At 40.6% G+C, this 140,070-nt stretch overlaps 4 protein-coding genes across 7 annotated transcripts; all 4 read right to left on the bottom strand.

The window, feature by feature from the left end:
• Positions 1–23,633: 23,633 nt before the first annotated feature.
• LOC119897683 (DENN domain-containing protein 3-like) lies at positions 23,634–41,374 on the bottom strand. 3 transcript variants are annotated; one of them, XM_038711569.1, is made up of 28 exons: positions 41,009–41,373; positions 37,515–37,676; positions 36,823–37,015; positions 36,522–36,611; positions 35,933–36,048; positions 35,599–35,696; positions 35,113–35,224; positions 34,695–34,814; positions 34,491–34,589; positions 33,992–34,111; positions 33,550–33,665; positions 33,210–33,365; positions 31,499–31,595; positions 31,273–31,376; positions 30,931–31,118; positions 30,635–30,794; positions 30,222–30,417; positions 29,890–30,058; positions 27,961–28,220; positions 27,685–27,855; positions 27,248–27,377; positions 26,863–26,970; positions 26,441–26,580; positions 25,344–25,504; positions 25,060–25,196; positions 24,761–24,879; positions 24,141–24,278; positions 23,634–24,048 (listed from the first exon to the last, which is right to left on the bottom strand). In XM_038711569.1, exons 2-28 carry the CDS (start codon positions 37,629–37,631, stop codon positions 23,830–23,832), a joined length of 3,834 nt encoding a protein of 1,277 aa, XP_038567497.1. In that variant the 5' UTR covers positions 37,632–37,676; positions 41,009–41,373; the 3' UTR covers positions 23,634–23,829. The 3 variants fall into 3 exon arrangements, with proteins under 3 accessions (XP_038567497.1, XP_038567498.1, XP_038567499.1); XM_038711570.1 differs by lacking the exon at positions 35,113–35,224 and having other exon boundaries at positions 35,599–35,655; positions 41,009–41,374; XM_038711571.1 differs by lacking the exons at positions 36,522–36,611; positions 36,823–37,015; positions 37,515–37,676; positions 41,009–41,373 and having other exon boundaries at positions 35,599–35,655; positions 35,933–36,016.
• A 1,495-nt stretch (positions 41,375–42,869) lies between these two features.
• On the bottom strand, positions 42,870–58,056 carry slc45a4b (solute carrier family 45 member 4b). 2 transcript variants are annotated; one of them, XM_038711566.1, is made up of 13 exons: positions 57,898–58,056; positions 55,742–56,649; positions 49,903–50,091; positions 49,635–49,814; positions 48,728–49,380; positions 48,338–48,487; positions 47,997–48,242; positions 47,702–47,821; positions 47,377–47,476; positions 47,124–47,204; positions 46,611–46,741; positions 45,677–45,745; positions 42,870–45,516 (listed from the first exon to the last, which is right to left on the bottom strand). In XM_038711566.1, exons 2-13 carry the CDS (start codon positions 55,986–55,988, stop codon positions 45,217–45,219), a joined length of 2,466 nt encoding a protein of 821 aa, XP_038567494.1. In that variant the 5' UTR covers positions 55,989–56,649; positions 57,898–58,056; the 3' UTR covers positions 42,870–45,216. The 2 variants fall into 2 exon arrangements, with proteins under 2 accessions (XP_038567494.1, XP_038567495.1); XM_038711567.1 differs by having other exon boundaries at positions 48,338–48,484; positions 57,898–58,048.
• Positions 58,057–58,408: 352 nt separating this feature from the next.
• On the bottom strand, positions 58,409–63,147 carry LOC119897682 (G-protein coupled receptor 20-like). The gene is made up of 6 exons (XM_038711568.1): positions 62,907–63,147; positions 62,512–62,778; positions 62,124–62,368; positions 60,255–60,339; positions 60,004–60,129; positions 58,409–59,817 (listed from the first exon to the last, which is right to left on the bottom strand). The coding sequence occupies exons 1-6, from the start codon at positions 63,099–63,101 to the stop codon at positions 59,599–59,601; spliced, it is 1,137 nt and encodes a 378-aa protein (XP_038567496.1). The 5' UTR covers positions 63,102–63,147; the 3' UTR covers positions 58,409–59,598.
• An 11,697-nt stretch (positions 63,148–74,844) lies between these two features.
• dgat1b (diacylglycerol O-acyltransferase 1b) lies at positions 74,845–94,429 on the bottom strand. Its single transcript, XM_038711565.1, has 17 exons — positions 94,000–94,429; positions 92,839–92,926; positions 91,275–91,315; positions 90,100–90,185; positions 86,674–86,726; positions 86,162–86,267; positions 81,590–81,718; positions 81,067–81,135; positions 80,867–80,970; positions 80,310–80,348; positions 80,059–80,100; positions 79,919–79,963; positions 79,364–79,476; positions 78,926–78,991; positions 78,366–78,453; positions 76,378–76,440; positions 74,845–75,832 (listed from the first exon to the last, which is right to left on the bottom strand). Exons 1-17 carry the CDS (start codon positions 94,221–94,223, stop codon positions 75,683–75,685), a joined length of 1,506 nt encoding a protein of 501 aa, XP_038567493.1. The 5' UTR covers positions 94,224–94,429; the 3' UTR covers positions 74,845–75,682.
• Between the last annotated feature and the right edge of the window lie 45,641 nt (positions 94,430–140,070).

Genomic DNA, 140,070 nt, shown 5'->3' with positions numbered 1-140,070 from the left:
GGTGAGCTGCTTGTGGAGAAGGCCTATAGTACATGTCTCTCTGTTTGTGTCTCTGCAACTGTCAGTTTGTTCTTGGACGGATAGAAAAACTTAAACTCACCTGAAGGTCATAAATCCTGAGGATCAGGGCCTTGGCTGTCTTGGCCTTCTGCCTGTACAGGGCAATCAGTTGTGTGTATCTCTCAAGCTCGCAGTAGAATTGGTTGCATGGGTTCAACATTTGTAAAGCGATGGAACTCAGCAATGTATGCAGATTAATGGTTTCCAATTTGGGCCTTGACATAAACCTCATCATCATAAACATAATGCATCAATTACTTGTTTTAAGCAGGATGGCTGGCTATATGGCAAAAAGAATATTGTTTTTACCTGAGAAATGGACATGGACCACTGCACTGACAAGAAAAGAAAATGAAGGGTCATCCTGCAAATTTCTTTAACCTGACATAGGTTTTGCTGCATCAAAATGAAAGATTATGTGGCTAAGAATTGAGTTAGCCAGAGTATATTTCTAACTAGAATAATTGTATAATATTTCATCATCTAGCTTCTATCTGAAGCAACATTCCCACTCCAACACAGACCCTTGTTTTTTTTCTCAACAGTGCCATTTTTCAACAGGGTTGAGACAGAATTACAGTCAGGTACTAAATAGTTTAAGAACCATAAAGGAGTCATTCATCCATATCATCACAAGTTAATAACAGCCTTTAATAGAGTCTACAGTGAAAAATGTTTGCACTTAATGCTGTAACAGATCTACAGTTTTCTCGGTTTTTGATCACAGCCAATCATTTCTGAAATGTTTAAAAGACATCTATGAGAATTGCTAATTATACATATTCATTATAAAATCTGTCACAGCTGGACTAATGCACTTTTCTAAAACAGTACAATATCCCCCCTACGTCTCTAGTCAAAATCTAGTCTAAAATATCTTTCTTCGTGTTAAAATGTCACCCACTGTGAAATCTTGCTTGCTCCAGTTCTAGCAATGTTGTATTTTTTTATCCTCAGTATGTCTGATTAGCAAGCCAGCAATTGACGCAGAAATATGCAAATTGATAACATACCTTGGACAGCTGTAGTTCCTCTCAATACTCTGTTTGATCCTGTGAGAGCATATATAACAAACAATATAAAGATCTCCCATTCGCCCTGTCAACAAGAACATCATCAAATGTTAAATAAAAACTGCAACATTCTTCACCAACTTTCATTACCATAGTGGAAAAATATTCCTTTACAAATACATATTACAGCCACTTCAGATGAGGCAACTTGTGTCTGCAATTGAAGGGCTGAGGGGTTTATTAGGTTCACCGCTGATAAAATGAAACATTCAGTCATGCATCAACATTATTTCAGGATACATCTTACTGAAATGTCTTTGAAGCTTGAGGAAACGGCTCAGGTACACTTGAGAGGACAGATCTATTAAATATAAACATATTCAATACTTATCATACAAACATAATAAGTACACAGTTACAACTGATCTGACTTGAAAATCTCCCAACTGGAGGGGTTTTCATATCATATTTAACCTATATCAGTGTAACTAGGCTCAATGATTGTTCCACATTATGAATGTTTTTACTTTTTGAGGAACCGTACATCTTACTACAAACACTGCATTCAGGAACTGCTTGTTAACTTACATGAAGGCAGAGCTTGACTGTCTCCACAGTAACGTTATAGGACTAAAGTAAAGTTAATCAGCAGTTCAGTGCAAAATATCACTTGCACAACTGTGTGTTCAAGGCATTACCGTTTCCGTTTAAAAATATATGTTTTGTTACGTTTTGTCCGCCGAATTCAGCCTAGATCCAATGGTGACGTCAAGGACGCCACGCCCCCTTCATATTTCATTAACATTTGGAATAAATATTATACCTGTGGTGAGGAAGACATCCGACGACTTTCAGAGGAACTCAAAGAGAAAGATTCCCTGCTGACTGGCTTTATGGATGTCCCTTCAGTACAAGCCAAACAGATTGTTTCTCTTAGCGCAACCGCTAACATCCAGGACACCTTACTATGGGACCCTTCCAAGGCTTTCCTCTTGCTCGACTCCGAAGCATCAGTCAACCTGGGCTGAAGTGGTGGTCCGTGGCTGCAAGAGAGGCTCGGACGGGGCTACCTCTCCTCCGCACATCGCCCTCTCCAACCGCTATGCAGCCCTGTCTGACGACACTCCGGTCCATCCAGCGGATGCACCTGCGGCTTTGAGTCTCCCAGATACGGATCCTTTTCGGCGGATAGTGCCTGCCAACACTGTTGTTTGTGTGAATAATTACTCGGAGACTCTAATAGGTATATGCACTGTGCATCTGTATTGCTAACTGCTTACAGACATAACATTGCGCTTCCTACTGGAACATACCATTTCTACCCAACCAAGGTGGGGCCAACAGTCCCTTATAACATCTCCCCCTTTATAGTTAAACACATTCAGGCAGATAAAGAAACCATTTGAGTTTCATTAGAGTAGCACTCAACAATCCACATTTCAAATTTAACATATCAGAACTTCATCTTCCCTCCAATTATTCTTAGTTTTCTATTAACACAGAAACACATGGCAGCAACACAACCACACAAAGACTTCATATAACAATGTCTGGCCACTGAAGAGAAAACAGAAACAGGCCCCATGTTTCCAATCAGTCCAGCCTGTCTGGCGCCTTCACCAGCCTGCTACTTGATGGCCTGTAGTGTGATGTGGATGGGGATCCATTCAGCGACTGGGGCAACGCCGTCTGCCTGGCTGGCCCGAGCTCTCGGCCTCCTGTGTCACTGGCCACATCCTCCCCATCTCTGTCCCTGTCAGCTGTGAGTGGAGTGGTACAGCTCTGCCCCTTGCTGTCGCGCTCAGGATGTTGCCTGAGACCCACCCTCTCTGCTGGTCTCAAGTCCACCTGATTACGTCTGAAAAATTTCCCATCTACATCCACCAGATATGATCTAGGGCCCACCTGCTGAAGACATACACCCCTCCTCCACTTCCCAGTTCTGTCTCCAGGTAGAGGCTTCATCCTGATATCCTGATCGACAGACAGTTCCGGCAGGTCTCAAGCGGACCTGTCATACCAGAATTTAGCCGTTTGGTGTTTAGTCCGCAGCTCTTCGGTGACTCCCGTGACGACACTTGGCTCCAAAAGTGTGTCAGAGACTGGAAGAGGAGTCTTCAGTCTCCGAGCCACCAGCCGTTGCGCTGGGCTGCTATGCAGTCCCTCTGTGGGTGTGTTCCTCCATAGCAAAATAGCTATCCATGTGTCAGTACCTGCACTGGCTGCTTTCTTGCACAGATTTTGGACTATTTTCACAGCTTACTCCGACGTGTTCAAAGTCCCACTCTTTTGCAAACTTCCTAAATGTTTCACAGGCTAACTGAGATCCACAGTCTGTGATGGTCAGGCTGTCCATATCGAGCATCTGGGCTTTGCACCGCAGAATTGTAGTTTCCGCTGAGAGATCTGGGAGCAGCTCTATTTCCCAGAAATCTGAGTAATGGTCTACCATAAGTAGAAAGTCTTTGCCTGCTTGTTTGAACAGATCCATGCTAATGATCTGCCATGGCCGTGTGGAAAGTGCATGTGACATCGTTTCGCGTTGTTGTTCATGCGCATATTCGTTGCATGCTGAGCACTGGCTCACATAGTCTTTGATCTCAGCTTGCATGTTTGGCCAGTACACTGTGTCTCTAGCTGCCTGTAGCATGCTTCACCCCCTACATGACTGGCATATTTGGAATTATGACTCGTTGACTCTTGAACAGCACTCCATCTTGTGCGCTAATCTCTTCCCGTATAGACCAGTGTTCTCTGATTGCTAGAGGAACTTCCTCTCTGTGGTCTGGCCACCCCTGCAGCACCACTGCATTCAGTATCTGGAGGCACTCCCTCAGTGCACCTCCGGATCTGTGCCAAGCACTGACTGGTCACGTTCAGGTAATCAGCTTGATTTATTTGTTCAATGACCTCTTGTGCCCTCTGCAGGCTGCAAACTGTGTGACGTGGGCATGTTGCATCTGTTGTCTTTGGAGATGCAGTGGCTCTGCTCAGTGTGTCACTGATGTGCATCTCCGGGCCTGGCTTGTACACTACCTTAAGGTTATAGTTCTGGAGTGTGAGGAGCATGCTCTGGAGCCGTTTGGGTGCGCTGAGAAGGGGCTTGTTGAAGATTGAGATGAGTGGCTTGTGGTCTGTTTCTGCTGTGATCTCGCCTCTCCCATACAGATAGTAGTGAAAGCGCTGGCACGCGAACACTATGCTTAAACAAACTTTTTCAATCTGAGCGTAGTTCTGCTCTGTTTGTGTTAATGCACGGGATGCAAAAACGACTGGTTGTCCTCCCTGCAGCTGACAGCAGCCAAGTCCTTTTAGACTGGCGTCACTCTGAATGGTAACTGGCTTGGTCGAGTCATAGTATCTCAGGATCGGGGCAGTTGTGACCAGCCGCTTGATTTCCTCGATGGCTGCTTCATGCTTAGGCAGCCAGTGCCACTCCACATCCTTATCCAAGAGTCTTCGTAGTGGCTCACACACATCCGAGAGACGCGGCATAAACTTAGCAAGGTAGGTCACAAACCCTATAAACCGCTGCACTGCCTTGGTGTCCGTAGGGTGGGGCATTTCCTGGACCGCCCTGATTTTTTCTGGGTCAGCCCTGAGTCCCTCTGCCGACAGGATGTGCCCATGGAACTTGACCTCCTTGACCTTGAAGTGAAGTTTCTTTAGGCTCAGTCTCAGTTTGACTTCTCTGCATGACACAAACCTGATAGCTCTCATGGAGAGAGCTATCAGGTTTGTGTCATGGTCCTGAGTGGCCTCCTCATCAGTCTCTCAACAGCCAACAATCAGTATGTCATCAGCGATAGGTTCCACACCGCTGAGCCCTGCCAGGAGTTCATGCTGTTTCCGCTGATACACTTCCGGTGCCACTGACACCCCGAAGGGCAGTTTCAACCAGTGCTTCCTGCTCCAGGGTGTCCAGAATGTGGTCATGTAACTGCTGTCGTTGTCCAGTTTACATTGCAGGAAGGCATCTCGTGCGTCAACAAGAGTGAAAATGCGAGCCTTGGGCAGCTTATGCTACATCATCAAGAGTCGGCATTATGTAATGTGACCTCCTCAAAGCTTGATTGAGTGACTTAGGGTCGATACAGATCCTCAGTTTCTCTGGCTGTCTGACTATCACCATGTTACTAATCCACTCTGTGGGCTCTGACACCGGGGCTAAGTGACCATCTTTTTCATGTTTGTCTAGCTGGGCCTTAACTGCATCTCTAAGTGCCACTGGTACATTGCGTGGACAAGCTTGCACTGGGGCTACATTGCCATCTAGCTGAAAATGAACTTCCCCTGGGAGTGAGTCGATGGGTCTATTGAAGACGTCATCGTAGGTGTTGACAAGTTGCTGCTTGGTTAATGGCTTGGTGCTGCTATGCTCTACCTTAAGGAGCTTGTGAGGGATAGTGAAGTGCATCAGACCTAAACGCTCACTGGTTGAGCCTGATAACAGGGGTCTCTGTTTGCTCCTTACTATCTCAAAGTTCAATTCATGAGTTACACCCCTCACGACACACTCTGTTCTGAATATCCCCATAGTTTGCATTGACTGGCCAGAGTACAGTACTAACTTGGTGTTGCTCGGTAAAAGCTTCACTTCAGGTGCTAGTCTTCTCTTGTCTTTTATACTCATCACATCGCAGGTTGCCCCTGAATCTAGCTGACACCTTTGGAACCCACCGTTCATTCTTAAATTGACAAACCATTTCTGCCCCTGTCCTTTAAGTGCTCCTATTCTCTCAACAGAATAGATGTAGGCCTAAGTATTGGTCCTGTCCACATCGTCCTGGGCCACAGCATCTGCTGTATTCAGTTGTCGTGTGTTTTGATTCCTCCTCATGCACACTTTAGCAAAATGATTTACTGTTCCACAGTGGCAGGACTTTTTTCCAAATGCTGGGCACAGTTCACGTCCGCGCCTGTGCATGTTTCCACAGTATTTGCATGTATGAGTGTCACTTGTCTCGTCTGGGTGTAGGCCGCCGCTGACATCTGTCTGTTGCATTCACACTCTCCAGCGACCTGTCCTGTATCATTGTCTTTATCCTTATTTTTGCAGCTCAGCATATTTCTATGGCTGACACCAACGTCAGGTCCTTCTCTCTAAGCAGGCGGCGCCGCACACTCTCGTCGCTAACACCAAGCACCACTCTGTCTCGTATCAGTTCATCTCGTAGTCCTCCATACTCACAGGAAGCAGACTTTTCCCTCAGTCTGGTAACAAAAGCATGAACAGGCTCACCTTCCTCTTGCTTGCAGTTTCCAAAAACGTATCTCTCAAATATGACGTTCCTCGCTGGTTTAAAATATCCCTCCAGCGCGTCGAGAATCGCTTCTGCATCTTTCTCCTGCTCCACTGTGATGTCCAGATTATGTTTGTAGATATGGCGGCATTCGGTGCCCATTAGTCTCCGCAAGGTAGCTGCCTGCACCTCGGCCGCTTTGTCATTCGGTCCTGATGCAAGTGTGTAGTCCTCAAATTCCGCCCTAAAATTGTCCCAATTGCTAGTGAGGTCGCCAGTCATCTTCATTTCGGCGGGTGGCGGAATGTGTGTCGCCATGCTGGTGCTAGCTTCGGTAGCCGACTGCGAACTCTCTCTTCTACCTTATACTTTGTCTTCCTCCTTGCTGGTGGCATCACCGTTGCTGCCGCGGACACTTATGACAGGGTCCAGCTACTTCTGACACCATGTTTGTGTGAATAATCACTCGGAGACTCTAGTAGGTATATGCACTGTTCATTGGTATTGCTAACTGCTTACAGACATAACATTGTCATGCGCTTCCTGCTGGGACATACCATTTCTACCCAACCGAGGGGGGGCCAACAGTCCCTTATAACAACTCTTGCATCTCCTCCACCGGCTACATCTCCCACACTGGCGGCAAACAGTGATCAGCTGGGCCGCCGGTCTGTCGCCGGGCCTGATCGGCGGCCGTCATCCCGGTCAAAAACCTCCGCTTCCCGACATAGGATCCTGAAGGAGGCTGTGCTCAGACACTCCGGAGGCCGTTTCTACCCTGCACCGTTGGGTAGCCCTTCTCTCAGGTCTGTTACTGCTACTCCAACACAACACTCGGCAGCTCACACACTCCATCCTCAGTTCGCACGCAGTGTTGAAGCAGATTCTGCTCCGTCCTGCTCTGGAACCCCACAACCAGCATCTCCTCGTCCCCTTTTCTCCCCAACCACACTAATAATTGGTGACTCCATAACCAGAAACATCTGTTTCTTTAACGCTACCACTCACTGCTTCCCCGGTGCCACCACGGCTGACATTTAAAAAAAAACCCAGGACCTGATGTCATCGCTCCCGTCCTCCATCACAAGAGTGACAGTCCATGTGGGAACAAATGACACAGCTCTTCAGCAGTCTGAGCTGACAAAATCAGATTTAGTTCTTTGTCTTTGTTCCCAGTCCTGTGCCTTGGTTCATGTCTTAGTGTTTTTGGGTTCTGTCCTGTGTCCAGTATCAGTTATATAGTCTGTTATGTGTTCAGTAACCTATCATGTCTGTTCCCTCCAGTATCCCTCTGCCTGACTGTCTCTCTGTTCTCCCCTCTGCTCTCTCTCTGCCTGCCTCGTTAGCCTCATGTGTGTCACCTGTGTTGCTCCCGCCCTGCTCGTTATCCCTGGTATATATGTGTGGTCTTTCTGTTCAGCCCTTGTCCGGTCATTGTTCGTGTTACCCCCTGTCAGTTGTGGCTTCAGTCTCCCAGTCTCGTCCAGTGTTTCGTCTTCCATTTACCCTGCCCTTGGTGTTTTAGATTACCTGTGTTGGATTTCTGTTTGGTTTCTCATTTGGCTTTTTCTGGACTCAGCCACTCGGTATGTAAGTGTGCTCGCTTTTTGTTTGTTAAATAAATCACATTTTGAACCGTACCTCCTCTGCCTTGAGTCCTGCATTTGGGTCCCCCAACCTGCCTCACCACACCACCTGCCATAACACGACTTGTCTGAGCTTTTAAAAACAGTATCACAAATGAGAGTGTCCTCCAGCCAACTTGATGTAATACCTACAAAGTTTTCACTGAAAGTAATGGATTCTGTTGGGACCCATTTGATCTCTGTTTTTAACAGCTCCCTATCTACTGGTTGTGTCCCTGATTATTTTAAAACGGCTTGCGTGAACCCACTTTTAAAGAGTGGAGAACCTGGTTTAGATCCCTCCATCAAAATTTTAGACCAATTTCAAAACTGCCTTTTATTGCAAAGATTCTAGAAAGTGTCCAAACAGCTGCTCATTGTACTGGAAAATAACAGATTATTTTAAAAGTTTCAGGAAGTACCACAGCACTGAGACCGCCCTGCTTAAGTCACCAATGACCTTTTAATGTCTGCTGACGAAGGTATGTGCTCAGTCCTGGTACTCCTGGACCTTAGCGCTGCTTTTGACACCATTGATCACAACCTCATGTTAGACAGACTGAGGCACTGGGTGGGCATCTCTGGTACTGCCCTAGAATGGTTTTCATCCTACCTGTCAAATAGGAAGTTTTGCGTGTCTGTAAACAACTGTCTCTTAAAAAATGGACGTCAAATAATTTCCTCCAACTGAACTCAGACAAAACAGAAATCCTTGTCATCGGGTCCCAGCAAATGGCAAAACAAATACTGCCATCTGCTGGTTCCCTAGTAAATCACATTAAGCCTGTTGCAAAGAACCTTGGTGTCTGGTTTGATAGTAATTTAAATTTCAAGTAGCACACCACAAAGCTTGTTCAATCATGCTTTTATCAACTTAGAAATATAGCAAAAATTCGATCTACGTTAACTTTTAAGGACACCGAGACCATTTTACACACCTTCATCTCATCACGCCTGGATTATTGCAACAGCCTTTTTACTTGTTTATCCCAAAAATCTATTGATCGACTCCAGACTGTCCAGAACTCAGCTGCCAGGCTTTTAACCAGAACAAAGAAATATGCCCACATTACCCGTATTTTAGCTTCACTAGACTGGCTCCCAGTATGTTTTAGAATTGACTTTAAAATTCTATTGATCACTTTTAAAGCTCTTCATGGCCTCTCGCCTTGTTATATTTCTGTCTCTGATTTCTTTACACTTGTTAAAGCACTTTGTAACTTTAAGTGCGATACAAATAAAGATTATTATTATGTTAGTAATAAATAAAGGCCAGCAAATGCGCATAACAGTTGTGCGCGTGAATACCATCCATCGTCAACCGCTTATCCTGCGTACAGGGTCGCTGAGGTGCATGAATACATTTTTGATTAATAAAAAAAAAAATTAATCAAAAATAAACTAATCAAATTAATAAAAAATATATAAAACAATTTTTAAAAAGTAGTAATTTTTTTAATAAAAAAATATATATAATAAAAAAAAAAGATAGATATTGATAGATATAGATCCTCTATTAGCGGCGGTAGGGGTTGATCACCAAAAGGTGAAGACGGGTGTGAAAAGGGGGGTTTGTGTATATGGGATGCCCGGTGTTATTCTCTAAAAGCGGATGTTTGGGAGCGGCTTTAGCAATTGGTTGTGTATATATAGAGGGTTAGTTTTTTGACTTACATCGGACCGAGAGCGTAGAACAGTGTGACTGAACAATTTTTTGGGTGAATCCGTATCAGACAGAGCTATCTTCGTGCAGAATAGTATTTCTCAACGGGGGCGGTACGGGGGCGTTCCGAGCATGATGGGGTGCGCTGGAACCAATATTTTGGAAGGGGGAGCGCTGAGCTGCTTTTGGGGGGCATTTGTTGGTTGGAAATTCTAAGGCGAGTTAAGATTCACAACAATACGAGTTTAAACTACTTGCAAAAAACTGTGGTCTGCAACATTAAAACCTGCCAGTTTAGTCCACTGCGACTGGACGAGACTGTGTATTTCTTTCTCCGTCAGCTACTTGTGGTGCAGCTTCGTGCTGCCTTCACAGGAACGGGAAGTCAGAGTGTTATCTCTAAAATTTTACCCACATGGCGTTTACTATGTAAACTCTGGAAAATTGACGTTCTCTTTCTGGGTGGAAAAGTGTTTATTTCTCTGAGGAATACACCGTGAACGTCTTGTTATCTCAGTGGTTAAACATTTACGAGGGATTTTCTGCTGTCGGACTCACTTTGAAAGCAACTTCGCTGCGACACCAGCGAGTGATGTGGACCCAACTCGCGCTGTGAGTCGCAGACAGTTTGTGCCAAAGCGGACATATACTGTACTTTCGTTTTCCCCCGGCATGAGCACCTCCTCCTCTCATTCAGTTTTGTCTGTTAGACGGCGAGGGGATACTTCCAGTGAATCAGTAACATAATGCAGTACAGGGCATGTAGTAAAATATTATGAATTCTCCTTAAATAGGCTAATGACGTTAGTCTCCCATTACGACACACAGCACTCTCGCTCGTCTCTCTCATCCGTCTCTCGATCTCTCACTCTCTCTCCCTCGTCAACACAGCTGCACAATCTGTCCAGCACAACGCTGTCAATGTCGGAGACCCAGCTATTAAAAGTTATTAGCAAGCATGTAAGGAGCTTAGCTAATAAGGAGAGCTAAGTTAATGTTAGAATACAGCTGGGTTTTCGAGGCTAGCATGCTGTATCTGCGCCATAGTTACACTGTCATTCTGTGGGAAACACTGAAATATGATAAGTTATTAACAGATGAGCTAATAAAGTCCAGTCAATAACAGAATTAAAACGGATTAATTTATTACTGAGATGAAAAGGGGCCACAAGCACATTTAAACTTACCCATAAAAGAGGTGGTAAGACTTAATCATGTGTGTTGACTCAGCAGGGATGATATTAAATAAGTTCATCTACAGGAGAAAAATATTTAAAAACCATAAGAATGCCTGGGAGCCGCACTAGATTATATTCTGTTATATATTTTGCATTGTCACCTGCCACCTGAATTTTTAGACATTTCCACCATAAATTGGTGCAGAAAAGGCAGAAATTGGAGGAGAAAGTTTCACCAGAATGCAGGAAATTAAGTGTTTAATGCTCAAAATCTTCTGAGGAAGGACCCCCATACCCCCGTTTATTAAGTGCCCCATCCAAGAAAACAGGCTAGTTAAATATAATTACTTTTCACATGGCTTTTTTGTTACAATAGAAACAATAAAAAAAAAAACAATATTCAGGGCAATTCTTTTTTGATGGGGGGCGGTAAGGGACCTGGATAATGGATAGGGGGGTGCTGGCCCAAAAAAGGTTGAGAACCACTGGTGCAGAACAACAGCGCCATCTTTGCAGCATCACAATCATGGACATCACAGGTAATCAATTAGGAGTAATGACTCCAAAACTACGTATATTTATAGATCCTGTATGGCTCCTAAGAAGACTCCCCCAACAACATTGGCTGATTTTCTGGATTGAAAGGCTTGGGCGCCTCAGTGAATGGGCGGTGGAAGATTTCAGAATGTCGAGATTCTTGTTTGAGCATGGAACAGTTCATCTTTATATAAGAGAGTGTGAAAGCACACCGCATATTAGTTTTTCAGCCAAAGACTGGAATTACTTCAGAAACAAAGTCTGTAAAGATATGAGTGCTTCAAAAGGAGTCTATACCACACAATGGTGCGGGTCTGTGCCAGGAGAGCTCTATCGTGTAGAGACAGACCTTGAAGTCTACGACCCAGAATCCTACATCTTTTTTTAGATCATGCAAGGATGATTCTATCATTCAAAATGGATGGGAACCCCAGAGCAACAAAAAGGCTACCCCATCATGTCTAAAGAGTGGGAGACGAGGTTCAGCACCGGCTTTGTGGTCCAGTGGGAAGAATGGGATAGAACCCTTGAAGTCTTCTCACACATTGATAAATTATTCAGATGGTATAAACCTTATGTTAGCTATGTAGGGATCAAAAGAAAACTTTTTGGTCCTGAGGACAAGCAAGATGAACAACAAATAATACCGCAGACAACCTCAAAGGCCTCCACAACGGGGCTGACTGTGACTGTTGTAATTACAATGTTTTGTGCAGGTACGAGGACATGTGCAGCGGGTGAGGGTCTATCAAGCAGCCCTAAATATTTTCCATTACTCCTGGATGATGTCGTCGATAACTCATGGGTGGATGACTATGGCAAAGAACTGGGGAAAAGAAATTTAACATTTCTCATACCTGAAGAAAAACCAGAAGAGGACAAGAGCAGGGTCAAGCCGTTTAAGGGTGCCTGTTTGGACACTCTGGACTGTTGCGACAGGGACACATTTCCTAACACTACTTCTAGCAGTATTATACAGGTAACGGTAGCTTATTATTTATACGATTATACTGCAGTAAAAAGCTATGCAAATGTGTGTATTGTGCATATACAGATGAATGGTGCAGAAAACAACCTCACACATGCATTGACACGCTGCCCTTCTTTTATATCAAAGGACGAAAGAGAAATTACGCAGAAGCTTTTTAACAAACATTTCGCCAATGCTCAAAAGTAGGTCCTACGTGGTCTTGGGTTGGTGCCAACGTGTGAATGCAGTATTCGAGACGTTGCAGTAACTGCTCTACAGATTTGGCTGAGGAACCCTTTTCTCATTGCTTTGCTTAAACGAGTAGTTAGAGTGGAGGACAGTGTGAGAACAGTATCTAAGGAATCTCTGGACATCTGGAAGGGGGAACAACACTAAAAAACAATGGGGAATGTGTCTAGTCTACTAAACCTAAACTAAAAATAGATACATCGTGTATAAGATGAGAGCACTGTTATGTGAAGCTGTTAACAATGCAATATGTGACACAGATGGGACACTATGTTGTTCTAGATTTGACAAACAGGCAGAATGTGTTAGACGCGTGACCTTGGGATGGCGTACCATGGTGCAAATGACAGCGGATAAATATGCAGATGTGAAATCTACTCTACTTGATATAGCAAGTGTTTTTCCTCTGAATGATAATGAGTTTCATATGGGTCATATGTTTTGTTTTTGTACTTTTAGCATTGATTTGTGTGTTTTAATGCTAACCAGAAAACAACATGTCGATGTTGCTGATGTAATGTACTGCTTAACTGAATCTTTGGTTTGTAAAAACATAGGTGCTTGTACTTCTGAAAAGTGTATACTTGTAATCATTGCTGACGGATATGTTGCGTATGTCATTGGAAATAAAATACTTGAACACAGACGTTGAAGCGTCAGTCTTTGTAACAAAGATCATGGAGGAGGTGATGAGAAATATATAGATAGAAAATGCAGGGGCTTACGGAGGCAAGCAAAAACTTAAAGGCCATATTTGACACTACTGGAGTTCAATACGCAGATTCAGACGTAGAAAACTGGCTCATGATGCAAGATGCCTATACTCTACACAAGACGGCTCCAGTGCATTTTAAGAGAAACAAGGTTTTAGTGAATTTAATAGATTGGCAATTCCAGCTAGATCTAGTTGACATATCCGCTTATTCTGCTGAAAATGATGGGGTAGGCTATTTATTAACGTGTATAGATTTGTTTTCAAAATACACATGGGTGCGTTGTTTAAAAAATAAGAGTGGTAAATGCGTCACAGCATCCTTTAAAGATATCTTAGCTGAAGGTAGAATACCGCATAAAATTCAAACAGACGAGGCAAAAGAGTTCTTAAACAAAGATTTCGATGCGTTAATGAAAACTAATAGTATCGCACACTTTACCACATCAAATGAGACTAAGGCATCTGTAGTAGAGCGCTTGAAGAGGACTCTGAAATCTAAAATGTGGCGTTATTTAACAGCCAATAATTCTAAACAATATATTGCAGGATTTAGTCACCTCCTACAATCATAGTTATCATCGTAGTATTAAAATGAATTGATGATAAACCAATTGATGTAACAAAAGATAATGAAGATATGGTATTTAACAAGTTGTATAAAACAAAAGCTAAAAGAGTAATTCGTTTTAAATATGAGGTGGGCGATACTGTAAGAATTTCAAAACTACGCGGCCCTTTTAAAAAAGGTTATGAGCAAAATTATACTGATGAATATTTCACTGTAAAGGAATGCGTGTCAAGGGACCCTCCAGTTTACAGGTTAAAAGACTATGACGGCGAAATATTACAGGGGACATTTTATGAGCAAGAGATGCAAAAGATTATTATTGAAAAAACAAAACATTTAAAATAGAAAAGATTTTATCTAGAAAGAAAAGACAAGGCCGGGACATTGTGTTAGTCAAATGGGTCGGATGGCCAGATAAATTTAACTCGTGGATTTTGGAACAGGTCATTCAGCTACCAGATTACAAACACACGTATAAATGGATACAGAGGATTTTTTTGTCACCCTGCCCAGCAACTTGTCTTCATTATTTTACCCAAGCAATACAATAGCAGACTTCAGAAACTATCCAAGCCTTTACACTTTAAATCAGCATACGAGGTGGGTTTGATAGAAATACAATATCCAAAAACATCTTTCTCATCAGAAAACTCAAAATTTGTTGTGTTTGATAAAAAATCCAACAAGAGGGTAGTTCTATCAGCGACACAGGGGTTCTATACAACAGTGTCACAGATAATAGCTGAACTAAACAGTTGTTTATCTGAAAACGACATGGGTCACATTGAGCTTGATTACAACAATATTACCAACAGAGTAAGCATTTTACCAACGAGAGACGTAGAATTAACGTTTCAAGGAAAACTTGCACAAATGTTGGGATTTATCCCCGGAGCGGCTTTTAAAACTCACGAGGGAATTGCAACATTTAGATCTCAGCCACGAACTAACACAGTGTTGACACAGATGCCATATTTGGCGCCACATCCTGCCGATGTTAATGTAGGGATGTATATTATGTACAGTATATGTATATATATTTGTTTATACCGATATTGTTGATCATCAAACAGTAGGGGATAGTTACGTCCCTCTTTTAAGAATAGTACATATATCGGGGCCAAACAACCATATAATCACAAATACTTACGACAGGCCACACTATCTGAGGCTCTGCAAAACACACATTGATAGTATAGATTTCTCTCAAGACAGATCAGAATCAACATATTCCTTTTATGTACGGCAAAGTGATAATAAAGCTACACTTTCGACCCGTAAAATATCAGTATTAGACAAGTATATATATATGGACGACGCAACGGCTGGAGGGCGCAATGAGGGACTAGTTAAAAGAATGGAGTACACACAAGGCGGCCGCGTAGTGGAGCTAATATCCCCTTTACATTCTGACTTGTTTTTTCAAGACAAGTTAATGATACATGGAGTAGACCTCAAGATAAAATTCATAAGAGCTAATAAGAAATTTTGCTTAATGCGTAACACTGTAGACAACTTTCGGGTTAACATTATGTCAGCAAGCCTGTTTGTAAAGAAAGTCACCGTATCTCCGGCTGTTAAGCTAGCGCACGCTAAGGCATTAATGCAGTCTGTCTTAAAAATTTTAGCGTCCCAATGGGCACTTGTGTTTGTAATCAAGAAAATGTATTCTTGGGACAAATACCTTAATTTACTGTAGGATTTGTAGATCATGAGGCATTTACAGGTAGTTATGCGCGTAATCCATTTACATTTAACCATTATGATATAGAGTTTTTATGTTTATAAGTTGACGTCCAGCGATATCCTTCAAAACCTTTTCAACCCAACTTTACCAGAGGGAATGCCATCAGGGAGTATCATCAATTGTACTTGGCAACTGGAAAGTATCTTAAAAACAACGCTATGGCCATAACCAACGAGTTTTGTAATGGATATAGTCTGTTCTGTTTTAACCTGAGCCCTGATGAAGGATGCGGAGACCATATGTCGCTCAATAAAAACGGTACTGTTAGATTAGAGGCTCGTTTTAGAAATCCGCTTCAACGCCCAATAAATGCGGTTATTTACGCCACATATGATTCGACTTTTTCTAACTTTAACAAATGATAGTATGAATACGATAGAACTGTCAAAAGTACTTGATAAGGTAGTAAAGCAAGGCGTCTTTCTTGGAGTATTTGCTAGTGACCAACTTCCTAAATCAAAATAATTATGCAGAATGTAACCAGTGTGTCCAAGTATCAGATTCTTTTAAATGTGTATAATAATATTAGAAGTTGTGTGCCATTCATTATCAAAATGATTTATAGATTGAAACGTGTACTACAATGTTTTAATTATGGTGATATAAATAAAAACACTTAGAAATGATAAAGTTATGTCTCTATGTATTTATTTAAAACCAATAACGATATACTATTGAAAAGTTATCCAATCACTCAATCGCATTTTAGGAGATACAAATGGATTTGTTTCATTGTTTGCTAATCGATACCCTCTGGTAACAAGAGGTGTAGATGCTGGTCCAGTAATAAGAGGAGAAGATTCTCCAGAAGTTTTTTGGCATGTTTTTTTAAAACTTCTTCAAAAACAAAATCTCTTCCTTCTTGATTCTTCTGCTCTGAAGAGTGAAAATCCTCAGTGACCGGCATTGACAAAGTTAGTGTGTTCTGGTCTTTTTCTCCTTTTACCATGGTGAGAAATCTCTGCAATGCGATGGAATATTTTTTGCTTTTTCATGAAGATCTTCAGTCTTTTGATCCAGAATGTCTTTAATAGTACGATCCAGGTCATTTTCAACAGTTTCTCGAATAGACTCCTGTGCCGGAGGTCTTCTTAAAATATCAAGCTGTTGTTTAGATACCAGAAAAAAAATTTGTGCATACTCCATAGTCATCTAAGTTTGTCTTGAAGCAATAAGACTCGATATAAAAGGCACAGCGATACTCAGGAGGGGGAGAAGAAAACTGCCAGACTGTTTAAGCATTGTCTTCTTTTTCTTTGAAGCGCAAACGTTTTTATTGGCGAGCAGTCTAATCCCCGCCTTCTTTAGTTGCCTTTACATCCAAAGGTGTCTTTGAGGATTAACTGATGAATGGCAACCCATCTGTTAATGATCATTGTTCATTCATTGTAGACAATAACAATGAACTCTAGGATGAAGCTGTCCACAAATATATATGTCTTCTTCCTTGCGTCCTCCTGTGAGTGATGACCGCAGCAAGCTGCCTCATCTTCAGTGCTTAAGGCCATAAAAGAAAAAACAACACACATAGTTGTTACTGGTTAACTACAGTAAAGTCAACTTTAAAATGACTCCACTACCACACATAAAACGTGGTTTAATAGAATAATCACATTTATCAAAAGCATACATTTTGGCTTAATAACTGTTTCCATTGACAGTTTACTGTAAATTAAGGCTGCATTTTACACAGCATACTTGCGCCTAGCGGACTTTTCCTCTCCTCATAGCTTAACAAATTACATGTTATTTATACTATTTCTTACTCACCGCTGGTTCAGTTACTGCATCTCCCGACACAACACCACGGGTGATATCGCGCTGATGAACAAACTGCCCTGAGCTACTACCCGTTGCAGATTTCTTTTCCACATCCATGCACCGCTTGGACGGAGACAGCCAGCCCGTCCAGGGAGCCGTGCTTCCTGAACACGTAACCTGTCCGTGTCTGTCACTGGCGGAGCAGTCTGTCAATCCCTCTATCCAGTAAATTTGACTTGTGATTGGGCTGTACTTCAGCAGACAGCCAAGCATTGGCCAAGAGCAGAAGGCTTGCAAGTCTTAGTTTTCGATCTTGCAAAACTTATTTTGTAAGATTTTGAGTTTTCAAACACTTAGCTTCAACCTTTAAGAACTTTATTTTCAGTTTTGAATCAAGGCAGGATATTAATCCCATACAGGTCTACCTCATGCCTGTTGGGTCTGGTCTTCCCCCTGGAGACCATCACCCCCTTCCTGCAGCACCTTAAATATAAAGGTGAGTGGTGTCCAGGAAATGGTCCCTGTCCTCCAGTCTGATCAGTCTGACTCCTTTTGTCTTTTTGTTCCTAGAACACCCGGAGGCCTTGTAATATAAAACTGTGGAGAGCATCAAAACTAACCAAATAAAATTTCCCAGATGTAATAGTTAAAATTCAACCCCGGTAGACTTATTTAGCAAGGTTAGCTTTGGGGTGTAGTTCATTATAGTTTCCCTGTCTGCTCCCCTGAGTTTATCCATCAGCAGTAGGTTACGTCATCGTCCATCCCGGTGTGTCATTGTTGATATTGTCCAATGTAGGGCTTGGCGGTATATCGGAATATGAGGTATACCGATTTAATTTCAAAAGAGATGAAATTAGACAATACCGTTTATACCGATATAGTTTGATGTTGAGTAAAATAATGTTTCGTAAAGTCCTGCGAGTTTTTGCGCCTTTCTCCCTCACCACGCAGCCCCGCCCCTCCCTCTGCGTCTACTCACAAAGTCTCTAACAAGATGGAGGGACACACAATGCCGATCGACACTGAGACCTGGCTTGTAAAAAGAGAAGCAACGGTTCAATCAGTGTTTCCCCACACATACACTTTACTTCGACGGTCCGCCCAGGTTAGCCGACACATTGTAGCATTTATCAGAGAAACGCAGTGATTACGTTACAAGTCGCAACACGGTGGATTATTTTACAAGAGCGGACCGGGTAAAACGACAGTGAATACACCAGTCAGATGTTATTCATTAGCTACCACATTGGTTTTGTTTTGATAGGCTACCTCGTCAACACGCCTCCTCAACATGCAGCTCAGGTGCTGCTGTGAACGGAATCACCAGAGGAAAAGTCTTTTTTCAGTGACCTACTACTGATGGAGAAAGCGAAGCAGACATACAGGGAGAGAGACGGTAAAGCCGCTTTTCCACTGCACAGTACCAGCTCGCCTCGCCTCGCCTCTCCTCTACTCAGCTTTTTTTGGTTTTCCATTGTGTAAAAGTTGTACTTGTATCTGCTACCAGGTACCTTTTTTCGTATCACCTCCGTATTATCTGTCTTTACATTCTGAGTAATGTTGAAACGTTTTAACTTAAATCAAGAGACAGCTGTATGTGGATCGCTGGTGTGTGTCGCATTGAACATTATGTCACGGCAGTTGTGTGTTGCGTCGCTATGACAACCAGCCACATTGAGGGGTGCTATCTACAAAGGAAAATGGAGCATGGCCAAACCGAGTCGAGGCTGCTGTTTGCAGCAGAGGTACGTTAGGTCTGTGAGTGTGAAGAGAACTGAAAGAGGCGAATTCAATAAGTGAGTGATACTTAAGATGGAGAATGAAGTATAATTAAAACGGTGAAATAAGAAACAAGCTAAATTACTAAAAATAGGAAAAACATGCCAGCTAGAACCGTGGGTTCTCTCCAGGTGCTCTGGCTTCTTCCCACCATCCAAAGACATGCGGACTAGGTTAATTTGGTGGCTCTAAATTGTCCTTAGGCATGAATGTTAGTGGTGGTGTGTCTGTGGGTGCTTCTCAAGTCTCTTATTTATCATTTCCTCGATCCTCGCTTGAACCCTAAGTTGTTCCGCTCCGCCATCTTGCAGGCTGTCACAAAGCTCTTATTTGCGCTCCATGGAGTGAGGATCGATCTCTGAGGAGCTATGAGCGAGGATACACCAGTGCGTCCTTTGCGGAAGTCTTTTAATGACCGACACCCCCCTTACTGGGTAGCCGTTATATTGATTGGACGCTGCAGCTGATCGGACTGATCTGATGCATCAGGACAGATTACATTAAACTCAAGTGTATCGCTGCAAAGTCTTACATTTGAGTTATTTTATGATTCACTCTTGTTAAAATCTGTGTTCATTGTATGCTGAACAACAAAAGCCCCACACACAACTTTATTTATTTATTAGAAAGATCTTTCTTTCTTTTATTTCTCCTGTAGCATGGCTAAAACTTAGCTATGAATTTTACGAAATTTATGAGAATTAATACCCAGTTATGAATTTTAATATTCAGAAAATATCAAAAATCCATAAAAGCTCTCGTTACAAAGGGCACCACCGGAGTTGTTATTATCCTAGAGTCTCCGGACCTCTAGGTAGCTTTTAATAATTACACAATTATTACTAGTGATCCGTTAGTTAATAATCGCTAAATTATCTTAAATCAATCAGTCAGTCTCATATCTAAAGGGTCAATTCTCTTGGCAGGGACGTGGAGACACAACACACACAGTTCTTGATTACAGTGAATTTATTAACTAACTAAAGCGATATAAAAGGGTGGTTAAATACAGGGAAAATAAGCAACGGCTGAACAATGAGAAATGGAGATTCGATTGTGGGAAGCATTTGACTCATACGGTAGAGGAGAACTAATGAAAGTAAGCTATGAGTTTAGGAGTTAAAAGGAATATATTAACATTACGGGACATCCCTGACCATAGAATGTTTGTTGGGTCTTACTGCTTGTGTTTCTTCCGCCGGGTTGCCGGGAAACGGCCTCACACTGGCAGAGTCCGTGCGTTCTCGGTTAGGACAACTTAAAGCTGTCGGCCAGTCGCTTTCTCTGCCAGGGAATTTCTCCGGGGTCCGTCTCTGGAAGGCTTATGGAAGAAACTTGCAGTGGGGGCCTTCCCGATCCCGTCTCGGGTCAGGTTTAAGTCGTCCTTGGTGGTTGCTGGCGAGCCACGTGGCCGACCTCCGTGGGCTTAGCTCGACGAAAAAGCTTAAAAGGGGAACTTGGTCGTTCCTGAATTAGACCAGTGTAACTTAATGGACTGATAACTTTAACAAAACAAAAGAGAGAAAGAAAATAAAACAAAATAAAGTCGCTGTTAAACGAGGGACAAATCGATGTCGCGGCACTCCGCGTGTGTAGCTTCAAGGGAACAAAGGCCTGTTGCGCTGGTCGAATTCTTAGGGCGTTGCCTGGAGAGGCACGCTGGACGCGTGCCGAAGCGTCCAGAGAGCAGAGCGGAAGACAAGAGCACGAGGAGAAGAGAAGCCAAGTAGAGAGTTTCAGGTTTCCCGAGGGACTGCCTTTCTAAACTTTAATGTCTAAAAGAAAAGAAATCTATTTGCGGGTATTATAATCAAATATTTTCCACAATCAAACCTCAATGGTAAACAGTTGTACCGTTCTAAGTTAAGCATTTGGTAACAGGAAAACAATTATTGGTCAGGATAAGTGGGTGACATTTATACATTAACGGCATTTCCGACGATGGTGTGTAATACTTATTTCGTCCACTTGGGGGATCTCAGGTTACATGGGAAAAGCTTAGATTAACCCAAAACAATCTTTCCTTAGGAAATGGGGAATTCAGCCTTAAATTCAAGCTGGATAATTAGTATATTAGAGTATAGTATGACATTTATTTATCATCATTTCTAAAGGAATTGTGTGAGAAAGTATTGTGAACAAGCATTGGTTACACATTAAATGAAGGAGTGTCCTTAATCTTGCTGAAAATAACAACACTGCCAAAGTAACTTATTTAGAATCTTTTCAGCACTAATATCAACAACAGATAGCAACAACATGGTAACATAACTACTCAAATAGAGGCAAACGTAATCAAGTAACTAAAAGATTTAAATAGTTAAGGCTTTGGGGTCTTTGGAGACTGCAGTCTTTGTTTATTTAAAGTTTGGCTGTCCTGGATAATGTCACACTTAGGCGTAAAAGGGGGTATCCCTTTGATGGGGTAATGAAACACAGAGCAAGGTCAGTTGCAGTGTGTGTGGGGGGGGGCAGTTTAGCATTTCCTGCCTTTCCGATAGGCTGTTTGTAATCTCTGGTTAATTTCGGTCAGGCTGGTCAGGGATAGCACTTAAGAGAAAGCAACCTTCCGTTGGGGTCTCTTCAGCAGTCTGTTGAAAGTTGATCTTTAACCCCCCTGCTCCTCTCTGGGAGAGGAAAAGAGGAATTTGGAGTAGCTCCAAATTTATTTAATATAAAATGCACAAATCCACACCGTTGTCCCACTACACTCCCATCAACTTTTATTATGGAGACAAAGTCAGAGAGTCTGTCAGCAAGAAACATGTTAATATAATTTATAATTTATCGTCATTCCTATTCAGTCACATGTCAGGCTGGTCATTCCTCTGTTTAGTCCAAACAGAGATAAAACACAGTACACTTAAGGAGTCGGACAAGTCACTAAACTTCACCAAAGCATCTGATGAAAACAGCCGGCAGCTCCGCAAGTAAAATCAGCTGATGAAAGTATGAAAAGCGCTGCTGCTGCGCTAAAAAAAACGTTGGATTGTTATGATGGAACACAGTGATTGATTGGTGACGAGTGATGTGACTTTAAAATATCCATGAAAATATCCTGGGTTATTCAATAACGAATTTACAATCAGAATCAATAAATATAAATGCAGATAATATAAGCATTGTGCCAGTAGAAATTATCCTGTGCCTCTGAGCAAGACATACAGTAACCTATAATTCTTCATGTGCAGGTCTTTGTTAAACAGGTACTTGAGAATCATGCTGCACTGCACTGATAACTGAGACTACCAACAAAGTACACATGTATGTAGACACAAACTCCATCAAAAGTCTCTCCAGCTGTTAGAGCCGACTGACAGCTGATCGATCTATGATCAGCTGCCGCTGTCATCAGAAACGGATGTCTCATGTCTCTAAAAACATATTCTCTTGTTCCTTCTCTCCTGGTTTGATTTCCTAGCATCTCTCCATGCATCCCCTGTGGGCGGGATTAAGACACAAGGAAAAGACGCAAGTGAGGGAAACGTGGATGCAATTAAGAGAAGCACTCTACGTGTGGCCCTGCAATGGACTAGCGACCTGTCAAGTGTGTACCCCGCTTTTCGCCTGATGTCAGCTGGGATTGGCTCCAGCCCCCCGTGACCCTGTTCGCATGACAAGCGGTTGACGATGGATGGATGGACATTGTGTATTGAAGGCTTCGTTTTAGCTAAGGAGTGATAAATCTAGTCTCTAAATGATCTTTGTTGGGAGTTGCACATGCACAGTTCCTAGTTAAGGACTACTAGCCAATCAGAAGCAGAGAAGGGCGGGTCAGCGAGAAGTCGGTCAATGGCTTTGATTCAGCTCTACATGTTGCCGACCAGCTTGGCAACATAGACTGGAGCAAGTTTCAGAATGGTGAGTTATTAATCAGTAACAAAAGTATCTTTAATCCATAAAGTTTTATCTGAGCTCTGTCTCTACATCACAGTAACAACTTTATGTCCATTGACTGCCTGAAGGGTAGCAAGTGTTTGGAAGGGAGAGGAGAGGTGTGTGCTGCAGCTCAGTGTTTTTCCAGTGTTTTTGAGGGCGTGTCGGACTAGCCGCTTGGCGCAAACATGATTTTTACTCAGTAAAGGCTGTGACTGAAAATGTAGCGAAGTAAAATACTTTAAAGAAAACATACTTAACTAAAAGTAAAATTATAGATTCTAAAAATGACTTAAAAAAGTACAATTACACAAAAAACTACTCAATTACAGTAACGTGAGTAAACGTAATTCCTTTCCGTGTGTGTGTGTGTGTGTGTGTGTGTGTATGTGTGTATACATACACTCTGAGTTGTTTGCATTTGGTCTTTGATGTTGCACTTGTGTCATGTGGTTCAATGGTTAAGGTTATAATTCATTGACACCTAGACTAAATCAAGTTTTTAAAACTAAACATGGCAAGGCATAGACTTGACCTTTGTCACATCTTATGTTTGTAGAAGGTTTGTGTCCAAGAAGAAAAAGATTTGCTCTTCTTAGTCCAGGACAAGTGTCCTGCAAACAAATGTTCAAAATGCCACCTTTAAGGACTGCTTTTAAAATTTTGGGATTTAAAGTACCAATAGAAAAACTTAATTGTCATGGAAATATGTTAGGTCAACCAACTGAAAAAATCATCTTGTCATAGTCAAATACCCAAAGGCAAACACTTGTCATGTTCTGTGTATGTCCTCGCAAGTGCCTCTTTTGCTTTACTTGTGCTCTCTCTCTGTTTTCTGTTCCCTACTCGACTTTCCAGATGGCAATCTTGCCATCGCGGCGTGCAGAGCCACTCAGGACGTAGCGATCCTCAGCCGAGCAGAGCGTCTGGATGCTGTCTGAATGAGCCTGCAGCTCCTTTGCCACAGTGTGGCTCTCTGGGTCCATCACCAACAACTGACTTCTGAGCTGAACGTCACACTGGCCTCCAACACAGCTCCGACCAGAACAGCCCACCCAGATCTGAGGGGAAGAGAGGGCATCATGGAAAGGTAGCAGTAGATAAGTGATTATTGAAGTTAACAACAAGTTAGAACTCGTGTGTCATATCTCACCTGGTCCTTGACTTGAATCATACAGGTGACTCCTGAACTGCCTGGCAGGGAGATTCTCTTGAATGGACATCTATGGTTATTAGTGTGCCAGAGATACAGCTCCCCTGAGTCTGCACAGCTCGTCCACAACTGACCTCGCTGGAACAAACACACAACAACTGGTAAGTCACATGTATACTTTTGGCATGGACAAACATTTTGATAACATCAATCACAGACAAAAAGCATTTTCTGTGGCCAGCGAGTTTTTAAGGCATACCAACATCTTTGACAGCCAAAGAAAATATAAAAGTTGTTATAATAGTTGTATTTGCATATGAAGTGTTGATCAAAAGTATCGGTAAATATCTATCTACAAATCTCTTAGTTTCAGTGGTTGCCGCGACTCCTTGTTCCAACTACATTATAATTGTCTAGATGCCAAGCTCATGGGAGTATTTTTTTTTCTATGAAGTGTTTAATGTGTTGCTGCTGGGTGTCTCATTTACTAACTGACTGACAGGCTTGACTTGCTGATGGGACTGAAGACTGGACAGACTGAATAACTGACTTGCTAAACCATTAAATGGCTGCTAATTTGTTTAACTGATAGACCTATTCACTGAGGATCGCAAAGTTACCTCTGGGATGACGACAAAGCTGCTGAAGCTACTGGGCCTACTCCGTAGATCATCAGGAAGCTCCATCCTTCTTTGTGGGGTCCCGTTCTTCTTCAGTTCCACAATGCTGTCACCACAACCTGCACATGCACAGACACTTTTGTTCAACAAAACACTGTCTTCTTTGCTGGTAAGGTGCATTTAGAAGCAATTTGTAGACACTGTTCAGGCATGTTAAGAGAGGGATACTGGAGTTAGTTACGTGAAATTTGCAAAAAACTGTTTAACAGTAGAAAGCGAAGGTACATGTGTGCACTTACAGCACCACAGTGTGCCATCATGGATCTGTATGGAGGACAGACGGTCACAGGTGAGGTGGAACTGTCGCTTCACTTTGAGACCGGCAGAGTCCCACTGCAGAATCATCCCGTCACAGCTGCAGGAGAATGTCTGCTGACTGGGAAAGACAGTTTGAAAAGACAGATTAAACATACGTGTGCTGCAACACGTGCATTTACATATTTAGACTGACCTTTATAAGACTGCTTCAAATTGTTTAATGTGATAAAACTGACAACTGAATGTGAGAAAATCCTGTCTCCACCTGTTGTGCTTATCCCTTGTGTCCACTGTGAGTCCAGTAACTTCATGTCTGTGTTCAGTCAGCTGTTTGTTGCAGGACATGCTTTGAGTGTCAATGATGTAGATTACGGAGTCCTGAGAGCCAATCCACACCTGCTGCTGGACCAATCCCAGCATGCAGTTCTACACAGAAGAACATGTGGCATGGAATGTCAGTTTCACTTCCTTCAGAAAACGGTCAGCTAATAGACTTAAAATTTTATAACTAAGCAAAAAAAGAAAGGTTCTCCCATTTTCAACTTCTTTTATTTTACAGCAGACTCAACATGTGTAAATATTTGTACAAACATAAAAAGATTAAAGATTAAAGATCACAGACATGTGACTAACAGAAATTGAAAAATGGGTCCCTGAACAAGCGAGGTCAAAATCAAAGTAACAGTCAGTATCTGGAGTGGCGAACCGGCTGCATAAAGTACTGCAGTGCATCTATTCCTCAACTGCACCAGATTGTTTCCATTAACTATGGAGGTTACAATAATTTCTTAAGCAAAATTGTAACACACAGCTGCTCAAAAGAGATCTAAATAACTTAACTATGTTAAGTTCAAACATTAAACTTAGTTTCATCAAAACATTGCGTGTAATACAACTGAATTACTGTTGCTGTGTGGAATTTGAAAGTCTTTTACTTTCCAGCCTCCAGTGGTAACACAAATAAAGAGTATGTGGCAGATTTGACCTGAGGATAAGATCTGTCTCTTTTTTTCTACAAACAAAAACTTGTGCTTTCAGAATAACGGTAGTAAGTACCATATATTGACAAACATTCTACACATAGTTGGCTTTACTATATAAAGTTTAAATACACTAAGATTAAATGACCGAATTAGCAAAAAGTTTTCAGATCGATGCAGCAGAACCAGAGATATTGTTATGTTATCCCACACATTCTTCTTACTTCTCTGCTGCCTACATTACCCACAGTACTTTTTTTAATTTTTTTTTTACATATGCAGCAGTACTCCCCAAAGCCCATGAACAGACTTAAGGGGTAAAATGGGTTATTTTTTAAATAAATGTTACTCCAACACTAGAGTACAGCAGGTCTGCTCTCACCAGCTGCGACTGTCCGACCTGGATGCAGTCCTGCAGCATGGACCAGCTAGCTGCATCAAACACAACCACTTTTCCCCCACTGAGAGCCACCCACAGTTTCGGGTTCACCTCACCCTGTAGGTCATTGCAAGTCAATTGACCTGGAGAAATTGAATAAGAGACAAAGGATGAGAGAGGAGTGGACCAGTGAATTGTGAGCTAAAGCTTACAGAAAATGTGCGGCACATGATAACCTCTCTGCTCAGACACACTGACCCCGTCTGACACTACGATTACCATTAAACGCATAAACTGATTATCACTACAGAGAAACTTCTTTGATGCTCTGAACTGTAAAAGGGAGATAGGCCTATACTGTATGAAACTTGGGCAATACAATAATGAACAAATAATTACACACTGTAGTTAGCTCAACATAGTACCTGGTGTGTATAGCAGCACATGTACAGTCTGAGGTTCAGCCAGATCCAGTGATGGGTTGATCTTGTGTTTTAGAGTCTCTGAGGTAGTTTTAGGCATCATCATGGGCACTGGTCAAAGACAATCACAGTGAATGAATGAAGATAAAAGAGAAGGTGAGAGAAGATAAAGAGCGACACAGGAGAGAGTGAGAAAGAAATAAAGAATTCAGAGCTAAAACATTAGGTTGAATAATCAATTAGCTGTACAGCAGAAAATGATCAACTATTTTGATAATCAATCAATTATTTAGCACTATTTTCTGCCATTATATAGACCTAATGATTCATTCAATAAGTAAAATAAAAAAATAAGAAGCAAAAAAGCAGCACAAAGGTGAGTCTAGACCTTCATGTTTGATCTTGTCAAAGTAGGCCAGTTTTGAGGCAGCAGTGATGGACTTCGGGGTCTGCAGGCAGCCCATGACAGTGTCCATCAACAGGACATTAGTCAGAGCCTGAGTCATGTACTGAGGGTCCTAAAGAGACAATCAATATACCGTATGTTAAAAAACTAGAAGAGTAATAGTGAGGTCACACTTACACCAGTCTGCAAATATTCACTCCATCATTCACTGTAACTGAAGCCTATGTAATTAATACATTCTAAATCACATTTCCTGTTGTGGTGTAAGCTCTGATTGGCTCTGGGAAAGTTCACCATTGTTCAAATCTGACCTGTGAATGTCAACAGTGGGCCCATGGAAACACATCCTTTTTGTTGGACTGAATGCAAATGTAGCCAGGCAAGGCCAGCCATATTTTAGGAGTTCTTTGCAGACTTACCTTGTGCTGGTCAGCCATCTTGCGTCCGGCCCACATCTCTTTCACCACAAGGTTCCAGAGTTCAGTCTCTGTCTTCAGGTTGGCCTCAAACACCTCAGGCCTGCTGGAGGTCTGGATACGAAGGGAAGGAATACGAACGAGCAGAAAGGGAGCTGAGGCAATCTTCACCCCCTGCACAGAGATGGCAGGTTTATTTATTGAAATAAGAGTGCATGTTAATGAACTAATATTCCAAAGAAAACATGATTTAGAGAAAAGGGATTAAGAACACTTGACCTGTATGTCTCTGAACTTTGTGATTTCCAGGAAGCCCGGTCGTCCCTCTGTAAGTAAGAACAGACGCTTCTGCGTCATGGCAATTTTACCGACGCCATGGGAGGTCTTGACACACGACGACAACTTGTAGACAAACTCGCTGTTGTCAAGATGGCCTATGACCCCGGAGGGCAAGTTGATGTCTTGTGCCTCGGCCTCTGTGTCCTTCCATAAGGTGTAGAATACTCTGAAGAGTTCAGGGTCCACCTGCTTTAGCTGGCCTGGGAGCAAGAGAGAGAGGTATGCAACCAGGTGCAAGCAAGCACACGGGGGGGACACGACATGTACACTGACTCACTTACACAATAGATCAACTTATCAAGTTCCACATTTAACACCTCATATCTCTGAATAGTGCATATTATACTTCTTATGTTATATGTTACTAAATGACCGTCTGAAATGGCAATTACAAGCCATTCTATTTGTTGTTCAGTCCTGTTACAGTACTGTTCCATCTAGTCATGCATGAATGCCTTTCACATGTGATCAAAATCTAAACAAAGATGAGGAAAACCATGTTGAGAAAAACAACATGGTTTTCCTCTGAAGTCTGAATCCATTTCATGACCCTTGTCACATGAGATTTCCCTTTTTCTTTGTTTCTCTAATGTTTTCAGTTGCTCTACAACGAGACTTCACGAGCTTCCATTTCCTTTGACTTACTTATTAGACTTACTAACTAGAAATCGGTAATGCTTCATTTCTGTCCAAAGAGCAATAAAGCGCCTTGTCTTTTCTTTGTGGCTTATTTACACATTCAACAGATGTGGATTCTCGTAAATGGCATTACAAGCAGCAGGAGGAGCCAGAGGAACTTGACATTTTATTTTTTTATGGATTATCTGACTTATGTATTACTGTCAGGATATAGTGACAGTTTTAGCAAATATGGCAAAAAGTTATTTTAAAAAGAATTCCCTACTGCAGCTTTAAACAGCTGCCTGGTATATTTGACATCAACACTGATGAGAGTGAACCAAAACAGCTATGAATTGTAAAACCAAAACAATGGGCTGAAATAAGTGTCCTTTCCATTACAATTGTGTGCCTTTCCCTCCTCATGGCCTAAGAGCAGTGTCGTGACAGTAAATATATTATGTATCTTCTCTCTTCACTCAGGTTGGACACTTGTTTTGCATTTACTTGAGGCAGGTTTAATTTGACAAATTATGTGGGTGGCTGTGGCTCAGGGGATAGGGCGGTCATCCATCAGAAGATCCCAGTGGTTTGATCTGCGGCTCCCCCAGTCTGCATGTCGAAGTATCCTTGGGCAAGATACTGAACCCTAAATTGCTCCCATTGGCATAGCCATCAGTCTATGAATGTGTGTGAATGGGGTGAATGTGATGTATGTGATGTAGTGTAAAAAGCGTTTTGAGTGGTTGGAAAGACTAGAAGGAATTACAGACCACTTACCATTACTGTGTGTGTGTGAGCAAAAGAGAATGTGCTCTTCAGACTGTACTTTCCACTTACAGAGCATTAAAAGAGCGTAACAGATCATCTGCTGCTTGATTCCATTATGTCAGCAACAAGTGATGAAATTGATTTTAAAATTCTTTCGTGTAATGGTGGAGAAGATAATTACTACTGTTATGTGTGCTCACTGTGATATCTCAGAGCACATCTAATCAAAAGGATTCTGAAAAATGCCTAAGAAACAAAATGCCTTTAACATTTAGCAATCTTTCTTCATCTATTTTATAAGTTATTATGATTTAACACAACTGTTGATTCATTTTTAGCACTCTGTCTTGTCTCAAACTGCTGGTCCCATATTACGGCGTTTGTAAATCTAAGGTTTGGTATTGCATGGTTCTATAAAATTCCTAAAAAATATCAAAAGTGATCTCTAAACAACACACAAGCCTTCCTGTCCTCACTTACTGTCGGTGAGAGCATCAAATAAACGGTGTATGGTTGCTACATCCTTAACAATCCCGCACTCCTGGACGCAACGCACAAACTCGTCCTGAGGCAGTTGCTTTCGGGGAAGCTCAAACTTCTTGACATGGTCATCAGGCTGCACCAGTGGCTTCTCATTATCTGTCCTCACCTAATACATGAAAAAAAAGATAGAAAGACAAGATCACATCCATCCTCACAACTTAATCACCAACAGAGGTTACCACATCACCAAACAGACTACAAAAAATGTAGTCTGTCCTCCAACCATCACTTCTACAAGACGGGAACAATGATTGTGTGAACTCACTGACCTTGAGGATGAGTCTATTGAGCTCAGGTCGTCTGTCAGCTTGCTGCCTCTCATCTCGGTGCAGTGAGTCCATGAGCCATGTGACCAGCTGTGTGGGGAAGATGGCGGTGTCCGTCCTGTAGAGGTTCTGGAAATCACCCAGAGCATCCAGCCGCCGAAAACACAATGTGTTGATGAAACCACGCAAATAGTAGAATCTGCAGAGGAAAAAAATTATTATACTCAAGCCATAAGTCTTTGGAGTCAGCACCAGCAAGTTTCAACAAGAGGGGGGAAACAAGTGAAAGGAATGAACAAACAGAATGGCAACCAGGACAACGGCAAAACATTTGATTGTAAAATGAAGACATGAATGACAGGGTTGTTCCTGAAAGAATAACAAGAGGAGCCTATGGAATAATAAAAGCAGAATACCTGGCCAGCAGAGTAGGGTTCTCATTTTGGACAGAGAAGATGGCCATGCCAAGCTGCTGGATCAGCTCACTGTAATAACTTTGGACAGAGTGTGAGGACAGAGAAGCAGGGAAATCTGGGAGTTTGAACACCTTTACTGGCTTCAGAGGAGCTTTCAGCGCTAGGAGACAAATAGATAGGGAGCACAGGGAGAGAGAAAATACGAGAAACAGAAAAGTTAAATCTTTTCCAGCCACTTTCGCTACATCTCGACAGTTTGTGCCTCTGGTGTACTTAAATTTCCTCTCCAGTCTCACCGGCGTCAGATATCATGATTCTGTTCAGCAGGGTGTTTCTTTGGAAGCTGACAGTTTGGTCATCCCCGAGGTTAGGGAGGCTCATCCCCAGTCTCTTATTCAGCCTGTTCTCTATAACAGAGCTCTTTCTCTGGGATTGAATCTCCTGCATGGTGAGTCTGCGTGGGACTTCAACCATAGCCTTCATCCTAGATGACACGACAGAAAAGCTAAAATGAATGCAGACCTGCAATAAATCCTTAAAATTATACAATATAGTTTTATTTATCTCAGTACACACAGATGATTTGGTGAACTTTATGAATGTTATCAGTTGGTTTTAAGATAGGTTTAATAACTCACTTCTGCATTTCTGAACGAGTGCTGAGTTCCATTCGAGAGAAACTGTCCATTTTCCTGTTGAGACGATCCTTGAGGAAGGAATGGAAGATGTGCGTCTCCAACACCTGAAACACAGCCATGTTCATTTGAAGATAAGCACCTGGCTCAGCATCTCATGTCTGCTGCGAGATCTCAGTAAATATAATTTAATATAATTTGTTTTACCAAATGATTTAAAAGAAGTTACCTTCTTGTAAAAAAGCTGTTCAGCTGGCTCTCTGGTTTTCAGGAACTCTTCACTGTTAAACACCCGATGTTCATAGTTCAGATGACTGCTAACATCCCTGTTACATACAAAATGTATATATTAGGAATAGAAATATATATAAAATCTCACAAAAATGAGCACACACCTCAACATTTTTGTAAATATTTGATTATATCTTTTCATGTGACAACACTGAAGAAATGACTCTTTGCTACAATGTTAAGTAGTGAGTGTACAGCTGGTTAACAGTGTACATTTGCTTTCCCCTCAAAATAACATCACAAAGCCATTAATGTCTAAACTGCTGGTACCAAAAGTGAAAATGTCCAACTTGGGCCCAATTAGCCAGTAATCAAGGAAGTATTGAAGGAATCAAGGAAGGAATGATGGAAGAAAGGAATCAAGGCATCAGGGATGTAATGAAGGAAGGAAATGATCAAGGAAGTAAGGAAGGAAGGAAGGAATCAAGTAAGGAAAGAATAAGGGAATCAAGGAAGGAAGGAATAAAGGAAGGGAAGAATCAAGGAAGGATGTAATAGAGGAACTAAGGAGGGAAAGAATAAAGTAATCAAGGAAGGAAGAATCAAGTAATCAAGGAAGGCGAAAGAGGAACACTTGGTGAAGAGAGTGAGCCCCAGCTCCACTGGTGTTGTGCCGAGTTGTCTGCACCTCGCAGGACTTCCAGCGACGTGCATGTAATTGTCGGCAGCACGGCATGCACGCAAAACTCACACAAGACCAGTGAATGGCAGGCGAGAGAGAGAGAGAGAGAAAAGGGTCTTCAAAAAGACTCAGTTTAGCTGGAAATTTACAATGTCAGTTCAATGAATAGACTGCAGCTCTGCAGCAGCTTCTCAAGATTACAGCGGAGCTACCATGTGTAACCCCCCCCCCGCGCGCAAAAAAACACACATGATGCGACTACAGGCAGGACTTGACGATTGTGATTCGATCGTGATCTAAATCCATAGTCGGGGACAGCCCTAATATCTATACACACACACACACACACACACACACACACACACACACATATTTTTAGAGAGAGAGAGAGAAAAATGCCATAGAAAGCCATAGAAAAGGGTCGCCACAGACAGATTTGGCTACCACAAGAGGAGAGATTCTGCTTCCAGTGTGACAGGGGACAGGTAGAGACAGAACTGCACTTTCTAACCTCATCATCAACTGCCCCATATATAAAATCTTAGTGTTTTATATATGGGGCGGTTGATGATGAGGTTAGAAACACTTTGCAAACATTTCCCAAATATACCCCAAATTCAAGTCACAGAAACTCCCATATTTACTGGGAGAAATGCCCAAATGTGAAATAATTGCTGCAAAATATGTCTCCTCATGCCATGAAGTGAGGACAACCAATGGAACAAATTTGTACATTGTACAAATTTCCAAATTATTATTATTTTGATCGTTTGATATTTTAGTAATTGTTTTGATTTTACATTTGATACTGATTGCATTTTTTTATTTAATTATTATTTTTTAATCAATTAATTTTTCAAGTTTTTTGTCGATTAATATAGACACACGTTACTGTTTAAATTTATTTTAATTTTTAATAATTTTAATAAATCATAATTATAAATTATAAATTATAATTTTAAATTTTTAAAGAGAGAGAGGAGAACCATGCCATTAGATCTCAGCACACAAACAACACACATACAACCTGAATGTGTTGACAATCACTTCCAGTGTGATCCGCTGAATGTCGTGGTTGAGGTTGCGTTGCCACGCTCTTCTCTGTGCCCGCTGCTCACTGATGTCAGTGCAGCTTGCACGGTGACACTGATGCAGGTCAAAATGTATCTGTAGGGACAGACACCTGCAAAACCACACACATACTGTATAAACAAATAGAAACTTAGTTTGAGAAAAGGTTACTGGATCAGTAATGTTGTACATCTACTGTCCAAATACATATACATCTTTTTTGTTTATTTGTTTGTTTGTATCTGTATAGTACTAGTCAAAATTTGTAGTATTATTCTTGGCATTACAGTGAGTACCTTTGTGTGAAGCAGTGTGCAACAGCCGGGGGGATCTCTGGTAGGTCAACAGTCTCAGAACAAGAACTGGAGACACTTCCATTGTCAATGTTGATGAGGATCAGATCATCGGTTTCCTGAATGGAGGAAGATCAAGAATAAAAAAAATCCCTCCTGTTTTTGTTTGTACACTAGCTGATAAGTTTCAAGTGTAGAAAAAATAAATCATTTTTGTGATCTAGGAACATTTTGGCGGTCTCATTCTTCTAATAATCTAACCAAATCTGAAGCAGAAGGCTCACCTCTGTCCTGTCACTTTCATACTTTTCATCATAATGTCTGAATCAGAGATGGATATTTTGGATGAAAAAACTACCAGACACACCACACAGCATTCCAATTATCCCCTTAATATTTCCACTTTCCCTTTCTCTAAAACATGTTCTGTAGATTGTATACTCACAGCAGCAACCTCTTCAAAATGGCTGATATGGCAGCCCATGAGGAAGGCAGTAGGAGCCATGAGAAAGTCCAGCATGCCTCCAGCGAGGACAGGAACATATGGATGTTGCCATTTTAGAGGCTGAAAGAAAGAGGGAGGAATGATTCATCATTAGATCATTATTGTAATATTTACTGTATTGTGCTGAAACATTTTTTCACAATTTGCACAGGGAGTCCCTATTCCAAGGCTTCAAACTGCATCCCTACTCTTCACTTAAACAACGACATGTAGCATTGTGCTTTTAGGAGAAATGAAAGAAAAACCTCCATCCATCCATCATCAACCGCTTATCCTGCGTACAGGGTCGCAGGGGGGCTGAAGCCAATCCCAGCTGACATTGGGCGAAAGGCGGGGTACACCCTGGACAGGTCGCCAGTCCATCGCAGGGCAGAAAGAAAAACCTAATTTGATTTAATAGAAGTTATTATGATTTAACACTACCGTATTTTCAACTGACCTGTAGAAAAAGCAATAAGCTCTCAGCCACCAGTGTGAGTCTGGCCCAATCAGCAGAAAATAACACCACTCGCTGTTCCTGCAGGAGACAAGATAGCACCTACAGAGACGGGGACAGAAAAATGGACAAACAAAGAAAGAGACATGAGAGTTAACATGAGCCTCCTCCTGTTTCACTAACATTAACACACTGGATGTGTAATACCTTCAGGAGTTGCTGTGGCCTGAAGCAGAAGAAAGGCAGGTGGAGGTCTAAATCTATAGCTGGGTGGTCTTTGTCTTCTCTGGACGGTAATACAATGGTCAGAGGATGTAAGGTAAACATCTGTAAAACATACAAAGCGTTATTGTTTGGGTTCTTCTATCTTCGGTCTGGCAGCAGCACAGTCAAAGGATGCAGTATAAACAAATACACAGTATGTACACACATACATAATAGTGGTCTGTTATATCAGCAATATGAACCTGATAGCTCCTGGCTCATGATATTATGAATGAAACCATTTCCAGGACAGGTAACCACAGAGTGAAAGGAGCCTCACACCGTTACATTACAGTGTAATTAAGTCTAAATAACGTGTCAAAGTCTTTACATTACTTTAATACACACTGCACACATATACCAAATGTAGTTGTCCAGGAGGGGGGATAGGCACCAGTGCCAGTCTGGCTGCAAACTCCCTTACTTTCTCCTCCATGTCTGATAAATGACAAGTTCTTAGCTGGATTAACAGACTATCAAAGCAGAAAACAGAAACAGAAAACAGAAAAAGACAGAGGGATGAAGATACACAGGGAGATACAAGAATAATTTTCTTTTTATACATTCACTGGTGAAAACAATTAACGAGTGCAACAATGCCTGCAAAACTCGAGATAACCATTGTTTTGATTAAGTTATCAGACAAATGATTTTATTTACAGCTACTCTTAAAAACGATAAACCAATGTTACAGGTAAAACAGGTAATAAACGTTTGCTGTTATCCTAATGACAAGTACATCTTAGTAGAAGTAGAAGTATCTAAAGTGAACAAACAAAATCATACACTTGTAATATATGGTAAAGCAAAACATCCAGGCGGTTTGGTTTAGTACAATGTTTCTCACCATGACAGGCAGTCTCTGAGTGCAGTGAAGTAAGGATACTTGGATATGACACAAAAACTGTAGGCAGAGAAAAGTTTCGAAAACTTAAAGGACCCTTCCTGTATAAAAACAGGAAAGAAAGTGAACAGTGAATTGCTTTCATATAACTTTTATGTACATTTTCATGTAGGTGTGCTAGCTAACATGCTAATTGGTTAAGTTGGCACAGATTATGGCCACTGTATCTTAAATTGTTTTTTATCTGCATTAGGTTAGAGTTTCTGGTCCTAGCATTAAATAACAGCTGATATTTAGGTTAACTATATGTTAAGAAATTATATGTAGTAGTGTGTACCAGTATCGGTCGGTAACATTGCATCACTACTCCATGGGTCTTGTTGCCAAAGACATCAGTGAAAACCAGGAAGTGGAATTGTTCATCCTCCTGTTTATTGGTTACTTGGAGCCCCCCTGGTAAATAAGAAAAACCTATTAAAACATAAACATGATCTACTACAATTACAAGATATCAATTTTGCACTACTGTACGGCTGAATAACATGCAAGTAAAAAAGCATATATCTCAATTGTTGAACCTCTTTTCTCAATAATGACATTATGAAGCTGATTTTAGGGATGAAAGAAAATATTTACGTGTAGGACATTTTTTAAGGAATAATCTTAATGCAGATGTGACCAGGAAAAGACAACATTTATCACAATAACTAATTTCCATGTCTCAGGTCAAAATATCAATATTATAATCAAATATTGTCCAGCTTCAACTCTACGTATAGTGTATGGATCTGCTGTACATCATAGTGTTTTGTCAAGACTGAATAATCTATATGTTTTATCCTCATAACAGCAGCCATAAACTTGTCTCAATGGAGACGTGTTTCTCTCTGTGTGTGGGTGTGTGGGTGTGCGTGTCTGTGCAATACCCGGGAAGCAAAGCTGAGGTAAAGCCATAAGGTCGATATCTTTAGGAACAGTGACATCTTCACTTCCTCCTCTTCCGTCTGCTCCTCCACCTGAAAAAACACGAATGGCTCAATTAATATTAAACACTATCTCACACATTACTAATGATATAACATGGGTAAAATTAGGCCAGGGACAAATCAGAAACCTTGAGGGAAACAACATGTTTGTGGCTCCACAGATGTTTTTTATTTGAAAACAAAGACCTGTCGTGTGGCATGTGCGGATAGAAGTGCAAGACCGGACAAGCGGGTACCAGACCTTGGCTGGGCGTTGCTTCAGCTGAAGGAGTTAATTGTTCCCTCTTCTTCCTGAGAAAGGAGCACCGCCTCTTTCCTTGTGACCTCACTGCTTCACTCTCAGCTAGCGGTCTACTAACAAAGGGAGGCACCAGGACGTGCAGTACCTCGGGCTCCAACAGGAGGTGCTCTGGAGTTTCAGTATTGTTCATGGCCTGAGTGGGAGAGGATGGGAACTCTGTTACTATAATAGCTTTGATACATGTTACACATCACACATATTCTACATACATTACTGTGGCTCATGTAATGGAAGAAAAAAATTAAAACATTTGATTGTTCGAAAATCTGATCCTGAAACCCAGATGGCATCAACACCTGAAAAGAGTGGCATGGCTTTTACCATCAGAGAATCATAAGTATGTAGGTTTGCCTCTTAACTACTAGGTCACTAGGATGGCCAAATATTTTGCTTTTCTTGATACAAATATTAATTTAGTTTTGGAACTGGTCTGGTTAATAAAAATATAAAGGTAATATACCTGTGGGGGTTTACAGGTATTCACCAGACTCACAAATCATGACAGTAAAAAAATAAAACAAACATTTCCTTCATGGTATAAATATGTCAAAGCGTTTGTTATTAGGTTCTTTAGTGGAGTGGCAGTCCAACAACATAGAAGGGAGTATCAAGGCGCGTTTGGAGGCAAATACCTGGTAGACCTCCCTGAGTTTGTCACTAGATGCTCCTACCACAACACAGGCTTCCAGCAGAACGGGAGGCAGATGGTCCGCCATCATTGACCCCAGCCCAGGACCCAGTTGGACCATTAGAACTGGGCCAAGGGCCAACGCAGACCTGCTGGATCACAACCACTGAAAGTAACAAAGAAAGAAACAGAGACCTCAGCCAGAGAGAGTAGGAAGGGGTGCCAGAGAGTGACAAAGACTTTATATTTGTTTTGGCTGGTGTGTTAAAAAAGCAGACAGTTGTCACCGTTCTCTCATCTTCATTTTTATTTTTTTTGCACAAAAACAACATCTATCAGCTAAATAAAGTCACAACATATGACAGAGTAGTTGTTCCAGCTCATTATCACTGCTGCTGTTCTCATTAACAACAACTTCTAAAGACATTTTTTCCCACAACAGTATTATTCCAAGTTGCCCGGTATAGAAATAGCTTCTCCGTAAATTATTAAGGCTACAAGATTTCCACAGAACCAGAATCTGAGTTTCATTTGATTTTATTACATCAGAGATTACATGGGGCAGTCATTATATTTTCCACATTACTTCGCCCAGGAGTTACAGAGCATAATTCTGCAATGCACTACTTTTTACATGTCTCTCCAGGGCAGAAGTTGTCCAGTCTTCACTTTGTTTAACAAAGTGGGTAAAAAATCTTAAGCACTTAATATGTTTCCAAAGGGACATAAATGAAAGAAAATTAACTGGAAAACTCAACAGCAAAGTGCTTTTATGGGGCAAAGATATCCTAGGTACTCCATGGCTCAATCCACAATCCACAGATATACTGTATCTGCAACTGAATCATAAGTTTAACATCTCAAAACCCAAACAAATAAAATCAAAACTGCATGGCAAGATAACACTAGGAAAGGCATTATTTTCCTTTGTTATTACGTGTTTAATTTTTAATCCTCTTGCACAGATGTTTGGTCACGAAGTGACACTATTGAAAACCTAGCACTTTGCTATTCTGAAAAATGCTCCCTAAAATAACATTACCTGGGCAAGTCTGGTGTAGTTCTCAAATGTGACCAAAGGCAGACACTTTTAGTTAAAGCCCCTTGCAGTATCTGGTGTACACCCATTTTTGCCATGGCCCTAATGAGAAATGGACTCCCTCACACTGGCCCTAGTCCTGTGCTCTGAATCAAGTGTCTAATCAGGCTACAAGAAGTGAATGTAGCATTGTGACATTACAGCTAATTACTGAGACAGATAAAGCTGCTGGCTGGCTGCTCAGAAAGTCCTGTGAGGATATAAACACAAGCAGCTTGTATAACACACAGCCTCTATTTCACCAAGGTCTCTGCTGTGACTGTAGCCCCAGTTCAATACACATCGTCTGAACAGTGCAGAGGTCTCACGACAATTCTCGGATTAAAATTAATTAAATCAACAGAAACACTGAAGATATGCTATTTCCAGTCATGAAATGAGAAGATAATGGCAACATCCTGTGAGTAGAGAACTGTCCCTTTATGATGCCCAATAAGACTCTTAAATAAGATTCTAATACAATATAAGAAAATCAATGAATCAATTATAAATGCTTCCCAAAATGCCATATCGTTGCTATGACTTTTAGGGCAAACAATCACAAAGTTATAAAGAAACTCTTAAATCAGGGTTCGGACAAATGCTAAATGCACTTCATGACTTTTACTGTAGTATTATGTCTACACTGATCAATCTAAACTGGGTGAATCGGCCTCTGAAACAAAATATTGGTGACAGCAGATTGTCAACTTGTCATTTCAAGTTTGTGGCACCAGTTGCAGTATCCCTACAAATCCATACAACAACTTCGCAAAATAACTGAATTACTTAAACTGATTTAATCTATGTGGGACAGAAAACAGGATGTCGCTTTAATTAATATTTTTCACTGCAGATCCACATTTCATGTTAGTAGTTGTCCTTCTATTGTCTGCTGTTCTTTTTTTTTTTTCTTTTCTTTTTCACAGCTGAGTCACCACAGTGAGGAGCAAATTATTTCAGATCACATTTTCCCTGTTCCTTAGTCGTCTCTTCTTGGAAATTTAGGCTCAAATGTGTGCAGAGGGGGATGAACACATGCACAGAAAAAAAACACAGAAAATGACTTGTAACTGGGCCACATTGAACAGGCTGCATGGATGAAATGTTAACATCATGTCCACTGTAAAACAGCTGCATATGCAGACTTGTAGCAAGGTGCAAGAAACATCATAAGACTTTCCTTAAAAAATGCACTTTTTTGGTGAGGCCAAATAGTGCTCTACCTAGCAAATAAAGCATGTTTAAACATGTATGTTTTTATCCTTCTCCTTATTTTACTGTTAAAAGATTCTAAAACAATGCTGGACCATTGCAAATAACCATTTCAGCAGTGTAATACAGTTCACTCGTTTAAAATGAAATAATAACTAGTCATCAGCAGCAAGAATGTCCAGTGTAACTGAACTAATGTCCCATTAAAGAACATGTCACGTGACTAATAATAATCTATATATGTATATTTTTTTCTGAGAATATCATGGCACAGTTAGTAGCATGATTTCTGTCTACCAGACCTGAGATGTCTGACCTTTCAACAGGATTGAAATTCTGCTTCGCCTGAATCAAATGTGCCCTTAAAAGAAAACTAGTGTGAAGGGACAGAGCTGAGGAATGGGGAAATCGAATACAGACAAGCATACGCAAATATAAGCACACAGAAGGGTCTAAAAGAAACATCTGATCTTCAGTATCAATATAGATACTGTATAGTGGGCTATAATCACAGCTTTAAGTGGACTGAAGACACACTGTCTGATGTCTCCAAATTTCACATCATTCCTTTGATCTGCAAATCCAGACAATTTTATCAAACAGGTTGCTTTTCCGGTTTTTATCAAGGCTCTTACTGAACATGACTTTCTTTCACTTTCTTCCCTCCTTACACAACAATAATATGCTAACACAGCTAATGTGAAGCTCAGCTATAGAGGAAATACTGACTGACTTTTCCAGTTGTTACCTTAAGGAAAAGTTATAAATAGGTCACTGGCACAGAACAAGAAAATACTTGTATATGAGCCCGCTATAAGCTACTTTACCCCTTCAGAATCTAATATGTGAAGCTGATGTCAAGACCACTGCCACTGTTATGAGTTAAAGTAACAATGTTTGCATAATAAATGTCACAAAATAGCATTTTGCAGTCATATTTCTACGCATGCCTGCACACCATAAGGTCTAAACAGGATAAAAGTTTTGCACAGAATATAGCATTTCGCAAAGTTTTACAAATTCAATTTTGAAATTAGGATGAAACTGTAACTGCAGCTGTAACTCATGTGACGCGGAGTCAAGCCTGCTGGTCACCCTCGCGACTTGTCAACGTTATACTACTGTTAAAGTAAGACAAAAAAACCTCTTAAAATCCAATAATTAACCTGCAATTAAATTGTAGGCTTCTCTTTCAGGTCACGAACCTTCTCACAGGTGACCGTGCGGCTCCTCATTCATCCCCTCTTCACTTTTCATGACAGCAGTCTGGACCGCGAGTCACTCCAACTGCACAGCAAGCTCCTTCACTTCACCGACTGGCACTGAGCTAACTGTTCCCATGTTTACTATCAGTCTGCTTCCTGTTTCTCTGTGTGGAAGAACAAACATGCGCATTGATTTGAGGAAGCACAATGCAGTATCATATGATGCATGTTTATTTATAGAGTAATAAAAGACCTTGTAGCCTCCAAGATTTTGTAAAGTATAGGCTATGTCTTGTTCCATAATTTTCTTCTACAATGTCTTGCATAACTTGTACAGAGATCTAATATTTCAAACAAACATTATTGGAGCCAATGTGATATTTGTGTAATTGACTTACAAATAAAAACATTTTTAAGTCTCAATGTTCTGGTTGAATTTCCCGCTTAGGAGACGCCTACTCAAAATATCTGTGTGACGATCAAGGTGGATTTTCCATTTACAGTTCGCGTTTGTTCCTGTTGTAATAACTCATACTGGCCTGAGGATGGTGGTGGTTGACTAATTGAGCATTACATGCCTTCAGTCACTCCATGTTTACAGTCATGGTTCGAATTACGGGGGGGGATTTATGGCTTGGACCACCCAAAAGAGGCAAAAACAACAGTTCAGGAGGGTCTTTCTTCCCTGTCATTATAAATATTACAAAATATTTCCCATACTCATGCCTTATATTCACGATTCCAGAAATACGATTTCTGACACCCCTAAAATGGACCGTACCATTTCCTAACCTTGACGTTAGTTAGTTCATCGTCTTCTTCGTCCGCATCAGTCGCAGCAGTTGAGTGCATCACACGCTGTGGAGACGCTGTAAGTTAATGTCAGTAGCGCGCTGTCTAGCTGCTTTAATACACTCCACCTTCAGAGTTTTGTAATTAGCATTTATTTTACTTTAAATGCGCTATCTGATGTTAGCTGAGAGCCCATCCTGTCATTTCATTACTATTATATCATTTCATATTTTATGTAATTGTAAGCCAACACTTAAGCAAGAGCAGTGAAACTGAGGATTAGTTATTGTAGATACAGTTTGACAATCAATATAAAGTTCATTATTTCAGTATCTTTCTACAATAAGCACAATATTTGTTTTCACTGTGGAATTCTGGAGTTTTACCAGGCTAGGTAAATGTTAAAATCCAGGTTTGTTATTTCAAATGTATTCAGTTTTATCTATATAGCGCCAATTCATAACAAAAGGCTTCTCATTGCAGTTTTTATATAAAACAGGTCTAGACAGTACTCTGTTTAATATTATTTACAGAGACCAAAAATTCCCAATTCCCCAGCATGACAACTGTTTATTGTACGCAGATTACATTTCATTCTCATTCAACGTGAGCAGAAGGAAAGGTATTTATATTTATTATAAATTATAGGTATAGATATTTGCTAAAAACTTAAACTTAAAAGTTGAAATGATAAGAATTAGGAATTAGACATGGTAATGCAGACTGTATTTTATGATAGTGTCTTTGGTTCTGGTTTAACATTGTGTGGGTCTGTTTTGAGTGGTCTTGAAGGTCTGCTGTTGTGTGTCTGACCTGCTGGCAGTTTTGCTGTAGAATAGTGACCTCTGACTACAAACGTTGTCACGTGGTATGGGGCACCCATGCACTGGTGTAATGAATTTGATTTATCGTCATCATACCAATACCATCAAGATAAAAATGGACATTAGTTAAAATATTCCTTTTACTTAGACAATGATTACAAAATCGCATATGTTCACATAAGAATCAATGGAATGATGTGCAGAAATACCATGTGTAAGGGATAGTCAATAAAAACAGACACAAGTAAAGGTGCATTCATTGTATTTTTTTTTTTTCAAATAATTGGTACAAAAGAATACCTTTTTTTCATTGTACAAAAGTCTGTACAGAAGCAAAAAGAACCTAAAATCACCTAAAACACACCAGTAATTGACTTTCAAACCAAAATATCACCTTAAAAGTCTTAACATTTGTATAAAATCAAAGTAATTTCAGTAACCCAGTGGCCTGTTCCGATAAACTCTTAATCTTATTCAGTACAGCAGTTTGGCATAGAAAGGTTATTGGTCTGAGACATTTAGACCAACTAAAGTTAAATTTCTCATTGAACCAAACTAGAACAACTAAATAAATGTGAGAGTGACGGAGGCTGTAGAGAAAACAAGATGCTTTGGTTCACCCGTCCGTTTCTTTCTCACCCTCTGATAAACGTTTTTATGATTCCATGAAGAAATAGTCCTGTTATACTTTGATTTACAAATTTAAAAGATTTCTGTATTATGTGCTTATACTGCCTGGAAAACATAATATTAGCAAAAATGACCCTTAAAACTATCAAAATGTACCCTAACCTCATGTCAAAAGGTGCTTTGAAAAAACAGAAGCAATCTTTACAGGGAAAATAGTATTCCACAGAATGAGGGTGTTTCTTTTGTAGTGCTTGTAAATCAGGCTGTGTCCTGAAGTGACAACGATCACACTATAGAAGATACTTTTTTGTCATAAGACAAGGCAATGGCATAGCTAGCAGGATACAAGGTCCAAGCAAATACTGTTGGCATTGCTTAAACACCCATAAACAGGGTAAAGCAGTCTCTCAAAGGTGTAATAAGACATCTTGTCCTCAATCAGGTCATAAAAGTAGATCCTTTCATCCTGTGAAATAAAGAATCTGTGCAATCATTTCACTCATTGTATCCTCAGAGTTGAACAAATCATTTGAGGAGCAAAGTAAACTGAAAAGGTCCTGGGCTTCTTTACGGTTCATTTGGTCATAACATAATGCATAGATCAGTCACTGGCCTTGCATAGAAGTGGTCCTCTCTACCATTCAATATATGCAGCATTACAGGTGTCTGGAACAGTTTCAGACTATGTGACATTAAACCTCCCCAATTAACGAAGTGGTGCTCTTATTAGTAAACTTAAGGCTGCTCTAGGCATTTACACAAACTCTCATTTTCAAGAGAGAAGGAGAGATCAGGCTGTTAATTAATATTGTACATAAGTCTGTAGCTTATTACACTGTGTACACTGCACTAGGTTTGTGACACTTCCAATATGTTAAACTGTGGTAGGGACTATGCTAAACATAATGTTGCATTTAGCTTAAAGTTCACAATAGGTCTCCACAATAAGCTATTGATCCTTTCTGTACAGCAGGACAGAGCTGTGAAATGATCACAACAGCACACCAATTTGGCATCCAATAAAAAGTACAAACAGAAACTGCAATTATTTTACGATTTCTCAAAAGAAATCTTTTGTTTGACTGGATTTGACTGTCATGATGAACATAAACTCACTGTGAACTTGTTTACCATTACCATCGACTGTATTTGGAATGTATATTTCAAAACTCAAATTATTTCAATAGAAAGCGAATTGAATGCCACCCAAAATCCGCTTGAGGTAAAAAATTAGAGATACACTAATGATACACTGGCATAAAAAGATAATGTGGCATTCAGAATATTAGTGTATTTCTGTACACCAGAGGGAGAAAATAATCATAAAAGCGCACTTCTAACTGCACACTAGCTTGCTATGTCACCAGTACCAACATCACAACTGTGAATAAAATGACATGTGAAATGAAACAAACTGTTTTGTTATGTCTTCAACACATGTAGAAAGCTTGACCTGTGGGCTGGAAACTGTATTCAGTCCACAAGTATTGCAGACGTACACAAAGTAATACTTTGACAGCATTATGATTGTCCATTAAGCAGTTATGGAGCAGCTTCTGTGAAGTAGAATGTCAAATGTTAAGTGATTCAGCAGCTTACTTGTTTCAGTAGTCTGCGCAATGTGGCTCTTTCTGTTTTAATGGCTTACTTCTCTCCGTCTAACCATTCAAACATTTGTTTTACGATTGAGGTAGCAACAAGACAAGCAGAGAAGTACTTCTCATCAGTACTCTACTCCAAGAAGATAATCTATCCTAATCCATTCCACCCAGATTTCTGTAGATGGGATGTAAACTTTCAGTCACGTTTCCCCCTTTTTCGTCATCTTTCCTCCTTCAAAAAGACTAATTCAAATGCATCTGATTTACTAATTAGTAAATCAGATGCATTTGGTATAGTCCTTACATGTTGTAGCTTGGGCTTAGTGAGGCTAAACCTAAACAATTCTTTCTTTGTTAACGCTCAGGCAACAGAGTGATTCTCTGTCTTCTTTAAACTATCCCCATCTGTGAGGTTCAACAGGGCCAACCTCATGTCACTGGTCCTTTCTCCATTTGAGTCTGAATCTCCAGGTAAACCCACCAAGCCCTGGTCCTGCTCAGAGCTGCTGGGCTCAATGTCAGGATAAATTACAAGGAAACAGGCAGTTAGGAAGCCAAGGAAGGAGCCCCCAGAGGCCACTGCAGGAATGACACGCACACTGCCGACCACTTCTACCACAGCACCCAGACCTGACGCAACCAAAATCTGGCTGATGTAGACCTGGAAATGAAACAAAATAGAACGTCCCTATATTCTTGACACACTCTCATTGTTCAATTCCAAAATGGCACTTGAATGGATGCCGCTGGATCAGTTTAAGTTTAGAGCTAATGGGGAATTTTACTTGCGGTCTAAAAAGTAAAAAGGAATGAATGCTCACCTGGCAGGATAAGATAGCGCAGTCAATACCAAAGCCTCTTCTAGTGTTTGCTGGACTGTGATGAATGTACTGAGGAGAGGAACAGTAGAGGAGAGACTGTCACTTCAATCGCATATCCAATAGATTGTCTTTCTATGTGTGTAAAGTGCATGTTCCCATCTCAGGTTTTATTTTGTATCCCCACAGGCCTGTAATAAGAAGCAGGATTTGACATTAACAGTGTAGCTTCAGCTTTAACCCTTGTTTTTCAGTCCTGAAATGGTGGTTCGCTTCTTATCAGGGTAAGCAGGTTATATTTGAGAATGTCAAAAGAAATGGTTGAATTTTTCTTTATATGTTATATATTATGAGCATATAGTTTGGTAGGCCTATTTAAATTGTGTTTAATATGAGAATTTGTTTATCATAACTTTAGGTTGTGTTTGTTTCTCATATTACAGAAACTGGTAACATAGCACCGACCCTATTTGGGCACAAGTAAAGTTGATGAGTTTTCAGTAACTGTACCTGAAGTCGTGGTTGAGTCTTTCGACCATTATTCGAGCACTTTTGATTGCATGAACAGATTTTTTGTTTCGATGCCACGTGAAGTTAATTTAGAACAATTTTTGAACATTGTGTCAGTGTGTTAAATAAATGAATCGGACTTTTTGAAGTGATGAGAATTTCTTGAAAGTGAGTCTATAGACAGATCTTCTCATGTCCTAATGATGGGACAGTGATTTTTTAAGCCCATTAACTTACACATTCACACAGCAGGCGATTTTTTGCCTGCTGTCTTTCCTGCATTTGGCAGCTGCACTGTGTTGATCGCGATTTCTGAGGACAGATATCGAAAAGATATCCAGGCTATGCTGATCTTTCATCGTAGTATAGGTCCCAAGGTAGGGAAAGTGTGAATGAAGATGTGAGTGTACTGTGTTTGTGTACATACCTCTTTGATTTCATGGTACTGCCCAAGCAATGCATAGGGACAGTAGGAGATACTCATGGAGATGATTCCCATGCCACTGATCATCACCATGGCAACATAAACATTAGGGAATATTGCCATGACAGCGGTTCCTAAGGTTAAGAGACACACATAACATTTCCCTTTACTCTGCATACCCATTAAAACAATATGCAGCATCTCGCAAATACTAAATACTGTACTTCACTCTACTATTGTCAGCTGTTAATTCTATACATAGTTTTCACGTGACGTCACATTCCAAGGAAATCGCTCCATTGGAGGGCAAAAAAGACGTTATTTTCCGCTGCCTGCCAACCAGGAAGCATATCTTTCTTTTTCTTAAGTTGAGAGGTGATCCAAATAAAATTTAACTGCTTTTGCAGCGTCTCTACGGAGGAGTTGGGGTGTGAGCCGCTATGTTGGTCTGTTGTTTTGCCCTCCAGGTCACCGCGCATGTAACGTGACTGAAAACTACGAATTGTAAAAACTGACCTATTGAGAATCCCAGAGTTCCAACAATGTAGACAACTTTAATGCTCAGATCAAAATTATCCAGGTACTTCTGAAGGATTGCTGAGTGAAGAGATGGAAAGAGGGAGACAGAGACATATCCGTTATTGGAGACTGAGTAGGGAAGCAGGTTAGCAAAGACAGGGGAAAAGGTTTAATTATCACTGGCCACTTGTTTTGTCTGTTAGAGGATTTAAATTCAAATCTAAATGTGGAAACAGTGTTTGAGTTTTACCAGAGCACACAGCAGCAGTAGCAGCATATACCACCAGTCCCCAGCAGCCCATCTGTACCCCTTTGTGATAGTTTTGTAGCTCTGTTGAATTGGCTGGAGCCTGAAAAAAAGTGGAAGATTTTCAATATTATCATAACCTTGACTTGACAAATAGACTGAATGGCTGACATTGTAGTGTTTATACATGACTTTGTGAAGTATGCTAGATTCATTCATCTGTGTTCTTCTACCATGTGGTATACAAAATGCCAAATGATGTCAGTTAGCGCAACTGTCTTTAAAAAATAAAACAACAGGGAATGACAGTGTGTGTGTGTGTGAGTACCGTGGGGTCTCCGTGGTAGATGACTTGCCCCATGAAATCGGTGTAAAACACAGCTTCAGCTATGATGGAGAACCATGTGAGGAGGTGACACACGCACAGTGTCCACAGCTGCTTCGGCATCTATCGAGGACAGAAAAGAAAGAAGGAATCAAGGCTAGCAGGAGAACATGAAGAAGAAATTCCACAACCAAAAGGTTGGTTTGTTCATTTTGCAAAAGCAGACACTTTCCTTGAAATGTTGTAAATATGATGAAGTGCAATAGTAAAATACATAATAATTTCCAATTTACTTCACCTTAAACATGGATAGCCAGAGCAGCCGAACAGTTGTACCCTTGTCTGGTCCTCCCTCGCTGGAGCCCTCAGATGACAGACTGCTGGCTGACAGTTGCAACTCCCGCCTATCTGCGGGCCTCTGGAGGTCACTCAGATCATTCAGACTGCGGGAGGTGGTGATTGGCCGAAGGCTCGACGGTGCTGTCCGTCGCAATCGATAGCGATGTGATCCCACTCGTCCGTAGTAGGAGAAAGTAAAGGAGGGCTGGAGAGAAAAAAGACCAACATCAGCTTTCTCAAATTAGCATGGTGTCGAGAAAATAATTGTATTAATTCAAAGAATGGTAAATGCAATTGTACTTGTCTGTAGAAGGTGTGTGGGTGTGGCCGTGATGGAGCTGTGGTGTTTGAGGGGTGGTTCACTGGCCTTGTGGAGGCATGGCCTTTTATTGCACTGGAGTGGTCAGAAGAGGACAAGCCAGCCCTGACACCATTGCCAGCTTTGATCTGCTGGGACAGGAGAAAGGAACAGACACACATACTGAAGGCGGAGAGGGAAACTAAAGACATTGAACCACATATCTGATACAGATGTTTTCTGTCACTGAAGAGTTCCATATAATGCCTAATAAAAATAATCACATCAAATAGCTTGTTTAAAATGACACTTGATGAATTCCCTGTTTTCTGTTGACAATGTCATTTTAAGTCAAGACAAATAGCATCTGCCACCTTAGCAGCTGGTTTCACCTGTGCATCCCCTGAGCAAGAACTGATCTGATGGAGAGAAGGGTGACCATTTGTTGGACCCTTAAGCTCAGGCTCTAAGACCATCATCCCATCACAAAGGGCGGGTGGTCCAGCAGAAGGAGATGAGGACCCAATGCAGTGGTCTGAGGGCTTGAAAACATCTTCTAGCTCTCCCTGTGTCTCGGGTGGAAAGTGATGCGCCTCTGGCAGGAAAAGTTGTGCATCTGGGTCGAGGTCAGAATCCAACTCAATTGTAGCATCTGGCATGGCTAAGACTGAATCACTTTTACTCCGCACTCGCTCCACAGCAAAGAAGTCCATTTCCCCTTTCTCAGAATCTGATATGCTGTCCTCTTGTGAGGGTGCTTGAGCAGAAGCATCCTCCTCTGCAATCACATCAAGTAAAAGCGGCTTGTGGCCAACGGGCCTGAAAGACAACTGGCTGGTAGATTCTCCACTTCCTGTGACTTTAAGCTGGTTAGGTGGAGCGTAAGGTTGCTCAGGGATACTGAACATGTGCAGTGTAACAGAGATAATAAAGATGACACCTGCAAACAGGAAGAGGACTTGTTCCTGTGATTGAAATGCTCGGCCCAGAGCTGTGCCAGTCCAATCGAGACCACCCAGCATGTAGCCAACTGCCCCGCCGAGCCCTGAAGAGACAGGTATAGACACAGATACACATGTCAATTATTGTAAGTCTAAGATATCAGGATAAGTACAAGCAGCTTCTGAAACTGTACTGCCTATATGTGTAAAATATCAGAGAAATTAGAAGTTAGAAATAATTGGTGGGTTTTGATGATGTGTGTGCAATACTTCTATATGTTGTTCTTGTATAGCTGATATTTCTACAGGTCTATGTGGATGGTCTGTGTATGTGTGTGTTCGTGCATGCATGTTTTACCAGCAGAGAAGGCGTGAATATTCAGGGCCATATCTTGCTCATCTGTGTCAGCAACATCAAGAAGGTACGCTCTGATTGGTCCCTCCGAGGCATCAGCGCAGAAGTCCAGCACCACCACACCTACTACAGTGAGGACGATGCCAATTGGCTGGCTGCTGGGACTATCTCCAATGGAAAGGCCTGACAGAACACCACAAAATATATACAGATGGGGTTAAACAATAACTATTATAATTTGTGGTGATGTCCTTTGAAACCTTCTACTCACCTATTAATGATCCATTCAAAAACAGCGCCACTCCCAGCAGCACACCTACACACAGGGCCAGAATGAATGGTCTTCTCCGGCCCCATCGCAGAGTACATCGGTCACTGGCTGAACCAATCACAGGTGTGAAGACGAGACCCAGGATAGGACTGAGGAACCAGGTTAAACTGTAATACTGCTCAGGAAGACCTAAAAAAATAAACATAAAAAAAACGGTAAATTAATTCAAATTTTTTAGAAAAGACTAAGAGTACTGACCTGACCGATAAATCACATGCCATGATATTATCGGCTGATATGAGCTAATTGTAGATAAATCGGTCTTGGTGTTTATAACAGCCGATAATTGACAAAAAAAGAAATTGAGAGATAGATGCCTCTATCATGTTATGAGTGTTGTTGTTGCATAATCTGTCCACCAGATGGCACTCTGCAACTACCCTGTTGCAACAGTTTTGTTCAAAGTACTATTTATAACAATAAAAAAAAATTGAACTTTTAAAAGTACTTGGTATATAATTTTACTTTTTTTTTTTTAAAGTAAAATTATATACCAATGCAAGCTGAATAATCACTAGAGCTCTTAAACAGCTTCCTTTCCCAATAGCTTTTAGGGTAGCAGGGACATTTCAGATAATGAGCTGGCCAGTTCCAATAACACTGACAAAGAAAGTAGCAACCAGACAGGAAAGTGGTGAAATCACCAGTTGGCCACGTAATAACACAGAACAAGGCTTTAGCATGCACAGAAATCTGGAAACACTCATTCTTTCAATAACAACATGGTTTGACAATTTTCAATGTACAGATTTGGCCTAAATATATGTAAAATTTATGGGAGACAATGCACGCATCAGCTGTCAGTTATAATAATAAACATATGTCTCTGCTAGGTGACAATATCCTGTTCTATTTCGTATAGGCTTCGCCCTCTAAGGCTATCTTTATTGGGTTTACCCCTTCCGATCTGCTGCCACTTGCTTCCCCCGTTCCGACCTCCGATGACGCCGGCCTCGATGCTACTAGGTTACCGCGGCGAGGCAAGCTAACAGGGAGCTAACGTTGAGCTAACGGATAGCTACTGTGACACTCACATCCGGTCTGTCGGGATCAGCCGTCGGTCAGAGCGGACCACTGGTAAGCTATGGGTCGAAAAAAAGCTGTGTGTGAAATCTTGATGCTCCTTTTGTGGAAGTTGTCTGTGCCTGTCTCAGTCGAACCAGCCACACCAAGCAAACATTTCCCACACTGTGTGAGCCAGCTGCCATTAGCCAAGTGGCTAATCTGCAGCTTCAAGCTCAAAGCAACAAGCAGTAAACTCTGTTCACGATCAGAGGTCCCTTCACACACCCCTCCCCACAGAAACTGTATGAGCCCATGACAGCGGACATTCACTTCGTGTGGACAGAACATATACACACCCGGTACATATATTTTTCTGACGAAGAAATCTGCCGGGCAGTGTGTGATGCTGTTGACATGCACGTTCCCCCGGCAGTGCCCGGCTGCGAGCTAGTGCATAATCACGGCATCAATGGCACAGTCCTTCTGTGCGTCCAGGGGTTTCCCCTTGGTTCACGGAAGCCAGGCTGTGTTAAATGAGCCCTTGAAGCGGTGATTACGCTTCATGTAGACAGGATAGCACTACACACCATCCTGCGGTGAGAGGCCCATCCTGGACCTGTCACTGTTCAACAGGGCGATTATGGTGAGACCTTTTCGCATGTTAACAGTGAAACAGGTGATGGAGTGTGTGCACCAGGGAGAAGGGCTCTCCTCCATCGACCTGAAGGACACGTAATTTCATGTGTCCGTCATTCCCGGACACAGGAAGTTCTGCGGTTTTCATTCCAGGGCGCCCAGTACCAATACAACCGCTTGCCCTTCGGTTACTCCCTAGCCCCATGCACTTTTTCCAAGTGTGTCGAGATGGCCCTGGAGCTGCTGTGGCGGTCAGGCATCAGGTTTTCACCTGTTTTATCTGGACGACATGCTGCTGCTGGCGCCGCCCCGGGACGAAGCGGTGTTGCAGACAGCCCACCTTGGCGTGGTACTGGACTCCTCTCTCAGGAGAGGGTGGATGCTCTGGTGGAGCTGCTCCGCCGTGTTGTCCCTCGAGCGGCGGTGGCAGCTCTGTCGGTCATGAGGCTTCTGGGCCTCATGTCGGCGGCTCACGTGGTGGTCTCCCTGGGCCTCCTCCATATGAGGAGGCTGCAGCAGTGGTTCATCCGCCTGCGTGTCAATCCAGTGTGACAGAGACGGCGCGTCGTCTCTGTTCCTCTGTCTGTGGCCCCGGATCTGGCCAACTGGCGGGACCCCCTCTCTCTTCGGTCGGTTCCCCTGGGCAGGGTCACGTCCCATATCTTGGTCTACACAGAAGCCTCCCTGATGGGCTGGGGCGGGACCTGCCTTCTCAGGTGGTGGGCAGTCTGTGGCAGGGCTGCAGGCTTCTCCATATAAACGTGCTGGAGCTCCCCACGGTATGAAAGGTGATCTGACATTTCTCCCCTCTGCTGCGGGACCAGCACATGCAACACGCACCGACTACAGGGCCGCAGCGGCCTACATAAACCGCCAGGGCGGGATGCGCTCGGCGCAGCTGTTGGGTCTGGCCAGGTGGCTGCTCCTGTGGGTGCACACTCACCTGCTCTCCATCAGAGCAGAATACATCCCTGGCGTGCTGAACAGAGGGGCGGACATCATGTCAAGGGGGGCCCTCGCCCAGACGAGTGGCGCCTCCATCCCGATCTGGCGACCAGATCTGGCTCCCGTTTGGCAGGGCAGAGGTGGATCTGTTTGCCAACAAGGAGAACGCTCAGTGCGCCCTTTGGTTTTCACTGAGCCTGCAGGACTTCCCCCCGCTGGGAGTGGACGCCTTCTCACACCCCCTTTGGCCTCCCCGGCTGCTGTATGCTTTTCCGCCAGTGCGGCTGATCCCGCGCTTTCTGGATCGCCTGCAGTTTTCAACCTTGGCGGTGACTCTGGTGGCCCCGGAGCACACCAGCGCGTCCCGGTGTAGGGGGACGGCCACTGCTTATGTGGCCCTGCCTTGTGCGCAGCTGATGCAGTTGCTGTCGTGACCCCGCCTGCGTCTGTACGGCTGCAGTGCCCCCCACCCAGTTTCCCGACTTACGCATGGGTCGGCCCTTGGCCTACCATGCCGCGCCATCGGTGCTTGCGCGCACGCCGACACCACTGCCGCGGACAGTGAGCAACTGGGTGGCTCATTATGGCTCTGGTGAGGCGTTGAGTCATCCTGCTTCGTCTCTAACCCAGTAGCGATGGCCTTATGCCACATTCAGACCAACCGCGAATTTTCACCTCGCGACGCTTTCCTCGCGTGAGTACATTCGCTGCAATTGTTCACACACAATGCGAGATGGCGATTTTAACGCGATAAGGTGAATAAACACAACTCGCCATTACTACAGCTGTATGAACCCAAAGTAAACATTTTGCTGTGATTAAATAACAATAAACGGATTAAACTACAACATGATGCAGATTTGTTAAACATATGAATTCATGCTTTGTCAGGTCTGCCAGCAAGACAACAGGACAACAACTTCTAAAATGTTTGTTTTCTGAATGGAGTTTGGATCGATCAGGGCTATGCTAACTTGGTCAGTAAAGTACAATGATAGCTGGAATAAAGTTAGAGACACGTTTTCTGAACTCACCAGGTAGTTCAACCTCCTCGCTTTCTTTTCTCCAAGTAATGTCCAGCTTTGTCCGGTTTTTATATAAATATGAAGTCGTAGTCCAACAGAGCTAACAATGCTAACAGCAACACTGGAACCGGACGTGCACAGAATTTAGCTGCTGAGAAGCTCCAGTTAAGATAAATCAACGTTGAAATCCCAAAAACTAAAGTAAAAAGCTAATTTAATAAAAGCAGTTAACTCCGAGCTCCTCCCGCGAGTAAACGGCGTAGTTGTCAGACCCGAACCCGACCGACTAAGGGTGTTTATTTCTCCAATGGTTGCAGCGCTGCTCCCTGCTCCTCTCCCCCAAGTTTACCAGCTCTCAGCCAGCCAGCAGATTTTCAATCCCCCGCTCTGCCCGGCCCTCTCTACACAACGCTCTGAAGCCTCGGTGACGTACGGACAATCTCAACACTGACAGGCTATCGTGATAGCCTTAGAGGGCTGCGCCTATACTCTATACTATAGAATCCAGGTTACAGTACGTAACCCCTGATTTTCCACTTACAAGGAGTGAGAAAATCTGGATACTGTCATCTAGCAAATACTTTTAGTTTCAATGTACAAATCTGATGGATTTGAATCCAGTGAGCTGGCTGGTTCTCACAGGGACAACATGTTTACCAAGGCAGCCTTTCTCTGCTCCAGCCTCCCCCCTCCCTTAAGTCAACATTACAGCAGATGACTTTTTCTCAGTAGGAAAAACATCTTGCCTTACTTCTCATTGCCACTCACTCCCTTTTTTTTAATGGGCCTACAGCCAGACTTAAAGGCACCTTGTGGAGTTTTTGACCTCTAGTAGCTAGCACTATGAAGCTGTTTAGTTGTGTCTCATGCACGCAAGGAAGCACATGCACAGGCAGGTGATGTGATGCAAAATTCCGCCAATGGGTTCACATTATTCCACTGATTGACAGGTGGCAGTAATATGCCAATATATGCGACAATGATCCAGCAAAGGCAGGGAAGAAGAAATGCATTCAGTTTGTTTGTTAGAACTAATGGATAAATAATAAGTTTTGATGAGTAACACCGAATGTCAACATAATCTGTTTTTGTTTTAAAGAAAATTCCACAGGGCACCTTTGAGCAAACTATGACACACATTAGGCAGGTTTGTGTCGCAAGAAGGCCAAGCCGCACATACATCCTGCTTGAGTTTTAATGTCGTAAAGATATAGTACTTCGCAGTATCAGTCACACTTTTGTTGAGACTGGAGTACCGCCTTATCAGTCGCTTCTATTCAACTAGCTTACTTCGGATCAATAATCCAATGCCAGTCAATTGTCAACTATCAACAACCTTTTCACTCTCGAGGTCTGGCCTTGGACTCTGGGCTATGAAAACAACCCATATTACATACAGACACCGTAAACAATATAGTAAACTACAAATTTAACTGATTCTATACATTTTCCACAGACATTACTGGTATCATAATGAAGCAAGACTGGATGCTTAGAAAAAGCTTTCACAAACATCCTCAGTGGGGTTTGGTTGGAAGTTTTTTAAACATAATCTTTGCTACAATATTGTGAATAGGGAGGAAACCAGAGAGACTGAAATGTGCTGTGTTAGACATTCTTGTCATACCTAACCTAGGAAAATGCCTTTGTTTCATTTCTGCTATGGTGGCAAACCTGACATCTAACTGCATAGTCCCCGGTTGGCTACTGCTGGGCACACAGGTTAGTCAACACAGCGTTGCAGCCAGGTCAAATTCAAGTTTTCAAGGTAATGTAATGATCATTTTACAACAGGGTTGTGAAAATAAATTCTGTTTGCAACTCCCTTCTGCTACATAGCAGACAATAAACTGTCAATATACAATAAAACAATCATAAAAAAGCAAACAATAAATTCCACTATGTTGCTGCTTTTACCCGACTACTGTTGCAGCTGATGGGCATCTCTTTTTGGATAGCTGGAGTGGGCTTCAACACAAACCAAACCCAACTATTTCTATATATAGAAAATTAACAAAGAACAAGATGCCCAAAGCACATCTGCACATTACAGCTGGTTCACATTTCTAAGACAGAGACAGTGTCTATGACAACCCTAGAACATGTGTTTAAGTGAGAGAAAAGCAAGAGTGTGTCTGTCTCTATACGACTGTATTGTATCTCTTTACCTATCTGCAGCAGCACTGGCGTCACCAGAGCTGTTTCCATGGCGTAGCAAAACTCGCGTCCGAACATCACCGCTCCGTGCATCACCCAGCGATGCAAAGGGGTCTGCATACCTCTACCCTCCTCCTCCACCTCCTTCTGACTCTCATCTTCTTCTTCCTTGGGTTTCTTTTTCTCCAGAAGGCCAGCAGACTCACTCTTTTCTGCTTCTCCTCCCATTACAGTGTGGTTTGACTTCAGAGGAGCCATTTATTTTGCTGGATGGTTTGTATATTTAACAGTGTATACCACTTATTGCTATTATTTTCCAGAACTCTACCAATTATTATATACTAATAGAGCATGTAATGTTCATGGTTTTCATCTTGATCATTCACTATGTAAGTGAAGCAAAAGATTTTCCAGAAAGATTAATCAGCGAGCATTTTTGATGGTCAGCCCCTTCTGGATCCAAAGAATTGCAAATGATTGTGGAGGAAGCATGAATCATCATTATAATAACATTAATGTGTCCAAAACGTTGATGTTTTTATCCTGCGGCCATCATGCTGAGCGGTGGTGTTCCTTGCTGTGGCTTGCACAGAGTCAAAATTCAGGAAGATCAGATAAGTTCTGCGTAGCTTCAGACGTGTTGAGCAGAAGAGGTGGGAGAAGGGGTGTGGTGATATGTGTGTTATGGGTTCAAGTTGCAGTGAGAAGGGTTAGAATTGGTTTGTGAATGTGTCAGTTTGTGTTGGAAGTTGGTCGTATGCAGTACTGAATTGTGTAAGACTAGAGTGTGGGTCAGCAGAAGTGTGTGTGTGTATGTGTGTGTGTGTGTGTGTGTGTGTATGTAAGTGCACTTCAGTTCAAGTCTGTATTAAAGCATGTGGGAATTTTTTGGCAAAGACCCACTAAGTCACACAGCAACCTGTAAAACCAATTTTAAAAAAGCTAAAGTTAGAAAATAGTACAGGGGGAAAATCTTTTTTCAGTCCCTTTTCCTCAACAAATTAAATATCTTAATAGAAAAATTAAGTATTAAAATTAAGTATTAAATCAAACATTTATTGAACATTTGTTTTATTGTTATTGAGGAAAATTACATTGTGATAATTATCATTATTGTTTTATTGCCCAGCCCTAGAAGGCTCCCATGTGTAAAATGTTTCAATGAAGTTGGGTCCGATGATAGGAAACAAAAATTCTCTTGGCTTAGAAAAAAATGCTGCCCTGCTCTCAAGTTTACAGATGGAATAGACATGGCAGAATAAATGAGCAGAGGATCCATAACTGAACTATCTGAGATTACTATAAAGATTGTCCGTCATGTTATATGATGGACAATCTTTACAGTAATCTTCTTGAGTCTGTGATACTCACTGACATCACCTGTAACCATAATCTTTAAACCACAAAACTGGCAGGCTACAAAGACATCCAAGGCATGAACAAAAGCCACATAAAGACATCAGCCCTTTTCACAACACCGTGGATGTTGCATGAGTGTTAACAGTTAAAAAATATATAATCTGCTTAACAAGATACATAAACTGCCTCAGGATAAATGTATGCAGGAGAACAGCGATGATTTGTGGGTTCTATTTGAGCTACCATTTCTCTCTCGTCTTTACTCCTGTCTACCTTTTCTGAACAAATGACAGGTAAAGTGATCTCAAATAAAGGTTAGGTCACCTATAAGTTAATGGTTAAACCAAATAAACGGAGCCTTCCCACAGATGGGAGATATTGTGCAATTTTCTGTAGTGATATATGAGAGTAACCCGACCATTCTATACGTTTTTAATCTCTCCAAAGTAACGTTAGAGTTGAAAATATCTTGTTTCTTACAGAAATGTATGACGAGTGTGTATGGGGGACTTCTTGAACCAGTTAACTTACTGGACGTCTGCTAACGGTAACGCTGACTTAACGTAACCTGAGCTGCCCCCACCGACCTGTACTACATCCTACACTTAATTAATAACGAGGCATTTTTAGCGAGTGACACACCTGTCTCTGGACACATCCATGTTAACTTTCATTAGCTGAGGTTTCACTTGTGGCTAACGTTACCTTAGCGTGCTTAGCCGGCTAATAACGTTTCATTATGCAGCTAACGTTAGCAAGTTAAGACAGAGAGAACCACTAATATTAAAGACAGAAATGGATAACTTACCTGCGCTTTTACTCCGCTAAGGTAACGTAATACCGGTTTGGGTTAGCAATATGGCTAATCTTTCCCAGCTAACCAAATCGTTTACTACACTCGTCAATCTCTTTCATTGGTTTCCTAGTTTCCACAGTAACAAAGCGAGACGTGTGTCAAGAGAACGCAAATGACGTCATCAAGCGACTCACCTACGGAGGGCAGGGAATCAATAATGGTTTATAATGATCAATTATTAATAACACTAGCAATAGAATAAAACGAATAATATAATAATTGTATCAACAATAATAATGTATAAATAATTTTAAAATTAATGGATCATTTAACTTATTGGTTTTAGGTTTTTTTTCAAACCTCAACTGTAAAATTTAAAGACTTACGAGACTGATTTTATATGTGAAGAACCAGACAGACAAAGGCAGACAGAACAGCAATATTATGTACTCACAAGACTATGAAAATAACGCCTTCCAAACAAGGAAAGCACCATATCATAAAGCAAAGCAAAACATTTGACTGGCATGAACACACCTTTATTCCCCATCCCCCTGTAATTTCCCCAATATGTGACATGTCTCCCTGCAAAGAGAGGTTCAATAAAACAAATAGAAACCAACCAAGCAGTTTCTTTCTGAGTGATAAAATTGTCTTTGGTCTGTTACTGTAATGGTCCTTGAAAGGGAGTGCAATGTTGCCCTCTGCTGCACAAAAGTGGTTATCATTCCCAAACATTTTCTTGGAGTGGATCTTCTGAAGTGGTCACAATGCAATCCAGACAGAAAACACTTCTATCCTTGCATGTGGGAAACAGATACATATGTGGTCCGTCTTACATTATGTAATTGTATGATGTTAAGTTCTCTTATGTTTACACTTAATCAGGCATTACAGTAAGAAGTTGATCCAAGTCTGTTTGACATTACATGTCTCGCTGTTATGAAAAGGATGCAGTGGTCAAAGACAGGTATCAGGCTGGTCATCAATATCTTCTTTTGTTAATGCCAACACTTCTCTCCAAAGATTTTAAGATTTTCTGCAAAGAAGTCACAGCTATCAGTGATCCTTTTGCAGTGGCAATTGTGCTCACTCTCAGCTATAGAGGATCTATTTAGGGATCATAAAAGAAACTTTAGAATGTAGTGCAACTGTTTAGACTCTCTCTGTTATGTTACCAAAAATCAAAACCGGAGTCATCAGCTTTGCTGCAGTTCTTTTGCTATTTCAGTTTTTAAAAATTAATTAATTCAGAGAAATGTATTTGGGCACAGTAAATATTCCTTGCTCAAGTACTCTCTAAAGGTAAAATATATTTAATGTGGATAGTATACAGTACATCAAATTTGAGTGTTAAACAACTTTCTTTTATGATATTTGTCACTTGTATGACTGAAGTAATAATACATATAAATCAGTTTTGTACTCAGTTGTATTTTTGAAGTCACAGGTCCAAAGTCATGGGAAGGTTTGGCTGCAGACTGAAATGGTCTCTTGTCAGTGTTTTAACTGATTTAAAAGGTTGCTGAATATGCTCGGCTGTGGCATACCACATTTTATGTGAACTGGTTGGTCCATATTATTATAACAGCATTGGCAGTTGATCCTGAGCGCTTAGCACTGTGCCATTATACACTGATGCTGTTATCACTGCTCAGCATGTTGCAGTGCAGAAACATCAGCCACCTTTCCCCAGGTGACTGTGATCACTAATTAACTTTCACTTCTCTTCACTCCATGTGAAGGGGGATTTAAAGTTTGTGGTTTTCCCCCGATATGTCTCTGTGCAGTGTGAATTTTGGTCATCATGATCACATTATTAGTGACAGCGTTGGCAGTCCCTCCTGAGGCCTTGGAGCTGTGCTGCATGCTGATGATGTCACCACTCGTCTGCTCGGGCTCTGTACGACGGAAAATATTTCTCACAGTGGCCTGAGGCAGAACAGGGCAGTGAATTATTCAGTGAATTGATGATTAAACGAGTAAATACATGAGTGATGGATGAACAAATATGGCTGCAGGGAAGGACAGATGGACAGATGGAAAGGTGGAAGGATGGTGGGATGGATGGGATAAAGAAAGGTAAGAAAGAGAGTAAGAAAAGGACTCCAGTCTTACCTTGAAATTATTTGTAACAAAGCAGTAGACGACAGGATCCATACAGCTATTCAAACTGCTGAGAGTGACAGTCAAGTGGTAGACTATCACATGATGAGGCATATCAGGGTAGAAGTACACCACCACCTACAATACAACCATGAGATCACACATGATGTTGTCACATTTAACCACTGTTTCATAACTGTTTCATAAATGGTGACATGGTGATGATTTTTTTAAACAATGCAACACACCTGTCTCTCACTCACCTGTCTGATGTGGAAAGGTGTAAAGCAGATGGTGAAGATGACCAGCACTGTGGTCAGCAGCTGGACAGCCCTCTGTCTCCTCTCCCTGAGAAAGTACAGTCAAAGCCACAAGTGTAACATCCCATCAGCTTTAAGCCTCTAGTGCTTTCAAAGCTGCAATGCAATCCTTTTATTATTGTATGGTCTATTCTTGTATGTCATGATATACTGTACTTCCTTACTACATACACTACCGTTCAAAAGTTTGGGGTCACATTGAAATGTCCTTATTTTTGAAGGAAAAGCACTGTACTTTTCAATGAAGATAACTTTAAACTAGTCTTAACTTTGAAGAAATACACTCTATACATTGCTAATGTGGTAAATGACTATTCTAGCTGCAAATGTCTGGTTTTTGGTGCAATATCTACATAGGTGTATAGAGGCCCATTTCCAGCAACTATCACTCCAGTGTTCTAATGGTACAATGTGTTTGCTCATTGGCTCAGAAGGCTAATTGATGATTAGAAAACCCTTGTGCAATCATGTTCACACATCTGAAAACAGTTTAGGTCGTTACAGAAGCTACAAAACTGACCTTCCTTTGAGCAGATTGAGTTTCTGGAGCATCACATTTGTGGGGTCAATTAAACGCTCAAAATGGCCAGAAAAACAGAACTTTAATCTGAAACTCGACAGTCTATTCTTGTTCTTAGAAATGAAGGCTATTCCATGCGAGACATTGCTAAGAAATTGAAGATTTCCTACAACGGTGTGTACTACTCCCTTCAGAGGACAGCACAAACAGGCTCTAACCAGAGTAGAAAAAGAAGTGGGAGGCCGCGTTGCACAACTGAGCAAGAAGATAAGTACATTAGAGTCTGTAGTTTGAGAAACAGACGCCTCACAGGTCCCCAACTGGCATCTTCATTAAATAGTACCCGCAAAACACCAGTGTCAACATCTACAGTGAAGAGGCGGCTGCGGGATTCTGGGCTTCAGGGCAGAGTGGCAAAGAAAAAGCCATATCTGAGACTGACCAATAAAAGAAAAAGATTAAGATGGGCAAAAGAACACAGACATTGGACAGAGGAAGACTGGAAAAAAGTGTTGTGGACGGATGAATCCAAGTTTGAGGTGTTTGGATCACAAAGAAGAACGTTTGTGAGACGCAGAACAAATGAAAAGATGCTGGAAGAATGCCTGACGCCATCTGTTAAGCATGGTGGAGGTAATATGATGGTCTGGGGTTGCTTTGGTGCTGGTAAGGTGGGAGATTTGTACAGGGTAAAAGGGATTCTGAATAAGGAAGGCTATCACTCCATTTTGCAACGCCATGCCATACCCAGTGGACAGCGCTTGATTGGAGCCAATTTCATCCTACAACAGGACAATGACCCTAAACACACCTCCAAATTGTGCAAGAACTATTTAGAGCAGAAGCAGGCAGCTGGTATTCTATCGGTAATGGAGTGGCCAGCGCAGTCACCAGATCTGAACCCCATTGAGCTGTTGTGGGAGCAGCTTGACCGTATGGTACGCAAGAAGTGCCCATCCAACCAATCCAACTTGTGGGAGCTGCTTCTGGAAGCGTGGGGTGCAATTTCTCCAGATTACCTCAACAAATTAACAGCTGGAATGCCAAAGGTCTGCAATGCTGTAATTGCTGCAAATGGAGGATTCTTTGACGAAAGCAAAGTTTGATGTAAAAAAGATCTTATTTCAAATACAAATCATTATTTCTAACCTTGTCAATGTCTTGACTCCATTTTCTATTCATTTCACAACGTATGGTGGTGAATAAGTGTGACTTTTCAGGAAAACACAAAATTGTTTGGGTGACCCCAAACTTTTGAACGGTAGTGTATATGTATTAAAGATTGGTTATACCTGCTTTGCTGCATCAGACGGCGGTCAGCTAGTGCCCACATAATCCGTAATGTGAAGACCACTATGATGATGAGGGGTAGAAAAAACTCAGTGATGGTAAGAAAGAGGAGCTTTGAGAGGCAGCAGCCCGCGTGCTGGAAAGCAGTGGAGAGGAAGGAGTAGGTGACCACAATGGCAAACAGCCAGACAGAGACGCACACACATTTGGCCACACTGGAGTTCCTCCACCGACGGGAAGCTTCAACCTTCAAGGACAAAAGAAAATATGCAGCTCTAACTTCCTTCTGGTTTCTGAGTAAGGATGAGCAGGTATCCAGCATGTTGTCAAGGGACACTTTAGGCATCAGAAAATGACCAATTCTGTTACCAGATCACAGGCAAAACCCACCTGCACGATGGCGAGGTAACGGTCGACACAAATGCAGGTCAGAAACAAGATGCTGCAGTACATGTTGACAAAGTAGCTGAAGATGTGCATGTAGGAGCAGGTGAGACACGCTCCTCCACTGTAATAGAGCAGGATACGAGTTGGCAGAGAGAGGTTCACCAAGAGGTCCGTCACCGCCAAGTTGATGGTGTAGATCACTGACGTGGTCTTTTGCTTGGTGCGGAAACAGAAAACATAAAGTGCGACTATGTTAAGCACCATGCCCACCTGTGGAAGAGAAGAGTAGAGTTACAGAGTTTATACATACTGGCACTGTCAGTATGTGTTTGAAAAACTTACATAAGAATGTATTAATATCTACTTATACCACAAAGGGCTCCAAAAGAAATTCCTACCAGGAATATGAGAGAGTTTATAACCATCAGTGCAATCCAAAGGCCGTAAAAGTCATTGTAGAGCCCCTCATCCAAATGAGCCAGTCTTTGAAGATATCCTTCCATACCACTTCTGTTACTGGGACTGGATATTACAGGCAGGATGGGAAATGAAGTATTGATGAAAAGCCAGGACTCAGTGCTGTTGAAGATCATCTTAATGATTATGGTGAGGATGATGGTGGTGATGATAGTGATGATGGTGATGATGTTCCAAAGTTGGTGCAGAAACTGTCAGACAAAATCACAGTAAACATTTACTTGAAATTGTAGTCTGGGTGGAAACTGCAAGATACCCATCTGTTTATTTTTGTACCAATTTATAACTCTTCACTGGCTGCAGGCTATCCCAGCATGCATTAGGCAACAGGGAGACACCCTGAACTCACATTCCCACACACAATCACCTTTATAGTAAAAGACTGTGGGAATAAAGTAAGCCCTGCACAGTGCAACATACAGAGCATCCCTCTCCACTCCCCTGCCCTGACGGCCACTCTTCACTGTCTCTGACCTCAGTGTGGATGTTGCTGTTGGCACGGCCACACTGACAAAGCCACTTTAAACCAATAATTTATTTATAATGTAACTCTATTTATTTGTGCAGTCTTCTGTGAGGGGTTATGGATATATTTATTATATTTGTCAGTATCAGTTTTATTAAGAATTTAAATATGTCAATTTTAACTCTTACCCTTTTTGTAAAAACACTGAAATATGCGCATCTAACCCTTCTGACCTTTTCACGGCAGTCATAACATGAAAAAAAATCCTGTGTGGTTTCATCTCATTTAAATAGCTCAGAGCAGATCCGATCTGAACCACAAATAGTGATTTTGTGCCTGATAAATCAATCCTGATCTCTATGCCCTGTTTGTTTTTATTACTACCGAGGATTATTGTTGCTGAGAAAGATGACAAATTCTTCTCGTAATTGGGATAAACAGAGTGGATTTGGGAATAAATTCTATGTATATGTGTGTCGACAGGATAACAGTTCTTTTGAGCAACAGTAAGTACAATCACTAGTGCAGACAACAGTTAAAACGTAGATTACATCAAAGGTGGCAAAATGCAACATGTCATCTCCAGGGTATATTTCACACATATTTTCACAGTGTGGTGATAATTTCTTCTAGTGCACAAGCAAAATCTGCTGTACCTACTGTAATGAGACTTTATGAAATTAGACACTCAAGTTAACTATGTGACCCTTTACATATGGTGCTTTCAGCTGTGAGGAGGAAAATATGCAAATATGAACCAGAATCTACAAGGTGCAAATACATAGACAGCAGAGGGTAGTCACTGACTGCACCACATACATATCTCAGTGGAATATAATATGAGATTAGACAGACAATATGAATCACTCCTGGTCATTATATAGTAGCTATTTCCTCATCAAGCCCATCAAGTGATCAGTGGCTATATTAGGACAGTGCACTAAAGTTCACCCCTTCAAAACATTGATGCACCATAAGTGGCATTGTTCTTTATATTCACTCATTTGACTACAATCTTTTCATAATTTAAATCTGTACTAAGTTGTGGACTCACATTGGAGGGCAGCAGTAGAGTATGAGTTGAGGACTATGCAGGAGATTTAAAAAAGCTAATTTATAGAGTTAACCTACATTTAAAACATGTCAAGTCACATGAGGTTAAACACCATATTTTCCATACAGCACCCCAATGAGGGTGAACCCAAAATTGGCTGGAGGGGGGCTTGCTACTGTATCCTTCCATGACAAATGTAGTTTAATTGCTCATGAGAGTCCCAGACTGGAAAGGTTTAAGAAGCCCAACATATTGTGTTGTATATGCTCATGGCTCACCAACTAATCTCTCACAGCAAAAGAATCATCCAGCTGATGAAGAAGGCTAATGAGAATAACATGCTCAGCTGAGGGTGAGGCATGAATAATATGATTTATCTGCATTAACAAGACCAGTCCAGCCATAGAACATTAAGACCACTGAAGAAAATAAATGGATGTTTTCATAGTAACATCCCATGATATTGTTCAGCTTACTGGAGCTAGTTCATCATCATTAACAGTGCTAACGAGTGTTATGGGCGTTGCTCTGGGGAAATTGCATTAAACCACTGACTTCATCTGTTCAGAAACAAATGGCAATGACAAGTAATTTATTCCAGTGGTTTACAATGATGTATTGTGAAAGCTGTTCTTATTCAAAGCTGAATGATGAGCCCCAACACTTAACTATCCAAAGCTATTGTGTTCTTTTTAGCCATGCAACTAGATATTAGGAGGTATTCTAAAATCTTGACAATTACTGGATGGATTATCATGCAATTCAAATTCACAATCCTTCAAAAGGTAACTTAACACCAGACTCAAAAGCAATGTTTTGCTGCCCTCTCTGGTCGGAAGTTTCAAGCCTGTATCACCTCTGACCACAACTGACAACTGTACTCTGTGGCACCTGTAACCTTACATCAACAGTGATGTCATGGTGTCCCTGATTGCATCTGTACATCACTGCAGCAAGGTAAGAAGAAAAACAAGATTTTCAGGGGATGTTAGTTAAACTTAGTTTACTCATAAAGTTTACTCTTAAATGTTCTATGTGCAACTTTCAGAGTATCCTTGTTATTAATGGCAATTAACTGCAGTCAGCATGGAGCCGGACAGACAGAAATACACCCATCATTGTAAGAAAAGGAAGCAAAGGGATTGGATTTAGTGCAGCTGACCTTGAGACAAACTGCCCCCAGTAAGCACCCAGCCAGCTGCAACCCAGCTACGCTGCATGGATCCGGCGCCAGCCGCCCCGCAACGCCAGCTGACAAAGCAACCCACAAACAGCAAGTTAACCAATCTCCCAGCAAGATCTGCCAAGGGAATCTGGATGAATTAAACTGGGCAAACATTATACGATTTTAGAAATGCTGTTGTTTTAATTAAACTTACAAGTATGACTACCATACAAGGAAATTGTCTGCAATGTAAAGCCAAAGCTGTGCTCACACTGTGTAAATAGAAAATAAACTGGTCTGTCGGCCCCAGCGGACCACTCTGTGTATTAACAATAAATTGTTAATAAAGATTTGTTTGAAAGATTTGAGGCAGGTAGAAGTTTGCTTGGTAGCAATAATGCTAATTACACTGAACCATGCTGCTTTGATCATCTGTGCCATCCTGTGTGCTGAAACCTCAGTCGTGTGTATATGGACTCGCAGGTGGCTAGAAGACATGGACAGTATGGCTTGTCCATTTTGCAGAGAAAATTTTAGGTAGGCTCCGTTTGCTACTTTGCCCAGGTGCAGTGAGAAAAAAAGGCACAGATCATGGGGAATTGACTCATTGCTGTGCTTGCTGACAACAGCCAACCAAAATGTCAGAAATTCATCTGACATCTGACTCCAGTTGAACAATCCTTGGTCCCCCCATACACTGCACAGCAAACGACGCCTGTCAATGCTGAAATTCATTCTGACTCTAAAATGATGTCAAATATCTTGTCACAAATGAGCTCAATGCAAAGTGCTTACCCAGCTTTAGCTGAAATTATCAAACTCAAGATGATTTTTTGCTACATTAGCTAGTAGCACCTAGCAGTTTGTCTGCGCTAAGCTAACATTAGCTAGTGTTGCACACTGTTGGCACTGTGAGGGAGCGGAAGAGAAGGCACTCAGGAGTGTGCATAAATGTCATATACTTTGGATTATCCCAGAGAAACTACAAGTCAAAGTCCACAGGCAACCGAGAAAGTTGGGGAAGGTCTCATTTTTTAAGTTACGTTACAATCTCTTCAGACTTTGGCAATGCAAAGTGTTTAAGTCATGTAAATTGCTTAACACTCTTACATATGGCACCTTTAATGTTTCCTCTAGTGGCCAATCACCATTTTCATTTGTCCAACACTTTGGTACATGGCCAAATACCTGCAAAACAAATGATATGCCCATCAGCCTAAAGTTCATGTTTAAAGCTAATTAGCAAATGTAAGCATGCTGTTCTAGCACAGCTGTGGTCTGTGTTTATCAAAGGGCTTTATTCCTGCAGGAGTGCAAAGAAAGATAAAAGAAACATTTGAACCTACAGTGGGTAACCATTCCTTTGGAACTACTCTAGATTTTGTGGACCAAAAGTAAAGTTGATCATGTTTTAAAAAGGTTTTTGTACAGGCATACAGTGTAGGCCTATGGTCATTTTGAAAAGCTCATCATTACAAGCTGTCCAATGCATCACTGCTGCTATTTTATTGTTGCTCTTCCTCTTACAACATCAAAGACTGTGGTGATGCAATGACTGTAAAGTGATGCTGAGAGGAGAGCAGCGGGCCCAGAGGCAGATCACAAATAACACTGTCCAAATAAATTCCAGCAGTGTGGGAGTCCCATTTGGGTGGCAGGGTGAGTGAGTGTTTGTGTGTGTGTGTGTGTGTGTGCATAGGATTGTGTGAAAGAGAGAAATATACAGAAGGGGAGAGAGACAGGATGGGATAGTGGAATACAGATCTCACGCTGTCAAATGCATCAGATTATAGCTTCATAGAAAAGCCCCTCAAGGCAAACAAAACATTTTGTTGGTGCTGTAACTCCAATTTTAGTAATAGCTATACTTGTACTTTCAATAAATGTTCACAGGGGCCTTTCCATGTACTCTGTGTAAGATATTACAAACATGCTCTGCGATGGCAGAGGATTGTAACTGACACTGTTTTAGGGATCTTTGGCATTATATTTGTACTTGCATATATTTATTAGTCTGGGTTCCTGGATGAAACATAACTGTAAGACCTGATTTAATTTCTCTCTTTTTAAAAGAAAAACTAAAAATAGATTGTACGTAGACTGCTGATGACAACTTACCTCCTGAGAAAAAGGAGATACTAGTCAAACTCACAACAAGTCAAATCTGGCTCTGATGATGTTGACGTGTCCTCATGTCCGTCCTAGTCCAAAGATCCTTGGTCAGTGTCCAAACGGGTGATGATGGACCTTTCCAAGTGAGTATGCTTCAACTTTCACTGACCTGTGCACCCTTATCTCATCTCTGAAGATCCACTTAAGTTATCGAGTGAGAATTTCATTCCTCTTGTCAGTGTGTCAGTTGTGTGTCTCCTTTCAGGTTCTTGAGTCATGCCAGTTGGCTAATCAACACACTTTTTCAGATCAGTGCATCAGAGGCATCCCTGTCATTTCTGTCACTGTGTCAGCTTCTCAGCAGTTACTCAGTATTCTGTTTTCTCTGGATTTTTCCAACATCCTCAGATCTTTCTGCTTCCTTATATTGTTGTACGTCTCACTCCTTTCAATGTCTCTTTCTTCTTCTTCTCTCCTTCTTTTTCAATCCCTGTTTGCATCATTTTTAGTGTCTCTCTCTCTCTCCCTTCAAACACTCTGTCCTTCTACTTCCCTCCCTCTCACTCTAAATCTTCCCTCAGTTTGGTCTTCAGACAGGAAGTCTTAGTATGCGTTTACATTCAGCAGGGACGTGCACATGCGTGCCCATGTACAATATGCAAACACACCAATGTTGGAACACACATGCACATATATATGGACACAGCAGATATTCTCAGGCACACAACATCACAAGCATATCTCATACTTTAAATACTTGACACACTGTGTAGGTCCATAAAGTGATTTTTCAAACCAATACATATTGTTGACTACAGGCATAGACTAAAAGGTATACTGTATAACACAAATGATGGAGTTTGTACATGTTCCCTCACATAAAAAAGGGACAATAAGGTCATCTTTACAGTATAGTTGTTTTTCATGCATGTTCTTTATCGTAATTTGTCTCATTGGTGTTTCAACTTTGACAGATTTTTTTCAAGACTTTGTGGAGGTCATATACTATACTAGATGTTCATGGTTAATTCCAAGAAATACTGATACAGATTTTTCTCTCTTCTAGGCTTTAATTTTCTTCAATTCAATTTCAGTGTGCTCCTTGAGGAGAGTGCACAAAGTTATAAACCTATAGAACATTATAAAAGTATATTGTTATTTTATTTCAAACACATTATATCCTTAAAACATTGACATTCACAGTGAGTGACTGCGAAAAAGGAATGTTTTTATACCAAAAAACCTAAAGATTAGGGCTGGAAATCACCAGAGGCCCCATGATACGATATTATCACGATATTTATGTTGCGATTCAATTTTATTGCGATTTTAAATATATTGAGATATATTGCAATTTATTACCTTTTTCCAACTTCCAATTAGGTCCCTAAAACTTTGTCAACATCTGTTTATCTAAAAAGACACATTTCTCTGTTTGTTCATATCACTTTTTCAGTCCTCTATATGGTCCTGTTAAGTTTTCTAGTGCACTAAAAAAGCAATAGATTTTATTATTCTAGTACCAAAAAGTTAAAACTCCCATCTGCAATTTATATAGTAAAATATCGATACTTGGCGTCAGTGTATCGATACAGTATTGTCATGGCAAATATCACGATACTATGCTGTATCGATTTTTCCCCCCACCCCTAATAAAGATAGCTTAAGATAGAGTAAGAACTCTGAAAGTGGATGAAGAAAAAGTTTATCTTTTATCATTTGGAAATATCAACTGTGGGTGTTGTTAGCGCGTCCTTAAGTCTCTTCCTTTTTGGTTTAAAACAACATACCAGTAAATTAGTCATCTCCTATTAAGGAGAATGGGTTAACCCCAATCTGTATCTTATAATAAACATTAATATGAATAAAGAGTGATATATGGGATTGAACTGGCAGATGAAGACAGAAGGCCATCTGATTTGTGCTATATATAAAAAAAATATACACAAAAAGACATATGTATCAGTACGCTGGAATATCTCATGTTTTAACATACATGATCATAAACCGGCAATAAAAATATATATTTTAAAAGGTTTTGTGATCAAATGTGATTATGATGTAACACCACTGCTTTTTCATGATCACTTTCATAGTGATATATTAAAAATAAACTCAAAAAACAACATCTTGAACCTGAACAGGCTTTTCACCTCACTCTGCTGAGCTCAAACTACAAATAAATAAGGCTTAACAAGTGAATTTGATGTTCTTCTGATCCTGACACTTGCTTTCACTAAAAGTGAAAAAACAGACAGACGATATCATCTTAACTTCTCTCAAGATGATTCAACTTGTTCAGCAAATTGCTATTTAGGACACACTGTATTGTTTTGTGTATCACTTAAATACATGAATCGAAATACATATAGGCCCAACTGAAAGTTGTGCTGAAATGTAAGGCTCAGTCTGTCCCCTAATGATGTGTCCCTGGACCTGCGCTCTATCCATCTTGCAGAATGAGACAGGTTTGTGTCTCCCGGTTTCCTGTCTAGAGGATCATCATCACTCAAAGCTTGTCAGCGTCCCTTGGAAAGATCCGGAATAACGGATGTCAGGAGGAGAGCCATGGATCAACCTGTTACTGCGGACGAACACAAAGAGAAGGTGCAGGATGGGGACAGAAAGGAGGGTGGGAAGAAGGGACGGCAAAGACAAGCAGACAAAGACAAAATGAGTACAGTGTGTCTGTTTGGTGTCTGGTATGTATAGGTGTAGACATGACAGATGGATCATTAGATGACATACAGTATGTTTGTGTGTGTGTGTGTGTGCAAGTACAGAGAAATATGCATATACATGACTCAGTCCAACTAGGGGAACTACAAAGCTTTGTTTCTGTCAGGAGCCATCTGAATATTGATGATAGACGAGAGATGATGACGTTTCTGCGCTTTTTAGAATACTGTGTTGAGGGTTTGTTTTCTATTTATTTTACTACTTACAAAATAAATCACCTCATTAACATAGAGTAGGTGAGCATTTCCCTAAACCTTGACAATAAATACTTGTAAATGTGCTTGTTTCCAGTGGGTCCTCACATGAGCGCTAACATGCTTTAAGATGGGTCCCAGATTAGCTTTACACCCTTTGCTGAAATATCAAGTCCTTTTTTGGAATTAATTAATTAAAATTCTTGGAATTAAAACAAAGAAGATTAATGGAGAAAATGAGGTAGTACGTTTTGACTGTGGGGTAGATTCTCTATATTGTACCGTGTATCCTGCAAAGCCATGTCTCCTTTCACATCTACACTCTAATCCCCACTGACGATTGTTTAACCGAATGTCACACTTACAGAGCACGTCCACACATGCCTACAGAAACTTTGTGATTTGCCTCAGACTTGCTGTTTAATTCACTGTCAACCTGACAAAATACAGGTTCACAGTCCTGTCCTCGCATTTCTGGATGACAAATCTACACGCATGTGTGTGCGTGTGCGCACCCACACACCCACGCTCTAATACCACATTTTGTGGCTGAGATGCCCAGTGGCACAGTGGTGAAATGATGTTTATTAATGTCTTAAGTTTGAAATTAAGCCTGGTAGGTAGCCTAATCATGATGAATATCACTGACAATGATTGTACATCTGACACGTGGTGTGTTAAATGTCTGTGGCTGAAACTAATACAAGAGAATGTGAGAATTAAAACAGACTTTGTATTGACAGCGCTGAGACATGGTAAATGTCATTTACCATGTCAAAACTGATTTTAAACTGCCAGTTTTAATGTGATCTAAGAACAAAACGTGCAAGAAAAAAATGCTGGAAATTGCACGAGTAATGATTTGGGATGAGGGTGAAGTATGTTCAACCAGTGTTGCAGAATGTGAGTGATTTTGTTGGGTCATTCCGCCATTGGTACAGGAGCAGTGAGAAGAGAGCTGGTGGAGTTTTTGACCCGGTTTAGGGGCAAACACAGAGGAAAAACTAAATCACCCCAGATTTGTAGAGCTGAATTATCAGCCTGGAGGTACTGAAGTATGGATGCCTTCACAGCTTGAACTGAGTCTTGAATTTGATAACAATATAGTTGTAAAGATGGCAGAAGGATTGACCGACAGAGTCCCTATACTTCACATCTGATTCACCTTTAACTGACTGAACACTTCACTGGACCACAAAACGCATGGCCCGTTTGGAGAATACGTTTGTGCACGCTTCTCCACTCTTTTGAAATACAGTATGTGCATCCTTTAGAGCAGGTGTACAACTACTGACCATCAGGACCGGACACTCAACACCTTTGCAATCCTCGATGATGGGTCAGAGAGGACTATGTTGTTGCCAGCAGCCGCTAAGTTTCTTGGCATAAAGGGCACTCCTGAAGCTCTTCCTCTGCGTACAGTCCGTCAAGACATCCAGATACTCCATGGACACACAGTGTCTTTCCGAGTCTCACCAGCTGCAAACCCTCAGACTAACTACAAGATCAATGATGCCTTCACAGCTGGCCGCCTCAGCTTAGCGCACCATACTTACCCTATCGACCGCCTGCAGCGGAAATACAAACACCTGAGTGGCATCCCCCTACCTGCCTTAAGAGACGCTCAGCCAACACTCCTGGTAGGTTCCGACAACCCTCAGCTGATAATACCTGTCGAGCCCGTCAGACTTGGTCCACCGGGTTGTCCAGCCGCAGTTCACACCAGGCTTGGGTGGACTCTTCAAGGCCCCACCCCATTCATGGGGCGGCCCATCCAACCTGCGCAGTGTCTGTTCACTTCATCTATGCCACCAATGGAGGAGCTTTATAAGCATGTTGAGAGGCTCTGGCAAGTAGACACTGTACCTTACCGACATGAGAGAGAAGTGACTCGGTCAAAGCAGGATCAGCAGGCTGTAGCATTGCTTGAAGTCAAGACTGTCCGCACTAAGGTAGATGGAATTCTCAGGTACGCCACACCATTGCTGCGCCATGCAAACATGCCCCCTTTGCACTCACCGAAGGAGTCAGTTATGCCAATGCTGCGTAGTACTGAGAGGCGTCTCTTGAAAGACCCCAAACTGGCGGACGCCTACAAGATGGAAATGCAGAAGCTGATTGAAGCAGGTGCTGTGCTGGTACATCTCACATCACCTCGTCAGCCACAACGGAAAGAACCGCCTTGTCTTTAATTGCTCACACCCATACCTCGGACAGACCCTGAACCAGTACTTGCTACCTGGCCCTACCCTCGGTGCCCCGTTGCTGGGGGTCCTAGTGAGATTTCACGAACATCCCATAGCTGTTAGTGGCGACATCAAGGGGATGTTCCATCAAGTCCGCCTCATCCCTGAAGATCGTCCTCTCCTAAGGTTCCTGTGGCGGGACCTGAAGGTGGAAGAGTCCCCAAGAACATTTGAGTGGCAAGTTTTGCCTTTTGGCGCTACCTGCAGCCCCTGCTGTGCGACATACGCCCTGCAGCGTCATGTTGTTGACCACTGCCAGCCTGATGACAACCTGAGATTCTCTGTCGAGAACTGCTTTTACGTCGATAACTGCCTGCAGAGTGTGTGTACACCAGGTGAAGCCAAGCTGCTGGTGGATCGGCTGAGGGATCTTCTGACCGCTGCGGGCTTCGAGTTGCGTCAATGGGCCTGCAACGATCCAAGCATCCTGAGCCATTTGCCTCAAGAGGCCAGATCAGAGAGCCTGGACCTGTGATCCCACGCCTGGAGCTCTGTGGAGCTCTGGTTGCAGTGCAGCTAGCTCGTGTCCTCGAGAGGGAACTTACCTTGACAGTGGATCGTACTGTGTTGTGGTCAGACTCCACTACAGTGCTAACCTGGCTGCACTCCCAGTCTTGCCGCTACAAGGTCTTTGTAGGCGCCAGAATAGCTGAGCTCTTCTCCTGAACTATTGGACAAGGCCGTTGTCATGTTGGTGGACCTGCAGCTGCCTCGAGCCCTGTGGCCCATTGGGCATGTAACCAAGATTCACCGCAGTGACGATGGGTGTATTAGATCCGCTGATGTGGACATCAAAGGACATGTGTACACCCGACCGGTAGCTCGGTTAGTGGTTGCTCTCCCGTCCGGAGAGGACGACACCTCTGTGAGCCCCCCTCAACCTGACTGATAAGCCTTTTATTGGAAGCAAATGTGCATTGCACATTTGGGGGCGGCTGTATAAAAGGCTCTGACATTTCTGGGTGCCTGCCGCTTTAAGACTCTTCTTCTGTGGTTACGGTGGGGGAAGTGTGTAGCTAGTGGGTTGGCTATAGTGGGAACGGAAACCTTATAGTGGGAAAGTTCAATGAGCATAGTTTAACCCACGTACCTGTGACGATTAGCATGTTTATTTCCTCCTGAATGATCCAGCTTCCAATATTCCGTGTGTTGAGTTAATTACGAAAAGTAAGTGACTGTAACTTTGTTGTGTTTGTTTCTGTATTGTAGAGTTAACATGCATTCACATGTGGCCAGCGTGGTGAGTGAGATTTCTAATGTTAGCACAATGTTCATGCTGTAAAACACTGCAGGAAATAATAAGTTAACTGGTGTGAGCCTTCTGATGTCTAAGTTACGCAGTGACACCTATAACATTGAATTAAGGAGTGTTCGTATCGTGTTTATTAGACCATGTGCAGACGCTATTGTGTAGTAGCCTCGGCTAGCCAGAGGGTGTCGCCATTGCTCCTTATGTGAACCCCCTTTCAATACAATCTATGATGTAAACTGGTCAGTGAGCTACGTGAAGCTCCTTATGTCTTTCCAAGGAGTAATATCCACATTTCTGTAATTGTAAACTTATGTTTAAAGGGGAATAGCAATGTTTTGAGATGTTTATGTTGGATGATTTAATTACATAATGTATGTGGATTTATTATTCACATTATTTATTATTGGATAAATATTTCCATATATTAGTCAGCTACTGTATAACAAATGTATGGACGTTAAGAAAATTGTGCTTTCTCTACTGGCTCTCTGTGTCTTGTGTGAGTTTCAGTTTCAAGAAGAGAACCTGTCTTTGTCTGTAGGTGTGATCTTTTGCTTTTAATCGTTATTTACCTTGATCTGCTTAGAAATGTCACATTTAAACATCAGCACAAAAATAACACACAATAAGATGAAAACTGTACTCTGAATGTTTATTTTCAGAAACATACATTGTATTTAGACACATGATTAGACATTACTACTGGGCAGCAGTCTAATGAGATAGTAGCATGACAAAAAATTTATTTTTCACAAAGTGAGTGATTGGATAAGTGATGTATTACTGTAACGGCACCTTTTTAATAAATGACAAAATAAAACATCGTAGAAAAACAAAAATCGTACATTAAAAAATCCTACCAGCACACATTACTATAGACAGATTAAGGTGCCTTTGGCTCACAAAAAGGGAACAAGGAAACCCATTGGATTAAATCACTGTAATAACTTTTACAAAAGGCACTTGATCAAATTCAGCCACAGTCATCATACTGTTGCACAGAGCTGAAGAGGAGCAAAACCCTATAAGATAAAACAAAGGAAGGGTCTTTGCAGTACCACATATATTAGTTTATCCATTCTGCAAACATTTCAGCCCCAACTGGCCGTCAGAGGTTTTAAAAAGACACCGGAAGAAAAATCACCTGAGCAAGATGCTGCATGAGTTTATCACTTTATACATCGAAGCCTTTCTCCTTAAAGTAGTATTTCAAGATTCAACATTTTTCTACAATTTCTACTTTAAATATAAAAACTATTTTCCCTGTTAGCTATTCTTACCATCCCCAAAGATAGAATGGCCAAGATGTCTAATGTAAACATGATCAGAATGTGATCAGTTCATCCTGACATATCTGTTACCTCCACTGGGTGCTGATGTTTTTGTTTGTGCATACCAGAGAGACAGCTAGAAAGAGTGAGATAAAGATGGTATGTGTGTGTGTGTGTGTGTGTGTGCGCATACGCATATCAGTCAGCCTCTTGTCTGTAGTTTAGGACGTAATAGTCATGGACGTACATCAAGACAGCGAATGGCTGACCAATGATGATTGAGATCCACACCGCAGCGTTGCTGTAGATACCACGCAGGAAGCGGCCAACAAACCACGCTAATGGAAGCTTATGAGTAAATAAAAATAGAAATGAAATAAGCAGAGTGGGTAATTGGGTTTCTTACCATCTCACATTTTCTGTGTGTTTATTTCTCTCTGATTTCTGTTCACTATAATGAATAACAAACTAACAAAGTCAGCAGAGACCAAGGAACATTTGTATTGCCTATAATCCTGCCACATTTCCCATGATGATACATCAAATATGCCCTGTTATGCTAATGAGGTAATTAATTAAGTTAACTGTACTGGAGCCAAAGTCAAATACTGAGGAGAGCTTTTTTAAATATTGCATAGGAGTCAAAAGGAATGTCATCCACTTTTCTTTACTTTGACTTCTAGTATGATTGGGCTACACAAACAAACTATTTACTAAATGCTACAGTGCCCCTATCCTACCTATACCAATTTTCTGTAATCTTTTCAAACATTAAGATGATATTTCTTACAAAATGTGAACCCAGATCACAATACATATTATACAGTTTACAGTACAGGTTGGTGCCAACCAAAGCTGTGAGTTTGTCATCAGTGATATGTGTTGGGTCTTACCTGTGCCATCATGCCCATGAAGGCCCAAAGTCTGAACATCCTGAGAGGGATACTCACCAAGTACTGCCACACAAACAGACAATTAATAATTAATTAATTAACAAACAAATGTATTGTGTTCTCTATAAAATATTATCGGAACATCTGCACAATAACATTTACCTGTAAGAGGATTAGGAGTTTTGAGGACACTGAAGGTACAGTGTATTCTATACACAAATACTAGTGAAACCAGATGGTAGATGACACTCAGATGAAGTTGTCTATCGAGCCAGTTAGGCCAGTCACTGTAGTTTAGCGTAAGCAGATACAATATAAATATAATGCTGGGTCATGCTGCCCCGTTTCTGCTCTTTGCTTAAGTTAGGATAGGATTCAAGTATCCTTTAAAGGTCAGGGAAACATTTCTGATATAGCTAGTAAGTATTTGTAAGACTAGTGGAACTAGTTAAAAGGGATGACGGCTGGACTACTGAGCAGGCCACGGCCTTCAGATTAAGCTGCCTATCGAGCTACAGGTGTAGGCCGTGTCAAGCCACCACGTATGTGCTCTTTTCTTGGTTGAGTGTTGAATTTAAACCCAGGCTAAAGGCACGTTAGGTCTGGGCTACTAGAGAATGGTGTTGTTGATTTACAATCAACTGGGTCCTGTGACACCCACTGCAGGGCCAAACGATAGGTCAAAACATCGTTTTAGGGCTGCAGCTAACGATCATTTTAGTATTCAAAGCTTTGATAGATTATTTTACGTTTATAGGTGATATATATGTATTAGTCCTTTCGGAAATTCATAGTTTGTCCAGTGTTTCCTCTAGGATTTTTTTCAGCAGCGGGGGCAGGACAAACAGCAATTAAGTAATTTGGTTGGTTCTGTTGCTCCACAGTGATTTTACAGTGATGGCACAGCATGTTTTGGGCATCACCCCTAAGCCTTAAAGGCAGGAAAACCCAGTTAATATGACCTCAGAATCATTATAGATACGACTGTTCATGTTTGCCTTTTGTGTCTTCATTTTACAGCTTCTGACATTTATCGGTAGACATTAATATAAAAAATAGGCAACATGAGAAACCTCCTCCCTTCTGAGGTGCATTTTATTTGCACATTAAAATCCAAAAAGAAACGTCTCCTCATTAGCTTAAAAGGACTAGTTTGCATCACTAATTACCTTTACTAACCTCAGCTCCTCCAATCACCACCTCCTCTTTTCCAAAACCACTTTTTCAGACTGAAAACTGAAAAATAATTGAATCAGTCTGTACAGTACAGAGCTGCAGGCTACGTCAGTTTAGTCTAAGTTTGTTCCTGATGTATTCAACATTGGACAAGTAGGCAGTAATAAAATATAGCTTCCAGTTACTTTCTATAAATTGAGCTAATGTTAAGTTACATAGCAGCTGTGTAGCTGCTGTAGAAGCTGCTCAGCTGCGCAGTCTGAAGGGGAGGGGAGATGTTAGTTAACTTAGCGTTAACCGGCTTCACTTTTCCAGCAGGTGGGACAACACAGGACAACAGACTTTTCTTGGTCTTGAGAAGCTAACATACTGTAACAGACACCGTGCATTTACTGCCAGAATATTTTCTTCCGCTCGCGTTCACCGTCACTTTCTGCCGCTCGGACAATCCAACACTCGCTACGTACCTCCTAATTCAGAGTACGCTGCATATCTTCTGCATAGAACGAGGAGAGGAAGCGAGCCGAGCATTGAGTGCTGCCGTGCTCGCACAGTGTGCGAGTGAAAACATTTGTAGCGCGTTGTTTAATGATCGTGGGAAATTTTTGTAGTGGCGGGCGTGATTCAATAGCGCCAGAATGCATATAGGGGAAACACTGGTGTCATACAGCAAACATCAGACCAACAACCAGACAGCTGCTTTACAAACAAACATAGAAAAAGTTCACCCAACATTTCACCCATTTTACTGTGTATACTGTGTATCTACCATATCAACATAAGCAGAGAAAGTGGTCAAGCTCAGCTCTTACCTCATGGAAGAAAGCTGACAAGAAGAAGACAGCTGATTGGCTGACTATTTTACTAAATCCTTTCCTAAGAAGTGGCTTGTAAAAGTGGCTGCAACACAGACAAAAAACATATGTTGAAATGGGGTGGATGGACATATACTGGAAATCAGAAAGTCAAACACACTGATAATGATTATAGAAATGGCCTGAAGACAAAGATTTAACTTCATTGTTTAGTCAGCTTTTTAGTATCTGTTTCTTAATGTGTAATACTGAATGCTGAAATATCTTAACTCTCTTATGTGCTGTAAATCGCCCTCTCCAACAGATATTACAAAGGCTTTAAATCCTCTAAACAGCATTTCATTTACTTTGTCTTGTTTAATGTAACTCACTCACTGGATTTGCTCCTGCTGCAATATTAGTGTATGTGGAACTGGCTGCAGGCACAGTATTTATTACTACCACTTAGAGCCAGACAAATCATTTTCCCCACACACATCGGTGTGCCTTGTTAAGCTTCGCTCAATTCTATAAATTTCATTGCACCCTCTCATTGTGTTAGTCTGCGAATGACTCACCGCAGACACCACTTGTGTACAGGAATGTTCCAGTTCTGCCAGAAATATGTCACCGACTCAGAGTTCCTGAAAGACGAGTCAGAAAAACAGTACTGAAGCATTACAGGGTCTAAATAATGGATCTAAAGTAGTTTGACCAATATTGATGATGAAAACATCTAAAATCTTTATTGTCATGCAGGAAAAGCAGAAATAAGAGTAATTATCTTACAGTACATTGAGAGATGAAATTGATTCACTAATATCAGCAAATTATCTACCACACATACACTTTTGAATTGTTCATTCATGATGTGCCTGCAAATCCATCCCCACGCACACACATGCAAATACCAGTGCATCCAGCAACTTTGAACTGTACAGATACAGTCAGTCCTTCAGCACAGTCCGCCACACCTCAAAAAGTCCATAAGCAGACAAACACACACACATACTTACCACCAGTCTTTGTAGAACTGTCTGTCTCCAAAGCGGAGAAGCTCAGCGGAGAAGTTCATAGACGAGTGGAAGAACCAGTAGAAAAACATCAGCCACAGCAAGTGATTAGGGACCTTGGGGCAGGAACAAAATTTATGACAGTGAGACATTTAAGAGGAAATGTCCAAACTAACTACAAGTAAAAGACTGATCTAAAAAAGATGAGCATGTTTCCTACCCATACTCCCAACATAGCCACTGTGAGATATAATTCATTCTCATGTACAATGAGTTAATCACTATAGCATACATGACAATATGCAATATGCACTGTATTATCTCTGTAGTTTGTGTAACAGTAACATCTGGAGACACCAATTAAATGTCAATGTTCACCATGATCTTCTGCTAGAAATGAATGCGAGTTATATTTTTTCGATACTGCTGTTGTGCTTTGTAATGCTCTGCTTGTTATTTCATCCTGTGGGCTGGCTGTCAACTTGCTGCAAGCATGACAGAAAAACATTAGTAAAAGGTTCTACATGTAGTATTGACATTTGTTGCGTTTGTACTCACAGCTAATCTTAGAAGTCTCTCCGTCATCCTGGACAGATCCATGTCCTACAGAGCACAGAAGAGACCCATTGATGCATCGCAGCATTTAAAAAAAACCATGACACCATGTTGTGCAGTATAAGCTTCACTGTCATTCTCACCTCTAGTGGTTTCATGGAACTCTGAATGATGGGAATCATCCACTGATAGCAAGAAAGTAATAAGCAGTGTTCAGATATGTGTTGTAAACTGTGAATATTACATATTGGCTTCATGTTTAAAAACCTCATATTGTGAGGTTTTTGTTAACTTTTAGGAATATAAAAATAATGGCATAAAAAACTTGACATGTTGAATGGACAGGAAAATAAAGCAGCAAACATCCATTTTGGTTTACGTTGTAAGACCGTACCTGTTGAGTGAGACCAACTAACATCTGGGTGAAGAACAGCTGGAGACAAAGACACATCAACATGACACGATTTCACTGAAATAAATAATTATCAAAGATCGACAGAGAATATGAGAAGCGCATCATATAGCAAACAGTGACGCTTTTTGAACTGTATCATGTCTGGAAAGAGATGGTTTACATGTCTGATTTTCTGACTGCTCATGTTCCTTGCCCCGTTGGACTTTGTTGTCCCCATGTCCCCAGATCTCAGGGTTTTTACTTGACGTGTAAAATATTATCACAACCACTAATAACAATGACAAAAATAAGACCCAATGTTTTTCTTTAAATAAGCAACATTTCTCCTTACATCCCCTTCAACAACATGTAAAGCAAACTATAAGTTCTTAACAGCTGTGTACTCTTGTGGGAGATGCTTGTAAAAATGTGAGGGAATTCACATAAATGCCAAGCACTTAGTTTCAGGGAAAGGGGCCCCTTTTAAACGTGAACATACAGCTAGAGTAGAGGTGTTTTTTTTTTCTGGCTGGAGTGGACACGAGATATTCCCTCACCATCTCAAACAGTCTCCTCAGCAGGAAACCCATGCGAATCTTAGTAGAGCGAGGGAAGTTGAGCTCGTAGCACAGAGTTGGAGCAAAGACAAAGTAGTACATGTCTGCAAAGAGGAGGAGTTCAATGTAACAGTTAGTCAAAATACACTATATGTCCAAAATATCAGTGTAGTTTTTATATAAACGATGTATTTAAATACCTCTGATGGTGAGGTTCCCAGGGTAACACACTTTTTGGTCACCTCCATTTAAGTGCTGTGCTGAGGGACCTGCAGAATGAATCCACAAACACACATGCCCAATGTCATGACACTGCAAAGCGTGTGTGAGATAACATTGTATTTTATGAGTTGTACATAGAAATACAGAGAAAAATAAAGACAGGTTATGTGAATGTGGTTATACAACAATTTCTGTTACAGTTACACAGTTTCTGTTGTCGAAATGTCAACACAATACTGTGACAGTTCCTTGTATGCTGAACTGTCAAACTTCCATTTTATCAAAGATCTGCAGTATCAAGTATCTGCCATTAGATGTCACTGTAACAGCATGAGCAAGGAACTGGAAGATCATCTTGGCTAAGAACTACAAAGACATTTAAAATATACACAGAAACTGCCCATAAAATTATCGAGGAGCCCATTCTCAATTAGGTCTTAAATTTAGATTTGCAAACCCTCTCTTACCTCTTAAATACGCATGGGCATGTTTGTGACTTACAAGACAGCGACCTGGCCAGTTTCTTGGCCTTGGCAGCACTCAGCTCTCTGCACCACATGTTGACATCCTTATAGGAGTACAGCTTTAGGAAGAGGATGGTGTAAGAACCAAGAACGAACGCACCTCCAACTGGCAGAGAGAGAGAGAGAGAGAGAGAGAGAGAGAGAGAGAGAGAGAGGATACATCACATGAACATTGTGATGTCGATATGTCAATATAGCTGTAGTGTCAGCACATGTAACCAACTGCAAAGAAGTATGAGGAGATGAGAAGACGAAAAGAGGGGAAGCCAACCAGTAGAGGGGAGGAAAAAGAAAGGAGGGGACAGACGGACAGAGGAGGAGAAGTGAGCAAAAAGTGAGATGGGACAGCAAGAAACAAAGTGAGAGCAGGGAAGATTTAGAGAGTGAGCAAGGAAGGGAGTAGCGAGAAAGAGAGGTTGTCATTTGATCTTGAACAAACTGCAAAACAAGCCCAGTAAAATAAATAATCTAAACTCAAATTATGAGAGCAGTCTAACTATGCCAAGGACATTATTATACAGTATAGTCACCATGTTTACTAGATCGGTTGTGTGTGTGTGTGTGTGTGTGTGTGTGCACTCATAAAACTGTATCAGTGTTGTCTCTTTGTGAGCAAATACAGAAAATGATTTAATGTTAGATAAGTAAACTTATTCTGAAACCTTTGAGTGTGTGCTCTTACACATACACACACACACACACACACACACACACACACACACACACACACACACACACACACACACACACACACACACAGACCAACTGAGCAGTTTGCCTACCTGGGCTTTATCAATAGTCACCATATGTTTGACAGAAAAGGATCATGCTGAACAGAGAGGAAGACACACACCAACAACCATACACCCACACACACACATACATGTGCACAAACACACACACACAGAAACGCACACATAAAAACCGCCTGCTTTGTGCCAACAAGGGTGAGGTGGGGGTCAGCACACCTGGCATCAAACCATAGCAGATCTTATCCATTAACCATCTGTCTCTATGTGGCTTCTAGAAAACCAGATTGGCTCCAAAAAGGGCACTGCAGATAGATAGATACTGTAGCCATGATGGAAACACAAAGAGGAGGAGCTTAAGTGGAAAAACATACCAGAGGAGCCAGTCATCACCCACGCCCCATTTCCCACCAAAATCATTTATTTGTTTGTGAACTCACAACCATCCACTTTAAATGTTGAAAAACCACAGCTAGATTGACTCATTTTAAATTTGACATGGTTTATTTTTTGTAGCAAGACGTGCTTCTGCTCTTTGGGGGAGTACGCTGATCAGGGTAAAAAGTTGAAACTCGTTCCACCGCCAGAAACGCCTGGCTCAGCTCATTCGGGTAACATGATACCTGCTGTATGTACCTCGAATGCCAATTTGACACACCTTGTTTTCAAGCCTGTGAAATATGGACAATTATCTTAGTTTGGATCGGAGATGTGACTTACACTTCAAATCTAAAAAGACACTGTGTCCTTGGCAGCACCTGCAGAGGATATCTACTTTTCTCATTAATTACATGGAGAGCTACTGGAGTACCTGCATTAAAAAAAACTGGAGGAAAACTCTTCCTTTATACTCCAAAGAGACCGTTGTTCTCCTTTAATGATCAGAAAAATCAGAAAGCTTTGTGTGTGTTTTATGATAAAAGATAGAAAACTTCAATAAACAAAGTTCAACAAAACTGTTGAACTATTTAATACCTCTCAGTATACATTAGACCGACATAAGCGTGAGTGTTACAGTGTGTTTTACAACAAGTATGCAGGACTTCACCGTGTTCACACTAGGCTGTCTGACTCATTTTCAGTTTTTGCTTTTGGCAAATCTGATTTCTAAATAAGATCTCGCTGTGATCACTGAAATGATAAGATTTCATATTATATTAGATTGTATCAAATATCAAGGCAGTGTATTGTATCATATTGCATAGCATCATATGATTAATCACCCTTACTATTTGTTTCGTGGCTTATTACTGTAAACATGTAATGGGTCCATAGTTAGTTCCACATTGAGATGTGAAGATAGACACAACTATTCTATTTTTTATTCTGAAGCCAGAAATTCCTTACAGCAGCCATGTGCACATTAGAGGACATCAAAAGCAGAGGAAATAGTGAAATAATGAAATAATGACAGTAGACAGCCGAGAACAGTTTCTCATCACTACAGTATTCCTCAAAGAAATTTCATACAATTTGAAATGAACCTTGATATCAGATCCTTGTAATCTGCTTCATGTAAAATGGCTGAATACTGGTTGCATAAGCAGTGTGTGGTAAATGCAATAGCTCTCTTCTCACACACACACACACACACGCGCACATATCTGTCCATACACCTACGTACAAACACACACACCTGCCCTCTGTCATTGCCCTTCCTGCAGAAGCGCAGAGCATAACAGACAGACAGATGGACTGACTCCTTTACTCTTTCACCTCCCATTGAGAGAACAGATGAGAGGAGAGGAGAATATATCAAAGTAGAGGAATAGGAGGAGCAAATAATAAAAACAATGATTTTCTAGGACCGTATTAACATTGAAATGTGTGCCAAATGACCCCAGAAATCAGTCTGTCTCATGGTCAAGGTGAAGTTAGAGGTGTCCGAACTAAAGCTTGAAGAATAAAGGACTGAGACAACGGCAAAAATCTGTTATTAATATTAATGGTGTGAAACACTCCTAACGTGGAACATTTGTAGGCTAAGTGAGAAATGGGGCCTTTGCAGTGAAATATTTCACGCATAGTGGTCACTACAGTGGATATCTATTCAAAAGCCATTTACTTGAATAGGCAGATGTTCTGGTAATATAGTTGTATATCAGCAACTACAGTGCGTTCCATGCCATACACTTCCACCCTCTGGTAAGCCGTTGTAAGTGCAACTTAAATTCGTCAAAACCAAGATGGCCGACGGAGGATCGGAAACACTGTTCAGCTCAGGTAAATCTTGCCATTCCTCCAATTATAGGAGACCCCTGCAGGTAAATAAAAATTGGTAACATCTAGTAACAACTAAGGAGTAATACAATTGTTAAACTTTCCAAGTATTGATTTTATGTTGGGAGGAAACTGCAATTAATCATCTGTCCAACAAATTGGACATTATGCATCGCTGGCTATACTTCAACTACAATTACTATAACTTTATGTGCACTAACTTTTTTGGATATAAATCAATGGATTTATGTTATCAGAATGTAAAACTTGCAGTGTTTGTAACAAAAACATTATTTGGTGCAGATTAGTTCCATTATGTGAATAACATTTAGTGTGTTGCAGCAAGTAATAGAAAGGCATTCAGGATAGTGGAGCAAATTCCATCAGAATAAAGTGAGGATAATACTAGTGGCAGTGATGATGAATGGCTGCCAGAAATAGGTGGACCCCCAAATGCTAGCAGCAGTGACAGTGGAGCTGAGGATGCTGAGAAAGAGAGGCTGAGGAGTCAGAAGTGAGGTTCAGCGTTTCTGCATTGCATTAAACTGTATTGGAATATGTTAAAATATGTGACCACATTAGTTTAACATTTTATTCATTGGTTTGTTAAATAAATATCTTCAGTTAAATCCTTACGTGTACGCTGTCCACCTTAGTAGACATGTGAAAAACTCCTTGAAAAATGTATGTTTTAAAAAAAAAATGAAATTCTAATTTTATTTTGCATGCCTAAAGAGCAATAAAAACACATATGAAAAAAATCCTGACGGAGCCTGTCATAATTCATGCATGAAAGGGTTAACATTTTCAAATTCATTACATGTTCCCCACATGTTCCCTACATTACATGTCCCCCACTAGGGACATGTGTTGTTTCAACACATGTCCCTATTGGAGGTCCTACTTTTTACATTTACATCAAGTCAACCAAGGGGAATAGTGAAAGTTGGATAACTACATAAGAAGTCAGCACCTTTATTACTCCAAAATAAAAAAAACAATACGTTAGCTATAAAACAATTTCTACGTTTGGTGAAGAAATAATTGAAGTACAAATAATAAAGTATTGCTAATTTATCATGGGTGAATTCTATCATTCGTGGAGGGCGTCCATGGTTTCTGTCAGGCAGTCTTATGAAGACAGAAGAATATGACCCTTGGATCACCCTGTACTGAAAACCACACCCACTTTGGCATCTCTCCTCTCTTTTCTTTTCCTCTCCTCCCTTCTCTCCTCCTCTCAGAGCCAGCTGGAAATAATCCAGTCATGACCAACTGGTCCATTACCACTAACCGACTCCAATTATGACTCTGTATAAGAGATGTATTTTACGACACTATCAAACTGGTCCACTGTTTCCCTGAAGGGTAAAGGATATGAATGTCGGATTAATCTTTATTACAACTACATTATTTTCTGTTTTATACACATGACTACATTGTAAACTACCAGTGAAAGGATAATGGTTTGGCAGCATTATAGATACTACTATTTTAGTCAGCTATTTGTCTGTGTTATGTACAGTAGTTAGTAGCAAGCCTGCATGGATGGTGTTTTAATAACAATAAAAATATTTTACCTGGGGTCATGGAGGGGACCAATAGGACCATAGCAGCAGGGAATGTTAGCATGATTGTCAGGTAAATGCAATGGACCAGAAATCCAAGAAGTTCACTGAATGAACCCTGGGACAGAAAGAGAGAGGAAGAGAGGGACAGCAGGGGTTTTAACATTAAATCACAACAGCTGATGAAGGTGAAGTTGTCCTATTTTAAACCACCATCACCCGACTAACTACCTTAATTACCTTGAATTAAAAGTTTTTCAAAAGCTCATGCAGTTCCATATTCATGCCAAACGGCAGAGCATAACGGAATATGCCCTAAATGCAGATGGTGAAACTAATTTCTCATTTTACCGTTTAACATTTACAGATGCAATTGGGGAGGCTCAGCTAGTCAGTCAGTTTCAGAGAACAGTTTGAGAAAAATAATCCCTCCTGGGAGTTGTTAAAGTGCTCAGAATTCAACAGTTCAGTTAAAATGCACAGTGCTCTGATGTTTGAGTGCAGGCAGGGGTTACTCCACTCACCTTCGACAGCTGCCTTTCTGTGTAGAGAGCCAACAGAATGAACACATTGGACACTGTCAAAACACAATGACAGATGGATGTCAGTTCCTCTATAACATAATGTTTCCCCACTTCTGAAGAGTCTCTGAAGGACGAAAGTATGAATATGAATCATAGAAAAATAAATATTTCTTTATAAGCCTTCACAAGTCTACTTGTGGCTAATAATATTATACTTAAGTGTAAAATTGTAACTCTCTAAATAATGAAATGAAAGAAAATAGGTTACATTGAAGGTATAAAATGTGAGGGTTGACACAGGGGACGTATAGGGACTAATTTTTTTAAGAGCCGACTATCAAGTTTCTCAGACAACTGTAATTAAAATAATATGTTGCTGTTTGGCAAAGACCTTGTTCTCCAAACTGCCACTGTTTTCTCCTCATTTCAAGCTGATTATTTTGTCAATATCTAATTAGTTAGCCTAAGAATGAAAGTGAACATATAAAGGAAGGCAGGATCATTCAAATGAAGCAATAACCTGAACTGAATTGAATTGAACTGAACTGAGTGGATGGACAAGCTTTTGACATGAATATAGAAACAGGCCATTTTTACTGAGCTGGAAAGAAAATGCATCTACCATACAAAATACTGAAACTCAACAGGATTTTACTTTCAGTTATGAACTTTATAATATTGGTTGTTATTGGTTAAGTTATGTCGGTTCAAAGTCTAATTGGTTGTCCTGGTTTGATGACAAGTTTAAGCTTTTCAGCTGCCTTTTAAGCAAAACCCAGGTCTCTCACACACAAAACATGCTGTCTCAAACACACAGACACGGTCACAGACTCTCACATGATTAAACAGCAACACCTGATGAAAGAAATGAGCCAGCACTAACAGAACATATGTGTTGCACAGCACAGACCAACCGTTAGACAAAGCAAGTGCGTGGGTGTGCATGCACGAATTGCACTCACGTACACACAAATCACACACATTTTATATTCCATTGTTGCTGCTTTCAGTTACCTTCACAAACACTGTTTTATATTTAGAGCAAGGAAATAAAAGAGTACTTGCTTTGTATGAAACAGCTACAATATCCACGTTTTAGAAAACAGTGCTAGTTGTTAAAAACGTATTCTGTGTGGAGCACATTAGGCTAAATTGTACATAGATTTTTTGCTTTATGTCTTGTAGCAGTGTCAGTGTAAACTACGGGATGTTGTAACTCACTGCTGAATGAACGTAAGGAAACCACTGGTATGTAGATTGCAAATGACCTTAACTAGACCAGGCTGAGCCACACTGATGGCACATAATTGCAGCAACTGTTCCATTTTAAGACCCTAATCAGTGCATTAGCATGTCAATCCATCTAATCTAGAGTGAACACACGTGTTAACTGTCAGACATTTTTAATACTTATCATGGCATCAATGCAACTCCACATCAGCATTGGCATTTCACATCTATTTGTTTACTGGTTCAGTCACGCGCTTGTTTTTGATTTCACAGTAAAGTTAGCACTATGAAGAGACGAGAAGGTTCTAAGAAGGAACAAAATGCCTTACAGGTAAAACTCTTTTTCATGTGACCAGATTTTGTCAATAAAGCAAGCTAATTATGCACAAGTGAAAACTATTTTATTGAACCTGCCATAATGTGCAGTTAGTTAGACAAAGGAGGCATCACTTCACCAGTATTCTGCAATGATCCTCATTATGGTTACATGAGATTCTGTATTAAGGCAAATGTCCCATTTTATTTTACCCCTGAAAGCACCTTTACAAAAGTAAACAAAAAGCACATATAACCAAGAGACCAACTATCTATAATTTCCTCTCGGGAATTCTTATAAGCAGGTGGCTTTTAACACACAGAGAGGGCTCATATTTTCACTGAATATGCAAATTACAGAATCATGAAAAGATCTTTCATTCATTTCAACATAATTTGCTCCACTGAAAAAAAAGGGCCCAATGCTGAGTAAAACCCTCTGTTTCTTCAATGGGGCTATGTTTGACATCTAACCATTTTGATTTTGACTGTGTGTTTAATTTATTCAGTTTTTGTTCTTCACCACATGTCAATCCGAACACAAAACATGCCTATCCGACTAATACTTTTGTTTTAATACCTTTTGGAAACAGGACTGTTGAGCAGCTTTTGAGCATCCCACAGCAATGACTTAGCCCCCTCAAACAGCACGATTTAGCAGCTTTTGGGGGATATTTTGAAATTAACAGACTTGTGACGTACTTAAAAACCTTACACTAGTGTACATTTCTTTTTATTTTGGTCACTCACAGGGAAGTAGCCCAAATGTTAAACTTTCTAGGCTGTTTTTCCAATCTTTTACACATTTTGCTGGTAGTTCTACCATAAATTGTAGACTTCTCATTTACTTTGTGGTGGGGTATTTGTGTGGGAGTGTATGTGCGTAAATTGCTGCAGTGACTCTAGAAGTACTGAATGGCCTTTGGAAATGAGCTGCTTTACTGTCCATGCTACTGTAAACAGACTCCCGTTCTCACCTGTCTCTTCAGCATTGTCAGTGCAGTCATTTACCTTAACTCCTTCTATCCTTTTCTCCCTCCCTCTTCTCATGCCCTGTGTCGATGCAGCACTTTAGATTAGCTTTCTCTGTCCCCCCGCCATCTCTCTCTCTCCTCTTTTGCTCATTTCTCTCACTCTCTTCTTTCTGCAGCACAGTACCTGTGTGCAGTATATAGGGCAGGTGATTGTCCCTCTAGAGACGCTGTGAGCTGCACCACTGCAGACCTTCACTGCGATATATACCATAAAAATAAAATTTGAAAAAAACAAACAACTTTGACTATAGCATTTGCCTGTGCGTGTCCTAAAACAAGGCATGGCTGGAAGCGAGGCAGAACACACCACCTATTTAAGGACAAACTTGAAACTTGTTCACTGCTTTAAAAAGTTAAGTTATTTTACCCAATTATCTAAAATGTCTTTTCAGAAAAAAACATTTTATACTCAAAAAGTAGTATTTCTTCATGTTGAAGTGTTATTGCTAGGCTGCTTGGACATCACTGGCTCAATGGTATAATTTAAAGACATGGCTAGATTAAAATGTATATACTTCTATGGTATTAGTAGAGCTATGCTCATGTACATTTTCATTTACAGCTGAATCTGACTTTCAGGTGTCCCATTTCATTTATCTGGCATTGGTGGTTGTGAGTTATTCTCGTTTTGGTTTAACATCTGTCGATTTTCATCCCATTTATAAAATGTGGTTTCTTTTCAAGCTCATTTGAAGAAAGTGACACTATTTATGAATTAAGCAAATTTTCCTAATATGTAACAGTTTGGATCTCAATCACAGGAATCATGCTGTTGAACTGTGTGCCTGTTTGTGATGTGATGCTTTCCTAGCAGGTGACTTATTAGACAGGTGATAAGTTTACTTACCAATCACCAGGCATGCTGCTGGCCAGCTGTAGGGATCATTCAGAAACAAGGAAATCACCTGAATAGGGTCCACAAGAATGCCGTACCTGACAAACAAACAATCAAACAAACGGACAAAAGGAAGTGACAGATTAAAAAAGAAAAATCTAACTGAAAATATATGTGTTATTTTAAAGCCAACAATGAAGTAAATTATCTTAAAAACAATTCAAATTCTAAAGAACTACACACTGCACACATATTTGCTACACAAGATGGATGTTCTAAGTTGAGTAAATTGTTAGCGACTGACCTCAGCACTTGTTTAATTTTATATATTAAATATTTACTTTTTACAGCACACATTTTGACATGTCATAGCAGGCAAAGCACAAGTGTGACTAATAAAATAATAATAAAGATTTAATTTATAAAATAGATAGTTTATTTCTAAAGTTTTTTTGCTGGACACAAGATGTCTCCTGCTCCACTATAATGTATATTCTCAGTGTATGCGCACTGGTGGCTTCAACTTTCTACATCACACTTATACATAGGTTACATATTGGACCAGGATTGGCTTCCAAACGATTTGTGATGTCACAATTCATGTTAATGTTAATCTGTATTTGGGTAGCGCCTTTCTTTGCGACCACTCAAAGCGCTTTTTACACTACATCGCATTTATCCACACACATTCATACACTCAGCCTAGGTGCTCAAACTGAAACTCATACACCGATGGAATCAAAGTCTGCACATACATCATTCTGCACAGTGAAGCTCAAACACCCAAATGTAGGAACAAGAAGAGAAACATAGTTTTGAGTGGAGGGGGACTTTAGGAGTCCCAGAACATCATAGCACTCCTTATTGTTTGGATTAATTACACCTGTGCCTTTTCTGACACATGTCAAAATGTTTGCGATGAAAAAGATCTGTTGTTAAAACTGAGAAAAAAAGAGATTAAGGATTAGTGAAACCACTCTGTAAAGTCTGTGAAATTTCTGAGAACCTGGTACTTCTGTTTGATATCTTTCATCATTGACACCATTGGAATCTCTGTTTAAGAATGACACACTGGGAACAAGCATACAGGAAGCCTTTTGAAATAACAATTAATAATTTATTGTCAATGTGAAAAAGACTAGAATAAAAAAATAACATGCTTTTCAAAAGCCCCCGGACTTACTCACCTCAGCAAGTTTTCTAAGAAGAGGCGAGCATTACTCAGCACCTGTAACATAAAGCATGAGTCAAAGATCTCCGACTGTCTCGTGTAAGTATTTCCATTTGTTGGACAATACTCCCTCTTAATTGCTCTACATGTATGTTTCTGTAATTTGATCATATTGTCATTTCTACGCTTTTAATCGCATAAATGCAGCTTTCTATATCAGCCCCCTCCTCCATACTTTTCTCTCTCCTTCTGTTGCTCCCCTCTTTCCATTCTCTCCCTTTACCTCATCTCTTTCCTCTGCTCAACCTATTTCTCCTCCTCTTCCCCACATTCTTTCTTATCTCTCCTCCTTGCTCTTCCTATTTCTAAATGGATTGTAATATCTCATTACGCAGCATAAAGGCTCTGTGCCTGGGGATGGGAAAGAAGTTCAGTGGGACTGAAGGAAAACCTTCTGCGATGAACACAGTGATCTGTGTTCAAAGCTTAGATTAACAGAAGGCTTCGTTAGCCTTCTCTCCTCTCTTATTCTCTCCTATTCTATCACTTCTCCCTGGCACAGAAGAGGGAAAGCTGTGAAAGGTGTTGAGCTTGACATAAACTTGTTAATCATATAGAATTATTTTACAGCACTTGCACATCATTTTGAGAAAAAACACATTTAACTACAGATTTGGCTTTGATTATTTCATGAAAAATAAAAAAATAAATGATCTGCCTACAACTGCAACATGTTTGATTCAAACCAGAATAGGGTTAGCACGTCTTTATGTCAAATACAACCCCTTGCTGAGGCTACGTTTTTTTGGAGTGTGGTTAAGCTGGCAGGAAAACAGATTTGTCACAAAATCAGACAAAGTGAGTCTATTTGAAAACAAGTGGGAATTTATAGAACAATTTGGACTGATTCTTCTTTATTTCATGCCATTTTGTGTTGTTGTGATTGTATCTATCCGTGCCAGTGGATTTTCTGCTTGGTATTCACTTTCTCTTGATGATGATGAGCACAAACGGGATATTAACTGAATTATAACAATGCTACTTCCTGTCACTGCACATTTGGGATTTACTGATATGTTCCTTTTACATATTATGAAAATTGTATGATTGCACTGTAATGTGCAAAAAGTAAAAACGAAGAAACTGTAAAATGTAAGAAACGAAAAGGCGCAAGGACATAGAAGCAGTGTTTACAGGAGATTTCTGGACATTAGATAAAAAAGCTGGTAACTTCTCAATCCACACTAGCATTTTTATTCAGATAATTATTTTAAAATTAGCTATGCACACTAAAATGCTTTGCCAGTAGATTTACCATAGAGAGAAACACAAAAATATGTTTGTCTCATTCTATTAGTTGGCCACCAAGAAAAGTGTTGAAGGACAGACATTTTCAACAAGTGGCTGAATCCTTTGCTTGGTTTAAAGTAAACCCATCTTTGTGCTGTCCCACTCTATCTCTGTAATCACTTATATATAAATGCTGGACATGGCCTTGGTGTGTATACATGTGTTTCTTGTGTGTGTGTGTGTGTGTGTGTGTGTGTGTGTGTGCGTGCATGAGCAAACTTTTGTCTTACCAGCATGATCACACACCAGTTAAGGATTCCTCTGTAGTTATTGTAACCACTGGCTGAACTCAGAAGGGACTCCTGTGTCTTATGGCAGCTACAGAAAAAAATGTGATGGAGAAATGGGTAAAACAATCAAGAGTATTGTGACCTTAAAGCTAGATTAGGCATGACACAAAAAATGAAGGTATCTGTGGCTGTTGGAGGACTGTAATGAGCATGGCCAATCATTTCATTCGGTCTGAATGAAATAAATGAAATGATTGGCTGGCCTATGTGTATGTCTACCTTCCTGTAAGCACTCTATCCCTGGAGTCAATGCACATGAACAAATGTGTTTTGGAGGGGTGGCTCTGGAGGGAGTATTTTTAATAAGGGGGTGGGATTTCTTTCCTTTTGATACTTCTAAAAATCTAGAGCTGTCTCTTGCTTGTTTCTCCAACCATTGCCTACTCCAGCTTTAACAGATATTTATATCCATTCGACTCTTGCATCATTGCACATCAAATAGTTTTCTTTTATTTCTTTTAGGAACCTACACTATTCTGTCACTGAGGCGTGTAACATCCATGCACAAACTGGCAGATAGCTAGCAACAGGATTCAGAGAAAGTCGAACACCAGAGCAAAGTTAAGCTGTTAAAGACTATGATATTGAAGGTCACAGAATGTGTGCCATGACACACACATACACACTGACCTCCAGATGTGCTGGCAGTTTGGTAAGAAGAAAAGATAGTAGATAAAAGCTGCAAAAACAATAACCTACACTCAATAATAAAAATATCGGTGTGGTCCCTTATCAGCAGAAAATTGTTGTTATTATTATTATTATTACTACTATTACACACACACACACACACACGTATTCCTGGTCTAGCCATGCAGGTTAAGTGCTTTTGTCACTCTGCTAAGCAGTGCTAAAAAAAATTGGGAATCTGTGATTGAATGGGCGACAAGAGAAACAAAATCAACGGGGCTTGTTCGGGGCGACCCTACACGACCGTGGCTGTGATACAACTGTTGACCCAACTCCGACATTAATAAAACTGTAATAATAATACTAGCTTTAAGTAAATAGTTAGCTATTGGCCTTTTGAAGCTTAACGTTGGATATTTAATTAACAAAACAAACTAAACTCTAAACTTCAGCAGTTTGTTTGACACTCACCAGAGTCCGTCACTTATGTCATTCTTGCGTTTCTTTTTGTCACTCTTTGATAGTGAACCGTCACGTTGTCCCTGACCACTGACTGTGCTAATGTCAGCGGTCACTGAGCTCTGACGCACCGCCGCAGACCTCCCGTTCATCGGCAGCAGACTCGCGCCTCTCCCCGCCGCAAAAGTCGCCCTTCTCCTGCGAGTCAAGGCCCCGGCCACGTCCGAGTCACCCATGATAACAGAGAAAAAAGCAACAACTATAAACCTACTTAATGTTCAGTTCTGCAATTTAACAGTAGCATGCCTGTTGCTACTACTAGCGTAGCAGGCGTAGTAGCTGAAGAGAGGGAAGTGCCTGGGTTGCCAAACAATCCACCCTAAGCTCACATTTCCGCACAGTTCCCATGGGCGTACTGTAGGAGTTTAAGTTATTCATGACGCCACATGAAGTGACAGAAACCCCGGTAAGGTAACTTGACTGTTACACTCTGTAACCGACAGGTGAGTAAAGAAGAGATATGAGGAACTAGGCTTCAGCCTGCAGGCGAGCCTGTAGGGGCTCCTCTTAGAATAGAGTAAAATTGAAAAGGACTATTGTTTTGAACCTCTGCCATCCCACCACGGTGTGCCAGCACAATAACAACAATGACACATCAAGGTCCATTTAGTAGCCGTGCTGGAGTAGTTATATCATATTGTCAACATGGAGCTCAGTTTATATATGTGTCTTTAAAGAGTTAAAAGCTGAAGAAAGTTCCACCAATAAAAATCTGGCATATAAACAGTGCACCATCTGCACCTCTATGACTTTGTAAGCAAATTGAAGAGAGTCTAAGTGCGTGAGCCCCGAGGATGTTAGATGACTAGAACTCTCTCCATGGTTTTACAAAGGATGGGTGTGATAGCTGTTAGTGGTTCAAAGTCATTCAGCATACTTGCAGTAGTCTGGGCCAGTGAACTTGTTTGGCTTGGAAAGTGGAAATTAAGTGGCTATCACAGCAGTGGGCCCTAAAAATGGACTCCGAACCTGCCAAACTTGACATGTTTTATATTCTACCAGTGGCACAGCTCTAAGAGAAGCAACGTTTCCAATTTTCACCACCACTAGTTTTGTGGTGTGTAATGAGCACTACAGCTTCACTGGTCCACTATCGTGACATATATGGACTGTTAGTCTTGTTAAAGATGCACATCTCTTTTGACTGCATGGCCAAATACCTTAACGATTTAATTTTAGGGATTATTAATTCGCTATAATGAATCGAGATTTCAACTATCTTGCCTGAAACTGTGGCAGAGGGGATAATTACATCACACCCCATAAGTTAGTCCTTGTGTATAGCAGCCAAAAGACTGTTTGAAAGCTTTCATTTAATGAGAATGCCCTTTCTGTCTATTCTAGTTCTGTGTGCTTATCAATACTGTGGTGGGAACTGATCAGTGGCATTGATCCAGCTTTATCAGTCCTTACTGTCTATGAGGTTGTCTTTTAGAGTAATGAGCCTGTCTGTAGTTGTTTGGATAGGAGACCTTGGGGAGGGATCAATAGGAATCTTATAACTAATTGTTTTAACTCTTAAACTCCTTGCTGAGCTACATTTTCCTTTGTTTTCACCCAAACCATTAAAAAAAGCATCTCATGTTGCCCTTATGGCTGCCATCTTGCTTTTTACGTGTTTTGTTTGTGGTGACTGAGAGGATTAAAAGCTGGTCCATTGTTTGATTATAAGAGACAAAATCAGCATAGTTTGCTCCAGATTCAGAGTTTCAGCATTTGGCTGGTTTCTCTTCTAACTGCTTGTGCTAATTTTCATAGGGCAGCTGAGCAGTGTGATTCCATTGAAGAGCCACGACAGTGCAACAATTTCCAGAGGCTTTTCAATCAGCCTGCTCTGTGAACCAGTAGAGGGAGTCCAAGGTTTGAATCCTGTTCCTACCTTTTGGTGAGTCATCCCATTGTCTTTTGTCTTATTCTGGGGTCCCAGTTGAAACACCTAAAGTCTGTGTTTTGTGAAAACACATTTCACGCCCTGGTGATAAGCCAAAGCATTTATGCTAATTAGAAAATGTATTCATAAATAAATAAGTGTCAATCATGTAACTTTTGTGTTTTGGTGAGCAGTTAAGATGGCTCTGCTGAACACTGGCAAGGAACTTGGGCCAAGTTTCTTCTCTTTCCTATAGTATACTCTAGACGTCACTCTGTTGCGTGCAAGTCTGCTAATGCTCCACAGATCAGGTTATTTTTGATAACAGCTAGCCATTTAAAATTTAGAGAATAAGAGGTTTCACTGATGCATTATTCATGCTTTCTGTAGGGCCACAAAAACTTAAGCTTTCTACAAGCTTTCTGTAAGAGCAGTGAGAGGCAGGTAGAAACACGGCAAATTTATCTTTTCATGTGTCTCTGCCTTTCCTCCTGTCTCTCGTTATAGAAACATGACCTTTTAAATTTTCCATATTTAACACCTCTTTTTTTAACCTTGCATGTCTACACTGATCATTCTGTTTATATACACAATGTGGTTGTCTGAACATTACACCTATATGTGACATTTTGAACATCTCATTCCAAAAACACTTAATGTGTAACTATAACAGCCTCCACTCTTCAGGGGGCAGTGGCAGGGCTCTCTGCAGGCAAGTCAAGTTCTTCATCAACACTTCTTTATAGATGTCGCTTTGTGCTTAGGGACACTGTCGTGTTGAAACAGTGTTTCCCAAACGGTTCAAACTATCATTGTATTTGTTGCATTAAGATTCCCCTTAATTGGGCCAAACCTTCAAAAATAATGCCCCAAAAAAATAGTTATGTAGACAGGAGTGTCCACATACTTTTGATTATATCTGTCCGTGTACCTCTCTACTCCTGTTGCATTCATGTTGTTGCATTGTTCAGTGGGTTAAAATGTTTACATCAAGCTGCTTAACCACACTGGCACTTGCTCAAGGCTACGTGAGCGAGGAAGAGACAAAGACCGTGTGATTGAAAACATAGATACAAGGCAATAGATATAGAGACTGAAGATAAATATAGAGATGAGGGAACAAGAGAGAAAGAGGAAGATAGGGGGGATACAAAGGGAGGGGGGCTCACTTTCTATCTACTGTATATTTCTATCGCCCTCCCCCTCCATCTGGAGAGGCAGAGGGAGCGAGAGATAGTGTTTGCCCTTGCAGGTTGTAATGAAGCTGTGGAAGGATAGATGACTCACTTTAACACAGGCAGAAGAGAAATACACACTCCAACGTCACTGAGCTGACCTGTGTGTGTGTGTATGTGTGTGTGTGTGTGTGTGTGTAGGTGGGTGCATCTGTGTGATGGTGATGGTGATGGTGATGGTAGGAGTGTGATCTGAGTGTCTGTGTGTGACAATAGAGACTGATGCTGATTGTATAGGAGACTGGATGGAGTGATAAAGGTGTCATTAGATAGACAGTGATAGAGAGTTGTGTGTTCTGCTGTTAACATGTGCACGTACACATGTACATGTGTGTGTTTGCGCATTTTTACGTACAGCACATAAATCTGTGTGCAGATATAACGTATGCATGTGTGCACTTTTCTGTGTATATGTGCAGTCCTACATTAGTAAGTGTTCCTTTTTTTATGAAGTACCTATCTGTACATGCACCTGTGAGTGTGTATGCATCTGAGAGGGAGAGAGAGTGCATCATGGAGAGATAGATAGAGGCGTCATTACGCTGTTAGAGGGCTTGGCGCCACGTCAGCACTTCTGCAGTTCAGCCAAGGACTCCTGCACACTCTGTCCATCCATCTCCACGTGGCTAAGTGAGGGAAAGGTTGAGAGGGAGAGAAAAAGAGAGAGGGAGAGATGGGCTTCCTGCTAGATGGCTGGAGAAACAGGAGGGGAGTGGGAAAGTGGTGGATGAAGGAATAAATGATACCAAGTTTCCACTTGCCAAGGACCCTGGAATAGATCTGCAGCATGTAGCCGCTTCAAACTGAAAACTCAACCATGCTGCTAGCAGAGCTATAACCTCATACATCCAGATCATGGTCCATCCTAGTGTTCTGGCCCATGCAGCATGCCGTATTACCTGACTCTTAGCTCATTCTTCCCCGCAGGAAATTTTGCTCCACTCATCCACATGGTCTGTACTTCTCTTAGCTTTCTAATAGTGGAATAACCCTCGAGGGATAGTCAGAACTTCAGAGTAACTTCCTGTTTCCTATATCTGAAAGCTTATTCTTTAAAGAACCCTGCAAGTTCCCTTCTTTGCTAAATCATACCGCACTCGGGAAATCCTTCAGCTAAAAACTGACCATATCTCCTTAGCTTCTGTGTCTGTGCCTATTTTCGTTCAGTAAATCATGATTATTGTAGGAACATGTGAATGTTGTGCTGTTTGAGTCTGGGGACTTGTAGTTGGAGTATTGGTAATTTAATGGATCTCAGTTTTGATTAACAGTGTCTGCCTAGTGTTGAAGTGTAATTGTTTTTTTTTTTTCTTTTTTGCTGTTGTAAATGGTTTCAGGAATTATAGCATAATCAAATAGCTCTTTTGTACCTGTTTAAAAGGATTGAGAGTACTGTATTTGCCTAGTTTTGAGAGGTATGCTGTTATAAATAATGTTTTTTGTGCATTTGTGTTTTATCCAACCAGATTATTCAGCGCAACTCTCTTATTTGCATCAGACCCCCACAGCCAGTCACTAGATGTTCAGCTTTCTAGTCAGCTTCAATAGTTTTGGGGGTTTATTGAATTTGAACAAACTTATTGCAAAAATATCTTTAACAGCACTTAAGCAAAAAACAGCTCTTAGTCAAATAGAATGTCTGCCTGTCATCACCATCATAATTTGTTTGATGAAATATAAATAAAAAACATCTATATTATGTGTTGTACATATGGTGGTGGAGGGTGAAAGCTGATGAAATATAAGATAGTATAGGAGAACGCAAGCTGGCTGCCAAGATTTGACTGCCTCTTTATGTTTACGTCTTCATTAATACTTGCTTCCTTTTCATCATTTGACAGTGGTTTTGCGCCTGGGCTAAAGTACGTTTTTAGCTACTCTATCTGTCACTATGACTATTGTAAGAAATTCGAAAAAGGTCATCCTGATTTCTGAAAATGTATTCCAACTTGGAGCTCACAATGTACTGCCCTGTGATGTTAAATACCTATGAGTTATTGGCTATAAACACATGCTTCATGTTGACAAAGTTGTCAGTTTGAGTATGAATCACAACCTGTCAGCTGTCAAACCCCTCATTCTCTACCTCTGTCATTCAGTGTGGTATTAAAAAATGTTTTTATCTCAAACTCAAAGATAATTATGTCATGTAGAAGGTTACAATCAGAGCAGTTTAGCTCTGTTGTGATATGCACTGGACACACGCAAGCAGCAAATGGCACCTAAAATAGTTTGACTTGCTTCAGAATATTAAAGGGCACAAGTGGGAGTTAGACAGAGACAGAGAGCTATGAGGGACAAGACAGCTTGTTTTCATACACATGCATTTTATCTTTGCGTGTGTGTGTGTGTGTGTAAGTGAAGCAGACCATGCTTAACAGTTGGCCCGCGGAAATGTCATTCACCACTCGCTATATGAGAGTGATGTAAAATGGAAATGATTTTGTATGGAACAGAAAGAGAAGCATTTTATCTGTTTCATTTGTAGCCTCAGTGTTTTCCTACCATGAAATAGGTGAGTCTGGACTCCCTAGCTAAAAGAATTTCATTGGATCTGGTTTCAGTGGACCTTCAAACCCGCATGCTGTGCTAACCATGCGGAAAAGTATGAAGAGGGTTTGGGGAGGCTGTTTTTTGGTCCAGCACAAGGGGGGGATAGGTTCATTGCTGCTTCACTGGGTTGCTTTTGGCCATGCTGCAGAAAAGTGACTGTGACAGATTCAGATCAGCCTTAACAAATGCATTTACAGTTGAAGAAGGCCTTCATGTATTTATTTTTGTCCCTTAGCCTAAGAATTTGCCTAAATGAAAACGGTAACAATTAGATACTCATGTTAAACACCCGAACCATCAAATCATTGCAATTTGATTCGTTTCATATTGCTGCTAAAGAATCTGTCAGAGATGCTCACAAGTCTCTGAGCTAGTATCCAAGTCAAGTCTCAAGTCTTTGAGCTAGAGTCCAAGTCAAGTCTCTAGTCTCTCGTGGTTATAATGTGTTGTATCACCTGCTGCATTCCATCCAAGCAGCTTAGAACACTGTATATCTAAGTAATTCTGTAACTGTAACCTGTTTTTCACTTACAGAGCACAACCATGTAGCCTAATGTGCAATGCGTCTACAACTAATGACAGCGTATAAAGCGTATATAAATTCTGTAAGTCAATACATCCCCCAGACTCTCAAACCCAGTGTAATGTTAACTAAATAAAATTGTAACATTGCATGATCAACAATAAACCTGTAACCTGTTTGTAGCCAACGTCAGTAATTAACGTGATGGCAGCCAGTGGGACGTAAATGATTATGTTAATCGACTACCACAAGTTTGGCAAGCAAACAAATGCTCATTCATCTTTTCATAACAAATGACAGCCAGGAGTTAACCTCTCGTTGGTCGTAGCTAAAGCAAGAAGCAAGCTAACGTTAGATTGCCAATGCTGAGCTAAACATGTTTCAGGTTACTAACCTGTTTAGTATTCAGCGCTTCTTTTGTTGTTGGGTCTTGTTGTATGAAGTTTTAAAGCCAAAGTTTATGATGCGGTCAACATGTTTGTTGTCCTCTCTCACGTGTGGCCGTGCGCAGCAGGTACATAGTATGTGTTACGTAGGTAGGTTATAGGTAACGCAGGGAGGGGAATAACAGCAAAGTCATAAGACGTTTCCTAAAAAAAAAACATTGTTCACGAGTCCCGCACCTCAAGTCCGAGTCAAGTCTGAAGTCTGTTGAGGACGAGGCTCAAGTCGAGTCTGAAGTCACTGTGTGTGCGACTTAAGTGTGACTTGAGTCCAAGTATCAAACTCGAGTCCCCATCTCTGGTATCTGTACAACAGATCTGCTATGAACTCTGAATCTTGTGAACTCTAATACAGAAATGTCTTTTTTAAGGGTGTTTAAACCTGCATTAACTGATTTTTGGCCACTTGGGGGCAGCAGAAACAAGCTGTAAATGCAACGCTGACATATTATCACCTTATAAAGTTGTTATGACAAACTTTTTAGAAAACTTTGACTATTTACACATCTAGCAGTCGGAGTCGTGTTTGAGAGTGACCCAAAACAGTACCTCCACAGCCTGTAAAACCAAAACAGTGAGCTGAAAGACATAAAAGTCCACAGAGCTGAGGGGAATGGCAGTGGTAATTATTTGGGGTTTGTCACTATGAGCAACTACTTTAACATGCACATCGTCATGTGATACGCTGTTAATATTGTTGATTATAGCTACTTTACATAAAACATATTTCAAAGGTAGAAACCACACCCATATCAAAGCCTAAATGATGAAACATTTTAGAAAAAATAAATATTGTTTATACCCATCTCTTCAGGCAATAATTATCCATCTATTTTTTTTTAAAACACAAATGACCCTATTAGTATTTTATTCTGCTAGAATTTACATTTACTACTGTGTACCAAAATGTATTTTATAATTCACTATAAATATGGCAATATGGTGATCTGTTGGAGGTTACATATTTTGCACTAGTTAATTCACACTCATGAATTTTTAATTAGGTGTCACATTATGATGTCATAACTCCAAGTAAAAACCATACATAAAATGCTTGCCTTTGGTGTGGGAGACCTGGGTTCAATTCCCACTGTGACACATCCACCATTGTGTCCCTGAGCAAGACACTTAACCCCTAGTTGCTCCAGAGGCATGCGACCTCTGACATGTGACAGTCGCTTTGGATGAAATTAATAAATGTAATGTAAATAAGCTGCTGTAGCTGCTAAATGAACCTTCCCTACTGTGGCTAGTAGGTTTGGGCAATATCTACAAAATTTTCATCGGACGATGTCTGCAATGAGACATTGGGATGGACGATGTAATCGGGTGCGCGGGGGACAGCAGTCGTCTTAAGTGCACGTGTTATCGCACAAACTTCACTAGGTAAAAAAAATTGGTAGACTATTAACTTGCGTTACAAGTTGCCGTCGCGGTGGATTAGTGATGGCAAGTTCGTATCTTTTGACAGACTCGTTCATTCAAATCTCGTTCATTAAAATGAACTAATCTTTTTTTGGGTAATTTCGTTAACTTCGTTCATTTGAACTAGGCTGGTTATTGCGGCGCTGCAGCCCTCTAGTGGGCGATTAAACAGCGCTGTTCTCAAACACGGAAGGCTGCCTGGCTTGCTTTATTTTACAAAGTATAATGCACAAATTCACCTCTTGATTACTGTATATCATCATTATATAACCCCCCCCTTGGTCCACAGCCAAATTCAAACCATGTAAAAACCACAGAAATATGTAATCACCACTACTCCAGCTAAATCCTTCCATTTTCACAATCTTTCCCGAGTATACAACCAGACCAGCCATGTAAAGGCTTATGTATATAATTACTCTCATTATCTCTAAAGTTCTCATTCATACAGCAGCCTAACGTCCCTATCCATGAGTAAAATATTACTCATCTACAATCAGATTTGCAGTAACTATATTGAAGTAATAAGCTTGATACACTATATGAATAAACACACTTATTAAAATTCAACTAATTTAATAATAATCTTGATCAAGCCACCAAGGTCTTAAAGAACTACAGCACAGAGAGAGGAACAAAGAAATAAACACATATAAACGCAGCAGGTCTGGACGCAGAATGGGCCTCATCAGGTCCTGATTCTGCAGACAAAGAAACACACATGAGCACATCGCTCTCAAAGACGTCCAGGTTGTTCACCAGTCACGAGCTGTGAAACAACAGCATGGCTCTGTTGATAAATAAAAAGGAAAAGTTACGTTGCATTCTCTGGCGGACCTGGATCAGCTGTTAGCTGTTTACAGGGATAACGCTAACGTTGCTACGTGGCTGTGTTTTAATGTTTTAATGACCGGGTCTGTTTGTTTTGGAGAGGAGATGACCTCTGAGGTAATTCGGCTCCAGGTAGAACCGTGTCAGGGCTCTGAAGTGGACCCAGAACAACTCTCATCAGCTGTTAGCTGTAATGTTAAACACTAGCAGGACTAAAGTTACTGCGGCTGTGTTAAAACAATAACTTAGCACAACATAACTGCGCTGTAATAACGTTATGCTTTATTAAATGTCACAAAATAGATATTAGATATAATGTCAGTCCAGTGACTGTTACCTGACAGCCGACCTGCCTCTCATTCTCCGGCGCCGGCAGCACTCAGCCTGCCGAGTGAATGAAAGACTGAGGAGGACCCATGTGAGCGGTGAACAAGTAGTTAATTCCTGCTCCACAGTAGCTGTCTCGTGACAAATGAACGACTCAAACCTAGAGACCCACAGTTGAGAGTCGTGAACTAATCAATTCTGTTTCCTGTGCTGCCTGCTTACCACAGCCCTGTAGCCGAGCTGTCACGTGACAAATGAAACCCAGAGTCCTGAACTAATCAATTCGTGGCCGAAGTGTAGGTGTGTGTGAGTGTGTCAGAGTGTGGGGGGAAGAGAATTCCGAGGCAGGTGCAAAGCATACTTAAAAACAATAATAAAAATGTTTGTGGTCATTAAAAGCTGCTTTCACAGAGTGGTATAATGTGAACATTTTTTTCACGATGCCGGCTCTCGTGATGTCTGTCAGCCATCGTCAATCGGCCCAACCCTAATAGCTAGATCGTTTTTAAAAACTTTTTTTCTACAATGTGACAAGTGTGTGTCAAGATATCCTTTTGAGGTTTCAAGTAGTTTCAGGAAGCTTTGGGGAGAAATCAAAGTCATTGTCATGTTCATAGCCTATACTTCTAACTCATCAGTTGAACTGCATTTTATCAAGTGACATAAACAAATGAAACAACTGAAAACAAACAGTGTTAAATGTGAATATATAGTTGAATCTACAACATACACCTACAGTTTTTAAGACCTTCATCTAGTTTTGAACATTTGCCCCAGAGCCACACATCAACTCTATGAGGGAACAAACAACACTCCAGTCAACTTGTCAACTCCATGTAATTGTCACTGAAAAATCAGCACTCATTAACACTGCAAAATTCTACGTAAGATGTTAATTTGTTAGTTTGTGACATCAGTATTAAAACTCAGATTATCTAAAACCTCTATTTTCCTCCCTTTAAAACTATGTGAGGCTACAATGCTTCCACATCAACCTTTGTACAAGTTTAGATAATGTCTCCCCCTTTATCTCCAACACCCTCTGGTCCGGTGTTCTGTGACTTCAAAATAGGATATGAATACAGGCGTCTTACCTTACAGGGTACTCAAGGGTAAACTGTTGGAAATGGGAAAAGTGGGGAAAGATGGAGATTTGAAGGGTTATAAGAAGAGAGGCGAGGTGTCCTTTAGTCACAGGGTTATGAAGCATTTTATCACAGCTTTTCTCTGACTCTGCAGCTCCTCTGACATTATCAACCTCACACTTTGTGAAAGCAAAACTCTGTGAAAAAACTGCAACGCCGCAGTCTTCAAACAAACGCCTCAAACATTTGCACATTCTAAGCATTTTGTAGCCAAATGTCTCTGCATGCAAATCTGGGATCAATTCTGTTTTGATGAAAGAAAAACGTACAAGTTCAGTCTAGCGGTCTGCTGTTGTTTACATTGTGTTCTTGTTTTTAACAGCTCCATAATCAAAGGCTTTTCTCTCTCTGCACTTTGAGCTGTAATGGAGGACTAAATTGAAGTACTGAGATTTCAGCATACATTATGTTTCTGCTCATTATTTCACACACACACACACACACACACACACACACTGCTGTGCAGACACAGTATGAATGCAGAAGGACATGTACAGTGTGTATATGCACAGACACAAATGTATCTAGTGTCTCTTTTCCTCAAAAGGACTTCGGAGCATTTTGCTCTAACAATTCTGATGTAATTCACTTCAATTCAATGATTTCTCCACCGTCAGCTCTTTTGTAATTACACACTTTTCACTGCAGACTCAAATTAATTAAACTAGATCAGTTGTTGTCTGCCCTCTTGCAGCTGATAAATCACCTCACCATCCAATGTTCTCCACGTATGCAGTCGTGGAGGGGGATATCTTTCCCATTATACCATACAGTGAGTTAAAGGTCATGAGGTTAATAAATGGGTACAGGATATCGTTATCCTCCAGTGTGAGTCAGTAATGTTGGCACAGCTCAAGTACATGTGCTGTCAGTGCTTATAATACTATTGTGGACTAGAGCTGCAATGATGACTAATAATTTAATTGCTTAAATGTGAATATGTTCAGGTTTCTTTACTCCATGACAGTAAGCTGAATATATTTGGGCTGTGGAAAGAACAAAATATTTGAGGATGTCATCTTGAACTTTAGGAAACACTGAACGTCATTTTTCACCATTTTCTGACATTTTATAGACCAAACAACTAGTCGATTAATTGAGAAAATAATTGACAGATTAATCGACAATGAAAATAATGGTTAGTTGCAGCCCTAATATGTATATGTGGGGTGTGAGGGTATTACTACTACTAATATCTGCCTTCATCTGTTCATTAATCTGTTGATTGTAGCAGCATGCCATACCTTCCAAAAAAATAAAATGCTAGGGCTGCAGCTTGCCGATTTTTGTCTCGATTCAATATTTAGTAATAGTAATAGAGAGTAATAATAGGAGGATGAGCGCTGCTGCGCATCCCTGTGAGAGTAACAAGCAGAGTGTACGTGAATTGTGAACGTGCCTATGTAGGCGCATCTTACTATCTTAATAATGCACCCTTTAAATAGCAGGAAAATACTGCGGCACTTTAGACCAGGTTTTTGTTGGTTAATTGCTAAAGATAGCGATGTGTCAACAATGCACCTGTCCATACCTCATTTTAAGACCAACATGCCCAGGGGTGCACAAGCACATTGGGCGCAAGTACATTTGCTATTTACGCAACTTTGTTAGTCTGGAACTAGGGGTGCACAAGCACATTGGGCGCAAGTACATTTGCTATTTACACAACTTTGTTAGTCTGGAACTAACAATGACACCTGCACTGCGCTGTGCACCGCTTTTGTGTCAGGTGTAAGTTAAGGACTTTTACTAAATTTAAGGAAAATTACTTAAATGGTTAATTGATTATCGAAATTGTTGCAAACTAATCGGCTAATGGTTTCAATGCTAAATTTTGGTTAATGATAATTCTTGCTATTGTTGTCCACTGTTAATAGCCATGTTTCCTAGACAAGTAAAATTAAATCATCATAAATAATATATGTTTCTAAAAACTTCTAAAAAAGCTTACCTTTTTTGATAAATTTATTTAACAAATGAAAGTCTGGCATCTTCATTAGCCTACTAATATAACTCCTAAGAGGTAAGAAAGTGAAAAAATAGTATTGTAAATGTAAAGAGTTGGGAATATAAACTCTGCAAGGAATATTAAATACATTTTATAGTGTTAATTTTCTACCCCATGAAGCGCATATAATGTATTTCCGTACTTGACGTCGGCATCAACAAATACATCCAGTTTAAGCATGTGTTGATGCTGTTGTGTTTGTGTTAATGAAGGCAGAAGATGGTGTTTATTTGGAGCTGCTTAATTAGCAGCAACAGTAATGAAGCCACATGGGACACAGTGTTGGTATCTGGATGGCCAGGATAGGATGATTATTTAGACTGGATTTGTCCAAGAAGCTGTTCTTTTTACTCACTACACACAAGCACACACACACACACACACACACACACACACACACACACACACACACTTTCTTCTCTTGATCTGCTGCCAGAAGAGGTGTGTGTATTTTAATGCGAGTGTTTGTTTACCCTTTTGTATTCAAATGTGTATCTGTGATTGCATGTGTATGTATCTGTTTTTGTTATGTGTCTATGTGTGTGCATGTGCTAGCTATTTGAAGTGGAGCTACTAGGAACATCGCAGGGATTATTTGTAGTCTCCTTATGAAGGGTTAGTTTATTTTAGAGATGTAAAGGACACTTTAGTGTCCCATTAATGTGAACCAACTGGGACTTAAACTGAAGCAAAGATAAGTTGTGACAATTAATATAAACTTCATAGAAGTTCATTTAAAACCACAGAATCTGACTCCATGTTTATGTGGATGTTCCATAGACCGTATACAATAATGAGGATTGTCAAATTTAGTCCATTTATTCATTTCATGAAGAAAAGAATGTCTCTCTTTGATGTGAACAATGAGTGTGTATAGCTATATTTTTTTCAACCTTTTATTGTATAGTAAAAGTAGTCAAACCTTCATCCTCTGTATGTTTCTTAAAATATTTACCAAAGAAATTCAACGTTTTCTTTATTATTTTAAATTGGCAGTGATTTGCAGATTTTAAACTTTAAAATTTTTATCTTTTGGTTGACTCTCTGAATAACCATGGCAATGAGTTGTGATGGAAAGAGAGGACAATGAAATATGTAAACTGAAATCTGGATCTTTGTTGTTTATTCAGTACTAGTTAGCATTTAGACAAACCACTAATCAGGCACCACCTTTTCAAAGCTGTTCAAACCTACCAGGGCAGAATCAACATTGAATCACTGAATGAATATTATCCTGCCTGCCAGTCTGCAGCATTTTCAGGCTTTGCAGATGTGTACTTCTGGTTTAGTCCTTCTGTTTTATTTTTGCACCTACAGACAGAAACATGCAGGGAGGTGGTGTTCAGTGTCATTTTGCACGTTTGCAACTAACTGTATGTGTGCATGTGTGTGTTGTTCCAGGGGGGAAATATGCCAATTTCAGCATTTCAACTGACGCAGGCTGACAGTGAAGGAGCAGAATCTGCAGTTAGACTGACAACACACACTTTCTCACTCTCTCTCTCACACACACTCCTCACTTACCATGAGCTATCATTCTCTCTATCCTTACACTGCCCCTCTCTTTCTCTCCCCCCCTCCTTCCTCCTCTTCCCTACACATCTTTCCTCTTTCACTTCAATCTCTTCTTGTAACCTCTTCCTTCTCCTTCTGTCCCTTCCCATTATTGCATCTTCTTCTTCCCCTCTTTCTAACTCCTCCATTTGTTGCCTCTTGCCTCCTCCTTTTTCCTCTCCTCCTTGCTACCCTTGCGTGTCTGTGTCTGTGTTGTTTAGTTTCTCAATCCAAAACTGTAATCTAAATGTCATTCAAGTTGCGATGACTATTATGTGAGTATTTTGGTCTTTTTCCTTGATTGAAATTCTTGGAAGTGCTGGCCTTTCAGACATGTATATCATTATATACAGACTTCTGTAACTTTTACCACATACCCTGAAAGCGCCCCTTGTTACTGTTACAGAGCATGGCTTGTATCAGACCATGGAGAGCTAAGCGCCTTAGCTAAGGGAATAGTTCTGCATCACTGTCCTTTGTTCTGCTTTTTATTTATCATATGGCTTGTTTGTTGGTTTTGTTGTTGTTGTTGTGTTTTGTCTTAGTGTATTATGATTGCACATGTGGAGGATTGCAGATAATTTATTGTCGCAACAGCAAGAAACTCCATTGAGATTTCACAGATGTTGAGTTGTGTTTTTCTAGTCCCTGTAAGCTCTTTATATAACATATCTGTCTGTCTGTTAGTCTATATGTGGCTCTATCTGTCTGTAGGTCTAACTGTCTTAAGACATCTCACAAAAAACTACTTGTTCAATATGAAATCAGTTCAGCCTAATAGCAAAATAATTGCTTGAATAAAAAGGTCTTTAAGTTCCCTTCAAAGTCTTCAGGTGAACAACAGAGACTCATGAAAGCAGCATCCTGATGTCATACATCTCTGTCTGCATGGGAACGATGATTCTGTGCCAAGGTTTATGAGGACGATATCTTAAAATGATTTACAGCCCTCTACAGCACTGCTGTAAAAATCCATGAATCATCAAGGTTTGATTTTATTACAGTCAAGCTGTGAGAGAAAAGTTCACATCATCACCTGAGGGTGGAGGTATTGAGCTCTGCATTGCTTCTTCTCTCTGTGCGTCTCTCCAACCTGAGGAAACTGCGCTACAAGGTTAACATCTGTAGGAGTCAGGAAGAGAGGGACATAAGGGGAGGAAAAACAGCATGATGAGAGGAGGGTAAGGACAGAAAAGGGGAGAATTTGAGAAACTCAGCAAGGAGAGGAAAAGAGAGAGGGGAAGAGGAAAGAAAGAAAGGGGAGTAAAATTACATTGCACTGGGTTCAGGGTTAGGGAAGGTATTAAATACATACTAACAGAAAGTGGAATAGAAAATAAAATTTAACAGAGCAAGTGAAGAGAAGAATGAAAGACAGCAACAGAAAGAGTGATGAGAGAGAAGTGGAAAAGGAGAGCTGCTGAAACAAGATCAATACTTTACTGCTGAGTGCTGAAATGGTGGTGGCAACTGTCTCCCTGAGTTTCCTCCTTAGCTAGACACACACACCCTGCCCCCTGCAGACACATGCCGAAGCCAATGAGCACAGTCACCCACATACATGCTTAAAACCTGAACAGGAGACTGTCTATAGTTGTCAAGATGACAGACTTAATGGATGCCTGCTGTATTATAAACAACAAACGTAACAGGTCTTTCCTCTTTCACCTTTAATCAATCTCATTTGTATAAATGTACAGGCAAGAAAGCAAGAACACATATAATTGTACCCAGTGGGAAAAAATAGGTGCCAGCTATTCCCCATTCAGGTGTTGCCATGTGAGTCAGCTGGCTACAGATAATATTTGTAACATTTCAGCAGCAGATTCAACTGTTTCACAATTAAAACCATTTTCTGATATCACGCCACTGTGGTTAAGAATCGATCAGGGCTAATATAAGTGTGTTGATTATAATTTCCGGTAATAGTATACAGTTTACCATTAGTATAATAGTTAAGGGTGCTCCGATCGATCGGTTACCGATCATAATCAGCCAATAATGGCTTTAACTAGTTTGATCGGTGGTCGCTAAAAAGGCCGATATGAAAAGCCGATCAGATGATGCAATACTCGCCAGACAAATTTTCAACGGCTGCTAAAATGTTTCACTACGCTGTGTGAGCGGTTTTCAAAGCTAGCTAGCACCAAAGTCCTTCTCAGACAAGAAGGAATTAATGCGCCCACATAATCATTTACAATTAGAGTTGAGCAGAATTCAGACAAGTGGAGCAACACGCAGGAGCGATCATGTGAAACTGTTGCAGCTGTGCTCATCTCACACACACGCCACCCGCAACCGGAGTTTAATAGACAGCGCATCAGGAAGAGAGACTGATCCTTCAGTGTGAGTTTCCTGATGCAAAGAGCGGTAGTGCCACTCAATCAGCTGACTGCCTCTCTCTCTCTGTTTTCGTTATAAAAATGAGACCTTTTTCTACGTTTCCGCCTCCCGTCCAGATTAAAACGGTGAATCAGAAGATGTTTGTTTGAAAACGCTGCTGACCCGAAAACAGAGGACTTTATAAAACGATGACACTCACATTTGGCTTTGTGAGTCGGTCTTATCAGTCATGCAAAGCAAAAACACGATGCTTTACAGAGTTTTAGTTTTGGTATTTTTATTAAAAATATAAGTACTGTGTAAATAACACTTAACAGTTTGCCTAGCCTACTGTGCATGTCGCTGTATTTACTTTGCGACAACTCCCAGTCTGTTTTCCGTCGCCGTCTCTCGTACTCTCGTGTTACTTTCAGTAACAGTTCCACTTCGTTGTCAGTCAATGCAAAAAAGAAGAAAAAAGCCTGGTGTGGTTCTTGGTCTGTATTAATTTCTTCTTTTGCTAAATCGTCTGCTACTGTGGAGTAGACCATCTGCTTCATGTTTACACTGGCACGCGCATGCCCAGTGTAGCTACCTGAACGGCCACCAGATGTGTGTTTTCAGTCGTTCTAGTATAGACAGAGATCAACTCTGATACGCAGCTAAAACGCTGCTGTGGACGGAGAAAGATAGTTTTCGTTATAAAACTGTTTTAAAAATGTAGCAGTGTGGATGTAGCCTCACATTACCCCACTCCTCTCTCTACTCCTCTCATGTCAACCCTCCCGTTATCCCCGTAAATCTCCCGTATTTTTAACCTTTATAAAGTCAAGTAAAAACCTTCTGGCCGTATTTAAAGTGACTGCTATTCTCTCCTCTGGTAAAGTCGGTGGCAGCATGTAAAATATGTAGGTTGTGCTTCCTGCACAAGGATTAAAAATGAAAACAATCCACTGAAATGATATAAGGCCTATAGCCTACAAATGGTAAACCATATGAAATTATGAATATAGTAGCCTATGTAATATTAACAACTGACTGTATAATATGGAATTTACATTGTAGCCTATTTTTATTTATTTAAAATTTCATTTCAATTCTCATTGAAGGCAGTTATGACTCCTCTCTGTAGCCCTTCTCCTTCTCTCCACTCCTCTCTCTCTCCCCTAAAGCCCACAGAACCTGCCTGAGCTTTCCAGAACAAAAAGCAGCTACTTCAGAGTTTATCATCGACTCATGATGCCTGTGCTCCTTTATCTCTGAAATATTTTGGCCACAGCCTTTTTTTATTGCAGTTTTTATGGTTGTAGTAAATTTATAAAGATGCTGTTTGTTCTGTTTTTGTAGTTTATTCCACAGTAAAGATATATTTGTTAAGCTATAAGATGTTCACAGTAACCAGGCAAAGGCTACTATGGTTTACGCTTCTGACGCTGTGTCTTGTTCAAGAGTGGCTTGACACAAGGAATGCCACAGCTGAAGCCCATGTCTTGCATACGTCTGTGCGTGGTGGTTCTTGAAGCACTGACTCCAGCTGCAGTCCACTCTTTGTGAATCTCCCCCACATTTTTGAATGGGTTTTGTTTCACAGTCCTCTCCAGGGTGCGGTTATCCCTATTGCTTGTACACTTTTTTCCTACCACATCTTTTCCTTCCCTTCCCCTCTCTATTAATGTGCTTGGACACAGACCTCTGTGAACGGCCAGCCTCTTTAGCAATGACCTTTTGTGTCTTGCCCTCCTTGTGCAAGGTGTCAATGGTCGTCTTTTGGACAGCTGTCAAGTCAGCAGTCTTCCCCATGATTGTGTAGCCTACAGAAATGGACTGAGAGACCATTTAAAGGCCTTTGCAGGTGTTTTGAGTTAATTAGCTGATTAGAGTGTGGCACCAGGTGTCTTCAATATTGAACCTTTTCACAATATTCTAATTTTCTGAGATACTGATTGTGGGGTTTTCATTAGTTGTCAGTTATAATAATCAAAATTAAAAGGAATGAACACTTGAAATATATCAGTCTGTGTGTAATGAATGTATACATTATACAAGTTTCATTTTTTGAATGGAATTACTGAAATAAATCAACTTTTTGATGATATTCTAATTATATGACCAGCACCTGTAAGTCTCTAACACAGATTGAGTGGAATTTGTTGCCCATGTTTCCTGGCAATAAAATAAACAGTTGTCATTTCATGATACTTTATCATCTGTTAACTTTAACACTTAATGATGTTGCTTTCAGCAATCGGTGATCGGTATCGGCCGATGCTGCTTTCAGCAATCGGTGATCGGCCAAAAAAATCCTGATCGGAGCACCTCTAATAATAGTAATTCAAGGTACAGCTGTTTTATTTTTGTGGGTTGTTTTCATTCCTTAATTCCTTGTGCTAGAAAAATGGTAAAAAAATCACAACCACTCATGCATAATCAGTTCTGGCCTACATTTTGAAAGTTTGCAGTAGCATGTCAACCTTTTTTATGTCCTGCCTTAATCAGGCTGTGATTGGTCGGTTCATGAAAAGTGACATTGAAGAGCATCTTGATGAAAAGTTGATCATACGTGAACAAAACGCACCCGATCTTCTTCCTAATCTATATCCACTGAGAGAGATTAGCAGAATGGTGAGAATGTACTGGCACTGTACGCCAAAGAGTAAAATGTACAAGTGCCATTACTGTGTACCAGTGAGTACCGGCCCACTTCAAGCACTGATAGTTAAATGATAGGAACCATCTCGCAAACCGCTGAGTAAACTCAGTACATTGATGTAGGCAATGAGATGTGGCTTCAAAAACTTAAGTAAGGGGACTGGGGGCTAGATACAAGATTTCCAAGAGCAATGTTAAACTGTAACGTCCAGCAATAATTAAAGTACAACAGACCAGCCATGACAAATATATCACGTATGGAAATAGCATAAAGAAAAAAGTCATTTATATTTTTTCCTTGGCTTTGTTGTCGTAGTTGAACACACTCCTCTGCCTTACCTTTTTATAGGTTTCCTCAGAATGTTCTCTCTGATTGGGAATTCATTCCTCATCCTCATCACTTGTCTCCTCTATCACTCTCTTCACCATGAAGTGTGCTCGTGGTGATGCCCTGGGCAAAAGTATGTTTGTGCAATCCTTCAAAATGCACCTCTCTCTACACATTATCTTTTTTATCAGTGTATATAAAGAATCGGTCTAGTCTGAAACTCACAACACATGATGTATTGGCAACACTGAGAGATACATTTACTCTTTCAAGTTTGTCAGCTGGTTACAAAGAGTTTTATTTGAAAAATCTGATGAAAACATATTGACAGACCTTTGTTTTTTGAAACCCATAATATAAAAGACATAAATTTTTAATAAGAATAAGAAAACAGTTAACTTGTCATATACCATACTCTCTATAGGCTTCTATAGATTTATCAGAGATAGGCTCTACTGACTATACATGCATATAGTACTTGAATTTTGTCTGAGAATTTTATGTCTTAGGCAAAGAGAAATTACATTTCATGAACTTACAAACGTTATTAGTGGATATTTTTGTCCTGCAGTCCTTGTAAGTGTTGATATCAATTAAGATTAAATAATTGCTTCTAAAATCTAAATGAAAAGTTAATTCCTGCTCTTGGGTTCATGTACTACAGTCTTGATAAAGTTTACTGAAATTCACAGAGAAGAACATCCTAGTGAAAACAATCAGCTGTCAGTGTAAAGACAGTCTAACCCTATTAGTCAGTGAGTCCTGTCAGTTCATTGCATCACTGTACTGTAGCTATGGCTGCATTATTGATCTTAAGCCAGTTCAGAGTTATCAGAGAACACTGCAGCCTCTTAGTCCTTAGTGAGTTTACAGTATCTCTTTCTCATTTGTGCTTTGAAAAGGACTTGAAAGAGAAGCACCAACGCACCCTGTCAGAGTTCATGAGCTGGAAAAATAAAGGTCAAAAGCACATATCACCCTCGCTGGGCTGGTGTGTGAAAAAATGGCCACCTGTGGAGAGAGCACTTTGGCAAGACTGTCACAGACAATATATTTCATAACGGTGTTGTTTGACACAAAGTCTACAGTCATTCTTCTTAAGTCAGAGGTGTATGAGGTCATTGTTCCTCATCCTTTGCAAGGAAATGCTGTAAAGCTGCTTCACAGTGTTGCTGGGCGCCAAAAAGCAAAATCGAACAAAGACTCCAGAATTATCATATCTCAGGCCAAGCAAGTGAGTTTTCCAAGTTGACTGCAACAGGCTGGTGTTTTTGTTTGTAAAAATAATGAAACTATGGCATTTCAAAATAATCATACATTTAGGGCTTTGGAAAATAATCCATTGTAAATGTTTGAAATGGCTAGATTATTGTCAGATATGATGATTATCATACACCTGGCAACACTGCTGCTTCATGAAAATATTTTTCCTGTATAGGTCTCACCTAAAGTAAACGTGTCAGATTTAGTCTCGCTCACCCACACAGGTGTTTTCACTTATTATGGGTGATTAGGCCTCTGCTCAGGTTGAAGGTGGGAGGACATATGCTTGGAATTACATGAGATCACCAAACTGCTCTTAACAAGAAGAGTGAGTTGTCAATCAAGCATCATTTGGATACGCCCATGTAATTAGCCAGCGTAAGTGAAATCACCTGTGTGGGTGGACCAAAAGTTTACAGGGTCTTTAACATTACTAAACTATACTGCAATGATGGATATATTGAATATATCAAGCTTAAGGGTTGGAGTGATCCATGCAGTTGCACTGTACGCCATATCAAGCCCCTCAGAAACAGCAGAAAAGAATAAAACAGGTGCATTATTGAGGATTCCTTTGTAGTTACAGTCAGATTGTCACCTGACCCGAACTAAACCAAATCCATACCCAAACCTTTGCGTTTTAAATTTTATTATACAACCATTTTTCTCATTTTTATTCCAAACTTAATGTTTGAAAGGCCAATGACAGCACCTCTAAGGGATCCACAATTGTGCAAAAGTGGTTTGTAGTCACTGAAAACAGAAGCTGCTCTTACTGTAAGCACAGCGGTAATAGCATTTGATAAAGACACAGAGGAGAACACCAGATTGCAAGAAGGTCTTAACGATTGCCAGTACTTAATTAAAGGCAATTAAAAGCATGTACTATATATAAAAAAAGTTGTGGGAAATGAGGCAGAGAGACAAACAGAGGACTTGATCTGCAACATCATTGAAGCCGTGGGATTTTATCATTTTAGTATCACCTTATGCTGGCCTCACATTAGAGGATAATTGGGCGGATTTTGGTTCGGATTCGCAACCTCCCGACAATCGTAGGATTCCTGATTTGAGGCTGGTCTGAATAGATTATCTGCCCAAATGATCCTGTAGTGTGAGGGATTTATAGACATAATCTTAATGTTACTGCCTGGGACAGAGTCTCCCCGATTTCAAAATGTAGTGTGAAAGGAACAGGAATATTAAGCAGAAACCAAAATAGCCAATGAGAGCAAACTGACTGGCAAGCGTCACCAATTGTATATGTTATGTACTTGCATGCGCTATAAAATGTATAAGCCATGCTGATTCTGTCTTCTCAGCCACAAGTTCATCTGCAGTTTTTCACACATAAGTCATGTGTGATCATGCACATTTCTGTGAGATCCCAAGTCCTTGAAATCGCTACTCTGAAATCACGGCAAGTGGTGTGTGCTTTCTTATGATTAAAATATAAAAAATCTGTTAGATCTGTTGTTATTACTGTATTTCAGTTGTGTTTGTCTGTTAAGATTTGAAAATCCTCTTGAGTGCACCACGCATTACACACACACACACACACACACACACACACACACACCACCTTGTGAAGTGTAGTTGTAGTAGAAGAAGGATAAGTTGTCAGGGTAAATATTAGAAATGCATTGTCATCATCTGTCATTTTCAAGAAACTGATCCCCACTGAAGTTTAAATCTGTTGTTGTACATTGACATCGATTTTGTGAGGTAGACTGTTCACCTTCACACTTGCTGTGAACCTGTTGCCTTGAATCAATGAATGTAGCTTGTTGATTACATGCAGGGCGTTCTCAGTGTTGTCTTCACTCTGGACATTTGGATTTGTTAAACACAGGTGTCTTACTGGGTCACTAGAATGGAGGCATCCTTCATGTTATTAGGTACACCTGTTTAGTGCTATGACATGTCCTCTGTGAGAAAAGTCTATCCAGTCATCTGCTCTGCTATAAATTACTGCAGCGAAAGTTACCTTTTTTATTCATGCTACTGTAAATTTTATAGTTAAATTAGTTTTTTTTACCACTAAAGAGGCAGTATAGCAATTTTATGATGAAAGGCTCCCTGTATTGTTTGTATCATGTGGCCTACCATATACCTAGCAAGCCACATGTTTCTCTAACTGCAGAGGGAGGTGATGCATGATAATGCTCTCTTTTGGTGGCTGAGGTACCATAAAAGGTAGGATCTTTGCATCTTTGTTGGACCTTAAAGGGGTATTATGTCGTTTTCAGCAGCCGCTAGCGGTGTTGTTTTCAGATGGCAATGTGCTCTTACGCATGCTCGAACTCATGAGCAAACATAATCAGACACACAGAGACGGAAACACAGGGCGAAAGCTTCACACAACATGCTAGAAACTCATTTAAACTCCCACTGCAACATGATATTTTTATCAGCTTGGGGTTGATGTAATCAATCCTCGTTAAATGATAACGTTACACTGTCTTCATTTAGCCAACGTGATACATCAGCCTTAGCTCATGTGCCCCCTTTCAATAACTATTGGTATATCTTTCACCAGAGGCTCAGCATGACAAGCACAGCTAAATGCACTGGATGATAATGAAACGGTTAGTGAGCTAGACTGAGTGTTATAAATGAGATTGTTGCTAGTTTATACTATAGTGACATTAGCAATGGCTCAGTTTCATTTAAGCCGTGACAGTGAACCAGCATGCATAATAACAGGATGCTGAAGCTGAAGCCTGAATGTAATTCAGCCTTTATTCCTTTATTTATTCTATTAGTTACATCTGCACTTTTCCTTCTGTAACATGCCAAAATGCCTATGTGAACATCAGTATTTAAGTTTTATGCCATTTATAGCACTCGTTGCCTTTCAGAGCATTATTGCTCCCTCTTTTTTTACTTTTGAGCTATTGGTATCTTTTGATTTGAGTAATGATAGATACTTGACTATTTTGAAGTGACACAAGTGTAAGTAGTTGTATGTTGAAAATATGGGCATTAATAACTTGGTGTTGAAGGGAGGCCTTAGTAGTTCTTACAGTGAGTGGTTGATCCAGGTCGCTACTAAACTACACAACAGTCATAAGACACAGCATCAAAGATGTAAGATGTTAAGTAATGTTCAGACCTTCAGAGATTACTTAGACTGATGCATGGCCCTGTCTTTGAGCTCAGATCCAATGTGTCTTCCAGACATAAATTATTTTGCCTCCCAGGAGCTACTGAAGCCGGCAGTGTTAATGCTGAAGAAGCTGTTACAGGCATCATAACACAAAGTCCAGGACGATTACAGCAGTTTAGAAAATTTTCCTGGAAGCATTTTATGTTTAGGAAGGTGGTAAATAGAGGCGGGAAATGAGATTTGCATTTTGAAGTCAGCCTTTAGTACAAAACCAGCCAATTTTGTGTTATACAGGTGCTGGTCATATAATTAGAATATCATCAAAAAGTTGATTTATTTCAGTAATTCCATTCAAAAAGTGAAACTTGTAAAATGTATACATACATTCCACACAGACTGATATATTTCAAGTGTTCATTCCTTTTAATTTTGATGATTATAACTGACAACTAATGAAAACCCCAAAATCAGTATCTCAGAAAATTTGAATATTGTGAAAAGGTTCAATATTGAAGACACCTGGTGCCACACTCTAATCAGCTAATTAACTCAAAACACCTGCAGAGGCCTTTAAACGGTCTCTCAGTCTAGTTCTGTAGGCTACACAATCATGGGGAAGACTGCTGACTTGACAGCTGTCCAAAAGACGACCATTGACACCTTGCACAAGGAGGGCAAGACACAAAAGGTCGTTGCTAAAGAGGCTGGCTGTTCACAGAGCTCTGTGTCCAAGCACATTAATAGAGAGGCGAAGGGAAGGAAAAGATGTGGTAGAAAAAAGTGCACAAGCAATAGGGATAACCGCACCCTGGAGAGGATTGTGAAACAAAACCCATTCAAAAATGTGGGGGAGATTCACAAAGAGTGGACTGCAGCTGGAGTCAGTGCTTCAAGAACCACCACGCACAGACGTATGCAAGACATGGGCTTCAGCTGTGGCATTCCTTGTGTCAAGCCGCTCTTGAACAAGACACAGTGTCAGAGCGTCTTGCCTGGGCTAAAGACAAAAAGGACTGGACTGCTGCTGAGTGGTCCAAAGTTATGTTCTCTGATGAAAGTAAATTTTGCATTTCCTTTGGAAATCAAGGTCCCAGAGTCTGGAGGAAGAGAGGAGAGGCACAGAATCCACGTTGCTTGAAGTCCAGTGTAAAGTTTCCACAGTCAGTGATGGTTTGGGGTGCCATGTCATCTGCTGGTGTTGGTCCACTGTGTTTTCTGAGGTCCACCAGGAAGTTTTAGAGCACTTCATGCTTCCTGCTGCTGACCAACTTAATGGAGATGCAGATTTCATTTTCCAACAGGACTTGGCACCTGCACACAGTGCCAAAGCTACCAGTACCTGGTTTAAGGACCATGGTATCCCTGTTCTTAATTGGCAAGCAAACTCGCCTGACCTTAACCCTGTAGAAAATCTATGGGGTATTGTGAAGAGGAAGATGCGATACGCCAAACCCAACAATGCAGAAGAGCTGAAGGCCACTATCAGAGCAACCTGGACTCTCATAACACCTGAGCAGTGCCACAGACTGATCGACTCCATGCCACGCGGCATTGCTGCAGTAATTCAGGCAAAAGGAGCCCCAACTAAGTATTGAGTGCTGTACATGCTCATACTTTTCATCTTCATACTTTTCAGTTGGCCAACATTTCTAAAAATCCTTTTTTTGTATTGGTCTTAAGTAATATTCAAATTTTCAGAGATACTGAATTTGGGATTTTCCTTAGTTGTCAGTTTTAATCATCACAATTAAAGGAAATAAACATTTGAAATGTGTGTGTGTGTGTGTGTGTGTGTGGAATTACTGAAATAAATCAACTTTTTGATGATATTCTAATTATATGACCAGCACCTGTATACTTGTTTTGTACTTGAAACCTCTGTGCTCACAAACCTTGACTGGCAGACTGATTACATCTTAACTTTGTCTGTGCTCACTCAGTAGTTTTGCAATCAATAAACTTCTGTATTATCTGTCATTCTAATTCATGAAGAATCGAGAGGACAGTAACTACCTGTGTCCAGTCTCTTTCTAAAGACACACAGACACAAATGTGTACACACACATACATTCCATCTCTTTGTATCCATCTGAACAAGGTGGACAGACAAAAAAAAGCAAATTTCAGAAATGTTTCTCACACGCCCCACCTACAGAATCACAAACAGTTAACTTTTAGATGAAAGAACCACTGCATCTCAAGGGGAAATGTTTAGACATTACTCTTCCCGTGTGTGTGTGTGTGTGAGCGCGCTGATTTGTCTCTTGACAGTGAGTCGTCAGTCCCTGCTGTGCCTTCTGGCTTGATGAGAACATCAAGAGGCCTTTCTAACTCATGGCTGTGCATGTGTGTGTGTTTATGTGCGTGTGTATGTTTTGGTCTGTCTGCCTCTCTCAGTCTCTTCTAAGTGGATGATGCTTCATACAAATTCCAGATGCTTTTATATTAATCAGTCCTCCTTGTTATTTAGAAAAGAGCTGCTGTAAGTGATATTGTAGCTGTGAGTTTTGAATCATATAAAACAATTATTCCATCTCTATCATTCTTTGATATTCTTAAAGATAATAAGTGTTTACAAGCCCTGTGTCATTTCCTTTTCCTGACCAATAAAAACACATTCTGTATTAGTCCACAGTGCTGAAATATAACACTTTCATTATAGTATATGTAGTGTTGGTGCGGTATATTGGTCAGACTGGATTAGACAATTGCTAACGATAGCTATACGATGCTACTTACAAATCTTGCAGAAAAAGGGAAACATGGGAAACTTATTAGAATTCTCTTTCTGATGACCTGTTGAATAGTCCAGAAGTCACTATAGTATTTAGTATTCAGTTGAACCAATTGAATGTAAGTTTGACACTAAGTTGGAGTGTAAAGTCAACACTAACTATGTTTCACACTAAACTTGCCAGTGAGTGACAACAGTGTTGTGTTATCTGTAGAGCGGCGGTAAGACAAAGACACTGCTGACTAGTAACAGAAATTAGGAGACCTAATAGCGCAATTATATGTTTTCTTAACAATATAGAGAATAATGTATGCTCTCACATGTGAACTAGGGGGTGATGTCTCAGTGGATAAGACACATGCCTTTGGTGTGAGAGACCTGGGTTCAAGTCCACTGTGACACACAAATGTGTCCCTGAGCAAGACACTTAACCCCTAGTTCCTCCAGAGGCGTGTGACCTCTGACATATATAGCAATTGTAAGTCGCTTTGGATGAAAGCGTCAGATGAATGAATGAATATACATTGCATTTATGCATCAGCTCAATAATTCAACAATTATTTATTGATTGCTTTCTTTGTTGGGTTTTTTATTAAGGTGAAGATGGCTTTATCACACATCAACAAGAGTCTCTGGAATCACTTTTATCAGTTCAATTATTAAGAGTCATCGACTATGAAGTTTGTTCACTTTTTTTCTTAGCTAAGCAGCCGCATGACCGTTCAAATGCACTACAGTACAGTTTTTTAGTTCAGTAGAAAGTTCAGGCTGTTTGTGGTCCAAGTTGTCACGTTCACTTCAGTACAAAACTAGCCTGTACAAGCACTGTACATGAAGTTAATAGCTCAGCAGCCTATTATTTCCAACAGATTTATCAGATGTTTGTTATGTTTGTTTCTGCGCCTTTTGCTCTTTTAAGATGCTTTTAACAAGGAAGTAACTCTCAGTCACCGGTGGGGGGAAGGCTTGCTGCCTTCTTCACCAGTCACTTCTTATCTAGTCTAGGATATATCTAGGGTACAAGCAGCTTTTGTGAGCTTGTGTGCTGAGAGCATCTGTCCCTGATTTTATATGAACCAGCATTGTTTTTGTTCTTTTTGTCCTGCAAAGGAAGAGAAGGAGCTGAAACGTGTCTGAAAGCAGCAGAGCTGCCAACTGGGCTGTTAATTCATGGAGCCATCTGATTCAGTGTTAGTGTAAAAAAAAAAAATGCTTAATGCAGCTTTAATGATGTTGGCTGCCACAATAAGAGACTTCATTTCTCACTTGTGTCCTGAGCTGAACAACGTGTTGAGCCACCGCATTAGTTTAGAGTTAAAGTGTTTCTTCCCCTTCTTCCCTCTGTATTTCTTTCATTTGACTCCCTTCTTTTTTCTTTAAACATAACAGCCCTTGAGAAGGTATTGCTACTCACCCTAAGACACAAAATTTTCCTCTGCAACCTTATTAATTTAAAAAGGGAAAATAATATACACTACCCGCAGTTATTTGCTGTTCTGTAATTCCATGCCATTTATCAATACAAGCCTCTTGCAGAGTGAATTTAAATGAACCTGTAACTGTTTTATCATTTAATTGGTCCCCAGTGAGAGAGACACCTTAACATGCAAATAATGCGGAGACTCTGACTTAAAAGCAGAATACACAGGCAGAAAAGCTATTGAATTTGCAAGTGGTTGTCTGACAACGGTGGTACTCTTGTTTAAAGAGTTTTCAATTTCCCTCAGGTTAACAGAAAGCCAGAAGTCCAGTATTTGAGGAGATATGCACATTTTTTCTTGGTGTTGATGACTCTGAGGTTGTTATTGATTTTTCAGCCGCATGGGACTATACTCAACTCCTCCAAGGCAACAAAGAACAGACAAAACATGAAGGCAGAAAGAAAGAAAGCAAGAAAGCAACAGGCAAAAGCTAATGTTTATTTTTTATGTAAAGATTTATATTTGCTTTTGATTGGCAGTTTCAAACAGCTTAAACAGATGGCTTTTCTTTACCATTATTGCAACATGTGTGAGCTTATTAAATATGATAATTGATATGATAATTTTACAAAAACAAGAACATATGAAGCAGTGTATCATGCAGCCAAAAAAACCCAACACCACATACTTCATAAAGTTTCTTCCTACACAGAAAAGAGGGAGAAGTTAGTTATAGTTAGTTATGGTCTAACAACCTGAGCTCTAATTTCTAAAAATTAGTGTTGTTCTACAAAGAATAAACTTCCCGATGCTCTGCTTAGTCGACAAAGATTATGAAACTGACAACATTTAAAAAGGTCTTTTTCCTCCATGAACCTTGCAGGTCAGAAGAAACCTCAGATCATCGATACTTTCTGGTTTGACATTGTTACATATTTTTTTTGTAATGTGTCTAAAATCTAATAACTATATTTCTGCTTCATGTAACCTGTGACTTTCTATCCCTGAAAGTGACAGTGACTGTTAGGGTTGAGGTTGGATGACTTTGTTGTTTTCTCTCCAGGGAGAAGTCTGTTTATCATGCTGAGAGGAGGAGGTGTGAGTGGGAGTAGTCTGATGACACGGGCCGCTGCAACACAGAGAACTGCTGTATGTGTTTATACTGTAGGTAGGAAAGATGTGTTTGTTACTGAGTAATACTGATAATAATTATAATAAGACTAACTAATAACAATTTTGCATAACGGCCTCACAAACAAGATGCATAAAACACAATAAATGGATTAAGAGGTACAGGCACATTGGGCACAATGGAGCTGTTCTAACTATTTTTACGACAGGTGAACATGACAATACAATAGTCAGGATTATATAAATTAAACACATTTAGAGTTCTCCCTAGATCTTTGACATTTACTATTAGTCTAATGATTGTGTATTGTTTGTGAAATAGAAAAATCATACCTGGACAAGAATTTTAGTTTCTCAAAGTTAGGGCTCAGGTCGAATAGGATTCGTAATTTCCTGCCGACCTGCTTAATGTGTAAAAAAAAAAAAAAAAAACTTTCTGTGATTGATCCCACTAATCCTTTTTGTTATACAGCTGAAGCCTGTGGCATTACTTTCCCAAGAGGAATTGTTATGTAGCCTAGTTATTTTTCAAGTTTGCCTTTTCGTAATGTAAGCTTGCACAGAAAATATAATTGTTTTGTTTTGACTGTTCAGGCTGTCAAAGAGGTACACAGTTTACAGTAATGGACAGCAATAGTAATAGGGTTTTGGTATCTTGGCCTACTGCTGGCATCAAATCAAGCTAGTAGAGAAACCTCTACTGTATCTTTCCCAGTTGTGTCACTTTCAGACAGCATCAAACAGCTACTTGTAAAGAGACACTGTTGGGTTGTCAGGCATAACACATCATAGCAAAAACAGGAGGAAAAAGTAGCAAACATGAATATTATGTCTTGAAAACCTTTTGTTTGTTAGGACTATTGCATTTTCCAATCTGTGTAAATGTTAATGACAACATTTTTATCTGTATATTAATTTAGTTCTTTGTCCTGAAGAAACCACAATTTCACATAATGCATTTTAAAATGGGTTATTCTTTCCATTATGCAGCGATCATAGGGGATAGAAGGTAGCAGTAATGTGCCAGCATTCACATCATCGGACAACTCCGGAGGGTTGCATGATTGCAGATCCACTTGTAGGAGGGTAAAAATTGTGTGAATGGTCATTTAGCAATTTATAATCAGTTGATGAGAGAGGTGAGAGTTAACCAAAACAGCTAGCCAAAAAACACTGGAGTCAGGTGATGATTATCTGTGTGTCCGTCACTTAGGGTTGCCAACTGTCCTGTAAAATATGGAATCTAATAATTGGATAATAATTGGAAATTAAAAGATGTGGTCCATATTGAACTGATACAGTTGTATCATATATACAGTGGGTACGGAAAGTATTCAGACCCCTTTAAATTTTTCACTCTTTGTTTCATTGCAGCCATTTTCCAAAAATCAAAAAAGTTCATTTTATTTCTCAGTAATCTACACTCAGCACCCCATCTTGACAGAAATAAACAGAAAAGTAGAAATTTTTTGCAAATTTATTAAAAAAGAAAAACTGAAATATCACATGGTCATAAGTATTCAGACCCTTTGCTCAGTATTTAGTAGAAGCACCCTTTTGATCTAATACAGCCATGAGTCGTTTTGGGAAAGAATTAGAAGCTCTCTCTCTCTCACTGACTGTCCCTTTACTTCCCTGTTGTTTCCCTTTTGTCTGTACCTTTACATGGAAAGTCCACTGAGTCCGGTTGTGTCGCGTTAGTGTTGCTAGGGTTGAGCGACAACAAAATTTCCATCCGACAGTGTCTGCACTGGCAACGGCTCTCTGTGACTCTGTGTGTTGTTCTTTTGTCTACTCATCTGCATATCCCACTGGGAACATTTCAGAATCAGAACATTTTGTCTAATTTTGCTCACATGTTTAGATTTTGTTAATTATTTGCTTTCTGTGCTTCTACTATGATTAAGTAGGCTACATGGTTAAATGGTTTCTTTTTTTTGTCAGTTTTAACTGTATTTATTGTTGATTTGCGAACGGGAGTCTGTACAGGGTGTTTTATTTTGAAAATTATTAGATTATTCTCCATGCTGTTGTGTGACTTCGATCTGCTCTGTGCAGCTTGATGCGGCTTCCCTCAAAAATAGACTAACTGCGTATTCTCCGTGACTAGAATGGCCTCGATCAGCTGGAGGACTCTGTGGACTTTGTAACACACACTTTCAATGGTGTGTTTGTAAACAGCGACCGACAAATGCCCCTCATTCTACCTTTAACAAGTCAGAACCTGGTAATTATGTTCACTTCCACATAAATGCAGCATTAGCGCTAAAATTGCCACAACAGCGCCTACGGTTGATGTCAAAGTGTTAATGGAGTACAATAACTCAGCCTGCAGTGAGCTTCTGCCATGTGAAAAGGGGCTATGCTACCTCAAGGCAGCCCTGTACTGGGAGTGCTACAGTGTGGAAAACCATGGTTTAGGAGCATGTGAAAAGCCATTCACAGTGGTAGAGTTTTAACAGCGTCTTTGATTACCTGTGTGGACAAGGACATGCTGACTTAGTTCTTCTGTGCTCTGACTGATTGGCCCCCATGGACAGATGGAGTCACTGATTGGCCCTTGGTATATAGAGGGCAGCAAGCAGGAAGTCCTCATAAAGTGAGAGGAATGTTCAATCTTCCAGCTCCCCAGACAACGACAACCTGCCTTCTGCTGAGCCTTATCTATTTCTTGGGGTGTATGTCTTTTTGTTTTTTTCTCTTGTTGTTGCTGTTTGTCTCACTGTTTAAGCTTGCCCTTCTCTCTTTTCCAGCCTCTGTTTCCCTGCTCCCGCCTTCCAATTGTGGTTTTATCTCTCTCTCTAAAAGTTTATCCCTTCCTCTCTCTAGCACTTCCTCAGACCTCACACCGTCTCATCTTTCTTTTTTTTATTTTATTCCTGCTCAGTTTCTGTCGGCAGTACTCTCTATTTCTCTTCCTCTCTCCTCTGTTTTCCCCACAGCAGCTTTCACAAAATTGTCTTCTGTGTGAAATGAGACAGAGGAGATTGGCTAGCAGTATTAGAGTGAGAGAGAGACTGTAAGGAGGTTGTAAAAATGACTCCTCCATGGGGAAATACCCACAGCTGTATTAAGATCTCCTCGTCTCCTTGTCTTTTAAACAGCTCCCATTCTCCAGCTAATTGTTTTGAAGCCAAGTCTGTAAATCCCCAGTGAGATCTGGCACTACTCATTGAATTAGCCTGGAGTTACAGAAATATCTCTCTTTTCTAATCTTTGAGAGAGAAATATGTCTTTCACCCTCCCCCTTTCTCCCTCAATCTGTTACAGTCCTTCTGTATATCTCCCTTCATTTTCTGCCTCATAAAAAACACTTCTGTTTAATTCATTTCAGTGAGCAACAGGAAGAAGGACATTGTGACAAAGATTGTATGACTTAATCCACTGAGCCATATGAATTCCCCCTAATACTGCAGTATCAATATATGCTTACTCAGAACTTATTATTTCCAGAAGTGAAGACCCCAAATGGCAGACACCTTGTTTGTCATCTCAGAAATTTTGAAACAAGGGTATAGTTTACCAGTGAAGCCAGGGTTTGCAGGAGACTTCGATTGAAGTTAAAGCTTAAGAATGGCTATTTACTGTAATGTGTCATTTGTAGCTGCTAATCTGAGAGCTGGATGTCACACTGCTGGTGGCAGATTTGAAGTGTCAGATGCAGTGATTCTGCTTTATTTCACCACAACAACAGGTACCATTACTGAAAACCTTTTGTTAGACAAGTTTTCAAAGACCTTATTACATGCTTCGAAAATGTGTATATATATATACACATGTGATTTGCTGGGTTTTGTATTCCATCCATCCATTTTCAACCGCTTATCCTGTGTACAGGGTCGTGGGGGGCTGGAGCCAATCCCACCTGACATCGGGCAAAAGGCAGGGTACACCCTGGACAGGTCGCCAGTCCATCCCAGGGCCACACCACACAGACAAACAACCAGTCACATCTAAGGCAATTTTCAGGGTCACCAATTAACCTAGTCTGCATGTCCTTGGACAGTGGGAGGAAGCCGGAGCACCCAGAGAGAACCCACGCAGACATGCAAACTCCACACAGAAAGGCCAGGGCAACTGGGGTTTGAACCCACGCCCTTCTTGCTGTGAGGCGACAGTGCTAACCACTGCACCACCATGCCGCCCAGGTTTTGTATTTTTCTTTGAAAATAAAGTTTTGAACATCAAGCTGAATGCCCTGCTTTTACTTCAGTTTAAAAACATGTAGTCTGTCCAGGTTACCTGGCTTTTGCCCAAAAAATGTTTATTTAGTTTCGCCTTAATTAAAGCAGCTAATTTATTCTAACTAAATTCTTTATTTGTTTTGAAAGGGATATTCAACCATTTTTACAATAATTATTGTTAACTGTAACTATCAGCATTTATTATTATCCGGTGAAAATGTGCTCATAACACTGAGAGCATCATTCTTTTTCAAGTATTAACTCTATAATCGGCTGTTTAAATATTGTTTCACTGGGATTCTAAATGCATATAAAACCTAAAACTTCATCATGTCCCAAATGAGTATATTTTAAGAAAACTTTTGTCCAAGGACAAAATATTAATTTAATACAGCTTTAAAACTCAGTTGGAGACCTTGCTGAAGAAACTTCTTAAAACAGCCTCTAAACACTTGAACAACCTTGAGTACCTCTACCAGTAGTGGTAGTGTATGGAGGAGTCAGACCAAGGTGAAGAGAGTTTACATGAGGAGGTGGAGCTGCTGCCAAGAAAACAACAGAAATGAAGCAAATTGTTGCTTTCTGTACATGAGTCAATTTCAGCACTGAGCCAACAACCTTGACAAGTTTGTATATTTCTACACATAAGTCAAAGTCAGTGTTTACAATGTGACTCTAAGCCAAGGGGACTTTGGAATAAAGTGGTGCCATCCGTTTGTATGTAAGTCAAATTAAGCCAAGTTAGTTTGACTGATATGGATATTACTGGGCTGAATATTACCATAGAAGCCGATTTTTCCATATTCATGCTGATTATTTTAGTCTCTTCACACAAAGGAGGATAAAATACTGCCTACTGAACAGTTAGAAACCAATCATCAGCTTTGATGTGAAGCCTTGGCAGACAGCAAGGGTGAGAGAAGTGAGAGGGGAGGGAAGGGAGTGAGTGTTTATGGGAAAAGAAGAGCCGAGAGGAAGAAAGAGGCGCACAGATGAAGGGAACGAGAGAGAAAGTCGGGGAAAAGTCTATGCATACTTGAGAAGGGCCCAGTCAACAGAGTGAGGCGGGGAGTTAAAAGAGCGTCCGTTCTGGTCAAGATGAGAGGGTTGATTGTGTGTGGACAGCATCCAGGAAGTATCTGGAGTGAATTGGAAGAGTTTTCTGTCCTTTGAGAGCATCTCTTTTAATCATGGCTGTTGGGGCTGTGGGAACCAGCCTCACCACCGAGAGGACATTGTTAATTAGACGGCATGTTACTGCACATCCCTGTAGAGTCAACACCCTGCAAAGCAATGGTTGCACTCTGTTTCTTTCTCTCACACACAAACACACACAAATCTCACAGTTATGCTTGCTCTCTCAGTTTTTTCATATGCATAAATACACATGCAAATATACAAATGTCTCACCCACAAACACTTTTCATGTATAAACACACACTCTCAAGGGATGAACTGTTTTTTCCTAAATTGTGACCACAACCAATGTAACCACTGTTCCTTTTCGCCAATAACATTTCTGGCATATGTTTAGCATATGTCATTCTGCTTTTTGGGGCTTTTCCTCTTGCAACTTTACACAGTTATCCCATTTCTGTGACTGATGCACCAGCAATTCAAGCAGCAGTTAACTGGCCTTATTTTTTAACTTGCCTTATGTTGCTGTTGAAAACTTGCTCATAAACATATCTGACTTTCAAACATATATTAAACCCCACGCATACTGCTGACTGGGTTTCAACTTAATGACTCATTTGTGTACAGATGTCTTAGGACTTGAGAGTCTTTTTGTTGCAGGTGCGTCAAAATGAATTTGGTAAACTCTCAAAAAGCATAGTAAACAAATGCAAGAAGACTGCAAAAGCAAAAAAGAACCGGGATCACAAGTGGAATATACCAGCATACAAAAGCATTTATATTTCACTTAATTGGGCCTACTGAGGCTGCCAAAAAGCACCAAATAAATGCTGTCCATTTAGTAAGTACTTTTATGTAGTTGAGCAGGAGTAGACAGAAATATGCTTTCATTTCTCAAGGGAATCAAACAACTTCAGGTCATGGTGCTGGGCGACTTTTGAACCTTGAAGCACAGTGGCCCGGATATTATTTGGAATTTAATATCCTGTTGCACCCCTAATGTTGGTGTGTGTGTGTGTGTGTGTGTTTGTGTGTGTGTGTGTGTGTGTGTGTGTGTGTGTGTGTGTGTGTGTGTGTGTGTGTATGTGTGGCGTAACAGGCCTAGTAGCCAGTGATTATCTTTGACAGCCTCAACAAAAATCGCAAACATACTAAACTTTTCCAAATTTGTATTAAATGCAAGACTGTTGTAATGTAAACATTTGTCTTTGTTTCTTTTTACCTCCCCATCTTGCGGAGGGGTCTGCAGCGGGTGATTAAAACTGCTCAGAAGATTATCGGTATCCATCTCCCGAACATCAGTGATATCGGTGAGGTGAGGTGCTTGTGCAGAGCCCAAAAGATACTGAAGGACAGTACCCACCCAGCCACAGCCTGTTCACCCTGCTGCCTTCTGGGAAGAGATATAGAAGTTTCTGCTGCAACACCACCTGACTGCAGAGCAGCTTTTCCCCCAAACTATCAGATTCTTAAACTCTAATTCATCCTCAGCACTGTTCCAGTGATGATAGTTTATTTCTGTTTACCATTTTTCATAATTGATTCTTTATTAATGTACAGGTGCTGGTCATATAATTAGAATATCATCAAAAAGTTGATTTATTTCAGTAATTCCATTCAAAAAGTGAAACTTGTATAATGTATACATTCATTCCACACAGACTGATATATTTCAAGTGTTCATTCCTTTTAATTTTGATGATTATAACTGACAACTAATGAAAACCCCCAAATCAGTATCTCAGAAAATTAGAATATTGTGAAAAGGTTCAGTATTGAAGACACCTGGTGCCACACTCTAATCAGCTAATTAACTCAAAACACCTGCAGAGGCCTTTAAATGGTCTCTCAGTCTAGTTCTGTAGGCTACACAATCATAGGGAAGACTGCTGACTTGACAGCTGTCCAAAAGACGACCATTGACACCTTGCACAAGGAGGGCAAGACACAAAAGGTCGTTGCTAAAGAGGCTGGCTGTTCACAGAGCTCTGTGTCCAAGCACATTAATAGAGAGGTGAAGGGAAGGAAAAGATTTGGTAGAAAAAAGTGTAAAAGCAATAGGGATAACCGCACCCTGGAGAGGATTGTGAAACAAAACCCATTCAAAAATGTAGGGGAGATTCACAAAGAGTGGACTGCAGCTGGAATCAGTGCTTCAAGAACCACCACGCACAGACATATGCAAGACATGGCTTTCAGCTGTCGCATTCCTTGTGTCAAGCCACTCTTGAACAAGACACAGCGTCAGAAGCGTCTCACCTGGGCTAAAGACAAAAAGGACTGGACTGCTGCTGAGTGGTCCAAAGTTATGTTCTCTGATGAAAGTAAATTTTGCATTTTCTTTGGAAATCAAGGTCCCAGAGTCTGGAGGAAGAGAGGAGAGGCACAGAATCCACGTTGCTTGAAGTCCAGTGTAAAGTTTCCACAGTCAGTGATGGTTTGGGGTGCCATGTCATCTGCTGGTGTTGGTCCACTGTGTTTTCTGAGGTCCACCAGGAAGTTTTAGAGCACTTCATGCTTCCTGCTGCTGACCAACTTAATGGAGATGCAGATTTCATTTTCCAACAGGACTTGGCACCTGCACGCAGTGCCAAAGCTACCAGTACCTGGTTTAAGGACCATGGTATCCCTGTTCTTAATTGGCAAGCAAACTCGCCTGACCTTAACCCTGTAGAAAATCTATGGGGTAATGTGAAGAGGAAGATGCGATACGCCAGACCCAACAATGCAGAAGAGCTGAAGGCCACTATCAGAGCAACCTGGACTCTCATAACACCTGAGCAGTGCCACAGACTGATCGACTCCATGCCACGCGGCATTGCTGCAGTAATTCAGGCAAAAGGAGCCCCAACTAAGTATTGAGTGCTGTACATGCTCATACTTTTCATCTTCATACTTTTCAGTTGGCCAACATTTCTAAAAATCCTTTTTTTGTATTGGTCTTAAGTAATATTCAAATTTTCAGAGATATTGAATTTGGGATTTTCCTTAGTTGTCAGTTTTAATCATCACAATTAAATGAAATAAACATTTGAAATATATCTGTGTGTGTGTGTGTGTAATGAATGAATATAATATCCAAGTTTCACTTTTTGAATGGCCAGCACCTGTATATTGTCTGCTATGTAGCAGAAGGAAGTTACAAAACTAAATTTCACTCTATAACTTGTTATAGTGTGACAATAAACCTACCTACTTGCTCTTTTCCTCAGTCCGCATCTGTTTTTCTCTGTCACCTCCGTCTTCTTGTGAGGCACACACCGATCCTCTTTCTCTCATGCACACACTCAGCTTCCTTCTCTCAGCTGCTCTGATGAAGCCATCACTGTCTGTCTGCATCCCAAGTCAGTTGTCTGAACACTGCTCAGGCAAGAATTACATTCATCTTCTGTGGTAATTCACATCCTGACTCTGTCTGTCTCCTCTGTCTGTCCTTCTGTCTCTGCAACTCACCGCCTTTCTCTCTGTCTCTTTGTCTCTCTCTCTGTGTGTTCCCTTCCATTTCTCTCCCTCTAAACGACTTTTGCAGCAGAACAGTTTATTTATAGGGCCAATTAAATCTGGAGGAGACTCTGTGGGCTTTGGTGGGAAATACGTCTAAAAAAGCAGAATAGTTTTACATTTTTTAATCTTGAAGGCCTGCAAGAGCTGTTAACTGCTTGTCATGTCGGGTAGATAGATTGTATTTGATCTCAGAGAAACAGGAAGGGAAGGAGGGAGAAAAAGAAATGCAAGAGGTGGGTAGTATAGGGGTTTGGAGAAAGAAGGAGAGGGTGACAGAGAAAGACGACATGAGTGTGGCGTAGTGAATCTTTTCTTAATTATGTAATAGTCTTTTCTGAAGTTCCTGGCGAGTAGACAGCAGGTAAACGACATTTGCTGCAGGAGAGACAAGATGGATACGATTAGCCACAGCAAAGAAAAGAGAGAAGACAGGAATTAAAAACATACTAACTCCACAATGCGGCTGCTTTTACAGTCAAAATCTCATTTTAAATTTATGTGACTCGCATCTTGGTGTTGAGAACGTGATGTTAGTTTAGGTACTTATTAGCTAATCATTGTGCTTAGAAGTTGAAGAAGGTGCAGCTGCTTACTCTGGCACTGAGTCTGAGGAGTTCAACAGCTGTTTGCCAGACACACAGTATTGATGCACAGGTCAAGACAATGAGCTTGAACGTGATTCAACATTATGTATAAAGACCATAAACATCTCAAAATAATATATGAGCCAGGCACTAAGATGAAGCTCAGCCTTTTCAGTGAGATATCACTGTCTATGCCTTCATGAACCTGAAACAGCTGCTCATGCTGTGCATTACCATACTGACCACATCAGCAAAAAGGAGTTTTTCTCCGTTGAGGAAGCTTAATCAACCACTTTAGTAACAAAAGACTAAAATGTAGGAGTTCTGCAAATAAAAAAGTGTGATGATTCATGTAACATGAGTGAACAAAGCAGCGGTGAAAAGGCGATATGCTTTTTGTTAAGCAGTGTGTAAAGAATAAGATTACCAGGCTGAAAACTGTGCACTGTTGCACCTGTAACCCACCAGTGATGTCATGGTGTACTGACACACTCTGGAGTACATTTCTCCATCACTGCAGCACGGTGAGAATCATAGTCGGCAATAAAAAAATTCAGTTTATAGCCTCCTTTGCATTATAAAACATTGTTTTAATGTCCTGTAAAATACAACAAAAAAATTACTGTTCTTTAATATTATAAGAGTAAATAGCTCTGTAGCCTTTCAGACTCCAGAATTATACCCCAATTGTGAATTACCTTTTAATTAAACTTAACAAAACAACAAGCTCTGATAGAGTGCCACACATAGACATCTAACTTAAAATTAAATGGTCCCTTTTTATCTGTAGTTAACATGAAACATAACAAAAATAGTGCAAATCACACATGCAGTTTTAACCCTCTTTATTTTAACATACATATTCTTATATATGCTGCTGTAGCTACAGAATTAGATCAGCATTTTTTGGGAATAACAAAGCCATCATAACCAACGAATGTTAACTGCTGGTTAGTATAACACAAATTACCTAATCCTTGCTATCTTACACACCTCCTTCCCAAACTTAGTACAGATAAGACGTTATAATAGTACTCAATGTTAAACACAATTTAAAACAAAGTACTGACAAACCATATGCCCGTGACATGAAATGTGAAATTTTGCTTTGTTTGGAAGAACACCAAAGAAAAATATTTTGGCATTCAAATGCTCATACTCTTTTGCCATTTGACTTTGCATTTACTACCCACATTTCACCTTCAAAATAAGGCTCCTACATTCATAATATAACTAACAGAAAAAAATAACACAGCCTTGAGACAATATCTATTAAATAAAGACACATGGAAACAACAAATTCCTTGAATATACTAGGCAATAGCACAGGTCATCATCTCAGCTGCTGTTAAGTTGCTCTGAAATATTCTTCAATTTGACAAAATTGGCATAATAAAACAGAATATTTAAAAGGCAGTCACAGACTTTAATTTATTTCACCTTCAGTCAAAGAAATCATCTCAACTCATTGAAATACTTTTGCTTGCACAGCCTAAAATTCTGCTCCGAAACCACGTGACAAGGCCAACACCGCTAAATGCCGTCAGTTGATGAACTGTTTAGGGACAGACTTTAAGAGAAACCTGTGGCAGAACGTGCCCTCAAAGGCAACAGCAGCCCCAGAGCCAGACCCTGACAACATGACTGATGCTAGCTGGCAGCTGGCTACACACTCCTTCTGTTAGAGAAGCAGAAAGATAGAGAGAGACAGCGGGGAGAGATGAATGATTCGGGTCAGTGTCAGAACAGGATTGATTTGGATCAGAACCAAAACCACTGATGGCTTATTGAGACAGAGAGATGGATGGAGTGACGGAGAAAGAATGACTAATAGATTTTAGATACAGGATGTCAAGCTGCCAGTTGGCTTCTGCTGGACGAAGGAGGTCATTGGAGGGGGAGGGGGGATGTATAGCATGATGGCTATGGCTAAATACCCCACACATACACACACATCTCACAGCCTTGGCTGCAAGTCAGATTTGGACCTGGTACTTTTATAGCACTGCAATATATTTCAAAATTAATTAGGTATTATTACACGCCCTGATTAGGACATTACATCTTGTACACAATAGAGAATGGCAGAAAGGTTTGGAGAGATGGCACATGAGAACATTGTAATGTGCACTCAAACTCCTGGTGCTATAAGTACATGCTAGGTGTCTCTTCCCGGTGCACCACAGAGTATCCATGTATTGTCCAACTATTGTCTGTTCTGCATTGTCCTCTATAGCGGCCAAATTCCCAGAGCCACTGAACACAGCACTGGACACAATGGACGGACACAGAGATGAGCTGGGTCTTGGCAGAAAAGAGTTGCACACACTCACATGCACACGATAAACATTATACACACACTTACAGCATGCAAATGCACATACGGCACACACATGGAGGTTTATACACATACACACATTCACGGGCATAAATGCACACTCACAGCTGCTCAAAGGCACAAAGCTGGCATAACAACGGCAAGCAGAGAGGGCCAGACTCATATACAAGCCCCTATGGGGTTGGAGGAGATACACACACACACACACACACACACACACGCAAAAAAGAGCCTACATCCCAAAGGCAGAGAGTAGAGAAACAGACACTGTCCACAGTCAGAGGATCACTATATAAAAGGCAGACACAAGAGAGGGGATGACAATGATGTTGATGTGGGGAAAAAAGAATGAGAGAATGATATCAGCTCCATTGAGAGAGAGAGGGCGGGAGCAGCAATGTCTGATGGGACAGTATTCTTCCTGTATGTTTCTGTAGCTCAGAAAGTGTCAAAAAAAACACACTTGTGTCAAGTGATTTATATTTTTAAAGAAGGAAAAGTTGTACTCTCATGGGATGTGTCTGGCCGTCCTGTCTGATGGGAAGTTAAGGATACGGCAAGTTGAGCAAAGACATTTCTTGGTCCTACCAGTTTCTGATGTTTGGGGGACAGAATAACTAATAAATAATCTGTTTTGCAGCGAGACCATGAACAGTGGCAGCTATGAAGCACCATGGTTGCAGCTATGAAGCACCATGGTTGCAGCTATGAAGCACCATGGTTGCAGCTATGAAGCACCATGGTTGCAGCTATGAAGCACCATGGTTGCGCTATTACAGACGTGAACGTCAAAAATGCATTTAAAACAAGAACAAACGACTCCCATCATAAAGCGAGGAGCCATACCGCTCACCAAAGGTTAATTTATGAGTAATACTGGCTATCAGCCTCAGCAGGTAATCTCACTGTGTAAGACGGACTTTTATCACCATAGCTGGCATGCACAAACGTGTTTTACACTGGTTAAACTATTTGGCTTCATTCAAGGTGATACCAACCCCTGTATAAATCATTATCAGGGTGAAGATGTACAGGCATGTATCATGCTTTGATCAGTTTGTGAGGTTTGTCCTGTGAGGCTTGTGAGTTTGCTTGATAATGACGTGTGCAGCGCTGTGTGAATTTAAGAGACTGAACACAAACTTGCTCAGTAAGAATACAAGATAAATAACTTAGTAAGCTTGTCTTTTGGGCAGTGCTTCAGGAACACCATCAATGTCACTACACATGACCAAACTGAGGAAGTGTTACTGAATAATTAAAGTGGAACATGTAAGATTGAAAACCGCGTGACTGGTGTGTATTTGCGTGGAATCTGCAACCAAAAGTGTGACCTGGGTGTTTTTGTTTGTGAGAGTGTGTTTGTGTGTGTAGCAGGTCTAAAGCTACGTATGATTTAATAAATTTATGAGAATTAATACCCAATTATGAATTTTAATATTCAGAAAATATTAATCCATAAATCTCTCGTTTCGCGGGGCACCACCGGAGTTGTTATTAACCCAAAGTCTCTGGACCTCTGGGTAGCATTTTAATAATTATACAATTATTCACTAGTGATCAATTAGCTAATAATCGCTCAATTATCTTAAATCAATCAGTCAGTCAATCTCATATGAAGGGTAAATTCTCATGGCAGGGACTTAGACACACACAATTCCTTGATTACAGTGAATTTATTAACTAACTAAGGTGATATAAAAATGCTGTTATATACAACAAAGTAGTAAACCATGGCTAAACAATGAGAATGTGGTTTCTATTGTGGGAAAATTTGACTCATACGGCAGCTAATGAATGCAATTAGATGATAACTCAATTAAATTTGTCTAGGCGTTTCAATGATTACATATGCTGGATTAACCAACTATTGGACATCACTGCCACAGAATGCAGGGTTTTGGTCTTAAAGCTTGTGTTTCTCCCCACCAGGTTGCTAGTAAGACGGCCTCACACTGGCAGAGTCCGTGCGTTCTCATTTAGGACAGCTTCAAGCCGCCAGCCAGTCGCTTTCTCTGCCAGGGAATTGCTCCAGGGGTCTGTCTCTTGTCGGCTTTAATGGAGAAACTCGCAGTGGGGCCTTCCCAACCCTGTCTCGGGTCAGAGGTGTTAGTCGTCCTTTGTTACTGCTGGTGGGACCACGTGGCTTGGTCTGTCCTCGGTGAAGTTAGCTCGACGAATAAAGCTTAAAAAGGGAACTTGGTCATTCTTGAATTAGACTAGTGTAACTTAACGGACTGATAACTTTTAACAAAACAAAAGAAAGAAAATAAAACAAGTAAAGTTGCTGGAAAAACTGAAGTCGTGGCACATCGCATGTGTAGCTTCAAACGAAACAACAGACAACAACAGAGCTCAGCGAGGAGAAAAGAGGAAGAGAGGGAACGACAGCGTGTGTCGCTGTTTTGTCCGATGGGGCGTGGTTCCCAGAGGGCAGTCCTTTGTTTCCTGGCGGGGCGGGCTATTTCCTGTTTCCCGAGGGACTGTCTTTCTAAACTTTTAATATGTCTATAAAAAGGAAAGGAAAATCTATTTGCGCGTATTATAATCAAATATCTTCCCACAATCAAACCTCAATTGTCAAACGGTTGTACCGTTCTTAGTTTTAAGCACTTGATAAGGGAAACAATTGTCAGATTATTGGTCATGATAAATACCGAGTGACATACATTAACGGCATTTAGGACAATGGCATGTAATACTTATTTTGTCCACATGGGGGAGCTCGGGTTACATGAGGATAGCTCTGATTAATCCTAAAACAATTTTTGCTCAGGAACTGGGAAGTTTGGTTGGAATGAATTTGGTTACTTAACCTTAAATTCAAGCTGGCAATTAATCGAGTATAGGATGACATTTCTTTATCATCATTTCTAAAGGAATTGTGTGAGAAAGTATTGTGAAAAAGCATTGGTTACACATAAAATGAAGGAATGTCATTAACCTTGCTGAAAATTAAAACACTGCAAAAGTAACTTATTTAGATTCTTTTCAGCAATAATAACAACAACAGATAGCAACAACATAGTAACATAACTAATCAAATAGAGGCAAACGTAATCAAGTAACTAAAAGATTGTTTAATTAAACAAGGTAATACTTTGAGTCTTTGGGGGACAGCAGTCTTTGTTTACATAAAGAAGTTCAGGGCTGTCCCTGGCGCCTGGATTTTCTCACACCTGGGCGTGACAAGGAGTATCTCTTTGATGTGAGGTGATTAAACAACAAGGAAGGTCAGTTGCCACGGTTACATGTGTGGGGGGCAGTTTGGGGTTTCCTGCCCTTTCTTTAAGAAGAGTTCTGATAGGCTGTTCAGGAAAACAGTAATCGCTGGTCAATGTTCCTTTTGTCAGTTTAACAGTCAAGCACCGCGTTATCTTGCTGCGGCATCAAAGGTTGCCAGTTTTACGATCAGGCTGCTCAGAGACAGCACTTGGGGAGGGAAAATTTCACCCCCCCCTCCTTTCTTTCTTCCAGAGTGAGAGGAGGAATTTGGAGTAGTCCAAATTTAATATAAAATGCACAAATCCACACCGTTGGTACACAACATGTGTGTGTGTGTGCGCTAGTATGCACATGTGCACTCAGGTGTGTGCTCATTAGGCAGAGTGGCAGTGCTGAAATACATTCTCACATAAAGGAAGCACTGAGGAACAGAAGACGCCAAAGGATATGTTCTAAAATGCAATAAATGTGAAGCACGTGTTGAATTTTCATCAGGCTGGATAACTTCACTCTGCCGCCACCGTCATGTGGCTCAGACCACGTTTCCATACAAGAGGAAGGGCACAGCAAAAGGTGTTGACTCAATTACAGGTTTAAGTGATAGTCCAGAATGCAATAATACCTGTAGCCCCCGCCTCCATATTCAGTTGTAGCTGTAAGTAGTAAATATAGGCCATCTTTGCGCGCTCCTGCGAACCCCCACGCGCGCGCTCTCGTAAACGCGCTTAAATCGGGAGGGGCGGATGACGTGGATAGGGGGGGTATAGTGTATTATAATCCTTATGCGCATCACAAACATTTAAGAACCCTATGAAATTCATGATATTAAAGTTATCTGTATACAAATAAATTTATTAAAGTATAGCGTATTATAATCCTTATGCCTTGCTAATATGATGGGACAAATATCTAGATTTTAAAACATATAGGCTAATGCAGAGAATCTTGCTTCCTTGGAGGTAACTTGTTGATTGTGTGAGACTTGAACTGTTTTCTGGGGTTTATAATAATAATAATAATAATAATCTTTATTTGTAGAGCACTTTTCAAAAACAAGTTACAAAGTGCTTTAACAAGTGTAAAGACAATAATACCCAAGAGACAATAATACAAAAACAATACAAGATAAAAGCATGAAAACATTGAAGACTAAAATACACGTTTAAGATAAATATAAAATTAGTAAAATACAATAAAATAAAAGGGATAAAATAAAGTCAAATAAGATCGGGAAAGGCTCTCCTATAAAAGTATGTTTTAAGAAGGGACTTAAAAGAGTTCACTGACTCAGCCGACCTGGTTTCCTCGGGCAGGCTGTTCCAGAGCCTCGGGTCCCTGACAGCAAACGCTCTGTCCCCTTTAGTTTTCAGTCGAGACTCTGGAACAGACAGCAGACCTCTGCCCGAGGATCTCAAGGTACGTGCTGGTGTGTATGGGACTAAAAGGTCAGAAATATAACAAGGCGAGAGGCCATGAAGAGCTTTAAAAGTAATCAATAGAATTTTAAAGTCAATTCTAAAACATACTGGGAGCCAGTGTAATGAAGCTAAAATAGGAGTAATGTGGTCATATTTCTTTGTTCTGGTTAAAAGCCTGGCAGCTGAGTTCTGGACAGTCTGGAGTCTATCAATAGATTTTTGGGTTAAACAGGTGAAAAGGCTGTTGCAATAATCCAGACATGATGAGGTGAAGGCGTGTAAAATGGTCTCGGTGTCCTTAAAAGTTAACAAAGATCGAATTTTAGCTATATTTCTAAGTTGATAAAAACATGATTGAACAAGCTTTGTGGTGTGCTGCTCGAAATTTAAATTACTATCAAACCAAACACCAAGGTTCTTTGCCACAGGCTTAATGTGATTTACTAGGGAACCAGCAGGTGGCAGTATTTGTTTTGCCATCTGCTGGGACCCACTGACCAGGATTTCTGTTTTGTCTGAGTTCATCTGGAGGAAATTATTTGACATCCATTTTTTAACTTCACAAAGGCAGTTGTTAAGTGAACTCAGCATTCCAGGGTCTGTGGATCTGACAGGCAAGTATATTTGTGTGTCATCAGCATAAATATGAAAAGAAATGCCATGTTTATGGATAATATGTCCAAGGGGAAGCAGATACAAGGAAAACAAAATGGGTCCTAAGACCGACCCCTGAGGCACACCATATTTAACTGGACAGAACAA

Source organism: Micropterus salmoides, unplaced genomic scaffold (genome assembly GCF_014851395.1).
Source record: "Micropterus salmoides isolate LMB-PRFRI ecotype aquatic unplaced genomic scaffold, ASM1485139v1 Ms_hic_scaffold_11, whole genome shotgun sequence".
Taxonomy (NCBI): Eukaryota; Metazoa; Chordata; class Actinopteri; order Centrarchiformes; family Centrarchidae; genus Micropterus; species Micropterus salmoides.
This window is presented reverse-complemented; position numbering and strand designations above follow the sequence as displayed.

Coding starts and splice junctions, on each gene's coding strand:
- slc45a4b (XM_038711566.1), bottom strand. CDS start 55,988: ATGGCTCCTCTGAAGTCAAACCACACTGTAATGGGAGGAGAAGCAGAA. Junction 46,742..47,123: donor AACTCTGGGATTCTCAATAG/GTCAGTTTTTAC, acceptor TCTTAACCTTAG/GAACCGCTGTCATGGCAATA. Junction 45,517..45,676: donor GCGCTATCTTATCCTGCCAG/GTGAGCATTCAT, acceptor TTTCATTTCCAG/GTCTACATCAGCCAGATTTT.
- LOC119897682 (XM_038711568.1), bottom strand. CDS start 63,101: ATGATCTTCAACAGCACTGAGTCCTGGCTTTTCATCAATACTTCATTT. Junction 62,369..62,511: donor GTTACCTCGCCATCGTGCAG/GTGGGTTTTGCC, acceptor TTGTCCTTGAAG/GTTGAAGCTTCCCGTCGGTG. Junction 59,818..60,003: donor TTGTTACAAATAATTTCAAG/GTAAGACTGGAG, acceptor GTTCTGCCTCAG/GCCACTGTGAGAAATATTTT.
- dgat1b (XM_038711565.1), bottom strand. CDS start 94,223: ATGGGTGACTCGGACGTGGCCGGGGCCTTGACTCGCAGGAGAAGGGCG. Junction 92,927..93,999: donor GACATAAGTGACGGACTCTG/GTGAGTGTCAAA, acceptor TTTTTTCTGTAG/CTGCCATAAGACACAGGAGT. Junction 75,833..76,377: donor TCATGGGCATGATGGCACAG/GTAAGACCCAAC, acceptor TTTACTCATAAG/CTTCCATTAGCGTGGTTTGT.
- LOC119897683 (XM_038711569.1), bottom strand. CDS start 37,631: ATGGTCCAACTGGGTCCTGGGCTGGGGTCAATGATGGCGGACCATCTG. Junction 36,049..36,521: donor ACCTCAGCTTTGCTTCCCGG/GTATTGCACAGA, acceptor CTTATTTACCAG/GGGGGCTCCAAGTAACCAAT. Junction 31,119..31,272: donor ACTCGTTCAGAAATGCAGAA/GTGAGTTATTAA, acceptor CGTGTCATCTAG/GATGAAGGCTATGGTTGAAG.